At 37.9% G+C, this 144,179-nt stretch overlaps 5 protein-coding genes and 1 pseudogene across 8 annotated transcripts; 1 reads left to right on the top strand and 5 right to left on the bottom strand.

Moving 5' to 3' along the window:
* Window positions 1–11,339: 11,339 nt before the first annotated feature.
* LOC149822733 (putative pentatricopeptide repeat-containing protein At3g01580 pseudogene) lies at window positions 11,340–12,596 on the bottom strand (annotated as a pseudogene).
* Window positions 12,597–35,154: 22,558 nt separating this feature from the next.
* Window positions 35,155–45,312, top strand: LOC149822732 (uncharacterized). 2 transcript variants are annotated; one of them, XM_089980023.1, is made up of 2 exons: window positions 35,155–36,294; window positions 45,242–45,312. In XM_089980023.1, exon 1 carries the CDS (start codon window positions 35,263–35,265, stop codon window positions 36,235–36,237), a length of 975 nt encoding a protein of 324 aa, XP_089836149.1. In that variant the 5' UTR covers window positions 35,155–35,262; the 3' UTR covers window positions 36,238–36,294; window positions 45,242–45,312. The 2 variants fall into 2 exon arrangements, with proteins under 2 accessions (XP_089836149.1, XP_089836148.1); XM_089980022.1 differs by lacking the exon at window positions 45,242–45,312 and adding an exon at window positions 39,982–40,535.
* A 13,838-nt stretch (window positions 45,313–59,150) lies between these two features.
* LOC149822731 (triacylglycerol lipase 2-like) lies at window positions 59,151–67,261 on the bottom strand. 2 transcript variants are annotated; one of them, XM_089980020.1, is made up of 9 exons: window positions 67,080–67,261; window positions 66,554–66,670; window positions 66,292–66,435; window positions 64,651–64,761; window positions 63,357–63,500; window positions 63,197–63,237; window positions 63,019–63,098; window positions 62,106–62,201; window positions 59,151–60,458 (listed from the first exon to the last, which is right to left on the bottom strand). In XM_089980020.1, exons 1-9 carry the CDS (start codon window positions 67,206–67,208, stop codon window positions 60,133–60,135), a joined length of 1,188 nt encoding a protein of 395 aa, XP_089836146.1. In that variant the 5' UTR covers window positions 67,209–67,261; the 3' UTR covers window positions 59,151–60,132. The 2 variants fall into 2 exon arrangements, with proteins under 2 accessions (XP_089836146.1, XP_089836147.1); XM_089980021.1 differs by lacking the exon at window positions 64,651–64,761.
* Window positions 67,262–69,969: 2,708 nt separating this feature from the next.
* On the bottom strand, window positions 69,970–76,483 carry LOC149822730 (uncharacterized). The gene is made up of 7 exons (XM_089980019.1): window positions 75,218–76,483; window positions 75,046–75,111; window positions 73,240–73,384; window positions 72,904–73,122; window positions 70,821–71,031; window positions 70,527–70,725; window positions 69,970–70,396 (listed from the first exon to the last, which is right to left on the bottom strand). Exons 1-7 carry the CDS (start codon window positions 76,369–76,371, stop codon window positions 70,282–70,284), a joined length of 2,109 nt encoding a protein of 702 aa, XP_089836145.1. The 5' UTR covers window positions 76,372–76,483; the 3' UTR covers window positions 69,970–70,281.
* A 12,025-nt stretch (window positions 76,484–88,508) lies between these two features.
* Window positions 88,509–89,482, bottom strand: LOC149822729 (uncharacterized). Its single transcript, XM_089980357.1, has 2 exons — window positions 89,231–89,482; window positions 88,509–89,141 (listed from the first exon to the last, which is right to left on the bottom strand). Exons 1-2 carry the CDS (start codon window positions 89,480–89,482, stop codon window positions 88,509–88,511), a joined length of 885 nt encoding a protein of 294 aa, XP_089836483.1.
* On the bottom strand, window positions 88,850–121,944 carry LOC149822728 (peroxisomal 2,4-dienoyl-CoA reductase [(3E)-enoyl-CoA-producing]-like). 2 transcript variants are annotated; one of them, XR_016425729.1, is made up of 7 exons: window positions 121,691–121,940; window positions 96,258–96,417; window positions 94,346–94,515; window positions 94,039–94,261; window positions 92,189–92,452; window positions 89,231–89,657; window positions 88,850–89,141 (listed from the first exon to the last, which is right to left on the bottom strand). XR_016425729.1 is itself a non-coding variant. In XM_089980018.1 (5 exons), the coding sequence occupies exons 1-5, from the start codon at window positions 121,874–121,876 to the stop codon at window positions 92,298–92,300; spliced, it is 894 nt and encodes a 297-aa protein (XP_089836144.1). In that variant the 5' UTR covers window positions 121,877–121,944; the 3' UTR covers window positions 92,143–92,297. The 2 variants fall into 2 exon arrangements, 1 of the variants encoding a protein (XP_089836144.1); XM_089980018.1 differs by lacking the exons at window positions 88,850–89,141; window positions 89,231–89,657 and having other exon boundaries at window positions 92,143–92,452; window positions 121,691–121,944.
* Window positions 121,945–144,179: the final 22,235 nt, after the last annotated feature.

Here is a 144,179-nt window from a genome sequence, read left to right as displayed (position 1 = left end):
TTTCCTCATTTTAACTCTGATTCGAGTGAAATTTGAACTATGACCTCTTTAAACCTAATTACATCAATACATGGGTTCTAAACCTTTAAAAACATGTGAAAATGCATGAATATCCTATAAAAAATTATGTGCATTTCATGTATCATCATTCATGTTATATTATACATGGCATGTACCACGTTATAATGTAATGCCTTGAATATCAGCTTCTAGCCTGAGACAAGGAAGCCATTTTTTTTCCATAAGGTCAAGTTCTTTAAAATGAGTCTGGATTGGGTGCAATATGATTGTACAACACATGATTTCCCTCCATCAGGCCTTGAGCCCCACAACTGACAGACCTATCCCCAAGATGTAGGGTGATCAAGTGGTTAATGCTCAAATATTTGTGTAATCATATTGTACTTGATCTTTTCACCTATAAAACAACTTCTTGTTTATAAACAACAACAAAGTCCTCAGAGTGGCAAGTATCTCTAGCACACTCATATTAATGTCTTCATTTTCAGAATTGTCTTTTTGACAAGATCATGAAAAATTTAATTCATGGAGTCTTATTGTTCCCCTATGACCTACTTTGTACAGTTGTGTCTAAAGTCTATTTTACTTTGGTTGAGTCTTGATGTAAAATATCGAGTCACTTATAACTTTCTTTGGGCTACCCTTGCACTTTGGTTCAGGATGATCAATACCTTGAAGGGTTAACCTATAGATCTGAACTGTAATGAGCCTATGAGCAAAATTGTGAATGAATACAAATGCATTGAGCTTACTTTTGTTCACCCTCGTTGTGATTACTTTCAAGTGATTGAAATTTCTCTCTCTCTCTTCTTTTGCTCTCTTGCACTCTGAGTTATCTAAGCTTTCACAAGTGGCAAGTGAGTGATCGAAAGACTTGCAATGATAAGGAAGGACCATCACACTGCACTGGCCTATTGAAGAAATAAGCCTGTGACAAGTGGTACCAGAGTTCATTCTTGAGCTGGGGAAGGGACTTTGGAGTCAGTGTCGAGAGACGCACTGACAGGCCATAATTTGTGAGCAAGACATCGTGGTGCCCCAATACAACTTGTGTAGCACCAAAGGTAAGACAATTGCCAAAACTGAGAGGATGGGTTCACCTTGAGGCTATGAGCAGATGAACGAGACTATCAATAGACTGGTGGTTGATGTGACTTTGCATGAGAAAGCAATTTTATGCACAGTTGAGTCGTTAGGAGGACTAAACGACGAGGTGACAAGCTTGCGAGAGCAGATGAACTTGCTGATGAGACAAGTTACTTCACTGACTACAATAGTGACCATCCTACAAACTAAAGTAGGGGAGCTTCAGTTGAAGAACCCCACTCTACAGCGGACAGTGATCCTAAATGGCAAAATGATGATAGGCCATCAAAGATAGATGTGTCGAGGCTAGCGAAGTTCAATGGTTCAAGGAATAGCAAGGTCATAGAGAATTTTTTATTCCAGGTGGAAGACTACTTGGACATTCAGAATGTATTGGCCGAGAATCTCAGGGTGAAGGCAATAGTAACGCTACTTGATGTTGATGCTATGGCCTGGAGGAGGAGAAAACGTAACAACATAGAAAGAGGGCAATACGTAATTGATACATTTGAAGTTTTCAAAATTAAGCTACAAAACTACTTTATGTTGATGAATGTACAACGTTAAGCTTATCTGATGGTGTCAAAATTAAAGCACACTGGAGCCTTGATAGTCTACATCTGGATGTTCCAAAAGTTCATGCTAGACATACCCAATATGCCAGATGACGACAAACTCAACTGATTTATTGTGAGGCTACAGCTGTAGGCACAGTCCAAAGTGGAAATGAGTAATCCCGAGACTTTGAAAGATGCGTATGTGACAACCGAGTGACTAGTGGATACACAGTGCAAGTCCTTCACTCCATCGACTAAGGATGAGAAGAAGCCAGACCACGGAGGCAAGAAGGAGGATCAACGTGACAATAAGGGTGAGGCATCGACCAAACACCATTTCGACAAGAGGTAGAATTATAAAAAGCACAACACTAATGGCAACAAAGGGTCAGTTGTGACTTGTTGGTTATGTGAAGATAGATATATCGCAAGGCAATGTCCAAAGCGTCACGTGAAAGACGTTGGGCAGGCCAATGCAGTACAAGCAGAGAGTAGCGACAACAAGGTTATGCAACCAAGGAAGGGAGCCATGCAGTCGATTAATACAGCTAAAAACTGTGTAGCAGAGAGCATGTCGATGAGCAAAGAACTCATGTACTTAGAAGTCATTGCGAATGGGAAGTTTACTACGACAATGCTAGACTCTGGAGCCACACATAACTTCATCTCGCAGAAAGAGGTGGAGAAGTTGGGCTTGAAGCCCGAGCCAAAGTAGAGGACCATCAAGACAGTGAACTATGAGGCCAAGCCAATCCTTGGTGAAACAATGGATGTGGCTATCCAAATTGGGAGTTTGGTCAATAAAGTCAACTTCTCAATGGTGTCCCTAGATAATTTTTGAATGATTTTGAGTATGAAGTTTCTTCGCAGCTAGAATGTGATGATGATGCCAAAGTTTAACTCACTGACAATCATGGGGTTAAATTCTTCACACGGTGCAATGCTTTACTCTTAGAGTTAAATCTTTAATGTTATCTACTATACAATTGAAGAAGGGTGTGAAGTGGGAAATTAGACATCCCTAGTCACCGTGCGAACCGAAGAAGGGAAGGCGGCAGCAGCAGTGCCACCGACCCTTGCCCCACTATTGGCTGAGTTTTGAAGAGTGATGCCACCGGAACTGCCGAAGTGTTTGTCGTCGAGATGCGAGGTCGACCACGAGTTAGAGTTGACTCATGAAGCATAGTGACAAATATCGCAAGATTTATGAAAATCTTGCGATAATATCGTGAGAAATTGCTCAAAAGTTTAAAACGACAATTTCTCGCAAGATTTTTAAAATCTCACGAGATTTTCAAAATCTTGCAAGATTTATGAAAAAACATAAATACTGCGATTTAAACACAATATTTATGCTTTAAACAACTATTTATCGTAAAAAAAACATGTATTTTTATTTTTAAATAAGTTTTATTAATATTTTCTTATAAAAATAAATTTTATATTTTTAAATATATTTTTTTATTGTCGAGATTTTGCCAAAAAATGCAAGATTTATAAAAAAAAAATCAATTTCTCGCAAGTTTTTGAAAAATAAGAAATTGTCGTTTAAAACGTTTGTCACTATGCCCTGGAGTAAAGCCTCCTCCCATGGTCCCTTATTGCATGGGGCTGGCTGAATTGAAGAAGTTGTGCAGGTAGTTGGATGAGAAGGGAAGGCCATCATTTGCCTATCAATTTGTTCGAGACCGAGCTAACGAAGGTGTTTCTACACAAAGCGGCCAAGAGGATAAAAAAGTGGGTGGACAAGCACCGCCGACCTACTGGGTTCCGTGTTGGGGACTAGGTGTTGGTGAAGCTTTACCCGGATCGCACATGCATCTTCTGTGAACGGCACTACAGACTGATCAGAAAGTATGAGAGACCATTCACCATCACCAAGAAAGTGAGCAACCTAGCGTACAAGCTGGACTTGCCCCTAGACTTCAAGGTGCACCCGGTGTTTCACGTGTGCAACCTAAAACCGTTTTATGCGAACGAGGGAGATTCAGAACGTAGTGTGCCATAATGTGCTCCTATCCTGCAGAGGGCTTCAGCAACACAATGGGTCGAGAAGCATCTTAACAAGATCTTTTGCTACAAGGTCAACTACTTGGGCGAAGCAAAAAAGTATTTTGTGCAGTGAGAGGAGACAACGGAGCCGACGTGGAGCATGTTCCCCTGTGACCTACTTTGTAGAATTGTGTCTAGAGTCTGTTTTGCTTTGGTTGAATCTTGATTTAAAGTGTCGCGTCATTTGTAACTTTCTCCGTGTCACCCTTGCACTTTGGTTCAGGTTGATCAATACCCTGAAGGGTTAGCCCGTGGGTCTAAATTGTAATGAGCTTGCAGGAAAAATTGTGAATGAATGCAAATATGTTGAGGTTTCTTTTGTTCAATCTTGTTATAATTACTTTCAAGTGATTGCAATTTCTCTCCCTCTCTCTTCTTTGGCTCTCTTGCACTTTGAGTTATCTAAGCTTCCACAAGCGGTAAGTGAGTGGTTGGAAGGCTTGCGGCGGTAAGGAAGAACTGTCGCGTTGAATTGGCCTATTGAAGAAATAAGCTCGTGACACATTCTCGATATAATATTGACCTTTGATAAAATTGTCAATCTTTTAAAAATATCAGCACTGTTTGCGCTGTAATCATCGTACCTTCAGTAGAAATCTTAATTTGTTCTCGGCCAAACATAATGCATGCTACAAGCTTCCTAAACTTTTTCACGAGTTCTTTTGGGATATAGACAATTTATCATTCTGCTAAAGCTTGACATGTCCGGCTTTGATTTTAACCAAACTTTTCTGTTGCAGCTTTAGACCGTTCTCATCCTGCAAGTTTGTTTAACCCATTGGGTACTCAAATCTCTTTTGTCTTGTATCTACTGTTTGCTTACCTCCTAATAGATTGTATTGTAGGGCCCTCTGGATTTACCATGTCATTCTTGCAGAAACTGGGCCCTCCCCACCCATGAAACTTGGACCTTTGATACTAGCTAACCAATATATGTTCTTCCTATTGTATCTCTCACATTTTCCAAGTCTTATAGATGCCAAACCAATTTTGCTAAATACTTGAGCAGCTGAAGACCTAACCATCCCAAAACTTGTTTCCTGTCAGACAGGGACTTGATCTCCATTAGTCATGGCAATCCCTAAGATGACTCAAATTCTGCATAAATTTGTGGGGAGCAGGCCTAATAGTTATTTAGGTTTGAATCAACACAAACAAAAGAAACCTGCACTTAGAGCCTACTGTATCTCCTGGGAGTTGGCTCTTCACAAATTCGATCTGCTTCAGACCTGAAAGGAATAAACTAAGATGATTACTGCATGAGGATGCCTATGTGGATTATTAAGGTGTTGAGAAACTTTTTACTGGTTTTGTTAAGGACTATGTCACACGGACTCTTCTAACAGGGTACCGCACCCACGTCGCACCCGCACCAAGCAGGTGCGACACTTGGACACAGCTTCCTTTGTATTAGGTGAAGTCAACCACACCGAGGTCCATTTCTATCCAAAAGTATATTCAGTTAACCCTAATCAAGTTTATTTTTATCTATATTATATTTATAAATACATAAATGCACACAAATACACATAGTGTTAACTTAAAACTATTAAAAATTATATATATATCCTCCCCGTACCCCGCACTTTTTTAAAGTGCCGCATCGCCGCATCTGCACCTATGTGACATAGGTTAAGGATAAAGTGGGGATAGATGCAGAGAGCAGTTTTACATGTTACCTGTCCTGATCACGGGCTTCTATCCCTCTCTTTGAAGCCTTTCAAGCCCATTACAATTCTGGAGAACTCCGTGTCCAACATGTTACTAGTTTAACCTCTAGGTCTCATAACTGCTGGAATAACTAATAAAAAGTAGGAAAAATGACAGGCATCAACACTCCCTACATAGGGCTGGTAAACGAGCTGAATGAACTGACCAGAGGGTGTTCAAGCTTGACTCATTTAGTGTCAAGCCGAGCTGAGCATGAGCTCATGGAAAGCCCTAAACGAGATGAACACGAGCAAGCTCATTTACAAAAATATGTATCTCTCTCTCTCTCTCTCTCTCTATATATATATATATATATATATATATATATTAAATCTAAAAACAATAAAGATTAGATCCTAAACCTATTAAGCCAAGCTCAAACTAGCTCATTTACAAAATAAAATTTATAAGAGTTGAACTCTAAACTTGTTGCTTGCAGGCCAAACACTTCAACCATCTTCATTCTAGAATATAAAATATATGTAAATTATATTTGTTATTAATAAACAAGTCTATATGACCCAAGCGTTGGTTGTTCATGCTCGAGGTTGTCGAGCCTATTTCTTGAGCACGGACGAGCTCTTTATGAGCCAAGCCACCAGTAGCTCGTCTCGTTTCCCAGCCCTTTCCCTGCATATACAATGTAAACCTATGTTCCTTCCAAGCATACATAATTTCCAATGCAGGTTTTCGCTGCAGTCCTACATCCTGAGACCCCTTGCTGTAAGATACTCCAACTATGTCTATCCAGTTGCAGGTTTGATCCCCCCTTAACTATTTAAGTGTCTAAGGCATTGATGGGAAGTTTTCCTAGTAAAAATGTTAGATTCTTTGATCCAAGTGAATGTAAAGGATTAACAAAGAAAACACAAACATCAAAAAGTTGCAGAGAGAAGCCGACAGAAATGGGAATCAAAAGGTGAAAAATCAAGGAACATTAGCTTTCCCTAAGTGATTCATCTGTTCAATACAATTTGAATCCTGTGAAAATGTGTTACAAACTCCACAAGTGAGCTCTTGGATCAGATCTACTCGTATTGGATTTGGCATTGGTAGTTGGGGTTTGGACCTAACTCAAGGAAGGTCCATGGTTTGGCTAGCTGGCTAGGTTATTTGGGATGGGTCTATATAGTTCTTTGGGTTTGGGTCAATGTACTTAGGTTGTGAATTTAGACTTGTAATGAGGGATATAATTGTCATTTGTGTTCATCCTTGCTCAGTTCAGTAAACTTATTATTAAATTGGGCATCTCTAATTCTCTAGAGTGACTCTAGTTGGGAAAGATCCTAGCTGGAGAATTTGGCCCCAACACTTAAAATTCTTCCTAGGTGTTTGAGATTTTACTTCCCTCCAGATAACCACCATTTTTTCCCTTACAGCAACCTTTCCTCTCCCAATTCTCCCATTTTTCTCTAGCTGACCCCCAATTTCTGATGCAAGAGCAAGGGCAAAACTTATCTGGGTCGATAGGGTCCATTTAGATCATTTTACAGTTTTGGATTTTTTTTTCTTTCATTTAAATCTCTTGTAATGGATATTGATCTAAATACTTGATCCATAACTCAATTTATTAGTTCATTAGGATTAACAAGTTTCTTAATTAATATTTATCAAAATCGGTAGGTTGGATCTAATTGGATGAGGATTCTTCTCCTATAACTAACAAGAGATCTAGGATTAGAGGAACAGTTGTATTGAAATTCAGATTTGTTCATCTCCAGTTTATTTATGTTATTTCCTATTTTAGTTAATTTTCAGCCATTTCTAGTTAATTTCTAACAATTTCATTTGTATTTCCTGTTTTTCCAAGATAAATTCGTAGCAGGATAGAAATTTTTCTGTAAACCCCAAACTTTGCATTATTTTCCCTCTCATAATTCTCTACCATCTCTATCATCTAACCCCAAACCTCCACAAATTTGGTATCAACACCTATCATCTCAAGTCTTTCTCATGAAATAAATCAAGGTTGTAAGCTATGTCACATGGGTGCGGGTACGGGTGCGGGTGCGACACGGGTGCGGTTGAATTTCAAAATTTTTGGACATGGGGATACGGATATATATATATATATATATATATATATATATATATATATATATATATATATATATATATATATATATATATATATATATATATAGTCTTTATCAGACTGTGCTCAGCACAGTTAAAAAAATATACCTACACAGTCTGGTAAAGACCGTGCTCTGCACAGTCTTTCTCTCTAAAAACAGAAGTATATAAAAAATATTTTTTTTTTAGTCTTTATATATTTTTTATCCTAAAAAATGGACAAAAATAGACTCGATCAACGTTGACCGAGTCCAACACAAAGACAGACTCGGCCTCGACTCGTTGACCGAGTCCGACTCTGCGTTAACCAAGTCCAGGCCGTGTCCGAAGCCAGACCCGTGTCCGCACCCGTGTCGGGGCGTGTCGACTCGGGTGTGGCGCCTCCTTAGTCGAGTCCGTGTGACATAGGTTGTAAGTATTGCATCATTACTCGCAGACCCAAAATAAGATACATATCGTAAAAAAAACATAAATTTTAACAATTTTTTTAAAGTTATAAAAAATATCAAAAAATCTACAAAATCATAACACATGAAACATGAATTGCACAAAATACAACTATAAAATTACATATGAAACATTTATGTCTCTATAAGCTCCATAAGACATCATTAAACATCAACTATCTCATAAGAACAATGAAAAATATTAAATATCTTGCAATTAATAACATTCCACAATACTCTTAGTTTCATATTATATAACCAAAAACAAAATAACCAAGTTTATGAACACTTAGTGTTAAATAACCAAGTTTTTTTTTAAATATAACATCAATTATCATAATCATTATCATCATTATTTTCTTCTTCTCCTCTTCCTCCTTCGACATTTACCTTGTCTCCAATATATGTGGGCTCTTCATTGTATACTTCATGTGCTCCTTCCATGTTGATCAACTAAATAGCTTTTTCATTCAAACTGTCTTTAACCCATGTATTCAATTTATCAAAAAAATTCAAATTGATGGGATCAAATTGCTTTTTGTGCCTCCTTGATGATAACTTTTTTATTTACCTAAAAAAATGACATAAAAATTTTAAATTAGTTGAGTTTTGTATGATATAAAATACTTTAAATAAACACATAAAAATGATAAAAAACTGTATAATTTTATATTTCTCTGCCTCAATTGTAAGTTATAGCGAACGTAAGCGAGGTCATTAAGCCTTTTGTGCCCAAATCCATTTTTTTTTTATGAATTTGCTCAAAGACGTTCCAGTTTCTCTCACATTTACTTGCATTACATGTTCTAATAAGAATGAGAATGATAAAAGCTCTCAAATTTGGACCATCACTTTCAAACCTGATCTACTATATATCTAAAAAAACAAAAAAATGAGAAATCATTAAGACAATAATAAATACAATCATACAAAACATCATAACTAAATAATAATATGAAATTAAAATTAAAATAGACAAAATAAATTACCTGATCACAACGTGATACAATTTTGCACAATTGCAGGTCTCCCCATATCATATAATGCATTATCATAAATTTTTAATTCTTTATGAATTTGATTTTGAATGCCATAATCAGAGTTCATCCTTTCAATGCAATCCAAAAGTCTTTTGTTGACTTCCCTGCTCATTTTAAACGTAGGAGAATATCTAAATGCAGGATTTAAATAATATGTTTCAGCATGAAGGGGTTGATGAAGTTGTCCAGCCCACCTATGATCAATGATGCTTCGTATAAGCATGTACAATTTTTTCTTCTCATTCACATTATCCTTAATGACCTTTTTGCTTTATCCATGGCCTTATAGAAATAACTCATAGTTGGTTTGTCTTCACCGTCAACCAATCGAAGTACATTCACCAAAGGCATAATGATTCTCAACAACTTCACACATGAATATCAGAATTCACTTCTGAATAAAATATGTATAATTTTTCTTGGCTTTCTTTTTTTATACATGAAGATATGCATTTCACTCATCTGATGAAAATATTTTTATAGTGCAATTATATTCTTTAGTAAATTGTGTACTATCAAAAAATTTGTAACAAATCTAGTTACTGCATTATAAATCAACTCAGCACTACTAGTGTACGTTCTCATTATGCTTAAAATTTATGCATGATTGTAAACAAATTTAGTAATGTCTTAGCAGCATTCAACTGTGTATTTTATCTCATCCATATTGTCAATGTCCTCAAGTATGAGGTCTATACAATGGGCAGTGCACGAGGTTCAAAAGAATGACTCATAATTTTTTACCAATTCTTTACATGTCTTATAATTTATTGCATTATCAGTAATAAATTAAACAATATTTTGATGTTGAACATCTTCTACAACTTGATCAAAATACTTTGAACAATACATTTTTTGTCTTAGGCATATCAGACAGATCAATTGACTTTGAAAACATGGTTCATTTGAAAAAATAGACAAGAAAATTTATCAAGGTCCTTGACTTTTTGTCTGTCCACCCATCGAATGCACTCAGTTTTTCTCTATGATTGACTCATCTCATCACAATATACATCCACTTCATTTACATTAGTATCTAAATTCTTTTCTCTTAAAGCATTATATAAAGACATTTTATATTCATGCCCGATACTAGTTACGATATCTGTCATGACCTGAAAATGAAAAGAAATTTTCGTATTTAAAGGAATGCAGACATTATAAAACCATCTTTCAACCGTAGCATTCACTTGTTCGACTAAATATTGAGGAGTTATAACAGTACAAATGTCAAGATGTACTCCAAGGGTAGTTTTAGGAAGAAAAAACTCCCAATAGAACTTCTAGCTCTACCTCCTAACGAAGAACTTCATTATCCTCCTCTTTGTTTTTGTCTCTAACACTACTATTATTAGCATCAACCACACCTTTCCCCTTCAGGAGAGAACTTTTTACTTCTGATGTTATGCTAGATGTTGTAGGATTAGAAGGATCTCATCTTCGTCTTTAGAGAGTTGCATATACCTCATTTTTTGTTTTTCGTCTTTTTTCCTGTTTTTTTTTTCAAACCAGTGAATAATTGCTGGCATTGTCATTTCATGGCATCAAGCAAATTCCTTGATATGCAAGGGGCAACGTTAAGATGTGTCCTGGTTAAATGATGCTTCAATCGAGAAATACCATCCAAAAAAATTATTATGACAATAGTTGCACTCGATTTTTAATCGGTTTTTACTCATTACTTGAGTGTTGTTAAGATATACATATATGTGTGTATATATATGTATATACACATATACATATACGTTTATGTATATGTGTTTATTGTTAACCGAAATACCCATTAGGGGTATTTCAATCTTTTCTCTGTAATAGGCGTCAGCCCATTAGGGGCTGACATTTCTGTATTTTATTTCATGTATTTATTTTTTGTCTTTTTCCTTTTTCACCTTTGGTCTTTTTCAGATTTGATGGGATAGCCCCATATAGCTGTTGGAGCTGCCCCAATAGCTATATTTATGACCGTTGGGTGCAGGCCCAACAGCCATATGGAGCTACACCCTATTGGCTCCATTGTATTATATATTGGCCTCTTGTGGCCTTGTATTCCCAAATCATTCTTTAGTGCTTCTATGCAATAACAAGTTTGTAGACCCTTGTGTGGGTGGTTTCGTGATTCAATCAAGTATTTTTACTTGATTTAAAGTGTGTTCTTGCATGTGTATCGGATTCAATCCACTTCATTACAAGTGCCTCATTGTCATGCCAGATCATTTGATATAATCTTCTAAAAATAAACTCAAGAAACAAAGAATGTAGATTTTTTTTACCTTAAGCTACTTTCTTGGGTGAAAAAATGGTGAAAATGCACTCTTAAGCAAGCCGCACAAGCCCTCTTCCTTATGTACGGATCAGCCTCCAAATCGCTTGCTCGAGGACTTGTGAGCAAGACCATTTAGAGCATAACCACTGATCAGAGCAGCCCAAGCAACAACATCCTTGTTAGGCATCCGAGAGAAAAGCTCGAGAGCTTCATCAACATGTGAACACTTCATATACATATCAATCAGAGCGGTGGAAACAGAAGTCTCCACATCAAAACCTTTGCAGACATCGAATTCATGAATTCTCTTGCCTTCTTCCAATGCACAAGCAGCAGCACAGGCTTGCAGAGCACTCACAACTGTAACATAATTGGGCTCAATGTGTCTTTTAAACATCTCTCTATAAGCATCCATTGCCTCTTTAGCTTGCTCATTCTGAACATAGCCGCCGATCATAGTGCTCCATGAGATCACATCTCTTAACTGCATGCTATCAAAGACCCTGGTAGCGAGATCCATGACACCCAACTTTGCATATAGATTCAACAACGCGTTATTCAGAGATAAATTCGAATCAAGACCCCGTCTAACTACAGAGCAATGGCAACACTTCCCGCTCTTGAGGCTCCTCAGTTGAGTACAAGCAGATAGAACGCTAATCAGAGTGATTGTGTCTGGCGAAATTCCTGCTAAAAGCATTCGAGAGAATAATTCGAGTGCCTCCTTTCCACTACAATTCTGTTGGTACCCACTGACCATGGAAGTCCAAAGAACAGCATCTGGCTGTGGGTATCTCATAAACGCGCGGTAGGCATCCTCCATGGCACTACACTTCGAGTACATATCGATCAAAGCCGCACCCACAAACATATCAAGCTCGATATCGGTACCGACGATAGAACCATGAATCTGCTTTCCCATCTCAAGTACGGCTAGCCCACCGCAGGCTCTGAGAGCAATGGGGACAGTATAGTTGTCCATCTCGGTGCCTAGCCTCCTCATCTCGTAAAAGAGCTGCAGAGTTTCATCCCACAGTTTCTCCTTGCAATAGCTTCTGAGCATGGCGTTCCAGAGGTAGACGTTTCTCTGAGGCATTTCGTCGAACACTTCACGCGCGGACTCTAGCGAGCCAAAACTGGCGTAGAGGGCCACGAGTTTGGTGCGAGAGAAGTCGCTGCATGCTGCGAGACCGCTCTTGTGCAAATGAGAGTGAAGTTGGCGGAGTGAGTGTGCGTCTATGCCTGCTTCAAGGAGGCAGAAGAACTTGGCAGCACCAGTGGTGGCGTCAAGGTAGTGGTGGTGATTGATACAAGCTCGGGTGGCCAACGTCTTCCCTCGTTGCATCTCTTTATGGTTGGTTGGTACATTTTAGCTGCTGCAGCGGCGCATGAGAGAGAGAGAGAGAGAGAGAGAGAGAGAGAGAGAGAGAGAGAGAGAGACCGGTGTGTGTTGGGGGGATCAAAACCCGTGTGGGGATAGACTTATGCTTTTCCCTGCCCCCACCCCATCGCCGTCTTGGCCTTGTCCAGCCCCCCTCCCTTTCACTATCATTAAGTAACACCACTTCGGTTAAGAGAAAAAATATGATTAATTTATTATTATTATTTTTTAATAACTCACTTTCTTCAACAAAAAAAATAATAATAATTACATAAATATTTAATAACAAGAAAATAAAAACTACTAAGTGATCTACCAAAAAAGTAGATGATCAACTCATGCCTGTGATAGTGTACCTGAAACTTATAGTTGTAATTAAACAGAAAGGTAAAGGTGAATCTACGATCCAATAAAAATAATTATAAACAAATAAATGCTTAAACTTACAATTATAGTAAGCTCATTTTTTGACACACCACACAAGTTTATATGTTTTAATTACCCCCAATATATTCTTGAATACTCTATCACACCATATTACTCCTACATCGACTATACCGATCATGATCGTCTATGAGCATAGCAACTCGCGTAGAACACCCCAATTCTACATGTTGGCTAGACAATGAACCATGCATTCCTAGTGGTCTTTAAACCACCAGGCACTGTAGTGAAACAAAAAGAAAACCCCACCAGTAGCTAGTCAGGAGGTCAGGCTTAATCTCAATCTCGGTATGATTCATGCTACATCATAACCATAATGGTTCTCAACCATCCATGAAGAGTCCTCAAACACTGTGTGAGTGTAACCCCAAGTCATAGGCTAAGTTTAACATATAGAACTACATTCTCAAACTCGTATTTTACTTGTTCTCTCACGAGTGATATCGTAAAATGATCACGACAGATCTCATTTGTTAATCTCAAGATGATATTAAGACTCATACTTATCTCATAATAAGTACACAACGATGTAGAGTCTCCACATCATTAAATCACTGATGGCCTACTCTCCATGGTAACTGCACTTTGGCCATGAACCAAGTAGCCCTTACTACAGGTCATCACTTTCGAGATTTAAGGGGTTGTGCATGTTAATCTAAATATATTCATTCATACAACATGAATAGAATAAAATGAGACTCAAGTTTAAACACAATCTTATCACAATGCATATCATTAGCAGTTTATTACATAGATATGTTATCACAAAATAATCTTTCTAACATGCATGGTATATCATAACTAACATGTATTTCACAATTAACATATGTATGCAATCATCTCATAATATCATGCATGGTCAATTTATGCATATCATTTTCATATTTAAAAGCTATCATGCTAATCATGTTAATTCATAACAACATTCAACATAAAAATATTTATTCTCATTTAAAATTACTTATAATATCTCTTACCTCGAATACGAGTACCGTGCTCTAGTCGCAATTGAGTCTCAAGATGCTTTAACAGTAGAATCTGATTATTACACAAATATATTCATATTAGTGCACATGATCTCTTATACTTTAACAAAATTACCAAAATATCTCTCTTAAATTGACTCGTAAAATCTCAATTTTTGTATCCCTGATTTGATCAAAACTAGTGAACAAGCAGATTTCCTTCTGCGCTATGAGTCCAATGCACCAAACCTCACTTGATTCTGAGTTTGAAGTGCGAAGTTATATCCATTTTACCAAAATAGATTTTGGATACTCACAAGGGCATTTTGGTTATTTCAAAATTATTTTCATAATTTGAAAATAACTCATAACTCTATCCAAAGATCTATTTTTGATTTGGATCCAAAATTGTCTAACTAGATCCAGACTCCTTACTGATCTGGATCCAGAATTGTCTAATTAGATCTATACCAGTTCTGATCTAGATCCAGAATTATCTTACTGGACCCAGACCCAGTTCTGATCTAGATTCATAACTGATCTAGTTCTGATTCAGATCTAGCACTGATCCAAACTAGATGCATAACAGTCAGTCTAGATCCAGACCCATATCTCTCTAGATCTAGTTCTATTTGGATCTATCTATATTGACTCGATCAGACTAGATCCAGATTTGGTCTGGTCCAGATTAAACCAATATGGATTCAAGACCTAGTTACACTCGACTTAGTCTGGTTCAAACTCAGACCAGTTCAGTCTGACTCGGTTTGACCCAAACCGGTTCGGTTCAAACGGTTTGGTATGAATTGACTCAACCTAAATTGGTTTGATCTGAACCGGTTGACCAACCCTTTTTTTTAATAGCTATGGTTTGGTTCGGTCTGTGTCGCACTCAGACCGAATCGGCGCCCCCCTTTTTTTTCTAGTTCGGTCTGGGCACAACCTTTTTTGGCTCGGTCTATGCGTGACCCAGACTGACCCGGGTCGCACCCGGACTGACCCCTTTACCCAAAAAAAACCTTAAAAGGGTAGGCGGAAGGGGCATTGCCCCTTCCATCTTCCCCTTCTTTTCAAACAAAGAGGGGTCAGCCGTTGAAGCTGACCTTCTCTGTCCTTCTCTATGGCAGAGGGGTCGGCCACCGACGTCAGTCGCCCCCTTCCCCCCCCCCCCCCCTCTCTCGCAATTCCTCTTTCTCTTCATTTTTTTTCGTTTTCTACAGCTTCGTCGGCAGCCATGGTTGTCGGCTCCCTTTGCCCAGAACAAAAAGGAGAAAACGAAGAAGAAGAAGATGGAGGAGGGCCCTAAACTCGTCGTCAACGGTGGAATCCGGTAAGCTTTGATTTTTTTTATTTCTTTCTATCCCTTGCTATCTGCTACTCTATGTCCCTCATGCTCGGTTGTCGGGGGAAAGAGGCGCAACATGAGGGCTATTTATAGCCCTCACAGTGGGATGAGGATAACCCTCCCCCCGTCGATCGTGGGGGGTGAGGTTTATCCTCATCCTTCACCCTCTTTACTGATGGAAAAAGCAGTTCCTTGATTTTGGGAGAACCGTCTTCCCCCCACCCCCGCATTTTTTTAATTTTTCTTATGTTATCCCCTCAGACGAAATCATTGGAGGGGTTTACAATTCTACCCCTCTTAAAAGAATATTTGTCATGAATCTTATCTGAAAATAATTATGAAAATTGTTCGCGGATGTCTGATTCATGCTTTCATATAGCCTCTTTTTGCCGTGGTGACTCCATCTAATTAAAACCAAAGATATTTCTTTGTTTCTCAGTTTCTATACTTTTACATCCAAGATTTCTATATGTTTTTCACTCATGCTTAAGTCATCTTGTATTTCTAGCACTGACTCAACTGTATCCAGTATGTGGGATGGACCAGGCACATACTTTTGCAACATAGATACGTAAAACACGTTGTGAATTCGAGACAAGGAAGGTGACAAAGCTAATCGGTATGTCATCTAACCAACTCTCGTGAGTATCTCGAAGGGTCCAATATATCTTGGACTCAATTTTTCTCTTTGACCAAAACACATCACTCCCTTAAAATGAGATATCTTAAAAAACACATGATCAACTTGCTCAAATTCTAACTCGTGATGTCTTTGGTCTACATAACTTTTCTGTCGATTTTGCGCTGCCAGAAGATGCTCTCGAATAAATCGCACCTGATCTGTCATTCATTGAACCAAATATGGTCCTAACAATCTTCTTTCTTTGACCTCATCCCAACACAAGGGTATTCGGTATCGTCGACCGTACAGTGCCTCAAACAGAGCCATGCCTATACTTATTTGAAAACTATTATTGTAAGCAAACTCCATCATAGATAGGATGTCATTCCACGAGTCAATATACTCTAAAGTACATACTTGCAACATGTCTTCAAGGGTCTAAATTGTTCACTCTGACTGTACGTCTAACTGAGGGTGAAATATGATGTTCATTTTTAACTACATTCTCATAGCTTCTTGAAAACTTTATCGGAATCGTGACATGAACTTCGAGTCTCTATCCGAAACAATAGAATCCGATACTCCATGAAGTCTGACAATCGCCTTGATGAACAATTGAGCAAACTGATCGCAAAAGTGAGTTGTCTTACAAACTAAAAAGTCGGCTGACTTAGTTAACCTATCAACAATCGCCCATACCAAATATATCTCATTCTTGGTCTTTAGAAGTCCTGAGACAAAATCGATAATAACGTATTTCCATTTTCATTCAGGTGTGGGGAGTGCTTGCAGTAATCTACCGGGACGTTGATGCTCAATCTTCACTTGTTAACACACCAGACACTTGCTTACAAACTCATCAATGTCTCTTTTCATACCGCTCTACCAAAATATATCTTTCAAATCTCGATACATTTTGGTGTTGTTAGGGTGGATGACATATCTAGAGTGGTGTGCCTCCCCTAATAATTGTTGCCTGAACTGATTATCCTTAAAAATGCACACTCTATTATAAAATTTGAGAAGTCCTTGATCATCAACTTTGAAGTCTAACACTTCACTTTTCAAAATCTTCTGCCTCACTTGTGCCAACTCTGGATCTAAGGGTTGCTTTTCCTTAATTTGCTCCCACAATTCTGACCTCAATGTGGTTTGCACAAATAATAACTGACCTGGTAAGCATTGAGCTTCTGCTTTCTGATGCATGATCAATGAAATAAATCCCAATCTGCGAGTCTAGCCAATGCTCTTAACTTTCTGCTGAGAACATCGACGACTACATTTGCCTTTTTTGAATGATATTTCAGCTCAAAGTCATAGTCTTTTAAAAATTCTAGCTATCTCCTTTGCCTCAAGTTCAAGTCTCTTTGCAAAAATAAATATTTAAGGCTTTGGTGGTGGGTAAAAACTTTAAACTGCTCGCCATATAAGTAGTGTCACTATATCTTGAGGGTGAATACAACCACTGCTAGCTCTAAGTCATGCGTCAGATAGTTGACTTCATGCATTTTAAGTTGGCGAGATGCATAAGCTATCACTTTACCATACTGCATGAGAACAAAACCCAACCCCTTATGAGAGACATCGCTGTAAATAGTAAAACTTTCAGATCCAGAAGGTAAGACCAACACTGGAGCAGTGGTCAAATGCTTCTTTATCTCCTGAAAATTTCGCTCACACTTGTCATTCCACTCGAACTTTATATCTTTCTTAGTGAGCTTTGTCATTGAAGCTGCCAACAAAAAAAAACTCTTTCATAAATCGTCGGTAGTACCCAGCCAATCCCAAGAAACTACGAATCTCGGTAGGATTCTTGGGTTTAGCCCAATTAGTAATTGCTTCAATCTTCGCAAGGTCTACCATAATTTTATCTTTAGAAACAATATGTTCTAGGAAGGACACTTGTTCCAACCAAAAGGCATACTTAAAAAATTTGGCGTAGAGTTGATGTTCTCTGAGTGTGTGCAGAACTATCTTCAAGTGTTCTTCATGTTGCTCCCTTATGGTGGAATAAATGATGATGTCATTAATAAATACCACTATAAACTTATCTAAATATGGTTTGAAAACCATATTCATCATATTCATAAAAGTTGGTGCATTAGTCATACCAAAAAGCAAGACCAAGAATTTATAATGGTCACATCTTGATCTAAATGTTGTCTTAGCTACATCTTCTTTCTTAATCTTCAATTGATGATATTCTGATCTCAGATTCAACTTCAAGAAACATGTAATTCCTTGAAGTTGATCGAACAAATCATTAATCTGTGACAATGAATATTTATTCTCGATGGTCAATGCATTCAGTTGCCGATAATCTATACACATTCGCAGTGATTCATCTTTCTTCTTTAATAGAATTTAAGCACCTCAAGGAGATACTGACGGTTAAATAAAACCTTTCTTCAATAGTTCTTGCAGTTGCTCATTGAGTTTCTTAAGTTCAGTAGGTCCCATTCGATAAGGAGCCTTCGAAATGGTCGATGTTTTCGAAACAAGATCAATCTGAAACTCAATTTCTTGAACATGAGAGAGACCTGAAAGTTTCTCCGACAAAACATCAACATATTCACAAACTATGTCCACATTAGATAAGATGATGTCTTCTCTTTCTTTGGCCTTCATGTATGCCTGAAATCCAATGCATCATTCTTGAATATATTTGTTGGCCTTCACACAAGATATGATCGTTGGCTTGGGTAGTTTGTAAACACCTAAATATGTGGAAGTTGGAGTTTGGGAGGTTTGGAAACAAACACATTTCTTTCTATAATCAATGGTGGCGTGATGATCCGACAACCAATCTATGCCAAGAACAACGTCTATGAACTTAAAATCGACTTGCAATAAGTTTACATGCAACTCATGACATTCTATTTTCACTACACAATTGTTATATACAGTGGACTTGTGATCATGCATAATATTTGCATTTTATTAATCATTATTTATGCATGATCCGTGTTAAAATCGCTCTAAAAACCCATTTTTATTGTTAGTTCTGAGAAATTACATTGAATTGAATTTTATCAGAAAATCGTATTTTTTCAAAGCTTTCCCTGTATATATATATTTTTTAGTGTTTCTATTATAGTTAGAATGTTTTAATCATAGATTAGCTAGCTTAGGTTTGTATTAGCTAATTTATAACTTTTTAATTAGTTTAGGAAGTTTTCTTTTTAGACAATAAAACAGGTTTTACTAAAGTGGGTCTTTTTGAAAATTATTGAAAATATTGGACTTGTGTTGAAAAATTTGCTTTAACCTAATATTATATTATAAATAAGAAACATAAGCAAAGGAAAGGCGTCTTTTCCCTGGTGGATTGTACGCCTCCCTCTCTCTCTCTCTCTCTCTCTCTCTCCCTCTCTCTCTCTCTTCCCCTTCTCACTACCAGCCGGCTCTTCTTCTTCTTCTTCTTCTTTTCCTTCTCTCTTCCTTCTCGTCGGCTTCTTCTTCTTCGTCTTCTTTCAGCACAAGGGAGTAGTATGATGATCTGATACGGGAGAGACCCCTCTTTTCTCAACCAGTCCAACCGAACTATTTGGTAAGTCCTTCTCCTTCTCTCCACTTCTTTTTATGTGTTCAGAATAGTTTCTTATTTTTTATTTTGTGCTGAAAAGAAAAAAATAAAATCGTATCCTGAATTCTGTATTAGACTGTTCGTTTCATTGTGTTCTTTAGGGTTGTATGTTACACGGTTTCTTGGATTTTAGTTGTCTGCATTAAAAAAAAAATTTAGAAAAGAAAGAAAAAAATACACAGCGTTTCACGCTGTGAAGAAAAAATGACATTGTTGTGCATATCTGAAATGACTTCAATTTGCATAGGTAGTTAGAATCTTTATTTTATTGCATTACACAGGTACTATAGTATTAATGCTTGTAGTAGAATATCATATGTTAGATTAGAGTTAATACTAACGTAGCATCTTTTGTTTTTTTTTGCAGCATGTTTCAAGTACTTAGGTTCAGCCGTTGTGTTACTTAGGTCAATGTTTTTAGTTTTCATTCAGCATCTCTTCCTTTTATTTAAGTTAGTGTGCCTTGTTTCAGCAGCAATTATTTGTTAACGTTAAAAGTGCATATAGCTAAGCTGATTCATGTTTATGCAATTTTTATATAGGTCAAGCTAGTATAGGTTAAGCTATTGAGTTTGAATATTTTCGTTGTGTTTGATGTTTAGTATTGATTGTATTAGATGTTGGTTGCTTTAGGTTAGTAAGTGCATTAGTTATTATTTCCTTAGATATTAACTGTCTTACTAGCTGTGCTTGACTTCATCCACAATTATTTGTTTTAGTTATTCATTTTCAGTGGCTGCATTGAATTCATTAGGCTGATTACATTAATTAACATGATAGTTAGCTATTTCATTAGTTCATGTCATGTAATCATTTGTTTTAGTATTAGCCATTTGTTTTAGTATTAGCAATTTGTTTTAGTCGTTTTATTTTAGTAAGTGTCACATTTGATTTTTGAAAGTAGAGTAGTGTTTACTAGTTGTTCCATGATTAGTTAATCTTGTTCGTGTTCTAGATTAGCAATTGGTTATGCTATTTCATCTTGCAGTGGTTTGCTAGAGTAGTTCAGATCTGTTTGTAGTTTTTTTTTTTACTTAGAATTGTTTTACTTCTATTAGTGCTACTGCGTTTGCTTGATTTCTGTTTTGCAGGGAAGCGTTGGATGTGCAAAGAGATCACTTTTTTTTGTGCCCTCAAGTGAGCCCTCAGAGGACCCTGAATCAAACCATACCAAAGTGTTTAACCTGGAAGGGACAGAAAGGGACCACCAAAGCCTTAAGCACTGAAGACTCCTGTTTTTCTCTTTAGACTAGGCTTTTATTTTATTTTATTCAATTCATTGGGTTGTAATAAAACCATTTATTTATTTTGTTTAAGCCCTCTCCTTAGGGTCGTACTCTCGTAGTTAATTATTTAATTAATTCTTTTTTATTTTGGCAATAAAGAGTAGTTAGATTGTGTGTTTGAATACGAAGTATTTTCCGTTCCCTGAGATCGACCCGGACTCCACCACTTGTGCGAGCCGGTTTTTATATTTTTGGTGTCTGGCTTTCACTGGATTTTCATTAAAAATATTGTTTTAAAAAGGGTTTTCATAAAACTCACACCAAATTTTGGCGCCGTTGCCGGGGAACGGCGAAATACTAGTATTCACTTTATTGCCTTGTGTTTGTTCTCGTATTTATAGGTTGTTAGTTTAATTCAGTTCTTTAATTAGGATTGTTTAGTTTGCTTTTCGCATTTAAGCTTAGAACCACGTATGTGCATACCGTAGAGACAAGCTTACTTTTCTGCACAGCTCACCCATTAGGAGCCCCTTAGAAGTGACTGTGTACGATTGGTACCGTGCACATAGATTTCATTTTCATAAATTCTCTACTGAGTGCAACTGCGTGGTGCTTGTTATTTCTTGTTTTCAGTAATTGTTTTTGTTACTCGTTTTGTGATTTGTGTGGTTTGGCCGCTAGCGCGTTAGTTAGGTAGAAAACCCCAATTTAGGACGGTTGCTGCACCGGTCTACCCTTTGGTGCATGCACGGGCGACGTTCGCTTGAACCTGAGCTTGCCGAATTTGTTGAGGATCCCGAATCTTTCTTTAGGAGAGCCCATCAATCCAGCCCCATGGCTGAAGATCAGCAGTTGATCCGTCCTCTTAGGGAGTACTTCATGCCCAACACATACACTCCTGCCTCCTGCATCACAAGACCTGATGTGGGAGCGAACCATTTTGAAATCAAGGCCAGTGTCATCCAGATGTTACCCTCCTTTTATGGCCTTAGCAACGAAGACCCATACCGTCATCTCGACGAATTTCTGGAGATCTGCTCTACGGTGCGAATCAACAATTTTGGAGATGACGCGTTAAGGTTGACGTTATTCCCCTTCTCCCTTAAGGATAAAGCCAAGCATTGGCTGAAGGCCCTCGATACAGTTCAAATTACCACTTGGGAACATATGCAAAGGGAGTTTTTAAAGAAATACTTCCCAATTGGTAAGATGAACCAGTATCGAAAAGCCATCACTAGCTTTTCACAGATCGAGGGAGAAATGTTTCATGAAACGTGGGAGAGGATGAAAGATCTTCTTCGCAAGTGTCCCCACCACCAGGTGCCCCGTTGGCAACTGGTGCAATATTTTTATGATGGTCTCACTGAGAAGAACCATCAAATGGTTGACGCTGCCTGTGGGGGCACTTTTATGCTCAAAAGTGAAGATGAATCATGGGCCCTTTTTGAGACCTTAAGCGAGAACTCCATGCACCATGCTTCTGCTTCACGATCTGAGAGGGCCACACCTGTGCAAGATGGCGCGAAGAAGGCTGGTATATTCGAGATAGGGACGCACCTTGAGTTGCAAAACAAGGTCGACCAACTGTCTCAGAAATTAGATCAGTTGTTGTCGGGTCCTTCTCCAGTCCTACAGGTGTGTGCGTTGTGTGCTAGCCCTGCACACCATGTTGTTGATTGCCCCGTTGCGCCACAGTACCCTGAGTTTGTCCAGGAGCAAGCTCAGATGGCGCAAAGTTTCACTAGGCCCACACCCAATCCATATTCCAGTACATATAACCCGGGCTGGCGGAACCATCCTAATTTTTCATGGAGAAATCCACAAGCCCAACCTCTCAACCCTTCCCAAAGCCAACCCAGGCAAGGCGGTTATGCGCCTGAATTTCAGAGAACTAGCTACCCTTCAGCTCAGCCTACTTATAATCAACCCCAGTCTTAGGAGCCTTCATCCAGCCAGTCCTTTGAGGACAAGATGCTGCAAGCCTTCTCGGATATCAAGGCAAATCTGAGCTCCCATACACATTCTATTGCGAAGCTTGAGACGCAAATGGGACAACTCGCCGAGGCGCTTAGCAGGCGGAGTGAGGGGGCTTTACCTAGCCAACCGGTGGTGAACCCTAGGGGTAAGGAGCCGATGCATGGCTTGCACATGACAGATGTCCATCAAGAGCAGGCTCAAGCAGTAATAACCCTTAGGAATAGGAAGCAATACCAGGCGAGGGAGGCTGCAGAAGAAAGAGAGAGAACGAGTGAGAAGCAGCCTGTCCCTACCATCCCACCTCAGGAAAGCGAGAGGGCTCTACCAACTGAGCCTTCAAAGTCCTATATTCCCAAAGCCCCCTTTCCTGAGGCGCTAGAGAGACCGAAGTCATTAGGCAAACATGGAGTGAATATGCAAGAGATGCTTGAGATATTCAAGCATGTTCAGATAAACCTCCCGTTGCTTGATGCCATTCAGCAAGTCCCTGCATATGCAAAGTTCCTAAAGGAGCTTTGTACGTAGAAAAGAAAGTTGAGGTCACAAGTGCCGAAGAAGATATACTTGACTGAGCAGGTGAGTGCGGTGTTGCAGCACCAAACCCCACCAAAGCTTAAGGACCCAGGGACTCCAATTATTTTGTGTGTCATAGGAGACATCACTGTTGAGCGTGCATTGCTCGACCTTGGGGCAAGTGTCAATATCTTGCCGGGTTTCTTTTATGACAAATTTGGATTAAAGAAGATGAAACCAACACCTATGACCCTGCAGCTTGCAGATAGATCAATCAAGGTTCCGCGAGGGATTCTGAAAGATGTTCTAGTCAAGGTAGAGGACTTCTACTTCCCTGTTGACTTCATCATTTTAGATATGGAGGGAGTTAATGATATGCGACAGACCCCCATCATTCTTGGACGCCCCTTTCTGGCCACTGCCAATGCGTGCATTAATTGTCGCACAGGCGCGATGGATGTCTCATTTGGCAACAGGAAGATGAGGTTGAACATATTTCATGCGGCGATGGGACCTGCCGGCGATGAGGCTTCTTTCGAGGTCGACTTCATTGAGGACCTGGTAGAAGCAGAACATACCTGGTTATTGAGTGAACCACCTCAGGAGAAGGTTGATGAATCACTCGAAGAAGATTTCCATGGGTCAATAGAGAGTCAGACAGGTGAGCTGAGTTGGACCTGGCACTTCGAGCCGCTTCCTGAATTGGCAGAAAAGTCGGCCCGACCATCCATAGAGAGCCCGCCTGAGCTTGAGTTGAAGCCCTTACCGGCCACACTCAAGTATGTCTTCCTAGGCAAGAACCAGACTCTCCCCGTCATTATTTCTGCAGACCTGACTGACACACAGGAGTGTCAGCTTTTACAAGTCTTGCACGAGCATAAAGAGGCGATTGGATGGTCGGTGGCAGATCTGAAGGGGATAGACCCCTCCTTTTGCATGCATCGGATTATCATGGATGAGGGGGCTAAACCCTCAAGAGAGGCGCAAAGGAGACTAAATCCCCATATGAAGGAGGTGGTAAAGAAGGAGGTAGTCAAATGGTTGGATGCTGGGATCATTTATCCCATCTCCGACAGCCAGTGGGTGAGCCCTACCCAGGTTGTCCCCAAGAAGTCTGGGCTCACTGTAGAGATGAATGAAAAAGGAGAGAGTGTCCCCATGAGAACTACCACGGGATGGCGAGTATGCATAGATTATAGAAAGTTGAACAATGCAACTAGGAAGGATCACTTCCCTCTGCCGTTCATCGACCAGATCTTGGAGAAACTCGCGGGTCAGCAGTATTTTTGTTTCCTGGATGGTTATTCAGGATACAATCAGGTGGTCGTTCATCCCGAGGACCAGGAGAAAACGACGTTCACCTGTCCATATGGCACTTTTGCTTATAGGAGAATGCCGTTTGGGCTCTGCAATGCCCCGACAACATTTCAGCGGTGCATGATGGCGATCTTCTCACATATGATGGATGATGTCCTTGAGATCTTCATGGACGATTTCTCGGTCTATGACTCTTCATTTGACGATTGTCTCCAAAAGTTATCGCGTGTGCTTCAGCGTTGTAGGGAGACAAATCTGGTTCTTAGTTGGGAAAAGAGTCATTTCATGGTGAGACAAGGGATTGTTCTTGGACATATTGTGTCTGAGAAAGGGATCGAGGTTGATAAGGCCAAAGTGGAGACCATTGCAAAATTAGCTCCACCAACCTCTGTGCGGCAGGTGCGATCATTTCTAGGGCACGTAGGTTTTTATAGAAGGTTCATTAAGGACTTTAGCCAGATTTCTCGACCGTTGTGCAACCTGCTAACAAAAGATCAGCCGTTTGTGTTTGATGATGCCTGTCTGAAGGCATTCTTGGCTCTGAAGGAGGCTCTGACTACTGCTCCTATTCTTCGATCTCCTGAGTGGTCCGTGCCATTTGAGATTATGTGTGACGCGTCAGATTACGCGGTTGGAGCGATTCTCGGTCAGAAGATTGAGCGACGATCTCATGTGATTTATTATGCTAGTAGGACCCTCTCTGATGCACAAATGCACTATACCACCACAGAGAAGGAATTACTAGCCGTAGTTTTTGCTCTCGAGAAGTTTCGCTCATATTTGTTAGGCTTCAAGGTCATCATTTACTCAGATCATGCAGCATTGCGATATTTAATGAGTAAAAAGGATGTCAAACCGCGTCTTATTCGATGGATCCTTCTGTTACAAGAATTTGATCTCGAGGTTCGAGATAAGAGGGGATGTGAGAATCTTGTAGCAGATCATTTATCCATACTGACAATGGAGACATCTACTGATCAGGGGCAGATTGATGATTCATTTCCGGATGAGCAGCTCTTTCATGTCAAGCATCTGCCTTGGTTTGCACATATCATCAACTTTTTGGTAACTGGAGAGTACTCTGCGCACTGGAACCGCAATGAGAGAGATCGATTTTTCTCGCAGGTAAAGCACTATTTTTGGGATGAACCAGAGTTGTTTCGATTATGCCCAGATCAGATGATTCGGAGGTGTGTTTCTGAGGAGGAGTATGACTCCATTCTATCATTTTGTCATTCCTTGGCTTGTGGAGGCCATTTTTCTAGTCGAAAGACTGCCGCGAAGGTCCTCCAGTCAGGATTTTGGTGGCCGACACTGCATAGAGATGCCCATGATTTTTGCAGGAGGTGCTTGCGCTGTCAGCAGACAGGACGCATTGCCAAGCGTGACATGATGCCCCTTCTTCCTATTTTGATTGTTGAGATTTTTGATGTGTGGGGCATTGATTTTATGGGTCCTTTTTTGCCATCGTTTGGATTTGTTTACATTTTAGTGGCAGTTGATTATGTTTCAAAATGGGTCGAGGTCGTGGCCACCCGAACCAATGATCATAAGGAGGTGCTTCGATTTATCAAGCACAACATTTTTAGCCGGTTCGGAGTCCCTAGAGCGATCATTAGTGATGGTGGTACGCACTTTCGTAATGTGCAAGTAGCTTCCTTACTTAGGAAATATTTTGTGCATCATCGGATTGCTACACCTTACCACCCGCAGACCAGTGGCCAAGTTGAGGTCTCTAACAGAGAGATCAAGCGGATTCTTGAAAAGACAGTTCGACCAAACCGCAAGGACTGGTCTCAACGCCTTGATGATGCCCTTTGGGCCTATAGGACTGCTTTCAAGACTCCGATTGGCATGTCCCCATACCGATTGGTTTTTGGGAAACCATGCCACCTTCTTGTTGAATTGGAGTATAGGGCATATTGGGCTATCAAGAAGTTCAATTTTGATATGGCCCAAGCTGGCGCTGAGAGGAAGTTGCAGTTGAGTGAGCTTGAGGAGTTGCGCAATGAAGCCTACGAGAGTGCCAAAATATACAAGGCTCGAACCAAGCATTTCCATGATCAACATATTGTGAGGAAGCAGTTCGAGCCTGGTCAAAAGGTGTGGCTTTATCATTCACGTCTCCATCTTTTTCCAGGGAAGCTGAAGTCCAGATGGGATGGACCATTCATAGTCCATAGAGTTTTTCCACATGGAGCGATAGATCTTTTGGACCCTCGAACGGGTAGCATTTTCAAAGTTAATGGGCAGCGACTGAAGCCCTACATTTCTGATATGGTGGTGCAGCAAGACATTGAGGCTATTAACCTCGTGGATGCATGAGGGGGAGCACAGGTTTGTATGTTGTATTTTTAGTAGGATCTAGTAAATATCATAGATGGTTTTTCGTTATTTTGCTTTGCTTTCTTGTATCTCATGAGTGTTTTGTTAGATCAGGTATGCATTCTTGTGTAATCGTAGGACATGCATTCATATGTCATCTCAGGTGACTTCTGCTCTTTTCTCCCAATTATTTTGTTCTCAAGTGTAGCCTCTTAGTTTTATACAAGCATGGGGGAGTGCCACTGAGGACAGTGTCATTCAAGCATGGGGGAGGGTGTAGTTTGCACACCTAAACTTTTCATGTCTTTATACTTGCATTTTTTTATGTCAACTCATTAAAATTAGGCTTTTAGGGAACGAGTTTGAACTTATATGACTGCTTTGCAACATCTAATATTTTTAGAGAATTTTTAAGCCCCACGAAAAACTTTTTCTAACACGAATCTAGAAAACCATGGTTGTTTATGTGGATTTCAAAGAAATGATTATGGATGCATGTTAGAGTTTATTTTGAATCACAAGTATGAATATGCACAGTTTTATTTTTCAAAACTAAGCAAATGAACAACGTTGCAAAAGAGCTCAAAAAGTGAAACGAGCATACGTTTAGTTGTTTGATATCTTCGTACTCCCTAGTAGCTGGGCTTAGACACAAGTTGAAGTGTTTGAGTCCATGTTGAAAAGGATAACGAAGGAAGTCAATTCTTTGTCTACGTTAATATCTGTGGCCTATTTTGTTCGAGCAAGTAGAGTCTGAGGGGTGTTTACACCTGGTGCCCTAAAGCCATCTGGTTTCGGAGTCATCGGCCCGAAAGCTCGTTACATGGACTTTATAGAGAGCCTAATAGATATTGTCATTGCACATGACAGAGAAGTAGACTATACGTAAACTATAGAAAATTGAAGGTCTAGTGACTCGAGCAATTAAGTCTGAGGGATACTTTGTATCTGGTGCCCTAAGGTCGTCTGGCCTGGGAGTCACTGACCCAAAGCTCGCTACACGGGTCACAAAAACTGGAAATTGGGTATAGTGCTCAGAAAAATTGATTGAAAAATATGGAAAATTGAAAATCAAGAAAGAGAAAAGAGCGTAAAAGAGAAAAGTTCATTGCTTAAAAGCAAATATTGAGAAAACCTGTGCAGAACACATATGAGTGAGGATAAGTAAATAATGATATATATGTATTTAAATTTCTAAGGATGAAACATAAATGATTATGCTATTTAGAAAAGTGAAAGAAAATATTTTATTCTGTGGTGGCAAGTAGAAGACTCTAATCCTGTTTTGATGATGCAATGGCATGAAATATTTGTGGAAACGAACTCCTTAATTGCCTAATGCTTTGTGTTTTAAAATTCTTATGCATACTTGACACAGATGTTTGTGGGTAGCATCACTGCAAACCCTCACGAGACCTTACTCGTCCACTGGGGTAACTCAGGTGTTGAAAGGGCTTGTTGTATATGCTAAATGCAACCGTGATTCCTACGAAAGTGAGTTAGGTATTTATTGTGTGTCTAGTTTAGTATTTTTGTTTTTGCTTCAGTTTGCTCGAGGACTAGCAAACGATAAGCATGGGGGTATTTGATCATGCATAATATTTGCATTTTATTAATCATTATTTATGCATGATCCGTGTTAAAATCGCTCTAAAAACCCATTTTTATTGTTAGTTCTGAGAAATTGCATTGAATTGAATTTTATCAGAAAATCATATTTTTTCAAAGCTTTCCCTGTATATATATATTTTTTAGTGTTTCTATTATAGTTAGAATGTTTTAATCATAGATTAGCTAGCTTAGGTTTGTATTAGCTAATTTATAACTTTTTAATTAGTTTAGGAAGTTTTCTTTTTAGACAATAAAACAGGTTTTACTAAAGTGGGTCTTTTTGAAAATTATTGAAAATATTGGACTTGTGTTGAAAAATTTGCTTTAACCTAATATTATATTATAAATAAGAAACATAAGCAAAGGAAAGGCGTCTTTTCCCTGGTGGATTGTACGCCTCCCTCTCTCTCTCTCTCTCTCTCTCTCTCTCTCTCTCTCTCTCTCTCTCCCTCTCTCTCTCTCTCTCTTCCCCTTCTCACTACCAGCCGGCTCTTCTTCTTCTTCTTCTTTTCCTTCTCTCTTCCTTCTCGTCGGCTTCTTCTTCTTCGTCTTCTTTCAGCACAAGGGAGTAGTATGATGATCTGATACGGGAGAGACCCCTCTTTTCTCAACCAGTCCAACCGAACTATTTGGTAAGTCCTTCTCCTTCTCTCCACTTCTTTTTATGTGTTCAGAATAGTTTCTTATTTTTTATTTTGTGCTGAAAAGAAAAAAATAAAATCGTATCCTGAATTCTGTATTAGACTGTTCGTTTCATTGTGTTCTTTAGGGTTGTATGTTACACGGTTTCTTGGATTTTAGTTGTCTGCAATAAAAAAAAAATTTAGAAAAGAAAGAAAAAAATACACAGCGTTTCACGCTGTGAAGAAAAAATGACATTGTTGTGCATACCTGAAATGACTTCAATTTGCATAGGTAGTTAGAGTCTTTATTTTATTGCATTACACAGGTACTATTGTTTTTATTGTTCATTAGTATTAATGCTTGTAGTAGAATATCATATGTTAGATTAGAGTTAATACTAACGTAGCATCTTTTGTTTTTTTTTGCAGCATGTTTCAAGTACTTAGGTTCAGCCGTTGTGTTACTTAGGTCAATGTTTTTAGTTTTCATTCAGCATCTCTTCCTTTTATTTAAGTTAGTGTGCCTTGTTTCAGCAGCAATTATTTGTTAACGTTAAAAGTGCATATAGCTAAGCTGATTCATGTTTATGCAATTTTTATATAGGTCAAGCTAGTATAGGTTAAGCTATTGAGTTTGAATATTTTCGTTGTGTTTGATGTTTAGTATTGATTGTATTAGATGTTGGTTGCTTTAGGTTAGTAAGTGCATTAGTTATTATTTCCTTAGATATTAACTGTCTTACTAGCTGTGCTTGACTTCATCCACAATTATTTGTTTTAGTTATTCATTTCAGTGGCTGCATTGAATTCATTAGGCTGATTACATTAATTAACATGATAGTTAGCTATTTCATTAGTTCATGTCATGTAATCATTTGTTTTAGTATTAGCCATTTGTTTTAGTATTAGCAATTTGTTTTAGTCGTTTTATTTTAGTAAGTGTCACATTTGATTTTTGAAAGTAGAGTAGTGTTTACTAGTTGTTCCATGATTAGTTAATCTCGTTCGTGTTCTAGATTAGCAATTGGTTATGCTATTTCATCTTGCAGTGGTTTGCTAGAGTAGTTCAGATCTGTTTGTAGTGTTTTTTTTTACTTAGAATTGTTTTACTTCTATTAGTGCTGCTGCGTTTGCTTGATTTCTGTTTTGCAGGGAAGCGTTGGATGTGCAAAGAGATCAATTTTTTTTGTGCCCTCAAGTGAGCCCTCAGAGGACCTTGAATCAAACCATACCAAAGTGTTTAACCTGGAAGGGACAGAAAGGGACCACCAAAGCCTTAAGCACTGAAGACTCCTGTTTTTCTCTTTAGACTAGGCTTTTATTTTATTTTATTCAATTCATTGGGTTGTAATAAAACCATTTATTTATTTTGTTTAAGCCCTCTGCTTAGGGCCGTACTCTCGTAGTTAATTATTTAATTAATTCTTTTTATTTTGGCAATAAAGAGTAGTTAGATTGTGTGTTTGAATACGAAGTATTTTCCGTTCCCTGAGATCGACCCGGACTCCACCACTTGTGCGAGCCGGTTTTTATATTTTTGGTGTCTGGCTTTCACTGGATTTTCATTAAAAATATTGTTTTAAAAAGGGTTTTCATAAAACTCACACCAACTTGCCTATAGGTTTTTCTATCAAGTAAGAAACAGTCAATCGTAAAGGTGCAATAAACAACCGTTTCTCAAAAGTTGAGGTAGTAAAACTATGTGTAGCTCTAGAGTCAAACAATACATGTGCTAGAATACCAAAAATAAGGAGTGTACCTTCAACCACTCCAGGGCTAGTAAGAGCTTCTTGAAGAACAATCACAAAAGCGCGACTTGATACCACGGGCTTCTGTTTTGGGGGTGCACTGCTTCTCCGATCAGGTTGCGGGCAGTCATTGGCATAGTGACCCATCTACCGATAGTTGAAGCACTTGACATTCCTTTGGTCATATTTGCCATAGTGCCTCTGGAGACCACAAGTCCTGCATGCGTTGTCCGACTGAGCCAGCTTCTAGATCTTTTGTCTTTTTACTTGTTGGCCTCCCACATTCTTGACTTGTTTACCCTGGTTCTGACCAGAGGTTTGACCTCCGTATTGTCTCTTGTACTTCCGCTAAAATCTTCCCTTATTTTAGAGGGCTCTGCCACATCGCTACCATTATGCTTGACCTTATCTTCATTCTTAGGCTTCTTGTTCTCCTGTGGCTTCTCTTTCGTTCTCAATTCCCAAAATTCGTACCTTGAGACGTAGTTCACAAGCCGACTGTATTTCTTTATCTGTTTTGGCACTACCAACCTCAGAATTTTGGGTCTCAAGCCCTTCTCAAATTGCCTGCATTTTTCTTTCTTATTCGTCGCCCATTTTTTATCTGAATCCAGAATTGTCTGATCGGATCTATACCCAATTTTGATCTAAATCCAGAATTGTTTGACTCGACCCAGACCCAGTTCTGATTCAGATCCAGAACTGATCTGAACTAGATTCATATTTGTTTTGGATCTAAAATAGTCAGTTCGAATCCAAACCCATGTCTCTCTGGATCCAGTTCTATTTGGATTTGTCCAGATTGATTGGATCAGACTAGATCCAGATTTGGAATGATCCAGATCGAACCAATATAGATCCGAGACCCAATCAGACCTAACCCAATCTGGTTTAAACCCGGACTGGTTCAGTCTCACCTGGTTTGACCCAAACCGGTTTGAGTCTGAACCAGTTCGACCAACCCTTTTTTTTTAATAACTATGGTTTGGTTTGGTTTGGTTTGGGTACAACCCAGACCAACCCGGTTCGATCTAGGTCGCACACAGACCGAACTGGCCCTCTTTTTTTTGGCTCGGTCTAGGCCGCACCTAGACCAACCCCTTTACCAAAAAAAAAACCCTAAAAGGGTAGGCGGAAGGGGCATCACCCCTTCTGTCTTCCCCTTCTTTTCAAACAGAGAGGGGCCGACTGCCGGAGCCGGCCCTCTCTATCCTTCTCTGTGGTAGAGGGGTCGTGCACTGGTGTCGGTCGGCCGCCCTTCTCTCTTATATATATATATATATATATATATATATATATATATATATATATATATATATATATATATATATATATATATATATATATATATATATATATATATATATCGCAACCCCCCCCTTTCTTCTCATTTTTTTTTTGTTTTTTGCAGTTTCGCCAGCAGCCATGGCTGCTGGCACCCTTTGCCTGTACCAGAAAGGAGAAAATGAAGAAGAAGAAGATGAAGGAGAGCCCTTACCTCGTTGTCGGCACTGGAATCCGGTAAGCGCTATTTTTTTTTTTATTTCTTTCTCTCCCTTGCTACCTGCCGCTCTCTCTCCTTCTTGCTCGGCTATGAGGGAAAAGAGGCACACCATGAGGGCTATTTATAGCCCCATGGTGGGATGAGGATAACCCTCACCTCCCCCCCGGTCGATCGTGGGGGGTTTGGTTTATCCTCATCCCCCACACTCTTCGCAGATGGGGGAAAGCAGTTCTTTGATTTTGGGGGAACTGTCTATCCCTCCCCCTCCATTTAAAAAAAAAAAAAATTTACGGTTATCCCCTCCCACGAAATCGGCGGAGGGGTTTACACATTCCTATGTGATAGGGTGACTTGTAAACAGGGGTGAACAACGATCCGAGCTGGAACTTCGAACCCAGCTCGAACTGGTTTGGTTAAGTAAACTAGCCGAGCCTGAACAAGCATAGGCTCATAAATAAGCCATCTGAGCTTGATCAATCTTTAAAACTTGATTAAGCTAGGTTGATGCAGTTGTATAATGGCAATTTTTACCATACGCATAACTTTTGTTGCGCAAAAACTCAAAAGCTGGCTTCACTTGGTTATGGGTCTGCCTAACCTCAGCTTGCCTTTAAAAAAAAATATCAGCAATATTTCAAAGTACCTAAAAAATATTGAGCATTTTCATCACTGTTTTAAACAGACAAAATATCGTGATATTTTTTAATATGTCGTGATATTGTTTAAATAAAAATATTGTGATTTTATCATGACATCTTTGTACCAACGACATCTCAAGGAAAAACATCCCATTTTCTTTTATTCTTTTAATTTTGTTCTTGTTTAAATATTCTCTCCACTATTTAGTTTTTTGTCAATACTTTGTTGATAAAAATGTAAGAAAAAAAACTTTCAATTTCCAATCACAAATTGGCTGCCATTATTGTGCTGTTCTAAACTTTTTTTTTACAAACCACTGTCAAAATAGATGCAAACTGGAGGTTAGAAGTGTACGTACCATGACCAAACTTAACCTACCATATGCAAAACCATACGCAGGTGTAGACGTGAATAGTATAATCTAGACCAAAGAAAAAATAATGAAATTTTTTTATATGTTTTACAGTGAAAAAAATACAGATATCTGACTAGAACTTGGGTTGAAACTTTATAAATTATACTCGATTCCATACAATAAGACATAAGACCAACCTGAATGCCCCAACGTAAATATTAAAAACTGTTCAACATGAATACTTAGCCTGATCTCTTTCATTATTACTGACCTCAAGCCCTATTGTGACAGGGAAAAGGGAGAACATGCCAAGCATCTACCTGCGATCATGTCTTTTTAGGTCTATCCTGGATGTACAATGGAATTAATCTGTATTTGGATCGGGTCATGCCGGACAGTTGAAAGAAATGAAAATATCAACTCCAATCTTTGGCATGGATATCCTTTCATACCCAAGAGAATGCTAAAGTCATTTTATAATCACAAATATCCAGGATTATTTCAGCTTATCACAATTTTTATTGGTACAAACTCATTGGATGGGAACAAAGTGAAAAAAAATCCAATTTATCGCCTATTTTCTATTTGTTGTATGTTAAATAATTTTGTTCATTTTTATTTTTTAATAAATGTAAACAAATACTTAAAATTGATTTTTTAATATTATTTTAATAGTTTTAACACCTGTCATGTTTTCATTGACTTGAAATATTTTTAAATTATTTTTTAGCCCATTCAGAACCATTCACTTGAGAACCGAAATCATTGGCCAAACGATTCAGGGCCGATACCGATACTAGGGATGGCAATGGACCGGGGAGGGGGACAGGGTCTCCACCCTGCCCCGTCTCAAGATTAGAACCTCCATCCCCGGATGGGGATGGATTTTAACCTCCACCCGTGCCTTCATCCCCGTTTCATGTCCTCCATCCTTGGTTCAAACGGGGATGAGGTGAGGCGGGGCCCCATTTTCCCCGTAGTCTATTGCCATCCTTTAGAAGGACTAGGGATGGGGCTGGGCGAGGCTAGGCAGGGATCGTGGCAGGGACGGGGCGCAGTGGGGAAAAGTGTAAGTTCATCTCTGCCTTCATCCCCAAACAGGGATGGATTTTAACCTTTGTCCCCGCCTCCATCCCCGTTTCATACCCTTCATCCCCGGTCCAAACGGGGCGAGGCAGAGCGGGCCCGGCTTTCCCCGGTCCACTGCCATCCCTAACCGATACTGACAACATTGGGCAGGACAAGTCTTCTTTCCCCAAAACAATAGAATAAAGAACAAGATGTATTTTAGCCAGAGGCACGTTCCCATTATACATTTATAAGAGTGAAAAGAGAGGCAGTTATATGCACAACCATGTTTATCACAAAAAGGGGAACTAAAAGCAGAAAACACAGATTGGTGCATTAACAGTTGATTAAGCAATTACTGAATTAGTTTTGAAAAGTTGAAGACTCGTCTAGCAATCAAATAATGAAATATCATGCCCTCCTAAAATGCACACAGTGGGACCAAGATTTTAACACCCACAAATAAATGTCCAAGATTCAATCCCTTAGGATCCAAGATCCAACGGTTTCATATCAAAAGACCACCAAAATGTAATATGAGTCTATCCTGTGTTGCTGCTGGCTGCTGCTACTCATAAAATACCGTTTTCACTCATCTGCCAAAGATTTCCCCCCTCTCTCTTTCTCTAAACAAGTAAACACAAGTCTCTCTCTCTCTCTCTCTCTCTCTCTCTCTCTCTCTAAATCTATAACAATTGAAAAGGGGAAGATTACAAGGGAGTTGAGCTTCTTGGTTCTGCAAATCTCTCTCTCTCTCTCTCAATGGATCTACAAGCAGAGGAGCTGGGGTACATCGGCCCCCTAACGATCCTAACCCAGGCCGTGGCCATCGCGCGCTCCTCCCCCAAGCACTTCTCCGCCATCACCCTCGTCCTCGTCTTCCCCCTCTCCTTCGCCATCCTCGCCCACTCCCTCATCACCCATCCCCTCGTCCGCCAGCTCCACCGCTACAACAACCCCTCCTCCTCCCTCCTCGCCGCCCTCCTTGTCTTCCAATCCCTCTACCTTCTCTTCCTCTTCTCCTTCTCCCTCCTCTCCACTGGAGCCGTCGTCTACAGCGTCGCCTGCATCTACACCTCCAAGTCCATCTCCTTCTCCGCCCTCCTCTCCGCCATCCCTCGCCTCCTCAAACCTCTCTTCCACACCTTCCTCTGGGTCTTCTTCTTCATGTTCCTCTACTACGCCGCATTCGTCCTCTCCATCCTCCTCGCCCTCATGTTCACATCCTCCGGCTCCGACGCCGACGACGATGACGGCGCCTCCCTCACCCTCGTCCTCGTCGTCTTCCTCCTCGGCGTCGTCTTCGGGTTCCTCCACATCTACATCTCCGCGATTTGGCACCTCGCCAGCGTCGTTTCCGTCCTCGAGGACGCCTACGGGCTGGCGGCCATGAGGAAGAGCAGGGAATTGTTGAGGGGGAAGATGGGTCTGGCGGGAATGCTGGTGTTCGTCTACCTGGTGGCTTGTGCGGCGATCGGGGCGGCGTTCGGCAACTTCGTCGTGCGCGGGAGAGGCGATTTGAGCTTCGGGGCGAAGTTTCTGGTGGGGTTTTTGCTTGTGGGCCTTCTTGTTCTGGTGAATTTGGTGGGGTTTCTGGTGCAGAGTGTGTTTTACTATGTGTGCAAGGCTTACCATCATCAGGGAATTGATAAATCTGCGTTGTATGACCATCTTGGGGGTTATCTTGGCGAGTATGTGCCCCTGAAGAGCAGCATTCAGATGGAGAGTTTGGAGTAGCAACCAACAACGGATGTTGTAATGGCACACCATTCCTGTTCTTTGTTTTATCTTCTGGTGGGTGGTGTTTGTGTAATTGTTCTTTCTGCCTTTTTGTTCTTTCCTTCTGTGCGCGAATTTGGAATGGATGATTAATGGTGTATGTTCTATAGATAATGCCGAATTTGTAATCGGTGATCAATGGTGTATGTCATGTTATCTATGATCTATTGAAAAGAACTAATTGGGATGGTTCTGAATGGGTGGGAAGGATTGTAGATTTTTAAACCTTTTCATTACATTGTTGAATAGCTTGTTTCATTTATTAGTTTTTATGCCATTCTTCTTTAAGCACCAGAGTGACTTCTTTCATTGATTCATATTGGACCACCATGAATAGATGCAGAATAAGACATAACAATAATGAAAATGCTGAGACAGATTTAAGAAATGGTATTGAGAGAAGTGTGTGTTGCACGTGCATTTTAATGCTTCAAATCACTAATAGAACAGCTCATTTTATGTAAAAGAATTGGTCTAAGTGAATTTACCAGATGCTGGATATACAACAATTCTTTTTCATCAATCTGACAGCAATTAAACTGGCTCAACAAGGAAGGCACAAAACTGATGCACATAATGCTTTTCACTTTATTCTTCACATGAGGGTCTGTAGTTCAATGAAGTATCATTTATTTTCTTTCATAGATAGTTTACTCTTGATTTTATTTGGTGATACTATGTTCTTGTGATATATCATTTACAATTTTGTCGCGAGTGCCATTAACAACCTTATACAATTATATGATCAATCTTTAAATGAAAGAAATAGAAAGAGATGAAGTTAATAACAAAGTGAAGGTGGGAATTCGACCAGAAAAGGATTTGAAAATGTAGCCAAAGGGGATTCCTGGGTCATCATCTTTCGCCCTCATTCCCATATTCTATTGCGATTGAGTTTTCTTTGATGCTACCTCCTTTCACTTGACAATCTCCCTAAACAACACCCCACCATGATGTTGTTTCTGCTGTTCCATCACTGCTACTAAATAATAACAACATCAACAATACTAATTGTCAGCTATCATTTATGTTTTAGCTTCAATTCTCTTGTCATATACCTTTGCAAAGATCTCTGTCACAAAGTTGTAATTATTCAACTGAATATAGAAGCATACATGCTTTTACGTGCATGAGTCCTGATGATCCTAGATGAAATTCCATTCTAAGAATTTTAAGATTCTCAACAAATACATTTATTTGATTCTTTTGGGTTAACCGTGGCTGCCCTTGCACTTCCTTTTCCCTTTTTATTTTTTGTTTTTCTCTTCATGAAAGATATTACTTCCATCACACACACACACGAACAAGAATTAAGAAAGGCCCACCATGCTCGTATCAATGCTGCCATAAATAGACATATTTTATTATATGCTGTGTCAGAGTATACCCAACTTTGCTCCAGTATGCTGTCTCATATGCCATTCTTACTGGAAAACTACACAATAATGTGTTCCACCTCCTTTTAGCCGTATCCATGGGACAATGTTATGTGGTGTATTTTATATGCTTTCATTTCTAGATTGTATTCTCAGTGGTGTTCTCCAATCAATATGTTTAAACTTTAAAGTGTACACTGTGACAGCATTCTCATGCTCTTTGCTCGGGAAGAAACGGTATTGTTCCAGTGGTATACATCATATCACACACCAGCACCTGTAACTATGTGATGTAGTATATCTGGTACCTTGAGTTTCTAATGTGTAATGCTGTTAGCCTTTACTTAATTATCATTTGGCAACTGTTAACAATTTTCAATGCTCTCTTTACTATGGAAGCAAAGTGAAAAACAGTTCTGACACAAGTTGGATCTTGGTATCGCTGATGATTCAGGTGATGCATTGATGTGCACGAAAAGGTCTACTTAGTCATGTTTCTATATGTCACTATTGCAATATTTGCAATAAATATTTCATAGCCTTTGTCATGTAAACAGAATGAATCCAGGTCAGTGGCCTGATTGTGGTTTGGTCTGACAGTTAGGATTCAGTTATGACTTTGTTGGGTGGTATATAACCAGATTCATGCCGAGTTAATGCCCTGCTGACGTGATCTATCTCTGTTTTAGAATTGGGTGTTAAATATGGTGGATAGTACTGTATTAAAATTTTGTATGCATATCATGTTAAATGTTTTGTGGCCTTGTTATACATGCTTGAACATACCGATAAAGTGTTATACATTAGAATGGTAAACTTAATGATGTTTAGATTAATACATAAAATTAATTAGAAATATATATTTTTAGTATTTCTGGTTTTTGAAAAGAGAAGGTTGGTTCTATCTTATTTGAAAAGGGTTGATAGTGGGGAGAGAAAGAGTGAGGGATATTCAAGGAAGCCACGATGAGCCTAGTTTGAGAAGGTTTTGGGTCCCATGGAGATTCATTGCAACCTGTCACATGGGTGCGGGTGCGGGGGTGCAGCAGAATATATATATATATATATATATATATATATATTGAGAGAGAGAGAGAGAGCAGGGTGGGGGGCTCGGCCCCTCCCCTGAAATAAGAGGGAGCAGGGAGGGGGGATCGGCCCCTCCCCTGCCGACCCAACAAGAGAGCGAGAGGGTACCTGCAACAAGGGAGAGGAGGAGGTGGCATCGGGCTCCCCTGCGAGATGTCGGGAGGAGAGGAGGCGAGGGAGAGAGCGGAGCCGCGCGGGAGAGGAGAGGATTAGGGAATTTTTTTTTTGCCCTAATCCTCTTTCGCAGCCGCTTTTGATCTGGCAACAGTTTTTTTTTTTACGTTAAAAAATTGGACGAAAATGACCCTGGGTGCGTTGGCCTCACCCAAGGTCATATTGACTGCATTGGGTGCCGCACCCGTGTTGCGTCGCGTCGATGCGGGTGCAGCACCTACTTTGCCGAGTCCATGTGACTTAGATTGCAACCTTGTATAGATTTTTCCTAGATCTTTATGACTTTTTAGGTCATGCTCTTTCCTCAATCTCAAGAATCAACCAATCTTGTTCCTCCCATTTCCTTCTCTCTCTCTATCTCTTTCTCGGTATTGTTCAGTTGAAATATCATTTTAGGCTTCTCTTGTGTCTGCAGAAAAGTATTTAAATTTATTTTTTGTTTCTTGATTTCTATTCATTTCTGCATAATAAATCTGTTGGTCCAAGTAATGGATTTCTTTTGTTCTGGTCAACTTTAGGGTACCCCATTCTCGCAGGTTACTGCATCTATCCAAGCGATCCACAAAAGACAAAAATCTCACTTTTGCTTTCTTCTACACCTATGGCTGGAAACCAGAGCCCTTGTTTTCTACTTAGTAGCAGTTCAAGTCTTGGCTGACTCGGCCAAGTTTTGTTAAGTTCCAAGTTATTCAATAATTTGACCCGGTGAATGGCCGAGTCAGGCTGGGTCGAGCCAAGTCAACTGAGTGGACTTGGTGAGTTTTCAAACAATTCAAGCAGGCCTGGAATGAGCTCCTTGAAAGATTGATGCAATTAAATGAATTTTTCTTCGACATCTCTGCACAATATATCCACATCTCATGTGCTAATAATTTGTTTGAAGTAATCAAATATATTGTTTTGCTGTAGTCTATGTATTTGTTTCATATATTTAACTTCTTTTGCATGAAGAATGGTCACTGCTATTTAGTGAAAAACAGTTGAATTTCTTCGCTTTCCAATATGTTCCTTGTTTTACTTCTGTTTGTCTCACCTTTAATCCACGAGTTTTTTCCGATTGCAGAAGCTTTACTAGGAAAAGTCTTGGTGATCTTATTTGGAATGGAGTTCATTAATTTATCAACGTGTCTGGGTTGCTAACGCAATGTCTACCAATGATTCATGGAAAATCAGCTGTTACAACCTTGATTTTCTGTGGGGATTCTCAGATCTTGCCTCCTTTAGGGGGCATTTGCTTGTCATGGAAGAGAGTGCCGCAGTACCTCTTCCGCGAACTCTCCTTCCGCTGAAAAGGAATCAGAACCCCCTCAACGGGAACCGTTTCTTCTGAAAAGGGGGTCCAGCGATGATTTCGTGCTCCCTTTCCTTGCAGACAGAATACCTGATGTTTGTTTTGCCACTTGTGGGCCCCACGGAAACGCATCTGATGGCGTGCGTTTCCAGCTTTCCATGACAAGCAAATGCTTCCTTGGTGTTCGATAGACCCTGCAGTAGTTTCCTTATCTGTATAAGATTCTCCTGCTGATTTTCTATTTACTGTAAATTTGAGCCGTTTGAGATGCAAATGAAACATATTTCTGTTTGCAGCGTTTGTTGCAACTTGATGATTGCAAACACTACCAAATCTTCTGATTCTCCTTCTGGAAAGGATTCCTGAAGTTTTTATTTGGAACCTGAGTTGTTTGATCCCAAAATATGAGTGACGAAAGTCACTTTTCCTCTATTTTATCAATATGTTGCTAATCTTAAGGATGAGGTTTTTAGTTTTATGAGAATATACCATCCCTCTTAGACCAAAGACTGACAGGCAATAGGTGTTTGGCATGCATTAGATCAGGATCCATCTTAGCAAAATTAAGGTGGTTTTGTGTTGACACGAATGGTTGATAAATCTATTCTAAGCAAAATAAATTGAAAACAGATGTGACCGTTTGAGATTTAATGTTAGCCTGTTCCATATAGTGTGCTTTGTCCCTCAGTTTACTGCAGTGATCTATGAACTTTGCCAAAGCTTCATATTTGTCTTGGGGGTTTACATGCAAGATCTGCCTAGATTTCTTATCTTGCAGGATTTGTTGCACTTGATGACTAGGTTTCCTGTATCTAGGGTTGCAAATGTGTAGGATCCAGTAAGAGGAATTTGCAAAATTTGGCTGTCCCAGATCCGAACCGATTCGCCTCCCCAGTGTATTTTGGGATCTGAAACCCGTCTTGTCTGCATCCCTACCTGTATCATATCTTGTCCAGCCCCTGCTTATACGACATGAACCCATAAAGACAAGGTTCTCAATTGTATTAGATAATGCTGCAGTCCTTGAAGACTTCCAAGTCTGTAGAAGATTAGTTGAGTTTCTTGATGGTTTTACTCCCAAACACTTCACTTTGGATACTCAGCTAAAGAGAAAGAGGCAAGATTCTGAGTTCGCTGCACATTATATAATATGTAGTAACTGATGGACTCACACGTTAGACTTGGCCGAGCCAGCTGAGTCTACAGCGAGGTCCCAAGTGGTGGTGTCTCTTGGGCTCAATCTGTGTTGACTTCGCGGAGTTTATGGAGGAATCTTGAGCCAATAAAACTATTGATCCATGTAATCTTTTAAATTGACCGTTGGTGCCAAATTAGAGTTGTCTTTTAGTTTTCAGATAGGAAAATAACCATATTGTATGAGTAATTTGATGTGATTCTTTAAAAAATCTTACAATTTTCAATATTCTCCTGATTTTCAAAATTGTAAATATCTGACATTGTTAGAATACTTATCCTTCACAACTGTGAATTTAAGCATTTTTTATAAAATTGTACTACCTGTTGGCTATCTCCGACACCCACTTAAATTCAGAATCACAAGTTTTTTTGTGCGCATTTAGACCTTACCAACTTGCATAAATTTATTTGTTAAATTTTGGTGAAACTAAAATTACAAATATCATAATCTTTTGCTTATAATAAAAAATGTTGCATAAAAATATTTGTGAAAAAACTCTCACAAATAACATACAATTTCACATATATTGTAAAATCACATAAATTTATATGTGAAACTCCACTTAAAGGGAACCAACAAAATCGCAAATAAGCTACTTACATGTTTGCAAAATTTTTCTTATAAGCAATTTTGCTTAATAGTTATGATTTTGTTGAATCATATATATACTCATTTTTGTTTTAGGGTTTCTTTTTCTTGTTTGTGTTTATAAAAAACTTTTACTTTTGCGGCAATTCTTGCATTTCGAGGAGGTCGCAACATCATCCTTGTGATCGACTTCCCTATCTATAGGTTTGAAATGCAAGTTTCATACAATATATAATTGTGTATTCCTATGCATATTTTCAAGGACGTTGCAGTATCATTCTTGTGATTGACTACCATTTAGAGTATTTATGGTTTTTTTATAGAAATATATATTGTTATAGATGATTTATGATTGTTTGCTTGTCTTTTAGTTAATATTTGTTGTTTTTGTGTTGGTGTAATGGGGCTAGGCTTCACTGTGCACAAGCATTAAAAGGGCTAAAGTACACTATCGTGGTTGTTGTGTGCAGTCAATGATGGTGTCTGAAAGGGCTAAAGTACACTATTGTATGTCTGATTACACTAATTGAAAATCTATAGTGGTCTTCAAAAATATTATCTTTAAAAAATTTGGGGCTTTGATGTCTCATAAAACCAAATATGCGGCTTTGAGCATCCGGTTAGCTATTCTCCAAAAAACCAAGAAATATGGATAGATATTAAGGAGGAAGATGATGCATTATCAATGTTATTTAGTGGTAATGTTTACTTGAAAGTATTCAAAGTTAATGAAGAAGTTAAACAAGGAGTAGTTGATCAATGGAATGATGTGAATCTCGTGGAGAATGTGCAGCTATCGATTTGAGTTATTTGTCGATTATCCAATTGTCTCAAACAGTGGACGATATTGATGTTATACATGATCAATAGATCAATGCAAAGGACATGAAACCATGTGGGTAAAGAAGTGTTAGTGATCTTCATCGCAATAATTTGAATGACATACAACCTTTTCAGGCATACAATAATGCTAGGTACAAGTAATTTTGATGTAATTTATTATTGAGATGTAGGTGTGATGATGAATGTGATATTTTAATGGTTAATCTTGAATGTTAAAAATACAGGAATGATGCATACATAAAAGCAAATGAAACGATTAATATAATGAATTTTGATGTAGTTGGTGCAACCAAAAAGTCAATTAGTGATAACAATAATTATGTTGGCAGTGAAAAATCAAATGATATCGATGATGGTGAGTATACCATGGTATTGGAGAATACAAACTCTTGGTTCTCGTTCAATGGGTTTTCATACAATAAAGAGTAATTAAAAATTATTGAAGCGAAGACATCTGATTTGTATGAGCAATTATGTAATGAAAGACTTAATGATTGTGAACAATTTCAATAGCTATCAACACACTCAAACGATCAAGACCATGCTTTGGGCAAAAAGTTTAATGATCTCCAGCACTGTCACGAGTTTTTTAAGGATCATGTAATTAGGAATAATTATAAAACAAAATTCTTAAGGAGTTCCAATAATAAAGTAATTGTTGTATGCACGAGAAAGAATGCTCATATGGCGATTGATTACTCCTAGAAGATCCATTGCACAAAGGTATGTTGAACAAGTTTCTTTCAAGTGAAGATGTATGATAGCAAGCATACATGTGGTGGATTACTAGGCAACCTTGTAGTGGAGAAAGTGTCTTCTAAGTGATTTACAAACGCGTACACGATAACCCAAAGATAACTTCAAGAGAAATCATAAATGACATCAGTCGCGAGGAAGGTGTGGAGGTTACTTAAAAACAAGCATGGTGTGAACAATAACACACTAAGGCTACATTATATAGTTCATTTAAATAGTCCTTCAAGATGCTTTCCGCCTATTTGGATCATCTGATAAATGTTAATCGATGATTGTTAGGGCATATTAAGATCGATCATAAAGATTAATTTAAGTACATGTTTTTATCCTTCTGGACAAGAATTGATGGGTTTTTTAAAGGATATCATCCAGTTCTTATGGTAGATGACATGTTCCTAAAAGAAAAATACGTGAGTATATTATTGTCAGCCCATAGTATTGATCCTTGTGGTGAGATGTTTTCAGTAGCATTTGCAGTTGTTGATAAGTTGTTCAAAGATTCATAGGCGTGTTTTTTAGAGGTATTAAAACATGAATTCATACACTTCGATGAGTTTAAAGAGAGAGGAGTATTAAGAGTTGTCTCATATAGGCATCAAGGTTTAAAGCATGTTGTCCCCTATATATGGCCTATATGAAAACTTTAATTCATGGATTTCCGCCATATGTGACAAGCCCTTAAATCCATTTATTGAAAAGCTTCATCTTATGCTAATGAAACTTTTTAAGAAAAAAAAGATTATGGGGCAGCATATGACAGGCATTGTGGTGTCGAAGGTCAAGAAAAATTAGAGAAATTGAAGAAAATGGCACAACAAATACGTGTGCAAGTAGTGCATTGCCTTCAATAACGTTACGAAGCTTGCGATCGATCTCACGGTTACAATGTTGATCTTCAGAGGTGCTTGTGCTCTTGTGAAGAGTGACAGGTAAGTTGAATTCCTTGCGAACATGTGATCAATGGCATTTTGTAGAGGATTACTGCGACAAGTGGTTCAAAGTTGAATCGTATTGCACTATATATAATCAATCTTCATTATTCTCGATGGCGGATAATGTCGCACACATCGCTCCACCTACTCTTATAGTTGTCTATCTAACCAAAATGGTTTGTAAAGCAGGGCAACCTAAGGTTAATAGACGGAGAACAAAACTGTAATGCCCCAAAATACCAACGTAAAATCCATGGATTTTAGAGAAATTTTTTTGGTAAGATTGTGCAAAGCGAAAAAAATTGGATAGGGGGAAATAGTTGAAAAACTTGATGTAAGACCCATAAAATTTTTGAAGAAAATTCAATGACACGATATATATATAAGCATTTCTAGAGTCCCATCGTTTCATTAAATTTTCTTCAAAAATTTTACGGGTCTTACAAAAACACATGGATGTTGTGTCATACATGTGCAGTGTATGTGGTGAGGTTAGCCACAACAGGTGGCACCACAAATAACAATATGTATGTATATATATATATATATATATATATATATATATATATATATATATATATATATATATATATATATATATATATATATATATATATATATATATATATATATATTCAATATTGTTTAATGAATTGCTTCTTTGTGTGCATATCCAATGTTTTTTAATTAATTGCTTCTTTATGTGTATATCTAGGTAGTTCGAGATGTATGTTCGTAAATGTTCTTACAAAAGAAAGGGATTCAAAGAGCCCTGAGTTTCGAAGAGCAAAGAATAACCAATTCAAGATGGGGTATAAGCAATATCATGAATCATGTGTGTGTATTTGATATTAATCGTACAATTTATTTTGTTGTTAAGAACTGGTTAATGAAGTATAGAAGAGAATACCTCAGAGCTGAAAGAGTATAAGTTTGGCAAAGAAACTGTAAGTATTAGTTTTGCATTTTAATTTGTTTATTTTTTTGTTACGTTTGCACATAATTTTGTTTGTTCTTTTATTACCATACTGGATTTACTATATAACATCTTGCAAAATTCGTAGAAAGAATCCAAGTAGCTCACAACGAGAACAGAGAAAGAGACAACTTGCCGAAGACCCTTTATCTTATCTTGTATTTCTCTGAGTTATAAAAGTGATGTTTATATTGTTTTACTACAGATTAATAAAAATTAATTGGTAAACCTTGTTTGTTCACAACAAATAGTTGCAACTAAAGGGCGGCGATGTGGGGCAACTGACTGCTTGAAGAGCAACGACTTGTCGTATCATTTCTTTGATGCTGCAAGGTATGTTTTTACCCAACTTTGCATACTTACAAGTAAATGTTTACATAATCTAGATTTATGTTGTAATTGGAGCAACGAGCATTGCATTCTTTGGAAAATGGACATGAAGAAAAAGGATTTCAAGTTATACAATTCTACGTCAAAAACATATTTAGCAGATAAAAATCTTAAGCAAATAGTACGATAACATAACTTACTCAATAATATATTTTTTTGTGTATGTTTGTTATCTCCTTTTCGTGCATATGTGTTGCATGTTCATTTTTTTTTTGCGCAATTTAGGTTTAACTATTACAAAGATTGAACAACGAAGAGGATGAAGGGTATTCCTCCACAAGAGAATGATTTATTACTTTGCATTTATTTGTTAACTCATTTCATACATGTACATATTTTTCACATGGTATTTTCTCATTTTACAGGCATGACTGTGATATATTTGTCATACAATGTATGTAGTACTTGAGAAGAAACTTAAGATTGAACTTCACGCAAGTATGTATTAGTTGCTAACTGGTTTGAGATGTCCGTTGTAGCTAGTTATTTGCTAATAAATGTTTAATTCAACAAGATGTCATATTTATAAAAAAACGTATGATCAAGTTCTACAAGTACATGAAGAAAAGAGCTTCCAAGGGTGCGAAAGACAATAAAAAAGTGGAGACATTGGTTAAAGAGGTGTCGAAAGAGTATGTCTAGCTAGCTGAGGTGTGGATAATTATGAACCTTTGTAATAGATCAAGTTAAACATACATTTAATTGGATGGATCAAGTTAAACTTTGATTATAACTTTGTAATGATGCCCATAAATTAAATGTAACTTTGTAATTGTTAAACTTTAAGTTATCTGATTTGTGCAAATCAACTGTATTTAGTTCGATATTAATCATATTAACTTGTCTATACATGGAAAAACGATTTTGCAAAATTATTCGATTTTTTCTGATTAATAGGATTTTCGCAAATATAGTTCATGAGATTTCGAAACATATATGTGAACAAGTATGATATATACAAATGATTTGAAAATAGTTGTCAAAATTAGTAGTCATAAGGGAAGCATGTTGGGGATAGTTAGTTGAGGGAGAAACAACAAAAAAAAGCCTTAGGTTATGCAAAAAATAAGCAAGTCGGGGAGCATAACAGGTTTATATATGATTTGAGAAATTTACAAAAATTAAGAAATATTATATATTTGTCATAGTTTCACAAATATTTAACTAAGATATTTGCGATATTTGGAGATTCACAAATAATTAACTTCATGCGAGAGCGTGCAATATATGCAACATAAATTTATGCGATTTCAGGCATTTTGTGAAACAATATGTTATTTGCAAAAACCTCTCAAAAATAACTTAATGAGAGAGATTTTTCCCAAATATTTGTATGCAAAAATTTTTATTATATACAAAAGAGTATGATGTTTGCGATTTTGGTGGTTTCAGTTTAACCAAGATTTCACAAATAAATTTATGCTAGTTCATAGTCTAAATTCACATAAAAAACCTGTGATTCTGAATTTAAGTGGGTGATGGAGACAATTGATGGGTGATACAATTTTATTGCAAAAAGGCCTAAATTCACAGTTGCGAAGGGTAAAAGTGTTCTAACGATGTTGGATATTTATAATTTTGGATATCAGAAGAATATCAGAAATTGTAGGATTTTTAGAAAATTATATCAAATTAGTCATTCAATACAATCATTTTCTATTTTGGAACTATGTGATGCTTGAATAACTTTGATGAAGAAGATTGTGTGATCCATTTGCCTCAGAGTTCACTTGGGGGACGTTGCAGTTGATGATAACTACTTGAAGTGGGGAACATGGTGGTTGAAAAGATTAACTTCATTTGCTAATAATAATGCTAGTATTTTTTACCAAGGGGGTCCGCATGGTTGGTAGGTGTTGTCGGTGGGACGTTGCAGGTTCAAAACCCCAGTGGTACATTGAATAATAACCTGGTAGGGGTCTGCCTAACCCCAGCTTGCCTTTCAAATAAAAAATGCTAGTATTTTTCAATAGTTTTTTTTTTTAAAGAGATAATAATGCTAGAATATTGTTTGTGAAATGGTAATGGATTTGGCAACAACCTCCTCACGAAGAGGTTTTTGAAATCCACCCATTTATAACACCATCTCTCCTCCCAACATCACTCTCATGTCGGTCTCCACTCCCAAAACGGTGACTCTAATTAATGGAGACACACTTAGGCATGGTTTGTTTCATTCCCACTAATAAGAAAAGACTTCCATGAGAAAAGATATCTCATGGTGGGAAGGCCATCTCATGTGTGTAAGGTTCCTTATGTAAATTCATTAGTAGAGGTGGTGGTGAATGGATTTGTGTGTAAAATGTATGGTCAATTTGAAAAAAAACCCTTGTTGACTATGGGCTCTATAAAAAAGTAGGGTTGGCATGTTTGTTTTGCCTGCATAGAAAATGCTCATTTTCATGTGTAAAATCGATGAAACAAACAAAGCCTTTAAGGTTTGGTGAATCACTCATCATCCCTCCCAACTACAGCTCCCAAACAGAGATTAACTTGAATCAGAATTTAATTTTGGCAAATCGATTGAATAAGCATCTGTTTAATTTAGCCCCAAGGGGTTTGGCGTAATGGGATGGCACTTAGGCTACTAGGTGGGTAGTCTAGGTTTAAATTTCATGAGTGTCACCCCTTTCACAAGTCAATGTGTGGTGACCCCTTGGAGCAAGAGGTAAACTCACAGAGTTATACATTGTCCGGACAACGATCATAAGTATGACAGGCAAAGCCAGCACGACTAAGTCTCTTATCTTAAGAGCTTAAATATAAGAAAAACTGAATCATGATAATGATAATGACATTTTTGTTGATGTTGTGTTGACCTTGATCTCAGAAATCAACGATGATGCTTTGGAATTTTTGAGTTGCTCAATTTAAAAAATGCTTTAATATCAATTTTGATCCAAATCAAAATTAGATCCCAAAAGTGACCGAATTAATTGAATCTGAATCCAATCAGATTGCACATTCGATCTTACACGAAGGATTCAGATCTAAAAATAATGCCTGATTTGGGTTGGATATATGATCTAATCTGACCTGCTTGCACTCCCAAATGATGTTGAGATTTGTGACACCACCATGCTCGACCCTGCACAAACCCAGAGTCCAGACTCGAACCGGAGAAAATAATTACCCGAACTGAGCACCCTCAAAAACATGTGAAAGGATCAACACAAATAATTGTGCATTAAGCACCTGATTGCCCTCCATCTTGGGGACAGGGCCTGTCAGGTGTGGGGCCCAAGACTTGATAGAGGGTGATCGGGTGCATAATGCACATTTTTTGTGCAATCATATTGCACTCGATCCAAACTCCAGAAAGACCCCCTCCCCCTCTACATCAAACGACTCAGCTTTCATCATCACCACCATCGGACGTAGGTCCCTCCCTCGTCTCTCGTTCCCGCCCTCTGCTGCCACCACTGCCTCTTCAAAAATTTTCGATGGCCAGCGATGGAGGGAGAAACAAAGGAGGAGGAGGATGGGGAAGAAAGCTCTCTCTCAACATTGAGAGGATGGCGATTTTTCAGGCGGTATCTCTTCCACTAGCGGTTTCGCGGGCAATGGGGCCTGAGGAAAGGAGGTTACCGTTGGACGACAAAGAGCCCACCGGAGTGCCAAGGCCGGCCAAAGAAGTATGGTTCCATCGGCGAAGGCGAACAATCCGGGGAGATGGGGAAAGAAGGGAAGGATCACCAATGCATTGGGGAAGGCTCTGAGTGAAGTAAATAAGAACAGATAAAAGCAGAAACATGGATTAACGTGGTTCAGATCAAAGGATCCTACATCCACGAAGAACAAACCACACTCAGTGGTTCCTCACAATTTTCATTATATTCCTTCACTAATTTACAGGGCTTATATAGAGCACAAGAGGTAAACTCGTATGGCAAGGTTATCTTTAGAAACATAAAGGATAAAGAAGGATAAAAGGTTGTTACAATAGAAAAATATATCCTTCTAAACCAAGAGCGTGATAATAGGCAACTATATTTATCACTCCCCGTCAAGTGGGGTGCAAGCCTTGCGGCAACCCCACTTGCTCAATGCCTTATTGAGTTGCTGCTCTGATAGGCCTTTAGTCATTCCATCTGTGATTTGTTCGTCACTTTGGATATATGGTGTTCGTATCTCTCCATTTTGAACCTTCTCTCAAACATAATTGCAGTTGATTTCTATATGTTTCATTCTCTCGTGAAATACTGAATTGGCTGATATGTAAATTGCTACCTTGTTATCACAGAACATAAAAATTAGAGTTTTGAACACAAGCTTCATCTTCGTTAATAAGGTTCTTACCCAAGTAATTTCACTTGTCGTAGTGGCCATAGCTCTATATTCTCTGCACTTCATCTGGACACAACCTTTTGTCGCTTGCTTCACCAAGATACTAAATTACCTCCTACATATATATGTAATATTTCGTAGTTGATCTTTGATCTTGATTGCCAACCCAATATGCATTTGAGAATCCTTCAATTTCAACATGATTATTCTTCTTATACCAAAGTCCTTGTCCTGAAGTTTTTTTAGGTATCTTAGAATTCACTCTACGACCTTCCAATGATGCTGACATGGTTTATGCATGTGTTAACTAACATGACTCACCACATGAGTTATATCCGGTCGAGCCACAGTTAAATATATAAGTCTGCCAACTAGTCTTTGATACTGGGTAATATCTATTATAGGTGGACTCACTTCCCAAGAGTTTTTCCCTTCAGTAGGAGTGTTGATGGGTTTACATCCCAGCTTTCCTGATTCCTTTAATAAGTCCAGAACATACTTCCGTTGTGAAATAAAAATCCCCTTTTTGCATGAACAATTTCAATGCCCAACAAGTATTTCAAATGTCCCAAATCTTTTATTTCAAACATTTTTCTCAATAGTGTCTTTGTTCTATAAATCTTGATGGCATTGTTTCCTGTAACTATGATGTCATCAACATAAATCAGTATGAAAACCAAATCGCTACTTTTTCGGTAAATGAATAACGAGCTATTTGCAGTGCATCTAGAAAAATCAGTATGCTCTAGAACTTTACTTAACTTCTTATGCCAAGCTTTGGGAGATTGTTTTAGTTCATAAATAGATTTTCTTAATTTGCAAACCATGGATGAAGTCTCTTGGAGATGACCTGGATGTAACTTCATATAAACTTTTTCCTGCAAATCTCCTTGCAAAAAAGCATTCTTAACATACAGCTGAAAAAGAGGCCAACAAAAATTACAAGCAACCGATAAAAGTATACATACAATATTCATTTTGGCGACTGATGCAAAGGTTTCCTCATAATCTAAGCCTTGGGTCTGAGTGTACTCTTTTACGACTAACTGTGCCTTATGTCTTTCTATAGAACCATCACTGTTGAACTTTATTTTGTATACCCACCAACAGTCTACTGTTTGTTTTCCTTCAAGCAGGTTGGTAATCTCCCATGTGTGATTCTTATGTAAAGCTTCTAATTCTTCTCGCATAGCATTGACCCATATTGGATCATTTTTGGCCTCATCATAATTTTTTGGCTCATTGTGGCATTCCAAAGAGTTGAGATATATGACATGACAACTTAAAAAATGGTCATTAGTAGCATATTTTTTAATAGGATAAGTGACCGCATTGTATGTAACATAATCATTGAGGTACCTTGGTGGTTGAGCTTCTCTCTGAGATCTTGTTTTTGGTTTATGTTGAGACTAGTTAGGGATGGTGTTTTGAGTCCCTGATTCTCCATAGATTCTTTGCTCATTCTGAGTTGTCTCAGTGAGAATGACATGCATAATATGCTCTTTAGATAAGGTTAGCAAATCATCATACGCATATATGTTGGGCAACATTATCTCCCCATGCCGGCCTTGCTTATCCTGGAAGAACATGTTTGACTCATCAAACTTGACATCATGCGAGACATACATACAACCTTCCTCAACACTGTAACATTGATAGCCTTTTTTATTTGAACAATAATAGAGGAAAATACAATTTATTGCTCTTGGACTCAGCTTGTATCTTTCCGTCTTATCAATTCAGGCATATACAGTGCATCCAAAAACCCTCAAATGGCCTATATTAATCCTTCTTCCATATAGCAACTGAAGAGGTGATTTTCCTTTTAGCCGACTGCTAGGCAATCTATTAATAGTATAGCAGGAGTGAGCACTCCATTACTCCAAAAATGTTTTAGAACGTTTGCTTGGAACATAAGAGACCTAGTGATTTCTAACAGATGCCTATTCTTCCTTTCTGCTACCCCATTTTGTTGGGGAGTCTTGACGCAAGTGTATTGGTGGTCTAACCCTTTCGCTTTTTCAAAAACTTCAAAGAACATATTTTTGAATTCAGATCCATTGTCTGTTCTAATTGATGAGTTGTGGAGCCTGATTCACTATTTTTGCCCCTGCGGGGAGGGGGGTCCGGGGGCTCCCCCCGGCGCAGGTCCCGCTGCGCGGTCAGCGGGCGGGGGTCCAGGGGGGCCGCCCCTGGCGAGGGGTTATAGGGGGGCAGCGCCCCCCCCCCCCCCCAGAAGAAATTTTTTCTGGGGCTTATGTTTGGGACCCGGTTTTCAGTGGATCCGACCCGATTTGGTTAGGGTTAGGGTTGTCGCCCTTGCCTTGTTTATATTCTCGCTTTTCTTTCCCGAACTTGTAACTGTCTGTTAAGAGTAATAAAATCTCTCTCTGGGCGGCCGTGGTTTTTTACTCTCTCTCGGATTTGAGGAGAGGTTTTTCCACGTAAATCTGTGTTCTTCTTGTGTTTTGTTTGATCGTTCTTGTTCTTTGTTTCCTTTTGATTGTCTCTTGCTTGTGGTTTTTCCTAACAACTGGTATCAGAGCCAGGTTCGTTGGAGCAAGAATGGAAGAGGGAAAGATAAAGATCGATCGGTTCGACGGTAAGGATTTCGGTTTCTGGAAGATGCAGATCGAGGATCTGTTGTATCAAAAGAAACTGTATCAGCCTCTATCGAGAAAGAAACCAGAGACGATGGGGGAAGAAGAATGGCTATTGTTGGATCGACAAGCCCTAGGTGTGATTCGTCTCACCCTGTCTCGCAATGTTGCGTTTAACATTGCAAATGAGAAGACGATGACAGATTTGATGGCGGCTTTGTCAAACATGTACGAGAAGCCATCCGCCTCTAACAAAGTGTATTTGATGCGAAGACTGTTCAATCTGAAGATGGTTGAGGGTGCCTCTGTGACAGATCATATCAATGAGTTCAACACCATCACAAGCCAGTTGAGTTCGGTGAGCATCGATTTCGATGATGAGGTAAAAGCCCTTATTCTTCTATCCTCTTTACCCGAGAGTTGGGGTGCGATGGTAACTGCGGTGAGCAGTTCGTCTGGCCAGAAGAAGTTAAAACTCTTAGAAATTCGAGATATGATTCTCAGTGAGGATATTCGGAGAAAGGAGTCGGGAGAATCCTCAGGCGCTGCCTTGAGTTTCGAAGGCAGAGGAAGAAACTTTCAACGGGGACATAGTTCAAACCGTGGTAAGTTAAGGTCAAAGGGAAGGAGTAAGTCGAGACCTCGTGGTGACCTTGTCTGTTGGAACTGCGATAAGAAGGGTCATCTAAAGCGGGATTGCAAAGCCCCTAAGAAGAAGAAGAACCAGGACAACGCTCAGTCTGTGAATGCAACAGTTGAAGAAACTACATGTTTTGAGGACGTTTTGATCTTGAGCGTGGATAGTCCGATCGAGTCGTGGATTTTAGACTCAGGTGCCTCTTTTCACTCTACTCCGTGCAAAGAGCTTATGCACAATTTTGTGGCCGAAAAGCTTGGTAAGGTTTATTTAGCTGATGATGAGCAGTTAGATATTATGGGGAGGGGTGATATGCATATTAGGACTGCTTCTGGGTCCAAATGGACATTGCATAATGTTCGTTATATACCTGGTTTAAAGAGAAATCTGATTTCAATAGGTCAGTTGGATAGTGTCGGGTATAAAACGGTATTTGGACATGGTTTCTGGAAAATTGTGAAGGGAATCTTGGTTGTTGCACAGGGAAGAAAATTGGGGACCCTGTACATGACTGATAACGACCGAGATATTGTTGCTTCGGTGAGTTCGGAAGCAGATGCTAAGTTGTGGCATTGTAGACTCGGGCACATGAGCGAGAAAGGGATGAAGGTGTTAGCATCAAAGGGACTATTGCCAGACTTGAAGTCTGTACACACTGGTTTCTGTGAGGATTGCGTGTTAGGCAAACAGAAACGGGTCAGTTTCTTAAAGATCGGAAGAGAACCGAGGGCAGAGAAATTGGAATTAGTACACACTGATGTTTGGGGACCAGCCCCTGTTTGTTCCATTGGAGGCTCACGATACTATGTGACCTTCATTGATGATTTCACTAGAAAGGTATGGGTTTATTTTTTGAAGAATAAATCTGATGTTTTTGCCACTTTTAAGAAGTGGAAAATAGAGGTAGAAAATGAGACCGGGCTGAAAGTGAAGGGGCTACGGTCTGACAATGGAGGGGAGTATGACAGTACAGAGTTCAAAGCATTTTGTGCGGAGAACGGAATTAAAATGAGTCGGACTGTTCCTAACCGACCACAACAGAATGGAGTTGCTGAGAGGATGAATAGAACTCTCAATGAGCGTGCGAGGAGCATGAGACTGCACGCAGGTTTGCCCAAAGCATTTTGGGCTGATGCTATCAATACTGCAGCCTATCTGATCAACCGGGGTCCTTCAGTCCCATTGGATATGAAACTGCCAGAAGAAGAATGGACGGGAAAGAAGGTAAAACTATCTCATTTAAGAATTTTTTGTTGTGTTTCTTATGTACACATTGATTCTGAGAATAGGGATAAGCTAGATGCTAAGGCCCAAAAATGTTACTTCATTGGATATGGCTCTAATTACTTTGGTTATCGTTTCTGGAATGAAGAAAATCGGAAAGTAATAAGAACTAATGATGTAACGTTTAATGAGAATGTGTTTTACAAAGACAGGTCCAGTGTAGAATCAGAGGGGACAGAAAAACAAGAAGATATGATGAGAGAGATTGACTTGGAGGAAATCTCAACAAATCCCCCTGTTGAGAATTCTGATACAATCGAAGTAGACTCTAACGTAGAGCCAACCACTCCCGCATTTGAGTTGAGGAGATATGTTAGAGTACCTAAACCTTTGACTCGGTATTCTCCATCTTTACACTACTTACTGTTGACTGATTCTGGCGAGCCAGAACATTTTTCTGAGGCAATGCAGCTGAAAGATTCGGTTAAGTGGGAGTTAGCAATGCAAGATGAAATCAAGTCTTTGCAAAAGAATGAGACTTGGGTGCTAACCAAATTACCGAAGGGAAAGAAAGCATTGCTGAACAAATGGGTGTACAGAGTGAAAGATGAGTCTGATGGCAGCAAGAGGTACAAGGCAAGATTGGTAGTTAAAGGTTTTCTGCAAAAGGAGGGGATCGACTACACTGAGATATTCTCTCCAGTGGTGAAGTTGACTACCATAAGGACAATTCTTGGTATTGTGGCTGCAGAAAACTTATACTTAGAGCAGTTGGATGTGAAAACTGCTTTTCTCCATGGAGATTTGGAGGAGGAGATTTATATGGTGCAGCCTGAAGGCTTCAAAAGCCAGGGTAAATGAGACTTGGTGTGTAAACTGCAAAAAAGCCTATATGGCTTAAAGCAAGCTCCAAGGCAATGGTACAAAAGGTTTGACACTTTTATGTGTAACTGTGGATTTAGAAGATCCGAGTTGGACCATTGTTGTTACTATAAGAACTTTGGTGAGTCTTACATTATTTTGCTTTTGTATGTAGATGACATGCTTGTTGCAGGTTCTAGCATGCAAGAAATAAATATACTTAAGCGGAAATTGTCAAAAGAGTTTGAGATGAAGGACTTGGGCCCAGCAAACCAGATTCTTGGTATGCGGATCACTCGGGATAGAGAGAAGGGAACTCTTAACCTATCACAGGAAAAATATATTGGAAAAGTGTTGGAAAGGTTTAGAGTTCAAGATGCAAAGCCTAGGAGCACCCCGCTGGGAAGTCACTTCAAACTCTCGAAGGAGCAGTCACCAAAAACAGACGAGGAACGAGAGAAAATGGCTAAGGTCCCATATGCCTCAGCCGTTGGCAGTCTTATGTATGCCATGGTGTGTACCAGACCGGATATTGCTTATGCAGTGGGAGTTGTGAGCCGTTATATGGCGGATCCAGGACCAGAGCATTGGGAAGCTGTGAAGTGGATATTGAGATATCTAAAGGGGACATCAGGTATGGCACTTTGTTTCAGTGGGAGAAGTGCAAACTTGCAAGGTTTTGTAGATGCAAACCTTGGTGGAGACGTGGACGGTCGGAAGAGCACTTCTGGATATGTGTTTACATTTGGTAACACCGCGATCAGTTGGATGTCAAGACTTCAGAAATGTGTTGCCCTCTCAACCACAGAAGCTGAATATATTGCTATTTCTGAGGCCGGAAAGGAGATGGTGTGGTTGAAGAATTTTCTGAAAGAGATTGGCAAGGAACAGGACAAAAGTGTTCTCTTCAGTGACAGTCAGAGTGCCTTATGCCTTGCAAAGAATCCAGTATTTCATTCAAGGACAAAGCACATTCAATTAAAGTATCATTATATTCAAGAGAAGATAAATGATGGGACATTGTCATTAGAGAAGATTCTTGGTGCCGAGAATCCAGCAGATATGTTGACAAAGGGTGTGACCACTGAGAAACTGAGGTTGTGCATTGCCTCAGTTGGACTCCTTCAATGAGCATGAGGGAGGGATGTCGTTTCAGAGATTTAGAGAAGAGTTTGGGTAGAAAGACGGTTGGAGAAGTTTTTTTTTATCAGTCTCCAAGTGGGAGATTGATGAGTTGTGGAGCCTGATTCACTGTTTTTGCCCCTGCGGGGAGGGGGGTCCGGGGGCTCCCCCCGGCGCAGGTCCCGCTGCGCGGTCAGCGGGCGGGGGGCCGCCCCTGGCGGGGGGTTATAGGGGGGCAGCGCCCCCCCCAGAAGAAATTTTTTCTGGGGCTTATGTTTGGGACCCGGTTTTCAGTGGATCCGACCCGATTTGGTTAGGGTTAGGGTTGTCGCCCTTGCCTTGTTTATATTCTCGCTTTTCTTTCCTGAACTTGTAACTGTCTGTTAAGAGTAATAAAATTTCTCTCTGGGCGGCCGTGGTTTTTTACTCTCTCTCTCGGATTTGAGGAGAGGTTTTTCCACGTAAATCTGTGTTCTTTTTGTGTTTTGTTTGATCGTTCTTGTTCTTTGTTTCCTTTTGATTGTCTCTTGCTCGTGGTTTTTCCTAACACTAATAGCTTTGATTTTTGTGTTGAATTGAACTTCCACCATACTATAAAAGGACTTAAAATTTTCAAACACTTGGTCTTTCGACGTAAGCAAATACAACTACATGACTTTAGAAAAATCATCAATGACGGACAAATAAAAACAAAATCCATTATAAGAGATAACAAGAGCTGGCCCCCAAACATCAGCATGAATCAAATCAAATGGTTTACTAGCAACAGTCGTTGATGAATCAAACTACGGATGTGTCATCTTAGCATATTGACAAATGTAACATATAGAGCACAAGAGGTAAACTAGTATGACAAGGTTATCTTTAGAAACATAGAGAATAAGGAAGGATGAAAGACTATTACAATAGAAAAATATATCCTTCTAAACCAAGAGTGTGATAATAGGCAACTATATTTATCACTGAGCTTGAGCTTGAAGAAGGTTAAGGTGAAGAAGAGGGATTTGAGGGGAATTGATGGGCAGGGTGGAGAACGGGGAGTTGGAGAGGAGAAGGAAAGGTGGGTTCTTGGTGGGGTCTTAGTGGTTCCAATTTCGGAGGATTCCAGACTACTTTGGCGCTAGGTATTCCTAACTTCCCACTCCGGCTACCTCGGACACCTATAACAGCATCCATCCCAAACAACAAAGGCCCTGTTTGGAAACTAGGCGTCGGCAGTAGCAGGAGTGGGAATACCTAGCGCCAAAGTTGTTTGAGATGGATGCAGCTATAGGAAATGATGAAACTGGGGTGGTGTTTGACACCTCCCGTTCCACATCACACCTAGATGATGGTGTAGTTACCAAATACTACACCAGTGACTGCTCCGGCAACCTTTCCACTGCTCTTCCAGTTTTAATTTCAGCTTTTCAGCTGCATTCCAGACAGATGCACAAGTGAAAGCGATAAATCCCCAGTTGAACCTTTCTACTTGTTCCAAACAACTGTGTGGATTTGCTAAAACCACAAATTTTGGGAATTCCATAACTGTATCCTTAGCTGCCACTGACTGACAGTTTCCAACCATGTAGAAGGGTGGCGCCTCCGGCCATGTTCGAGCGCCGGCCCTAAAGGTTAAAGGAATGTTCAAGGTAATGATTTTGGTTCCTGTTGGTAGACTGCATTTTACTCGTTTTCTTTTTATTTTGGGTCTGCTTATTGATTTCTTAGTTGTGACTTGTGATGCAGCTGAGATTGTGTATATTTGTTTGATTTTAGGTAATGCAGGGGAGTTTTCCAAGGGGAGCCTATTCTACGTCAAAGAATTAAATATCAAAAGTTTGATTCTTAGTGGCTTATGTGAAGTGTTTTTCCTTCAAATTGGGCACCAAAGATAAAAAGTAAATGTTAAAGTTGTATATATGTGTATATACATGCATAAAACATATTTTAGTTATATATATATATATATATATACACACACACACACGAGTAATGCGTTATTTAGGATCCCTTTTTTGTTAGGCCTCGTTATAAAAAATCATGGTTTTAAGTATTTTTTCTCACATCTAACACCATACATGTGATATATAGGTTTTGTTTTATGAGAACCAGCTTTTGGATCGCCGGAGTCTGGACTGTATACAGGTGTTTTCGGTGATCCAAAATCAATGGCTACTATGGTACGATTTTTTTTTCAATTAGTTAGTTTAAGAGGGGGGTATTTTGTCATTGGCCATGAAAGGTTGTATCCAAATAGGTGATTAGTTAAAAGATCAATAGATCTCACTTAGCAAAGGAAATGCCTCTGTTGAAGCTTGGCCTTGGCTGCCCCGTCTTATTAAACATGATTTTATGTCACAAAGAATGATCAAGAAATTTGAAAGTTGTTGCTTTTATTTTTTTGATAGCCGAACTTATTGTTTTTTTCCTAAGGAAGGTTTCGAACTCAAGACCTGTTGGTTATGATAGTGTGACCTAACCATCCAACTAGCTCTCCTTCATTCACAAAAGAAATCAACCAACAGTCCCCAACTAGGAATGTCAATTGCACAAAATTGGTCAAAGTGAGTCAGTCACTCATCACGGATTGTCATAAAGGTTTAAGGCTGTGGGCCAGACTTAAACTGATGCAAAGCATCATCAACACATTCTCAATCAAAAAGTACAATGAACAAATTAAATTCTTATACAAGAACCAACAACCCTAAACTTAGAAGAAGGGAATGTTTCATTTATGGAATAACTTGAGACAAGGAAAACAATTTATTTCTGCCTCTAAATTTACTTCAACCCCATCCAAGATCCCCCCACATCCCTCCTCTCTTTTTTTTTTATGACGAGGAACCCTTGCCAAAGTGAGGGAAAATGCCGGGTAGGGCCCCACGACTACCCTGCCTTATGTGGCCCACCTCTGAAAGCTACGGACACACATGTGCATCAGCGGGGTTTGATCCAAGGTCTTCAACTCAACACCTTTACAAGCCTCCTGCTGGCCACGTGCCTGGGTGACCCCCCACCATGGTTAAAAAGCTAACACGAAGGCTTAGTAAAGGGTGTAACACGAGGACTTCCCAGGAGGTCACCCATCCCATTGTTGAGATAGGTAGTTACCAACTAACAAAACCTATGTAACTCAGTGGGTTTCATATCCAACCTCAGCCCTAAAGTTTATAAGCCTTTTTTTAAAGGCAAGCTAAGGTTAGGGAGACCCCCACCAGTTACTATTCAAAGTAATACTGGGTTTTGAACCTGCAATGTCCCACAACAATAAGATATGCAATGACAGCTCCTACCAACCACGCGGAGCCCCCGTTGGTCTAAACTTTATAATCCTAGTTGACCCAATTGGCACTATATCATAATTACATGACTTTTTGTGTTTTTTAAGCTAGAAAGGAAAAACCCTCATCAGTGGGTGCATCATGGTGGGTCTCCTCAAGTTAGCAAAACCCTTAGAGGTTTCCCTTACCCACAAAGGGTGTACACCCAGCTTCGACCTTGTGGCAAGGGATGGTATGTAACTCGAATCAATGACCATTATTACTGAAGAACTCGATAAGAGGCGTGTAAACCTTTTCATTAGCATTGTAGGCCATGATGAAGTCTAAATGTGCATATTCATCAATGAGCTGAACTGTGAGTTTGTCCTTGTGATGATCACTCAGTTCATCAAGCAAGAGACTCACATCTAGAACGTCTGAAAGTGCATCCCTCCCTCCATAGCTGAGGAAGAGAGGGAAATGGGTGGGGACGTTGGAGAGGTCATACAGTGGGGGCTGCAACCGTCCATACTGCTTCAAGTTTTTGAAGAGGTCGTCATAGTCATACATGGCCATGTTCCCGCTTCGGACCACTGCATCAACATCATCAATGTGATACAAATGAATCAATCAGCAGAGTTAACTGAGTCAAGGCTATGACTAAGACCAATGTCACAAATATCTCCACACACACACACACACACACACACACACATATATATATATATATATAGGATAAGGTGTTCTAGGAGTACTCCCACCTAATGAAAGCTTTAGATTTTCAAATTTTTGAACTTTTTTTGTTGATCAGACCATATAGATAGGATCTATATGCATTATTTAGTAGAAAACAAGTTTTGGATCATGTGATTATAGCATACATGGATGTTTTTTAAGATCTTTCAAAATCATTGACTCAATGTATCAAATTTCATGACTTAAAAAATCTTATTTTTATGTTCAAAAAACATGATCCAAAGCATGATGCCTATCAAATAAATTATGTTAAGTACATTCATAAGGTTTAATCGAGAAGATACAACCTACAACTATGATTTTTCTAGTATGTGGGAGTAGCCGTGGCACGTCTCTCTCTCTCTCTCTCTCTCTCTCTCTCTCTCTATATATATATATATATATATATATATATATATATATATATATATATTTATTTATTTATTTATGTGTGGTATATTAAAAAACCAATATAATGCGACGTTTTCCAAACATTGCTAGTTTCCAAAATATCACTTTTTTATCATGACATTTACACGATTTGAATCCATTTTTTGTATTATTTTAATATTTTATTTTGTATATTTTCTTACGTTTTTATATATACTGATATTTTCTTGAGATTTTCCCAAGAGAAACTAGATTTTTCAAAATACTGCGATGTTTTCCAGGTTGAAACCGAGAACAAGAACTGTGACGGGTTGGTAAAAGAACTGAGAAGCTTGCGACTCGGCTCAGTTTGTCTCTTCACGAATTCAATCATGATCGGTCCCTATAACTGGCAAGCAGAGCCACAAGCAGTTCATTAAGCTTAAATGAGTCGAGCCTGAACATACGTTGTTCAGCTCGGGTGAGCTCGTATAGATAAGATATGTATATATTTTTAGTGTAATATATAAAGAGAATAATGCATGCATAAAACATAAATATAAAGAGAAAGATGCATGGAAAAAATATATATATATATATATATATATATATATATATATATATATATATATATATATATATATATATATATATATATATATATATATATATATAATATGAACTTATATACTATGGCCATTATATAAAATGCATATAATTTTAAGTGTAATATATAAACATTATATATGTTCTATGTAATAATTAACATGGTTTAGTTTTCACGAGTAAGCAAGCTTGTGTTTAGCTCATCTCAATGAGGCACGAGCTGAGCTCCAACTCAGCTCAGCTAAACATGAGCACAAACCGAGTCATGAGTTCGGTCAACTGGTAGACAAACCAAGCCCAAACATGCCGGGTTTGGTCCGTTCGGCTCGTTAATTACCAGCCCTGTCTGTGACATTGACTAAGACCCGAGTGCTGTAGAGGGGCTCTAACTGCACCTTGATGCAAAAGTTGGTAACCACTCAGAGAGAAACCCATAGTTATGGTGCCCACATGGCTTAGGCACATGTTTTGAGTGTGCAATGCTTGAACTAAGCAAATGAGAAAATCACTTTGTGAACATTTGAACTTACTCTGAGCCAAGTGCACTATGTTCCTTGTGGATGTTGGCTGGGGAGCATATTTCATGTCCATGTCCTGTGCCTTCGAATTAATGCAGCAATTATTTCCTATCCAAATCAAGTTTTTGTTCAGTGTGAGATGAATTACAAAGCTTTTCCCAGGTTTAAAAAGGATACAAAACACAGTAATCCTTAATATTGCTGAACAGGCCTGAGGATAAGAGTAGTAGCAACCCCACGGCCGCGTCCCTTGCTCACCAAGGAGCCTGCTGCTTCGGCCCGGTATCGAATTCTTAACATCCTTCAACTTGAAGGCCTTAAGCCAACCTGCCTAACCAGGTGTATGAAGCCTTCATAGACTAACCTAAACCAGGAGTAGGGGTATCTCTTTCCCTATGTCATCAATGGCAGCCCGCAGCAACAGAATGTGGGTTCCACACAAGAATTGGCCATGACAACATAGAAGATGGGTTAAGAGATCATTGGATCCTGTCTCAGACACCAGAACCAACGCTGTGGATCCTCAAATTTTAAAAACTAAAAGATGAGTTTTATTTGAATAAGAATTTTGGATCGGAAAACCGGATCTGAATATTAGAAACAAGAGATGTGGGGTCGGCTCTTCATTGTTCGTCACTAACAAATGATCAATTTCTAGCTGTAACCAACATTGAAGTTATTCAACAAATTAACAAGCCTTTACACCTACAGTTGTGCATGCAACACTACTGCAAGCGCAAATAGGGCAGTCTTGAAGGGTCTGATCTGGGTAAGTCCAGATCCATATCAGGTTTACCATACCCTTCAACTGAGTCCTGATTGGTATGACAAATTGTTGGCGAGTTTAAAAAATACTGTTTTAGGAATCATGAAGACGGATAAGATTGGAAATTTGTATAGGAACACATGAAATTCGCATCCTTACCAGTTAGGAGTGACATCAAAACTCTGCAATCTAGTCCAGTATATGAACAGATCTTGTTGAGCAAAAGATCTACAGCTTGACTGTTACATGATTTCAACAATTAATCAGGAACAATAATCCTATGTCTCGAAAAGCTGACAATAATTTAGAGTAACACATTAACAAGAGAGAGCCTAACCTTTGTGGAAGGAACTCAGCAATACCCAACAAGCCGATTAGCTGATAACATAATAAATGGTATATGTTAGGTTGTATTAAAACATTGCCATATGGCCCACCAAGATAAGAGAGAGAGAGAGAGAGAGAGAGAGAGTTATGACTAGTGTCTAAAGCCATACTTCACCACCATAGACGTTCGCAGCTACTTGGAGGAGTGCTGTGCTCATGTGCTTAAGATGAGCAATTGGGGTCAAGAGAGCAGCAGATTTCAATTTGTCCACCAACTTGTGTTGAGACAAGGATGCCAACATAGTCAAAGTACCCTAAAAAGAAAAATTTGTCAAAAGAATCCACCTTTTAGACAACTGGGATCCAGGGGAGGGCCCATAAAATTTTACACCATCCGGGTGGTGATCATAAGTACAGCAAGCTATGACCAGTGTAGCTAGGTTTTGGGTCTTGGTGCAACTCAATGACACTTTAAATAGCTTCTCATGAGCCCTTTGGATGACTCCCAAAACCTGAATTAAAACCAAGGGCATAAACTGGGTTTTACTGGCATGTTTGGATGCCACCAAATTAGGCTTGGTAAAACCTAGTTTTTCAAAACCAGGTTGAATGCTCAAGACCTCAGTTTTGGAAAAACTACCCAGACTAGTTTTTCCAACCCAGTTTATTGGGGGTGGCCTCCCCCAGCCCCTCAATCAACCTCCTCTGCAAGGTTCCATTCTGTTCTCTATTCCACTGGCCATTTCTGGTAAGTCACCGACTAGAAAATGGCTGGATTAGTATTGCTTGGAGAGGGTGGTACCAATAGGGCCATTTTTTGACAAGTGACTTGCTGGAAATGACTGAAAAGTGGAAACCCTGTTTTTTTTTTCTCTCTTTTATAGCTGTTTGGCCATTTTGGGGCCAGCCACTATATGGGAAATTGACCGGGTTGATGTCACCCTTGACAAGCGACATTGGCCTACCATTTCCTGGCCAGTGGCTATCCTACCACTTTTTCATTCTTTTCTTTTTTGTTTTTGGGTTTGGTTTCTTGACCAGCTACCAACCACTATCACCCTTTCTAGGTGGAACCGACCCGGCCATTTTCCGGTGGTGGCTGGCCGAAAATGGCCGGACATACTCTGTCTAAATTTTATTATTTATTTTTTGAGATTTTGAGATGGTCAGCCTGGCCATTTTTTTGTGGTGGCTAGTTGAAAAATGGCCAACCACATTTTTCCTTTTTTTTTAGTTTTTTGTGTTCAAAAACCTAGATTTTGGGTTTCTTGTCATCCAAAAAGGCTAGAAACCTGGTTTTGATTTTTTGGCAAAACCTAGGTTTTAAAAAACCCAAGTTTTCCCTTTTGTCATTCAAACAGTATCTTTTTTTTTATATTTACACAAAACTCTGTGGGCTTACCCGCCCCTAGGAAAGCCATAAATGACAATGAATGAATAAATAGCTAAGTATATATTGCTTACCAATGAATGGCCAACATAGTGTAGTTTTTGCTGAGTAAGGTTGTATACAAAATCAACATTAGCAGGCAAATCAAAGTTTGCCAACTCAGTCCACGTCCATGACCAATACTCCTGCATCAAGAATTTCCTTAATTTAAGGGCTATTTGATTGCTTAGGCATGTTTTTCCTTTTAAAGATCTGGTCAATGAACAACTTTTCTTTAGTATTTTTGTCATAATCATCCTTCTCTTATAAGGAGCATTCAAAACCATCCCTCTATTCTCTCCTTTCCAAAAATCATCCCTTTCTTTTTGCCAGCCATGGCAAAACCATCATCGAGGTAATTAGACATAGGGATGCACAATGAACCGAGCTAGCGCGAGCACGGCTGGGGCTCAGCTTGTTTAAGCTTGGCTCGCGCTTGTCCGTGAACATAAATGAGTCGGGATTGAACACAAGTCTGGGCTTGGTGTGCATAAACAAGCCGAGCTTGATCAAGTCGTTGAACTCTATTAAGCTCACATAAAGATATATATATAAATATGTTTGCAAGATAAAGCCAAAAAAGTCATTTTTTTAATGAGTAGGGCATTAGACTCTTCCTCAAAAGGTGTTGAGTTCCACACCTTATGTACAATAATCTAGAGGATTTTTAGTATGTATAAGATTTTATGGGTCATTTGTGAATACTTTGGAGGGAGTGTGGATTTAATCCCACCTTTACCTGTAAAAACTTTTTGGAACAACGGCCAAGCTCAGCTTGGCTCAACCTCGAGCTCGGACCGAGCTAAGTTTGGATAATGTTGTTCAAGCTCAGCTTTGAGCTTGAAAACAGGTATTTTGAAGTGAGCCAAGTTCGAACAGCCCAGGTTTGGCTCTAACTCAGCTCATGTGCACACGCCTAACTAGACATCACGTGATGGAAGAGTGCATTTGCCTAACATTTTGAAATGTAAGGATGAAATTTGCAAAATCAAATAAGGTAGAGATATTTTGGGCATCCCCATAAGACAAGGTGATGATTAAGGGAAAAAACTCTAATTTTATCCGTAAAACATCTTTGATTTGTTTATGTTAAATGCAAAGAGATAACCCACAAGGGCTCCGGTCATCTGGTAGTAGGGGTGGGCAATGGGCCGGGCGGCCTGGTGGACCAAGCTGACTCAGCTCACCATGGGGCAGGTTTGGGTCAAGGTTTTAGGCTCTAATTTGTTAGCTGCCGGGCTGAAACTTAACCTGTTATATACATGGCCCGGGCTTAGGTTGGCCCACAGACTACCAGGCCAACCCGATAGGCATGAGCTACCTAATTAATTTTTTAGTAGCTAACTTGGTAATTATTACTATTTACATAATTAGTTACATTTATTATATGAAAAATAGAAAGATAGGTAGATTAATTTTTTATTTAATTCATTGCATTTGGTATTATAAAAATTAATTTATGATCTTCATTCGAAAATAACCTACAAATGGGTTTAGGTTGAGCTTGACTGACATGTTGAACATTGGCCCATTGGGCCAATGGACCCGGTCATGAGCTGATTTTCAAACCCGAGCTCATTATTCTTTTTTTTTCTTGTTTGCCCTTTCACCCATTGCTAACAAATACCATACTTGAAGAGAGAGAGAGAGAGAGAGAGAGAGAGAGAGAGAGAGACCGGGTCGGTATCAGCATTGAGATGGTTGTGTCCTCTACTGAATGTAGTGCCACGTGAGTTGGCGATCCACACATCGAAACCTGCATCCACCAACAGGAAGGCCAAGCCCTGGGCTGGAGGGTTTACCACCCACGCCATCCCATCCTAATTAAACAAGGACAGACATTAATCACAAAGAAATTAAAGCAAAACCAATCAAAATCCGTACCATTAATTACATGCATCACCCAGCAGCAGCAGAGAAAGAGAAAGCTGGACTTACCATAAGGACACCATGCTGCAGTAACACTGGTTGTTTGGCCGCCGCCTCATTGGGGCCGTGGGCTAGGCCTGTGGGGATTCTCTGCATGCTAAGAATGTAACCGTCCCCTGTAGTTACCTGTGACCATAGTATATGGACAATGAGAAAAACCAAAGTGGTGACATTAGAGAGAGAGAGAGAGATTTACGTGCCTTGGAGATAGAGTATCATAAACAAAAAAAGACAACTTTTAGAGAGGGAGAGAGATTGTTTACTAGATAGTGGAATAAACAAAAAAGATCATGTGCATAATTTTTAGAGCGAGAGAGATTACTAGAGCGACAAACAAATAAGATCCATAATTTTTAGAGAGAGAGAGAGAGATTGTTTCATTGCTTAGAAGCTAAAGGGTGACATAAACAAAAAAAGATCACGCAATTTTGAGAGAGAGAGAATTTATTTACATGCTTATAAAGCTATGTAAATAAGATCACACGAAATTTTTAGAGAGAGAGATTGTCAATAAGATAAGGAAAAGCTGGTTTACCTTGTATTCTTGGCAATCGTAGCCATATGATTGCACTGTCCTGCAGACGTCACTGGTGCAATATGATAGGTTGAATGTTATGGAGAGGCACAGGACGGCCAATGCTATTGAAAGCCTCACGGCCATCATGCTCCTGTTACCTGTTCTTTGAAAACGAGACACTCTTGGGAAATCACAGACTTCTGTTTAACATCTGTTGGTTGTCTATCAATTTATAATTAGTGCGCTCTCTCTCGTTGAGGAAGTCGGTTTCATTCACACCAGTGACCAACTGTAAGTGTCAATTTTGGAAGGTGATATTCCTGGTCAAAAAAGTTGAATATGAGCTGGATCGGTTCGGTGGCTTGGCGGTTGCTTTGTTGGTTGGTTGAGGTCGCACTAGCGGGGTATTGATTCGAATTCCGCGGGGGGATTGCCCCCAAATTTAGACTATGACCCATACAAGAGGACTACCAAATGAACCCCACATCTCTCTCTCTCTCTCTCTCTCTCTCTCTCTCTCTCTCTCTCTCTCTCTCTCTCTCTATCTATCTATCTATATATATATATATATATATATATATATATATATATATATATATATATATATATATATATATATATATACCAATTTGGAGGATATCGTTACCAAATTTTGACTATAACCCAAATGAGGAAACAATCCGATGAATATCTCAGCCGCAAAGGGGGTTGGCGTAGTGGTTGGGAGCCTTGGCCGCTGTCAACGCTGGGTTATAATAGAAAAAAGGTCAGGTGCAATGTGATTGCACACTTTTAATGTGTGGCCGCAGATAGTGCCTGTCAGTTGTAGGGCCCAAGAAATGATGGAGGGCTATCAAGTGCAGCGGCATGCATTCACATTGCACATGATGCTCTCTCATTCTTATAGGTGTCGTCCCTCTGCGCAAGCCGACGTCCAGTACAGGTCCTGAGGGTAGGGGTCCTAACCTAGGAGTTTTATGCCCTCAGCACAGTGACTATAGGTATGGCAGGCTGAGGCAGCATGACCAGATGTTCGTGTGTCAGGTGCAGTTTCTTCCAGTTTAAATTGGAAAAAAAAATCTGATGAATCTCTCTGTGTGGCTTTTTTATTTTTTTTAATGAATTAGCTAGCAAAACTCTGCTCTCATCCACATGGCCAGGACACGGATTCTGGTAAAGATTGATTGATACATAGGATTGATAGGGGTTGTAACCAGGCCGGGTATATACAGACCTGATTCTCATAGATTGGTTGGGCCAGCTCTGGTAAAAAAAATACGTTTTTTTTTTCCTTTGAAAGGAGCAGAACGGGTTTGGGCTTACAGTTTCTTTACCCAAGAACCAACCCATTTTAGAAACTGTCTAAGTTACAATTAGTTTAGTCATGAACTGATTTGGTTCTCTAAAGGGCTAGACATGAAACGAGTTTGTGATGATCGGGTTTTCAGTAGAACCAATTGGATCAGCTCTAAAATGGTTCAAGTCTGATATAGGTTCAGTTCTGGGTCTGGTTCGCATACATATAGCATGTTTTTTTACCTGATCCAATTGATATAATGCTATATGTATGCGAACCAGACCCAGAACTGAACCTATATGAGACTTGAACCATTTTAGAGCTGATCCAATTGGTTCTACAGAAAACCCGATCATAATTAACAGGCCTATATGAGTCGAACATTAGTTGTTTGTGTTCGGGCTTGCTGAGACTATTTCACAAGTTCAAACAAGCTCTTTATGAGCCAAGTAAAGAGTGTGGCTCATCTCGTTTCCAAGCCCTAGTTCATTACCCGTCTGCATGATGCCGGCATGATCACAATATTTTCTTCTCTTTCAAGCCAAGTTATACTAAATGGGTCAACGGCTTGAGATTCAAAGAGTTGGATCTAAGTCCTCAGTCAATTGTCACAGCAGAATGGAATCCAACACAAGCATAACGAGGAAGAGAGCCATTGCAGCGTTCACTTTTTTCATGGGTCCCCTTGTTTGGTTCACTAGTGAGAAAGTTGATCCCATGGAATCGACCACTTGTTTTGACCAACATCATTAAAAAATAAGCAGATAACAAATACCAGAGAATGCCACACTCACTCATTCTGTGGTCTCTTGGCATCGTCACCCCGCAGAAAACAAACAACTAATACAAAAGATCTCAAAATATATAATTACATATATAGAGAGAGAGAAAGTGGTAGCTGTGCACAAGCCTTAGGTGTGCAGCTACCAGCGGAACTCTGCTGGCAGTCCATCGCAGCCTTGATGGACAGCCATCGAAAAAATGCAAAAAAAACTTGTGTTTTCAGCTTTTTTGCTTTTAGCGGCAGTTTTTTACCTAATGGTCCCAGCGATCAGAAACCACCGCTAAAGCGAAAAAACTCGCTTTCTGCATTTTTTTTGCTGTCCATCACGCCTGTGATGGATGGCCAGCCGAGTCCCGATGGTAGTTGCACACCTAAGGGTTGCACAGCTCTCTCTCTCGATCTCGAGAGAGATCTCACAGGATTATATATATATAGAAAGAGAGAGATCTCACAGGATTTTAGCGTTGTCATTATGGCCACAGTGAAAATATAGCTACTGCATTGTTAGATCAGATAAAGAGAACGTGCACAATTTAAATTAACCACTATTTTTCATCAAGAATCCAATCTACACCCGGAGACCCAACGGGTTTGGCCTAGTGGGATGGGGCCTAAACTGTTTGACGGGCAGTCTAGGTTCAAATCACATGGGCATCACCTCCAGAGTATGCCGAAGCTTGACGACTCCCTGGGGTCGAGGGCTCAGAGTTTTACGCTGACATGGACAGAGACCGTAAGTACTGCAGGTGAGCCAGCGCAGCTAGGTCTCTGCGCCTGGAGCAGTTTCTCCGAGTAAAAAAAACATCCAATCTACACATTTATCCATTATCAAAACAATTTTACTGATCCAGAAGTTATACCTATACATGGAGCCAAATTCGAGACCTGCCGCAAGTTCTGCATCGTACACAAGCATACTTAGAACACCTCACGTTCTGTTACCCTGAAATCAGGCTCAACAGCACCGTTCCTGAGCCAGTTGAAGATCTTGGGCTAACCATCAGTAAGGGGAGGAATTGCTCTTCGCATTAAAGCTGCAAACAAGATTCTTCAGCCAAATATGAACGCAATGCAGCACCCCCAGCTGCACCGTCAGCTGGACCACAAATCGATGAGAAGCAAATAAGAGGAAGCACATGTTAATCTTCTTCATCAGCCTTCAGTTTTTTCCATTTGTAAGCGGCTTCCAAAATTTTAAGGTTCGGCACCATTGCCACCTCGTCAGGAAATATATAATCATAATACTCCTCATACCTGCACAAGTTAGATTGCTGATTCCTAAGTTTTAGCATTCAAATCCTAGTAAAAATGCAATACCAGGATGAAAAAACAAAAGGAAATAAAAATAAGCACCATCACACACAGTTGTAATGAATAATCATACCCAGCAGGAGCACTGTCTTCTGTTACAATGGCCCTCTTCCGTTTGACCTTCCTTGGTAACTTCTTCTGGACCAAACTGACATCACCAAGGCTGCCAAATTTGCTCTCCAAGTTAAGCCATTCTTCTAGCAACATAGCTCTCTCTTCCTTCTGTTCAGACACAGCTGTTCTGAAGTAGTCGAAGGCCCGCTCAAATACGCCTGTTGCACATGGAATTTCAAAAATAAAAAGATTTATAGCTATCAGTTTGACACAACAACAATCGTTTAAATATGGTTCTAAGGTCCTAACTCACCACGAGAACACAAGAGCCGCTGCATCTTCTGCTCAGCAGATGATTCATCTTGTGCCTCCATTTCATTGTTTTCCTCTTCCAGACCAGCAGAAGCCTCAAACATGGCATAACTTAGCCACACCTTCAAATGCTTTGTGCGATCCAGTAACCTTTCATAAAGTTGCCTAGTTCTATCATGTTCACCCTCAGCCATCTCAAAGTCTATGTATGCCTGCATCAATCCATCAACATGGCATTGCCAATCATCAAACTTATCATTTAACATGGGTACTTATACCAGGGTTGCATAACATTGCTGACAGAGTACAACACTACTACTGGTACAGGATACTTCTAGGTACTGTTCAACTGGGTTTTAGACCTGTCCCAGACCCATCTTACTCACTTTACTATCCGTCAATGTAAGCTCAAATATGCACTTCAGAATCAATGGTTTCCAGTGTAAACTATATATATTCATTGACTATTTATTGTCAGTTAATATATTTTTGACATATTTTAGAGTTTTAGTTCATGATTGTCGGTTCATAACATAGCATTTTGTAAAATGTAGTGCATACACCACACACACACACCTACACATGGAAAAGTACACAATTTTATGCTACGTTTTACAGAATACATATAGAGCTATGGACTCACAATCATGACCTAAGAGCCTAAAACATGTCAAAGTTATATAATCATGGCTGCACCCCATACCCAGCTTTTAGAACTTTTGTGTCATGCTCATTGTACCAGTTGTCACACCCTTACCCATGTGGTAGACATTGGGGGGCGTTTGATTCGCGGAGAGGCTTGGACAAGGACAGCCTGTCCTGTCCTGTCTGCAGACAGCCTGGACAAGGATGGCTGACATCACTTTTTCCAAAGGTGTTCAGGGTGTCCTGACCTACCCAGTTCTAAGGGGGAAGGCAGAGCTCCCTCAGACAAGAAAAAGCATCCCCGAGGGACGCTTTTCAAAAGTGTCTTGCCCGTCAGTGCGACTCACAAGTCCTGAACAAACACCACCTGGTGGTTCGACTCACAGGTCCTGGGCAAACGCCACTTGGTGGTGCGACTCGCACGTCATGGACAAACGCCACCTGGTGTGTCCAGGTGATGTTTTTCCAACTATTCAAACGCACCCTTAAGGTTCTGTTTGAGCCTACCATGGGAGTGGAAGTGTGGAATCCATAGCACCAGATTTTGTTGGGAGTATGGAGATATGGTATTTGAGGGTGTTGGCATAGGAAATGCCACCTCCAAATCCTTAAATCAACTACCACCATGGAGATATGGTAATTTGCAAGCGTATCACCGACATCCAATCCAATGGTGCTTTCAACTACCACCTAATTCAGTTTGAAAGGTGCATTTATTGACCGTCCCCCTTCCCAAACACCTTTCATTGGAAATGGGAAAGGAATGAGTCAAATGACTAAACTATCCCAAACAAACGCCATGAGAAGTGCCAAATCCATATTTTTTACTTCAAATGTGAAATACAAAGGTGCAACCCCTGCGTTTGACTCCCAAACGGAGCCTAAAACACCACACACACACACACACACACAAACATGCAAAAGTGCACAATTATGCTACATTTCACAGAATGCTCTACATAAGGAGCTATGGACTGAACATGTCAAAGTTATATAATTATGGCTGAACCCTATACCCATCTTTTTAAAACTTTTGTGTCATACCTATTGTACCCGTGTCACACCCTACCCCAATACCTATGTGATAGTTATTAAAACACAAAAAAGTGCAACATGACAGCACAGATCTTTAGAATTGTGTTTTAACTAAGAGATTAGACTTTGTACCATAAAGAAAACTTATAATCAGTGACACAATATTCTCTTAACTTTTGAAAAGAGGCAGCAATAACCGTGATCACAAGATAGAGAAGTATTCCGATAGTGGAACATGAGTAGTTGAATGAAGGTCAAGGAACTACCCGACTGTCGGAGCATTGGAACATGAGTAGTTGAATGAATAGAGTAGAATCGAGAACAAGATAGTTAAGGAACTACTGACTGTTTCAATCAGTTAATAATATGCTGAACAAATGCAACATAGAAGGCAAGAAACAAACCTTCCACAACAATTCTGGCATGTCCAATGCAGGTTGAGCTATTGCAAGCTCAAAAATTCCCCTGGCCCTTTCTGTCTCACCTAATGATCTCTCCAGTTCAGCAAACTTGCTCCAAGCATAGCAATTTGCAGGAGCCCATTCAAGATACTTTTCATATAGTGTTCGGCAGCGGTTGAAGTTTCCAAGCTGTAATTCAATTTCTATGTATTTCTTGAAAATCTGTGAGGCATGGGCATTGTAAGTGTTGTCACAAAATATAAAACTTTGAAATATTAAAAAGAAAATTGAGGTTCTGTTTTTCAGACAAACAGAACTGGAACAAGAATTTTACAGTACTTTATCTTTTGGTGCCATCCCAATTGCATTTCCCAACACCTGGCGTGCAGCCTTCAGATTCTTCTGTCGTATTTCAAACTGTGCAGCCATCAGCCAAATCTTTGCAAATGAAAATTTTTTGTGAGGAATTAATTTGAGACATTCCCTGTGTTGTGCAGAAGGTATATTGGAACTTTGTCAGCTAAGCTACAATATTTCAAACTACGGAAAACTAACAAGAAACCAATATAGAATACAAATTATAAAGGGCAAAGAGGAAAAAAAGAAGAAGAAAGAAACAGGTATAAGCTGATGGTTTCAAGTTTTCAACTCATCATATGTCAAGCAACTCAAACATAAAGTACCTTGTAACCGAACAGCATCAGTCAATGCTATGAAGCTTTAAAATGTTTGGCACAACAACACAGAGATACATAGCTCATGGTTATGTTATCCTATGACTAATCAATGGTAATGAAGCAAACTAGTGGTGGTCAACAAACACTGGCAATGTTTTCCCAATATGAACAATGCATTCAATGGTACTGGCCCCAAGTTAGCTGTCCTTGGTGATTCAGAGTTATCCCATGAGATAAACTAATGCAGGCGCAAAACAGATGAACCAAGAAGAGAAATCAGCTTGGAAAACACATGTGCAAGCGGAGAACAACCCATCCAAGTCACAATCGACCATGTTCCATCCCAGGTCATATGGGCAAGAACAAGCCTAACCACAGATTCAGTTGCTCTTGCTGTTTCTAAATAACACTGGAAACTGCCCGTTGCCCCCTCCTTGTGCATATTTACCAAAGGTGCCTTTGGTATTAGATAAAGTATAGAAAGTAACCACATTCACACTTTACATGGTCGACAGCTGGCATTCTTACCGCAGTTTAGAATTGCAAGGACAAATACAAGAATGTCCCCATTATTCTGATTATTCCCTTACATGACATCGGTATCCACTTATAACAGTAAGATTTGTCCTTCCCTCTTCAATCAAACATGCAGCAGAGCCAACTGCACATCAAATAGAAGGAAAGATAAGATTACCTTCCATTTTCCCCTCTTAGTGAAACAGGTACCATTTGTAGTTTTGAGTCAATCATAGTACAAGGACAGTCACTTCCTACATATAACCCTGTTCATTTTGAAGATGAGCATAGAAGATATAGTATCACCAGAGTTCATATGTAAGAGGATGCTGGAAAGTGCAGTTATGCACAGGAACTGATGAAATTAGTAAATTTTGTTTTTTAGTTGACTTTTTATTATGATTTCATTGTTGGGTTGTACTGCAGCAAGTGCAACTTATCCATTGAATTTTACTCTGCTTGCAACTTGTAAGCTTGGACAAATCACTTTCACATATTTTTGCAATTGCATCTGATAAGAAGAGTCAAGTTGCTCAAAGTAACCAACTCCACATTAGTTTATTGTCACTTGTATCTCTTTTTGGTCGATCAAGATATTTTTCTGAAACAATATTAGCAGGCAAGAACCTTAGGTAATCAGGCATCACAAAAGAAATTTACTGTTTTAGAATTGATCTCTCGTTTTTTCCTATTCTCACGTGCACATGTACGTGACTTACTCCATATGACACTCCTGCAATGCATAGTTGTTCTCAACCTTGAAAATAGCGCTAAATTCCAACTCCAGCTCACAAGCCGTTTTCTAGTATATTAAATTAGAGATAAATGCTGCTGTTTTAAGAATCAGAGATAACAAACACAAATCTGAATAGCTTGCTAACAGCATAAGATGTACACAGCATTCAACTGGAATACAACTATGGAAATTTAAGTGAATTTGAGAAAACTATACCTGTAAACCTCTCGTGTCTGGTCCACATCTTGAGCGTCAAGCTCTTCATAAATAGCATAGTAAATCCTGTTTTTAGACCGAAAAAATAAACAAAGATATATGAGTGACTATAACCAACAAACCCCGACAAAATCGTACTGAATATCATTAAACTAGCATCCTAAAGGCTTACCACAAATAAATGTATCTTTGCCAGTATCTTTTCTCCTCAGCTGGAGGCACATTTGCGATCGCGCGTTCATATACTTCCCTGGTCCTTTCCTTATTGCCAGCATTCTCTTCCAAGCGTATGTAATCAAACCACGAATCATAATTGAGTGGATTCTTTGCAATCTCCTCCTCATACTGAAACCTCCGTTTCCCCACGATCACATCCTCTATCCCTTCGCGATCCCCATACTGCTTCTCAAACGTAACAAACTTCCGATACAATTCCTCAGCCTGACCCTTTGGGATGTGATCGAGCGCGTACTTGTAGATAACCCTCGCTCTCTCGATCTCCTTGCACCGCTCCTCAAACTCCGCAAAAGCCACGAACAGTTCCTCCGTCTGCCCGTCCTCTCCCAACCGTCCAATCGCGCGCTCGTAGCAATTCCTCGCCCTACCAACCTCCCCATTCTTCATCTCAAACTTCGCGAATCTCACCCACGCCTTGACGGTCGGATGACACCGAACATATCTCTCGTAGATTTCCCTCGCGCGACCAACCTCATTGTACCGCAATTCAAACTTGATATACGCTGCCCACCCATGATGATCCGGCTCCCAAGCCATCCATCGCTCGAAAATCTGTCTCGCTCCGGCCACATTCCCAAGCATTTCCTCCATGTGGATATACTTATACCACAGCTGATCGATTCGAGGAAGCAACGACACCGCGCGATCCCAGACATTCCGAGCGTGGTTGATGAACCGATTCTTCATCTCAATCTCGGCGTACTTGAGCCACAGCGTCGGGTTCCGGTAATCGACCTCGAGCGCCCGCTCCCAGACGGAACGGGCGCGGGCAAAGTCCTTCTGGCTCTCCTCCCACTGGGCATACTTGATCCAGACGCTGGTGTTCCACCGCACCCGGCGGATGAGGTCCTCGAACTCCTTGCGCTTCCGGAGGCGGTAGTCCCCGAGCTCGGAGGCATCGGTGATCTTCTGCTTGGGCGGGCGGATCTCAGCCTCCTGCCGCTCCCGCGCCTCCCGGAGGATCTGCTCGGCTGTGATCTGGACGGGCGCGGGGGTCTTGTTCTTGACCCTTGTCGGCCTCGGGAGCTTCACCTCCGTCTCCTTCTTCGTCAGGTAACCCAACGAAGGGTCGCCCTCCTTCATCGCCATCGCGAGACGATAAACCCTACCACGATCACAGACACGGACCCAGCAAAAGACACCGGCACCACAAAAAAGGGCTCAATCCTCCGAACGAAAACCCTAGTTCACTGAGAAGCACAGAGACGACAGCGAAGAAAAACCTTAAAATCACCAGAAAGCCCTAATTCTCCGGCGGAAAATTTCGACGTAAATTCTGATGCAGAGGTGCGGCCGAGAGATGTAACCCGTAGTTTTGCTCGACTATCGCAGGCGTGGAGAGAGAGAGAGAGAGAGAGAGAGAGAGAGAGAGAGAGAGAGAGAGAGAGAACCGCAAGGGTTGGGGAAGACAAACCACAGTCACAAATATCGGCTACAATTTTGAGAATCTTCCGTTTTATAGCGAGATGCTTAGAGACCGATGATCTAAAAAAACGCGATATTTCCAAAGTAATGTTTTTTTTAAGTATCGCGTTTTTATCGCCTTTGTCACGTTATCAATGTAATATTTATATATTTATATTTTTTATAATGTTAATGATTTTTCTTATATTTTATATATTTTTAAATTTAAATATATGGTATTTTGTAAGACCTTCTTTTCGAGAAAAACAAATTTTTAAACATTAAAATTTTCCTTTGTTGATAAAAACCCAATAACCAGATTTAAAGTGAAATGATAAGGTGCAATAAGATTACACAAATATTTGTGCATTAATCACCTTATCACCCTCCATCTTGGGGACAGGCCACCTGATGGATGGCAATCGGGTGCTTAATGCGCAATTTTTATACCATCATATTGCTCTCGATCCTCCCTCAGAATTAAAACATATAAATATTATTTTGTTTTGATAGTTTTACATATTAAAATATCAAAATATATTTGAATTAAAATTAAAAAAAAAATTGTTGTGGCATCCTTGTTCTCCAAACAAATTGTGAAATCGCATGGTGTGTTGGTTGTAAAGTTGCAAAGAAGAGAAATAGAAATGAAAAACATGTTAGAAAACCGAAACGAGATATGAGACTTTTTAAAGCTCACTTGTTCAAGTTAATCACTTAGTTAGCTCAGTAAATGAGATTTTCCTATATTGAGAAAAACCCAATAACAATATTTAAAACATCATACTTTCTTTTAACGCACGCCTGTCACTGACCTTGCATCAAACAAATATATATATATATATATATATATATATATATATATATATATATATATATATATATGTGTGTGTGTGTGTACTCATTAAAATACAAGAACTAGGAATATTAGAATTATTGTGTCAACCACAATTTTCATGAATTTTTTTTATCTTAATTTAATCGTAAGAATGTAATCTACATGTTAGGTTTTATAAGGACCAGCTCTTGAATCAGTTTATCATGATTCATAAATAAAATTTTGTTTTAAGGCTTTAAAATCAATAGCCCATAATCTTCATAAATATTCAAGCATTCAAAAATCACATTTTTATTGAAAATACACTATCCAACAGTTTATTCTTAGCAAATTCACCGTTCCAAACATATCTACATGGTTGGATTTGCAAAAGCAGCATTGAAAATGCATGTATTTCTAGTTCTCACCTTCTAGTGACTATATATATATATATATATATATATATATATATATATATATATATATATATATATATATATATATATATATATATATATATATATAGAGAGAGAGAGAGAGAGAGAGAGAGAGAGAATAAGGATTGTGCTGCCTCCTTTTTTTGTTATATTTGAATTATTGGATGTGTTTATCATTGTTTATTCAATAGAGTTTTTTATTAAGCATCTTTATGCTCAGATGTGTATTTTAAAGAGGTAAAAAAAATCAATGGTTAACATTGTACTAAAATTAGAGGATAAAATATTCACATTTTTGCATAATATCAATTCGAAGTAAAGCTTGCTTCTAAATAAACAAGCAGTGATAAACACATATAATGGTTTAAATCTAACATAAAATAGCTAAAACTATAGTTTTGGACGAAAAATGATTATACTGTATGGATAATTTAACCCAATTTTCTAAAAAATCCTATAATTTATAATATTCTCTTGATGTCCAAAATCACATGTGATATCATTAAAACCCTTTTACCCTTCACAACTATGAATTTAGGTCTTATTAGTGTCTATAAATCCAAAATCACAGGTTCTTTTATGTAGACCTCACGAACTCGCATAAATTTATTTACAAAATTTTGGTGAAACTGAAACCACCAAAATCGCAAATATCCTAATTTTTCACATATACGTCAATATTTTGCGTAAATATATTTGTGAAACACCTCTTATAAATATCCTACCTTTTTGCATATTCTTTCTAAAATCACATAAATTTATGTGTGAAGCTCCACTTAAAGGGAAACAACAAAATCGAAAACTCTTACCTAAATATTTGCGAAATTTTTATTATATGTGATTTTTCTTAATATTTATGAATATATCAAATCATATATATACTCATTTTTTATTCAAGGGGTTTTTCTTCTTGTTTGTGTCATAAAGAACTTCTCTGTAGAACCCTTACGATGATTCCTGCATTTCGAGAAAGTTGCAATATCATCCTTGTGATCGACTTTCTCATCTACATGTTTGAACGGTAAATTCTATACAATATATGTGTATCCCTGTGTGTATTTTTATTTAATATGGTAACCTATTATCAAAGGTATGAATGTATCCAGCTCGCGATCATTGAATATTTTCATGCGTATTTGTGTTTGGTTGTTGCTATAGATAATTTTTGTATCTTTTTTTGTGTTGTCATTGACTTTTCTAGCTATCAGATTTACCATTTAGGGTTTACTATGTTTATAGTTTTTTTCATATAAATATAAATATATATATATATATATATATGTATATTATTGTATATGATTTATGATTATTTGTTTATCCTTTAGTTAATATTTGTTGTTCTTATGTTGGTGTAATAGGGCTAGGATCTACTATGTACAAGTATTAAAAGGGCTAAAGTACACTATCGTGGTTGTTGTATTCGGACAATGATGGCATCTGAAAGAGCTTAAGTACGCTACTATAGGTCTAATTACACTAATTGAAAATCTATAGTGGTCTCCAAAAATATCATCTTTAAAAAATTTGTAGCTTTGATGTCTAGTAAAACTGGATATATGGCAGACTTATTGAGCCTTCGATATAGTTATTCTCTAAACTTAAATAACTAAGAAATATGAATAGATATTGAGGATGATGATGATGTAAAATCAATATATTTTTTAGTGGTGATTACTTGAAAATGCAAAGTTAATAAAAGAGCAGTTAAACAAGGAGTAGTTGATCAATGGAATAATGTGAATCCCGTGGAGAATATGCATGTATCTCAAGCATCATCTATCAAGTTGAGTCATTTGTCGATTATCCAATTGTCACAAATAGTGAACGATATTGATGTTGTACATGATTAATGGTTCACTACAAATGATATAAAACCACATGGACAAAGAAGTGTCAATGATCTAAATCACAATAATTTGAATATCGACAATGTTAGGTACAAGTTATAATTTTGATATAATTTATATTTGAGATGTAGGTGTGATGATGAATATGATATTTTGATGGTTAATATTGAATGTTGGAAATATAGGAATAAAGCATGCATGAAAGAAAATGAAGCGATAGATACAATGAATTTTGATTTAGTTGGTACAACTGAACATTCAATTAGTGGTAGCAGTGATCATGTTGATAGTGAACAATCGATGATATCAATGATGATGAGTATACCATGTCAATAAGAGATGATGAAGACAGTAATAACATAGGATAAATAAAGATAGGTGAAAGCAATACGCCAATGGCATTTAAGAATGTGAACCCTTGGTTTTCGTTTAATGGGTTCTCATATAATGAAGAGCAATTGAAAATCATTAAAGTTGAGACATCTGATTTATATGAACAATCACGTAATGAGAGACTTAATGATTGTGAATAATTTCAATGGCTATCAACACACTCAAACGATAAAGAAATTGATTTGGGCAATGGCTTGATGATTTCTAACACTGCCATGAGCTTTTGAAAGATCATGTGATCAGAAATAACTATAAAGTAAAATTCATAAATTGCCGCAATAACAAAGCCATCGTCGTAAGAAGAATGCTATATGATGGTTCATTGTCTCTAGAAGATCTATTACACAAAGATACGTGGAGCAGGTTTCTTTCAAGTGAAGAGGTATGATAGAGAGCATACATGTGATAGATCACTGGGCAACCTTATAGTTGAGAAAGTGTCTTTTAAGTGAATTTCAGGTGTTATTCACAAACACATGCATGATAACTCAAAGATAATTTTAAGAGAAATCATGAATGACATCAGTCGCAATGAAGGTGTGAAGGTTACTTACAAACAAGCATGGTGTAGACAGAAACACACTAATGCTGCATTATATGGTTCATTCAAAAATTTCTTAAAGATGCTTCCAGCCTATTTAGATTATCTAATAAATGCTAACCGAGGATTGTTATTTTATATTAAGATCAATTTCAGTATTTGTTTTCATCCTTTCGGCCAAGCATCAATGAGTGTTTGAACGGATGCCCTCAAGTTCTTGTGGTAGCTGATACATTCCTAAAAGGAAGATACATGAGTATATTGTTGTCGGCCCATAATATTGATCCTTATGATGAGATATTTTTTTTAGCATTTATAGTTGTTGATAATGAGTTCAATGATTTATGCGCATAGTTTTTAGAGTGTCTAAAGCATGAAATTAGACTTTGATGAGTTTAAAGAGGAGAGTATTGACAATTATCTCATATAAGCATCCAAGTTTAAAGTATGTTATCATCCGCATATGGTATATATGTCATGTTGGATTTTAGATGAAGCATTTAAAGGATAACTTTTTGAAAAAATTTGGTTCACCACTCAGTGCACTTTGGTGAAGTGCAGCTCGAGCAACCATGAAAGAATAATGCAATTATTTTTTTGACAAAATTAATGAACAAAGTATAAACACATACAATTATATTGCCACTGAGGTGCATCCAAAACATGGGGTTAACTGTAACTTTTCAGCAAAAATATATAGTTGCTTAACAACTAATATAATGGAGAACTTTAATTCATAGATTCTCGCCATATATAACAATCTCCTAATTTTACTTATTAAAAAGTTTTGTCTAATGCTGATGAAACTTTTTAAGAAATAAACAATTGTGGAGCAACATATTACAAGCGTTGTGGTATTGAAGGTAAAAGAAAAACTAGAGGAACTGAAGAAAAAGACAACAAATACATATGCAAGTAGTGTATTGCCTTTGATAATGGTACGAAACCCACAACCGATCTCACGGTTACAATGTTGATCTTCAGAGACACTTGTGTTCTTGTAAAGAGTGGCAGTTATCAGGATTTCTTATGAACAATCGATCACATGCATTTTGTATAAGAACAATTTAGAAGATTACAACGATAAGTTCTTCACAGTTGAATTATATCGAGTTGCATATAATCAATATTCATTATTCTCAATGGACGATAGTGTCTTACATATTGCTCTACATTCTCTTATCGCTCTCTATCCATCAAAAGTGATTCACAAAGTAAGGTGACCTAAGGTTAATCGATGGAGAACAAAACATAAAGATATTGTATCATACAAGTGTAGTGTATGTGATGAGGTCGGCCACAAGCGAAAACACAAACAATAGTATGTATATGTATGTAGTGTTATTTAATTAATTGCTTCTTCATGTGTATATCCAATATTGTTTAATTAATTACTTCTTTGTATGTATATCCAGTGTTTTTTAATTAATTGTTTATTTGTGAGTATATCTATATAGTTCGAGATGTATAGTCGTGCATGATCTTGCACTACAAAAGAATTCAAATAGCTTCGAGATTCGAACAACAATGAACAGTCGATCATACATCAAGTATGAGCAATATCTTGAATCATGTGTGTATATTTGACATTAATCATATACAATTAATTTTGTTATTAAGAACATGTCAATGAAAAAGAAAAAACTATAAAAAAATACCCTATAACTGAAAGAGTATGAGTTTGACAAATAAACTCTCTTGACAAGTGACGTAAGTGTTAGTTTTGCACATTCTTTTATTTGTTTTTTGTTACGTCTACACGTTATTTTGTTACCACACTGAATTTACTATGTAGCATCTAGCAAGATTCATAGAAAAACTCCAAGTGGCTCACAGCAAGGATAGGGAAAAAGACAAATTAATTGAAGATCATTTACCTCATCTTGTATTTCTCTATGAGTCCGAGAAGTAATGTTTATATTATTTTACTACTGATTAATACAAACTAACTAGTAAACCTTATTTGTTCATAGCAAATGGTCGCAAGTAAAGAATATCAAGATGAGGCAGCTGACTGCTTGGAGAAGAATGACTTCTTGTATCATTTTCTTGATGTTGACAAGATATGTTTTTATACAACTTTGCATACTTACAAATAAATTTTCACGTGCACAACGACATTACACTAGATTTATATTGCAGCTCTTAATTCCTTTCAACTGGGGCGATAACCATTGGGTTCTTTGAGAAATGGACATAAAGAAAAAAACTTCAAAATATATAATTCTATGCCAAACACATATTTAGTAGATAAAAATCTCAAACAATTAATAGGATAACATAACTTACTCAATAATGTACTCACTTTTTTGTGTATGTTTGTTATCTCTTTTTCGTGCATGTATATTGTAGGTTAATTTTTTATCGCAATTTGCATCCGATTGTTATAAAGATTAAACGATGTAAACCATGGAGGGCATTCCTCAACACGAGAATGAGTAATTACTTTGCATTTGTTTGTTAACTCATTTCGTATATGTATATTTTTTTTATCTGGTATTTTCTCATTTTACAAATAAGATTGTTGTATATTTGTCATACATTATATGGAGTACTTGGGCAAATTTTAAAGATTTAACTTCACGCAGGTATATATTTATATGTCAGTTCACTAGGTTAAGATGTTTGTTGTAGTTAGTTATTGTTAATAAAGAGTTGTTTTCAGCAAGATGTTACAGATATAAGGAATCATAGCATATGAAGGAAAAGGCTTTCAAGGATGAGCAAGACAATGAAAAAGTGGAAACATTAGTTAGAGAGGTGACAAAAGAGTATGTCCAGCTAGCTGAGTTGTGGACAATTATGCACATTTATGATAGATCAAGTTAAACTTACATTTTTAATTGGATGGATCGAGTTAAACTTTGTAATTGAATGGATCAAGTTACACTTTGTCTGTAACTTTGTAATAAATTTCATGTATTGAATATAACTTTGTAATTGTTAAACTTCAAGTTATCTGATTTCTTGCAAATCAACTATATTTAGTTTTATGTTAATCATATTGACTTGTCTATACATGGAGAAATAGTTTTGCAAAACTATCAGATTTTGTCGATCAATAGGATTTTTGCAAATATACTTTACGAGATTTCACAATGTATATACGAAAAAATATGATATATGCAAATGAGTTGAAAATAGTTATCGAAATTAGTTGTCAGAAGTAATGCATGTTGGGGACCACTGGTTGGGAAAAAAAGATTAAAAAAACCCTATATTATGCAAAAATAAGCAAGTTGGGGACCACAACGGGTTTACATATTATTTGAGAAATCCGCAAAAAATAAGAAATATGGCATACAAATATGTAAGTACAATATTTCTGATAAAGGGAGATTAACTTTATGCGAGATCATCCAATATATGTGAATAAGTAATATATTTTTAAATTTAGTGGTAAAAGTGGTTTCACACATAAGTTTATGTGATTTTGAGAAGTATATGCGAAAAAATAGGATATTTGTGAGAGGTGTTTCATAAATATATTTATATAAAATATTGACATATGTGCAAAAGAATAGGATATTGAAGATTTGGATTGTTCCAATTTTACCAAAAAAATCATAAATAAATTTATGCGAGTTCGTGAGGTTCGTAGAAAAAAACCTATGAATCTGGATTTAAGTGAGAGTTAGACTTAGTCGATGGGCTGTATTAATAAGGCCTAAATTTGCAGTTGCGAAGGGTAAAAAGGTCCCAATGTTGTTGGATATTTGTGATTTTGGACATCGAAAGAATGTAAAAAATTATAAGGTTTTTTGGGAATCATGTCAAATTATTCATAATCATTTTTTTTAGGGTCCTAACATAGCCTAACAAAAAAAAGGAGCAGTACAATCATCATAATATAAAGATTAAAAAAACCCTATATTATGCAAAAATAAACAAGTTGGGGACCACAATGGGTTTACATATGATTCAAGAAATCTGCAAAAAATAAGAAATATCACATACAAATATTTAAGTACAATATTTATGATAAAGGGAGATTAACTTTATGCGAGTCCACTATATGTGAATAAGTAATATATTTTCGAATTTAGTGGTAAAAGTGGTTTCACACATAAATTTATGTGATTTTAAGAAGTATATGGGAAAAAGTAGGATATTTGTGAGAGGTGTTTCACAAATATATTTATGTAAAATATTGGCATATGTGCAAAAGAATAGGATATTAGAGATTTTGATTGTTTCAATTTTACCAAAAAATTCTCAAATAAATTTATGTGAGTTCGTGAGGTCCGAAAAAAAAATCTGTGATTCTATATTTAAGTGAGAGTTAGACCTAGTCGATGGGCGGTATTAATAAGGCCTAAATTCGCAGTTGTGAAAGGTAAAAGGGTCTCAACGTTGTTGGATATTTGTGATTTTGGACATCAAAAGAATATAAAAAATTATAAGATTTTTTGAGAATAAGGTCAAATTATTCGTAATCATTTTCCATTTTTTTAAGGGTCCTAACATGGCCTAACCAAAAAAAGGGGCAGTACAATCCCCATTATATATATATATATATATATGTGTGTGTGTGTGTGTGTGTGTGTGTGTGTGTGTGTGTGTGTGTGTGTGTGTTGTGCAAGCATGTGTTTGTGTGGAACAAAAGTGCAAATGACCAATAATATGCATGAACAATATTATAAGTTTTTATAATTTTTTATAAATATTATGATAAATTGCAAGAATTCATATTTTTTATAAAATATATGATTACTTTAACAACGTGTATCTCAACTTTTCATTGAAAAAATATTTTTTTTATTTAAGAGAAACTTGCAAGAAACATAAGAAAACATGCCTCCCAAATAAGGGAAAAGAGTTTCCCATGTAATGTGAAACGAGTTTCTCACCAGATGGGTCCCATGCATTTTTAGAACTTTTCCACAAGTTTCAGAAACACAAGATTTCCAGTTTGAAAAACAATTTCTAAGGAAACGAGTTTTCCACGTGTGTATAAAGTTTTCGGTAACCTTGGTCAGGTGGTACCTTGCAGAAGAGTCAGATATGAGTCCGGTCAAGCTTGACTCAGTACTGGACTTGTTTTTAAAAGAGTGGGTCTGGTTCTGAATCTAAATTCAATTGGATCTGAGAATGATGTTCTTGATCCAGTTGAGATATGAACCTGGTGGTACCAGATCTGCTGAAAACGGGTCTGTTCACCTCGAAGTTAAAAGGATAAAACAAGATGGATATACCCTGTTCTAATCCAGATCCACCATATTTGCCTATCCATTTCTGATGCAGATCTGAATAGACCTGACTATTTTTTTTTCAATTCGATTGATTCCTGTTTGTCCGGTACTGTTGTCTCGATGCACCTGGATCTTGGGTTGATGATGGGTGGTCCATGGGCACACAATGGGTTGTTCCCAGACTCCAAGCACAATATCAAGTCCAATCTAGGCAGAGGCTCATCCGGGATTCCGGTGGGTGCAAAATGCAAAATCTCAGTATTTCTAAAAAAAACAATAGGTAATAATATAAATAGTAATCCCACGGTAATCTGGGAGCACCTACTTCCACTTCCTAGAAATCATAGTTGTAGGTTAAATCTTCTCAATCAGACCTTACAGATGTACTTAACACAACTCATTTGATAGAAATTATGTTTTAAACCGTGTTTTTTGGATATCAAAATAGGTTTTTTAAGTCATAAAATTTTGGTACATTGTGAGCCATTGATTTTGAAGATATTAAAAAACCTACATGTATGTCATAATCACATGATCCAAAACTTCTTTTCTACTAAATAATGATTATAGATCATATATATATATATATATATATATATATATATATATATATATATATATATATATATAGAGAGAGAGAGAGAGAGAGAGAGAGAGAGTCTGATCAACTAAAAACACACTCAAATTTTGAAAATTTAAAGCTTCTATTAGGTGGGAGTAGGTACTCCCGGATCACCTATCATTACTATAATATAAAATCATTAATCAAATAGCCAGATTGAAAAATACATAAGCAATACCTCAAAAATATTGTGCTTTTCATTAAATTTATTGCCCTTTGAAAATGGGCATATTTACCGATTATCGGCGATATTCGCAACATCGATCCAACCCAGTTTACAGCCTCAAGCAGCAATTGCAAAGAGAGAGAGAGAGAGAGAGTTTTATATTTTAAAAACCATAAGACTTCTCATATTCAATAAATTGAAAACTTGATACCATAGCCACCTGTATAATTTCTCAGTGAGGGTATTTCTCGGAAAGATTTTCAAAAGTTGATAAATCTTGGGAATATCTCGGGAGTTTAAAAAATTAAAAAAAATACAAATAACAACAAAAAAACTAAGAAAATAATAAGTTTGGCATTATTTTTCTTTCAAAAATATAAAAAAACATGTTTTAAAGGTTTTAAAATATAAAAGAAACATAAAAATAGGAAATGCAAACTTAAAAAAAAGAGCTTTTTTTGCAAAAAATATCGCGATATTATTGTATCGCAATATTTTGTCTCTAGTGATATTTTGAAAATATCATGATATATTCCTGATATTATCGGCTACCTTGAAATAGCCAATAATATCACGATATTTTCAATATATCAGTGATATCTATGATATGATGGTGCTTGATACATCCCATTATCCATAATGACAATAAACAGGTTGCATGAGTAATGCTTTTTTAATGCCTTGATGAATTTTGCATCTATTGTTTCAGTCCACTAAGACAAGTATATGTAATTACACCTATTCATATCTTAAAAGAAATAACAAATAACCAGATAATTAAATACAGAAACATAGTAAGACAAGTTAAATAGGAAAATGGTTGTACAAAAATAGCATATGTTAAAGAAATCATATCAACCCGTAGAAGCATTTTCAAATCAAACAACTTTACATATATATACTGGATAATGGTCACGAGGATATACATTAATCAACTATGACAAACAACTTTAAATCATGTAATTCATCTAAATCTCCTCATACATCTACAGTTGCATCAATTTTAACTTTATTATTATCTTTCCATAGGAATGCAAGTGCATCTTAATGATAAGCTTCTAGATTACTTGAGCCACCCAAATTTGAAATTTCCTGCGCTAGAAAGAAGTGTGTCCGTGGGGTAATATTTTGTCAGGTTGCCATCACATCCAAATGATTTTTTTTTTCATAAAATTAACATTGAATATGTGAAACTGCATAGTTTGGGTTGTGGGAATCGGCTCTTGGATAGTCCCATTACGACATACAGGCAGGATTTTATGAAGTTTCAAAAATCAACAGACTAAAATGTGTGATATTTTCTTGTAATAACCCATTATTTCCTAAACTAATGCATAAATTTCTTGTTCCACATGAAGTAAATCAATAACTATTTCTTAGATTTCCATGTAAACAATTATGAACAAAATTTTCCTCGGGAATAGATTGAACAGTGAACAATTGTTCTAATGTTCTTTGATGCCTCTTGAAATAATAATACAAACAGGTGAACACAAGTGCTTGAACATATGCTGAACAAACCAGAGTTGTACAATTACCAATCATTGGTCGCATCCAAAAAGTGTAGACAAAATAAGCAGAGTTAACATCTGATGAAAAGAAATTATGATCATAAGTTAATTCAAAAAGACAATTTCCATGAATTAAACTTGACTGCAGAAGAATGTAGTCATACATGTATCGACTAATCTAACACAAAACTATGCTAACACAAACAAAACATCTACTTTACTACAAAACAAGAAACAACCATTCAAGACAACCAAAAGGAAAAGAAAAAAAAATTAAGCTCAAAACATCCCATACATCATCCTTTATTTTCGGAACAAACATTGTTACACTCATATCGGCTTTGGAGTTTCTTCTCTAGCCACACATGCCTAATGTGTTCAGGGCATGCAATAAATGTGTCAGCTTCCTTATCATTTTGAAATAACTCCATGGCCTCCAACATCATCATGTCATCAACACCCATTGCTCTCATCAATTCAACACATGTGTTAATCTTTACATTCTCCTTAGCTACCTCTCTGTCTCTCTCCTGCGTATCCACAAACCTATTGAAGCCATCAGCTAATTGTTTTAGCACTCCTTGGACATTCTCTGTCATTCTTCTACTTTTGTTTGACTTGCTCATTTCGTGTTGGCTTTTGTTTTTTAACATTGCTCTATATATTGTGGGTGGAGACACTGGAATATCTGCATTTTCAGGAGCTGAATGGGATCCTAAATCCTCTATATATCCAATACCATCATCATCTAAATTTACTCCAGAACCGGTAGGATCTTGCTCTGGCTCGAGAAGATCAACTGTGTGGGCATCATCTTCAATTGCAACTATAGACAATTCTCCAGCAGCAGTAGTCTCTCCAAATATGAAGTCTAAATCATAGAAGTCATGAAAGCCGACTTTTCTATAGTCTTTGGAATTTGGGTGTGCCTATTAAAGAAAAAGTGTAATAAAACATTAAAATAATGTTAAAAACAAACATAAAAATAAAAGAAAATTTTATAACAATCAACTTATACCTCTATATATCTTTCCCAAACTTCATCATCAACCTCAATTTTCATCGTAGTGGGGTTCAACTGAAACCCACTTTCAGATAATATATTCTTCATTTGTTTATAATTCTTGATTACTGTCTTTAGCCGATTCCGTATATGTTCCTTATTCAGTTGTAAACTGAATTTCCTATTCATTCGAGCAACTATTTCCTTCATTGCCTCTTTGGTCCAAGCGCCATTCACACGCTTTCCTCTCATTACACAATCCTTCATTACTTTAAGTAAGAGCGCATCCATAGGATCCGACCATTTAATATTCGTTTGAGTTTTGATCTTGGAAGCTTTCCGCCGTCGCACATGAATCTGAGAAGGCTGTGAAGGTGGGGAATGAGACTTAGATGATGATGAACCCTTTGAAGTTTGGCACTGAGCATGCTGATCCATTTTCCTAAAATAGTATTTTTCAATCATGAAATTGTGTTTAACATCAAGTATATAAAATTGAATTTCATACCAACAGCATAATAATAGAACCTAGTAATATATCAAAAATGCTGGTAAGACAATACCAAAACAAATTCTGAATTACAAATCATAATTAATAGAATAGAAGTATTGTTTCACGGTCACCAAACAACAATTCACTTGATAAAGACAAGCTCGAGATTCACACACACACACACACACAGAGAGAGAGAGAGAATATATGAAATCAAACCCTATGAGAACAAATAAAGACTAGGAAGTAAACATTTAGGATACATGCATGGATCAAGTATTGGACAAAAAACAAATAAAAGCACTGTACAAACTAGGTCATTCTTTGTTATTCATTCTAGAAACTAAATACTTTCATTTTTTATCCAACTTCAATCTTTATAAATACATGAGAAATTTATAAGAGCCACCCAACTTATCTGCTATTTAAGAAAATCTATAATATTTTGTTTATTATCTCTAGATGCCTACTTTTACAAGCTACACCTCAAAGACATGCTTGGTCTTAAAATCACTTAGGTCTAAAAAGGTGATTAAACTGCCCCCCTTGTTGATTTCTTAAACAAAAGACCATAAGATAAGAAAAGAAGGGTTATATAAGGACAAAAATACCATTTTATAAGTCAGTTGGGCATTTGAAATGCATTCAGATCAAGCAGGGAAACAAATGTAAATAACATAAATGTGGGGCATCTTTTCATAAATACCTGATAAGGTTGTTTTTTGCAAATTGCTCTAAATATATTCTTCATTTCAACAAAAATAGTAAAATGCACCAGACTCTAGCTCTGTAACAAGTGTTAGAAATGTTTTCACTGGCCGAGTTTTGTAAAAAATGAGTTAAACAGGTTTCTTGACCCAATGACTGGGCGATCCGGGCCGAGTCACTGGTCAACCCAGCGAATTTTTAAACCATGTTTAAAACCTTTAAAACACGTTTTTTTATATTTTTGGAAGAAAAACAATGCAAAACTTATTATTCTCTTAGCTTTTTTTTGTTATTTATCTTTTTCCAATTTTTTAAACTCCCGAGATATTCCCATAACTTTTGAAAATCTCTCCGAGAAATACCCTCACTGAGAAATTACCTTTAATGATACAGGTGACTGTTCTGAACAACTCAACTTGAAAAACCAAGCACTATGAAGTTAGAAAAACTCAAGGAAAATGAGAAAAAAATAGACCATGAAAATCAACAAATCATTAAGCAACCAAAAGAAAAAAAAATCGATCTTCATTAGTAAACGGCAAAGATCTGATATCCCTATCTACCATCATGAGGTTATCTAATGTTTACTCCTGTCACAATATGGCATCATGGTGGAACATGGTTACCAAGAAAACACAACGGTACACGATGAACCAAAAGTATCTATGGCTCCTTGTCAGCAACAATATAACCATTCAACAATTGAAATGAGAGACCAATACCATGACCTTATTTTTTACTCATTTCATTAGGTTTTTACTCATTTCATTAGGTTTTTACACATTTCATTAGGTTTTGAGAAAACCAGCATGGTTAGTGTCACTATTGAAACATGAATGGGTATTGGAACAAAAGAGGAGAGAGAAAGAATGGAGTGACTTCTTGTAATTGAGAGAGAGAGAGAGGTCTGCAGAGCAATTGTTGAGGCGCAAGGGAGAGAACAGATGGACAGAGTTTTTCAGAAGGGGATAGTAAATGTTATCTCATAGGGCAACCCTTTTGCATGACAATTTTGTTTTTAAGGGGGGGGGGGGGGGGGGGGGGGCACGGGAAGGAAACAACATGGGTTTCCTAAGAAACCTATGGTCAAGGAAAAACTCACTTCCCACTGACTGCAGGACCCACCTAAGCATGTTCACTTCATGACCATGAGAAAATGGCTCATTTTTTTATGAAAAAGGAGCCATTTACATACAAAACATGCCCTTGGAACATACCATTTGAGGGCAGGTTGAGATAATACTGTGAATATGATGGAGTGCAGAATTATAGGTAGAAATCTCAAAAGTTTAAGCTTTTTGACATTATCCCCTTTGACATTGTTGAATTTTAATGGAATATCTTGCCACTTGTCAGCTTGCAATAGATTTTTCAAGTGCTTTATGGCATTGGTTAGAGCACATTGTCATAGATAAAATCAGGGTTGCACTAATAAAGAAGATAAATGTTAGCTTCAATGTAGTGTGAAATAGTAAAAGAATGCAACTATCAGGCATGAGAAAGAAGTATTTAGAAAATGCCAATTCCACCTAAAGATGCAACTGATTACCTCACTGCAATAGAAAAATTAATAGCTAGAGCTAAGGATCTTATTGACCAAGTGCGGGAAACATAGATTTCAGATTAAGGCATGCTGTATACTTAGGTACAATATATTCATTGCAGTACAACTCAGCAGACCATCAATCAATTGAACATTTAAAGTGAATGGAAAAGCAATAACCAGTTTCTTTTTTAGCAACTTGCTATATTTGAATTTTGTATCAGAACACCTTATTATCAAGCAACAGTAGGATCAACAGCTTTTATTGAAATATTTCATGATGTTCCAGCAAAGAGATCTCGCTCCACCAATATGGTAGGAAGACAGCTAATATGATTTTACAGTTTGCTAGCAGGTAATCCTGTTGATGATGTTCTGGACCTTAATTCGACAGCACGGGACAGTTCTTTGACAGCCTCTTTTGCAATGTGGCGTGGCCGACTTAGCCAAAGTCCTCCATCAACAACCAGTGTCGTCCCATTAACATATTTGCCTACATAAAGAAACATCATGTGTATTAGATGATAAAGCACGGTCCATTTAAAATCTTAAACAACCACGTCTGAAATAATGAGAAGTGATAGCATGCAACAAAGAATGTGCTTTCCAAGCATGGTGACTAGAGAAGCAACATGCTATCAAGAACCATGAAAAAACAGTTTAAGTTATTTTAAGTTACAACTGAAAATTGGCTCAACTTATGGTCCACAGGAATGAACTTATCTGAAATTTGGTGAAATGATGAATGCTTTTCTTAAGATTGGCTCGGTATGGATCTGTCTCCCAGTTCTCTCACTTGAATTGTGGACAGAATTTTTTTCATGGAAATGGTAGCCTACTTGGATAGTTACTCTTTTGGAGATAAAACAACCTAAGAAAATCTGGAGAGGGTCCATTTGAGAGAATTTGCATTGAGGCTCCAGCCAAGTTTTACTCGAAAAAGGATGAAATATTTCATTCAGATGTGCAATCTTCCTACTCAAACTCTTGACAAAATATTAATTTGCCAACATGGTCAGGCTTTTTAATAGAACAGATCTGATAAAGAAGAAAACCAGTACCCTTCATCTTTTTTATGAGACAATGATGACTACGGCAGCTGATGCTTCAATCATTAAGAAACCAGCATAGCAGCAATTACATGACAATCAAACTTGACAAAATTGACTGAATTGATTCCGCAGGAAGAAAAGGATAAACGGAAAACATCTTCAAAGATGAAACACTGGCTTTACATATTGAAGCAATGTGAAAGATTGGAATTAGTATCAAGCTCAGCAATTACACAGATAAATAAATATTTGAACAAGCTTTTGGAAGAGAATATTTTGGTGCAATTGGAAACATACAAGGTTCTTCATGTTTGTTATATACAATTTTCTTCCATCCTCGATTTATGAATCATGTTCTCTCACTTGAATTGTGGACAGATAATATTTTTCATGGAAGTGGCAGCCTACTTAGATAGTTAATCTTTTGGAGATAAAACAACCTAAGAAAATCTGGAGAGGGTCCATTTGTGAGAATTTGCATTGAGGCTCCAGCCAAGTTTTACTCGAAAAAGGATGAAATATTTCATTCAGATGTGCAATCGTCCTACTCAAACTCTTGACAAAATATTAATTTGCCAAAATGGGCAGGCTTTTTAATAGAACAGATCTGATAAAGAAGAAAACCAGTACCCTTCATCTTTTTTATGAGACAATGATGACTACGGCAGCTGATGCTTCAATCATTAAGAAACCAGCATAGCAGCAATTACATGACAATCAAACTTGACAAAATTGACTGAATTGATTCCGCAGGAAGAAAAGGATAAACGGAAAACATCTTCAAAGATGAAACACTGGCTTTACATATTGAAGCAATGTGAAAGATTGGAATTAGTATCAAGCTCAGCAATTACACAGATAAATAAATATTTGAACAAGCTTTTGGAAGAGAGTATTTTGGTGCAATTGGAAACAATATAAGGTTCTTCATGTTTGTTATATATAATTTTCTTCCATCCTCGATTTATGAAACATGTTTACATGGAAGAGATAAGAAACAAAAGAGTAACAGAAGAGAACAAATTACCAGCATCTGATGCAAGATAGAGGGCAGCCATAGCAATGTCCCATCTCTCCCCAAGCTTATATAAAGGCATGAAGTCTTTAATTTGGATCTTCATCTCCTCAGGTGTAAGTTTACTCATACCAGGAGTATCTTCAATAGGACCAGGTGCAATTCCATTAACTCTAATATCATAATCTGTCCCCCACTCAAGTGCCAAGGACCTGGTAATACTATCAACAGCTGCCTGCAATGGAACTACATATTTATGAAAAAATAAAGCACAGAAAACAGTTATTCAAACAATAAATTCATGTTTCATATTATATACCTTCGCAGCAGAAACATGAATTTGATACCATGATGCAGTATAATGAAGAGTAGCACTTATGTTCAAAATAGTGCCACCTCTTGATGGACCCTTCCCTTGTTCACCTTTCTTCAAGTACTTTAGCGCTTCATGGCACATGGTGAATGTGCCAACGGAGTCTATGTCCATAACTGCAAAAGACTTACATAATATTCATATTTAGCTCTGCAATCACATTTAGCCTTACATCCATAATAAACCTGGTAGGAGGTTGAGTTCAGCAAGCGAAATACTTTACCAGGAAGAATGCAAGCATATAGTTTATGGCCTTATCTATGAATATCAGAAGAATTTAAAGACAAATCAAATATGGACAAACATGCACAAGAGAGCTGTTAATGCAGATGGCCATCCATGAATGTCCATCTATGTCACATGGGTGCGGGTGCGGGGGTGCGGCAAAAATATAAAAAAAAATTTTATATATATATATATATATATATATATATATATATATATATAAGTCCAAAAGTTGGACATAAATGACTCTGGGTGCATTGACTGCACCCAGGGTCAGCTTGACCGCATCAGGTGCGGGTGCGGCACCTAGTTGGAGAGTCCCTGTGACATAGATGTCCATGTATATTCTTAAATTCATCAAGGATATAATTTCGTGGTGAACATTTTAACATCCATGTATAGCTGTGCATATTAACAGCTCCCCACCATCATATATATATATATATAGTAATGCAAACATGCTAAATGAGTTTTTCAGCTTTTTCGGTGCTTTTTCACGATTCCAACCCCATGGATGATTTACAAGGTATCAGCACCCGGATCATGTGTTTCGATGAAAAAATTGATATTTGGAGCCTCATAAATTTACAAAGATTTTGTACCATTGATTTTTCAAACCTTATAAAAACCCATCCATGTGACAGAATCGAAGCTCCAAGAGCAGATCCCTATAAAATCAAGTTCATAGAACACATCTATTCGGTTAGAATTTTAAAATAAAACGAAAAAATCCTGAAAACCCTATTTTAGCATGTTTGCATCACTACATATACATATAGAGAGAGAGTCACTAAAATATGTTTACTGGAAATATGTTTACCGGAGTGTCGACCAAGATTTTCATGGGTTTTTTTTTCTTAAATCTCATTGTACGGATGCAATCTACATGCTAGGTTTTCTAGGAACCGGCTCTTGGATCGGCTGATTATGATGCATAAGCAGGATATTTTAAGGCTTGAAAATCAATGGCTCAGAATTCTCATAAATACCTAGTTCACACTCCGGTAAACATATTTTCAGTGAACGTGTGTGTGTGTGTGTGTATATATATATATTCCAGGGATCAAATACCACCAATAGCAAATCCACCAGAAGCCAGATACGCAATCCCTGAAATGAACTCAATTGACCGAGTCTACGTGCTATCTTGGAGGGAGCACCTTTCCCTTCCAAATATCCAGCCTAGCACTGTAAGGACAATGCAATTTTGGACAGATGCCCAAAATATAGATGGTACAAACACTTTTAAACTCGGTTTTAACCAAGAAACAGACTCCATTGACCAGCATCATTATTGGTTTGGCTATAAAATAGAACAGTAGTGAAAAAAGCTGAAGAAAAAGTAGCAATGCACTATGGGAAGTACTTTAGCAGCAGTTGGAACATATTCAAGTATTCAACCATTGGTTTGTAGTCATAAAAACACACTAACTATTCCATTCATATCCAAACATTATTCAAACACAATCATTCATATCCAAACATTATTTAAACACAATCAAAATTACTCACAAGTATATAAGTAATTAAAACAGCAGTTTTAATATTTTTATTACAGTCTAACCATTAAAAAAGGTGCTCATTGTTTCTATCTTCTCTATTAATAGTGTCATGAGAAAAGATGTTTTATAACCTGTCCGAAACCCATTAGGAGATAAATCCTCAGATGCTACTAGGAAATTCCCAGCAGCAGCATTAACAAGTATATCCAGCTTCCCATAATGCTTGACAGTTGACTCTACAACTCTTGCCGCATCTTCCTTCTTGCGTACATCACCCACAAATCCAATGGCCTGCAAAGGGCATGAAAACAAAACCTTAGACTTTAGAGTTCTCATATTCAGTGACTTAGAATAGAGAGTTGACAAAATGTGTATCAGTATTCTAAATGTGTATCAGTATTCTAATGGTAGTCATGCATATCAAGGTGTCATCAACATGGCACCTGCAATAATTGTGAAACTAGCATTCTATGTACTGAAGGTGAATCATAACTTTCACAAGAAGAATCTTAAAAGAAAAATATGGAGAATTGCTGCAGCCAAAGGTTCTTTTTTTTCTTTTTCCTTTTTTCCCCTTTTCTCTTATTATGTCAGCCTCTATTTTCTTCAGCCAAAGGAGATCGTCCCTAGTGGGTTAGGATGTCTCATGTCAATTTACAGTTATCCTCTATTAATTTAGATGAACTACAACATAATACACAAGATACATACTGCAAAACTCATGTCACATATTGTCAGTGTATGTATGTATAGGGGTATTTTAGTTTTTTTCTCATGTAGGGGGTATTATAATCATTGTACATATTATTTTTATTTTTATTTTTATTTTTTATTATTATTGTACATTTAAATATAGGGTTGGGCTTTTTAGTCTTTTGGCCATAGAACCGTCGGGGAGGTCCCAATGGCTACATGGCTCCTTCCTTTTGTATATAAAAGGGTTGAAAGCCCCATTCAATCTATGCTTCTCTCAAGGCTATCCTCAATATAAATTGATATTTTTTATGTGTTGTATGCCCATAAGTGGCTGTTTTGTGTTCTTTGATTGACCCATAAGTGGTCATTGTATTTGTACTTGTTCATATGTGACATTTGTGTAACCATTGGTGTTTCGTTGCATGGTTTCAGAGCAAGGTGCTCTATTGGTGTTATTGAGATATTCAAAAGAATCATGGTTGATTGTGAAGATCGTAAAAAGCCTCGAGGAGTGTGCCTAAAGCCTCACTTGAAGATTGATGCTCGTGTGGCTGATTCTTTGAAGATTGCGAGAATTTATAATAGCAAATTGTGGAGCTTTGCCAAACAAGTACATTTTATTCTTCTTGTTTTTACATCCTTTTAGCCTTCTCTCTTCTCTCTTCAATGGCCAAGGAGGAGGTGATGACGATGGTCCCAATTAAATTTGATGAAAATAACTATAACTTGTGGGCCACCTGTAATGAAATATGCGGAAAAGAAATGTATGTCCTACAATGGACATTCACACATAGAAATCAAAGAACAAGTCCAAAAGAGGACATACACAAAAGTCAATAATGGCTAGAAAGCATAAAATCTTATAAAGGGACTAAAAGGCTTGAAGAAGCCACACTTACAAAGGGGGAGACCCCACTTATTTATAGGCAAGAGAGGAGTGAGGGAGAGTTAGAGAAAAGAAAGAGAGAGGGACCATTGGGAGTCCTAACAAGGAGTCGTTGGGCACAATTGTGACCGTTGGGGGCCCAACGACTCTTTGTTGGGCCCCCCAATGGCTGTGCATTTAATGCACAAAAGGTACAAAAAAACAAAAAAGAAAAAAGAAAAAAAGAAGAAAAAGAAAAAAAGAAGAAAAAGAAAAAGTCTGCAATGCCCCTATTGGGCGAGTTTACAGAACTACCCCTTATCGGGTAGTGTATGATAAATATATTTATATATATATATATATATTACATATATTTTAACACCCTCCCTCAAGCTTTACGGGGATACAATGGAAAGCTTGTTGAGAAGAAACATGAAACGAGGAGCAGCAAGAGCTTTGGTGAAGAAGTCCGCCAACTGGTACTCGGATGTGACATAGGGCAGTGCTATGGTTCCTTTTAGGTATTCATCTCGAACATAGTGGCAATCCATCTCAATGTGTTTAGTACGCTCATGGAAGGTGTGGTTGCTTGCAATATAGATAGCACTCTTGTTATCGCAACACATCTTCGAAAGAATTGAGATGACGATGCTCATATCACAGAGGAGACTTTTAAACCATACAAGCTCAATGGCTGTAGTGGCCATTATTGCACGATATTCCGCTTCAGTTGAGGATAATGACACTTTATGTTGCTTCTTGCATCTCCAAGAAATCATAGAGTCACCTAAGAAAACACAAAAACCAGTGGTTGAGACTCTATCATTGGGATTTCCTCCCCAATCAGCATCTGTATAAGCAATTAAATCAAGGGATGATGAAGATGAAAGAAAAAGTCCCTTAGTTATGGTGTTTTTAATATATCTGACAATCCTTAAGACTGCACTCATGTGCACAGTTGTAGGTGCATGTTGAAACTGACTGACGGAGTGAACTGCATGAGCTATGTCTGGCCGAGTGATAGATAAGTATGTCAGAGACCCAACGAGTTAACGGTAAGGAGTAGGATTCTCGAGAAGTGTCCCATCTTCCAGCCTTAGCTTTGCATTGATAACCTCAGGGGTTTCTGTCTTCTTATCATCCGAAATTCCAGACTTGGAACAAATGTCAGCAGCAAGTTTCATCTGAGAGAGAATATACCCTCGAGGAGAATATGCAACTTCAATACCTAGAAAATATCTTAAGAAACCAAGGTCAGACATGTCAAAATTTTCTTTTAAAATTTTCTTAATATCACGGATCCCTTGCTCATCACTTCCAGTGATGATCATATCATCAACATATAGTAGTAGCATAACTACAGAGGACCCTGCAATTTTCACAAATAACGCAGTGTCAGTATAACATGAACGAAAATTTAAGCTAGTCATTACATTGCTAAATCTGTCATGCCAAGCCTTTGGAGCTTGTTTTAACCCATATAGTGCCTTTTTTAGTTTAAGGATTTTATTTTCACCAATAGATACTCCTGGTGGAGGATCCATATAGACCTCTTCACTTAGTTCGCCATTAAGAAATGCGTTCTTAACATCCAATTGATAGATAGGCCATTTTTTAACGGATGCAACCGCAATAAGAGTCCTAACGCTAGTCATTCTAGCTACGGGAGCGAATGTTTCTTCATAGTCTATTCTGTACTCTTGAGCATATCCTTTGGCTACCAACCTAGCTTTATAACGTTCTAATGACCCATCACTTTTAGTTTTAATTTTGAAGACCCATCTACATCCAATAGACTTCTTTCCAGTGGGTAATGAAGTTATTTCCCAAGTTAGCCTTTTCAAGGGCACTAAGTTCTAGTTTCATGGCCTCAACCCATTGAGGAATGTTTTTTGCTTCATTATAGTGTGATGGTTCATGATAAGAGTGTAATGCAATTAGGCATGCCCTATATTTAGGTGTTAGGGACTCATAGGAAACAAACCTATTAGGAGGATTGGAGATTTGGCTAGATCTCCTTAAAGAGGTTTCTTCTATGTTGGAATTTTGAGAATATTTTTCTAGAGCGCTTATAGGAGTTTCTTGACCACGCCTAGCATAGGTTTGAATTGACCTATTTTCAAAATCATTACTTCCATTTTCAACATTACTAAGAGGAGTATCCTCTAAATCATTAGGAACATCCTCTTCGTGAGGAGTCACATCTTCTTGAGAGAGAAGATCAAATAAGAAAGCATATTCGCTTTCATCAATATCTTTATTTTTCTCAAAGTCGTTCTCATTTTCTAAAAAGGTAACATCTTTGGATACATATAGTTTGTTGCTTTTGGGGTCGAAGCACCTAAAACCTTTTTTATTTTCTCCGTATCCTAAAAACACACATTCGATAGCTTTGGGAGATAACTTATCTCTTTTATGTGTAAAGACAAAACATTTACACCCAAAAATTCTTAATCTATTAAAATCGGGTGTTCTTTCAAAGAGTTTTCATGGGGAGATATATTTTGCAGGGATGAGGATATCATTCTATTTATCAAATAAGTGGAAGTTAAGGCGGCTTCGGCCCAATAGCATTTTGGAATTTCTTTGGAAATGAGAAGAGTCCTAGTGGTTTCCAAGATGCGTATATGCTTTCTTTCGGCTAGACCGTTTTGTTGGGGAGTCCTAGGACATGATCTTTGATGACAAATGCCATTGGTTTCCAAGTATTCTTGAAATTCATTTGATAGATATTCTCCACCGAAATCGGATCGAAGAATGGAGATATTAGTTGAAAATTGATTTTTGACAATCATATGAAATTTTTTAAAGAAATTAAAAACTTCGGATTTTAGATTGAGAAAATAGATCCACACATATCGAGTGAAATCATCAATGAAAGTAACATAATATGAGTATCCTCCTTTTGATATGACCGGAGAAGGACCCCAAACATCCGAATGGACTAATTCAAAGGGTCTTTTGGACACAAATGTTCTCTTTGGAAAAGGGGTGGATTTCATTTTTCCAAAAATACAACTCTTGCAAACAAATTGTTTCTCATTACAAAAATTCTTTCCGAAAGGAAAGGAGTACATTTTTTAGAAGCTTGGATGTCCAAGTCTTTGATGCCAAGTTTCAATATTTTTATCTTGGACATGATTACAAAATGATTTAGTGGGAAGTTTCAAATTGTTCATGTAGTAGAGATCTCCCCTCCTATGGCCTTGCCCAATCCGCTTCCCGGACTGGAGATCCTGTATAGAGCAATCCTTGGTTGAGAAGAAGATTTCACATCCATGATCACATATTTGAGAGACAGATAAAAGATTTAAATTAAGTTGAGGTACTACTCTTACATTTGGCACAAAAAAATCTTTTGAAAAGTCTAAGGTTCCAAAACTTTTAACTTGTAAAGATGTACCATCGACGGTGGAAACAAAAGAATTTTTGGAGTTGCTACATACATTGGATAGTCCATTTTCAATAGGGGTCATATGAAAAGATGCTCCAGAATCAAGAATCCAAGAAGGCGTACCTGGAGGAGAGGAATAGGCAATGGCGGCTCCCGAAGTTGACGGCGATTTGAGTAGAATTTGAAGTGCTTCAGATAGTTGAGCAAGGGAAAAGGACTCTTTCCCTTTCATTGGCTCCTCCTTCTTTTGTGGGATTTCTTCAATAATAGCAACTTTACCTTTTGGAGGTTCATTTATCTTTGGACAATTAGGTCTTATATGACCCGGTTCTTGACAATGATGGCAAATGGCTTTCCTATAATTGCCATTATAGTTATTTTGCCTCCCAAAGTGTGGAGGCTTATAAGCTTTCATATGATTGTCGGGTTTAGACACGGCAAGAACTTCATCTCCTCCTTTAATCACGACAAGACGCGTTTCTTCTTGACATATTTCGGTTATGGCATCTTCCAATGGAAGCGGTTTTGATCTATGAAGAAGAGAGGACCTAACGTGTTCATATTCGGGCCTAAGCCCATGTAAAAATTGAAAAAAGTGTTCTTTTTCCATTTGTTTTCTTCGCATTTCCACATCTTCACTAGATACCCATTTGGGTTCAAGAAGGGATAGCTCATCCCATAAAGGTCCAAGAGTGCTATAGTAATCTCTTACACTCATTTCACCTTGCTTAATGGTACAGATTTTTTCTTGGATAAAGAATTGACGAGCAAGGTCTTTTTGGGTATACATACCTTTCATAAAGAACCATGCTTCATTTGCTAGGCAGAATTTAGCAATGTTGGCGCAAATCTTTAGCTCCACGTTGTTCATGAACCATGCAAGAATTTTTGCAAGATCATTTTCCCAATCTTCTACCTTGGATTGGTGATCTTCAATAGCCTTCATGCGAGCATTTCCTTCTAGAACTTTTTCTTGATCACCATCCATTTTCGTAAGTTGAAGTTAGAGGTTCCCTAATGGTGCCCATAACATATCCCCAAAGCTTTTTACCTTTGAGGTTGTTCTCCATGGCGGCGGCCCACATCATGTAGTTAGTACCATTAAGCTTGAAGGAGAGATCAATCTTTTGTTCTCCTTCCATCATATAATCAAGAATGGAGGACAAACCAAGAGAGAGGTAAAACTAGACAACTAGCTATATGAATCAAGAGCACAACCAAGGCTCTGATACCATGTAATGAAATATGCGGAAAAGAAATGTATGTCCTATAATGGACATTCACACATAGAAATCAAAGAACAAGTCCAAAAGAGGACATACACAAAAGCCAATAATGGCTAGAAAGCATAAAATCTTATAAAGGGACTAAAAGGCTTGAAGAAGCCACACTTACAAAGAGGGAGACCCCACTTATTTATAGGCAAGAGAGGAGTGAGGGAGAGTTAGAGAAGAGAAAAAGAGAGGGACCATTGGGAGTCCCAACAAGGAGTCGTTGGGCTCCCAATGGTCACAATTGTGACCGTTGGGGGCCCAACGACTCTTTGTTGGGGCCCCCAATGGCTGTGCATTTAATGCACAAAAGGTACAAAAAAAACAAATAAGAAATAAGAAAAAATAGGAAAAAAAAAAAGGAAAAAAAAAAGAAAAAGAAAAAGTCTACAATGCCCCTATTGGGCGAGTTTACAGAACTAACCCTTATCGGGTAGTGTATGATAAATATATTTATATATATATATATATAGATATAGATATATATATATATAGATTACATATATTTTAACACCACCGCCATCAAAAGAATTTTAATTGAAAAAGGTTTGTGGAAATATGTTGATGGTTCCTCAATGAAACCACAACCTCTTCTCACTAAGACCCTTAGTGAAAATGATAGAACTACTAAAGAAGTTCTTAAAGGAGAAAACAAAGAGAAGGCTCTCTTGAGCTATAAGAAAGCTATGAAAGAATAGGAAATTGGACATGCAAAGGTCATTTACTTATTTATAGGAAGTATGAGCGAAGATACATGTGGGAACATATTGGGATTCGAAAGAACCGATGAAGTTTGAGTGTTTGACTCTTTATCAAACAAACTTATACTCAAAATGATGTCGTGTATAAATGGGAATTGCAAGACGAAATTCATACTTGCAAGAAAGGAAAAAAGAGTGTGAGAGGACTATGGGACTCTAAAAAGATTATGGGATCAAATGGCCAAAATGGAACCCATTTGGGAAGCTCCAAATGATGCCCAACAAAAAAAGAAACAAATTGTGAATGAACACTTTTTTCAATTTATGAGGGGTCTAATAAGACCCGAATTCGAACAAATAGGGAGTAACATCCTTCATAGAAAGCAAGAAAAACTTTCACCTATTCATGAAGTTTTGGCTCAAGTTTGTATGGAAGAAACAAGATTGAAATCCCTAACCGAATCAAAGGAGTTCAAGGATAATGTTCTAGTTGTTTCAAGATCGGGTGCTAATTATCAGTCATATAAGCCTTCACATTTCTACAAAAACAATAATTTTGGAAAACTTCAGTCTTATGATGGAAAAGGAGATGAAATAAGAAAATTGTTTGTTATAACTGTGGAGAACCTGGACATATCAAGCCATATTGTCCGGAATTTAAAGCTAAAGAGGAAAGGAAAGTTGCTTCGGTGGGTACTTCTCAAGTCAACAAAGAAAATTCAAGCAAATCCATAGGGAAAATGTCGCTATCGCAATTGATGGAAGCCTTGCAACCTCTCCTCAAAGGTTCCATCACAACTGGTGTCGTCGTTTCCGCTTCGTCACCCCCTGGTATGACGCATTGGTTCCTAGATTCTGGTGCATCATTTCATGACCTATAATGGTTAAATGCTTACTAATCATAGTATTGATTCAAGTAAAAAAAATGTTTTCACTGTGGATGAAACCTCTTTTGATATTAAAGGAATTGAAATTTTTAAAAAATCTCTAAATTTTTTTATTTCAAAACTCAATTTAAACCTACTTTCTGCCTCTCAAATCACCGATCAACATGATCTCCAGTCCGGAAAGTAGATTGAGAAAGGACATAGAGAAGGAGACCTCTACTATATGGATCTGTTAATTATTCAAAAGAATCATCTTTGTCTCAATGTACAAAAATTGGATTTAATTTTGTGGCACCAAAGATTAGGTCATCCTAGTATTACTAAACTGTCAAATGTATCTCATTTGAGAAATTTTTGCAATGAAAAAAATCCAATATACTAATTGTATACTTGCCAAGATGAAATTCATTCCTTATCAAGAGAGCCTTTTTTGCTTCGAAACCACTTAAATTAACATATTCTGATGTTTGAGGCCTAATCCCAGTGAAATCTAAAGGTGGATATGTATATTATGTTATTTTTGTGAATGACTATTATCAATATACATGGATCTACTTTCTTAAGTACAAAAATGAAGTATTTAAAAACTTCAAAAAATTTTACAAATTAGTTACAAATCTTTTCAAGACAAACATATTTATCTTTCGTTTTAATTCAAGGAGAGAATACATGTCAAATAATTTCAAAAGTTATTTGGATTCCAATGGAATCTTGCACCAAAGGTCATGTGCAAACACACCTCAACATAATGGATTAGCTGAACGAAAACATAGGCATATAATAAAAACTGCAAGGACTTTACTAATCTCCAAAGGTGTTCCAAAATGTTTTTGGGCTGAAGCAACTCTTCCTGCAGTTTACCTTATAAATCGGCTTCCATCATCAAAACTTCAAAATATAACTCCATAAGAAAAACTTTTCAAAGTTTCTCCTGATTATTTTAGACTAAGAACTTTGGGGTGTAAGTGTTTCGTGTTAACCAATAAAAATGACAAAGCTATCTCCAAGGGTCATCCCTTGTGTATTTCTTGGGTATGGTGAGCAATTTCAATGTTATGATCTTGAAAATAATAAATTATATGTTTGAAGAAATGTTACATTTTTAGAACAAGAGAGTTTTTTGATAAAAATGTGCCTAAGAGAGAAGATGAATATATATTCTTAGAATTAGATTCTAAGAATGATAGTGATTTTATATCAGAAGCGAATCAAATTGATAATGATGAACCTCAAATACATACTGAGTGTGGTGGACATCAGGATCACTCTCAAATCATTCAATATAAAAGAAGACAAAGAGAACTATCATCCTAATGCATTTAAAAAATATTTCAATCTAGAAGACCATGAAACTAGAAACATTAGGGACTCTGAAAGACGACATAAGGAACCTGATAGATTTGTAACATATGAGTCCTTTGCCCCTCAATATAGAGCTTGTCTAGCAAAAATTTTCTCCTATTTCGAACCAGCCTCATTTAATCAAGCCAAAAACTATCCAGAATGGCAAAATGCCATGTGTGAAGAAATAAAAGCATTAGAAAAATCTAAAAACTGAGAATTGATCAACTTGACACCTGAGAATAAATCAATAGGATGTAGGAGGGTCTTCAAGGTTAAAACTAAGAGTGATAACATTAGAAAGACGTAAAGCCAGATTGATAGCCAAATGATATAAGAATATGGGATAAATTATAATGAGACTTTTGCCCCCGTCGCTAGAATGACTATTGTTAGAACACTTATAGTTGTAGTCGTTATTAGGAAATGGTCTATCTACCAAATGGATGTCAAAAATGTCTTCCTTAATGGAGAATTAAAAGAAAAAGTTTATATGGATCCACTTCTTGGGTATGATATTCCGATTGGAATGGTTTTTCATCTTAAAAAGGCCTTAAATGGTCTCAAACAAGCACTAAAGGTATGGTCTGATTGCTTAATTCTGTTATGACTAGTCTTGAATATTTTTCATGTTATACTGACACTGCTTTATTTGTTAAGAAATTTGTTGTAGGTATTATGATTTTGCTTCTCTATGTTGATGACATGATCATAATAGGAGAAGACAAAATTGACCGATTTAGGTTTTCTCAGATTCTTCCTGGGGATTGAAGTAGCTTATTCTTCCCAAAAATATTATCAAATTTGTTAACTCAATCTAAATTTGTTAACTCAATCTAAATTTGTTATTGAGATTATTGATAAGTCTAGGCTAACTGACGAGAAAATAGTGGACACACCCAAGATTATTAATTCAAAGATAAAGATCGATGATGGAACTCCATTGGACGATCCCACTCCATATCAACAGATGATCGGTGCCTTGACATACTTGACTATCACCAGACCAGACATAACCCATGCAATTCATAGCTAGTCAATTTTAGCATTCTCCTACCTCAGTTTATATGAGTGTTGTTATGTGTATTGTTAGATATTTAAGATTTTTTGTTAACAAAAGATTATTATTATCTTTCTACTCCCCTCTTGAATTAGTTGTATATTCTGACTCTGACGGGGGGAGGAGATCCTAATGATCTATGTCACATGGGTGCGGGTGCGGGTGCGGGTGCGACACGGGTGCGGCACAATTTTAAAATTTTTGGACACGGGGACTCGGCAAAAAAAAAAAATATATATATATATATATATATATATATATATATATATATATATATAATTTTATTTTATTTTATTTTTAAAATGCCACAGGTGTCTGTGCACAGTCACAGACTGTGACTGTGACTGTGCACAGTCACAGACTGTGACTGTGCACAGTCACAGCACTGTGCACTGTGACTGTGCACAGGCACAGCACTGTGCACTGTGACTGTGCACAGCACTGTGCACAGTCACAGACTGTGCACAGTGCACACTGCAAAGACTGTGCACACTGCAAAGACTGCACAGTCACAGTGCCTTTTTTATATATATTTTTTTAAATAAAAAATATAAAAAATTAGTTTTTTAGGGACATTTTTGGACTCGGTCAAAGTTGACCGAGTCCAAAATGTGGACGGACTCGGCCTGGACTCGTTGACCGAGTTCGACTCGGCGTTGACCGAGTCCGGGCCGAGTCCGAAGCCGCACCCGAGTCCGCACCCGTGTCGGGGCGTGTCGACTCGGGTGCGGCACCTCCTTAGCCGAGTCCGTGTGACATAGCTAATGATAGACATTCAACCACGGGTTTCTGTGTTTTTTTAGGAGACTCATTGGTGTCTTAAAAATATAAAAAGCAACAAAAGGTGTCTCTATCATCCATAGAAGTCGAGTATCATGTTATGGCCACCACAACATCAGAAATTGTTTGGTTGAGGAGCTTACTAGAAGACATGGGAGTATCATCAATAACACCATCCAGATTATACTCTGATAACAAAAGTGTCATATGCTTTGCTAGGAATCATACATTTCGTGAGCGCACGAAGCACGTCGAGATGGACTGTCATTATGTCAGAGAAGAATTTATAAAGAAGACTATTTTGGTGCCACGTCATATTTGAATATTAGCTTGCGGACTTCTTCACTAAAGCCCTTTATTCTCCTAGGTTTCATTTCTTTTTAAGCAAACGTTTGGTGATCACACTGTAAGTTAGAGGGGGAGTGTCAATGTATGTATGTATAAGGATATTTTAGTCTTTTACTCATGTATGGGGTATTATGATCATTGTATATATTCTTCTTATTCTTATTTTTATTTTTTATTATTATTATACATTTAAATATAGGGTTGGGCTTTTAGTCTTTTGGCCATAGAGTCATTGGGATCTCCCGAATGACTACATTTCTAGCCATTGGAAAGGTTGCAATCAAACACTAATGCAAAGAACAATGTCACAAAGTGACTCCAAGAGATGCACAAGTATACAAATAAGAAGCCACTAATAGGCAAAATACAATAAGCCACAAAGTGGCAAATGACAAGCACAAATAATATGAGAGAGAGCTTAAAAATATAAAGAATCTCTTATTGAAAATGCTTTTACAAGCATTACCTAATGGTGGGGAAAGACCTTTTATTTATACAACAAATGGAAGCAAAGGGGCTCCCATAGAGTCGTTGGGAGCCCCTCCAACGGTCACATTTGTGACCATTGGAGAGGATTCCAACTGCTCTTATGAGGGCCCATTTCAAAAGCTAACTAAAATAAAAGAAAAACAAGAAAATAAAAAATAATAAAAAGCAAAAAAAAATCCTTAATGGACATGCGTATTTACAAGTGAAAAGACTAATTTGCCCCTAGTGGGCATTGCAATATATATATATATATATATATATATATATATATATATATATATATATATATATATATATTAACACCCCCCCTCAAACTGACGGTGAGATCACCGAGAGTTTGTGTAGGAGAAAGTAGAAACGAGATGATGGCAAAGGCCTTGGTGAAGAAATTCGCTAACTGATATGGTAGTTGAATGGTGACCCGTAAAAATTTATCTCGAACATAATGACAGTCCATCTCGATGTGCTTTGTTCGTTTATGGAAGGTGTGACTGCTAGCAACGTAGATGACACTCTTATTGTCGCAACACAACTTCGAAGGAGTAGAGATAATTACTCACATATCTTTGAGAAGACTTCTCAACCAGACAAGTTCAGTGATAGTTATGGTCATCGCCCTATACTCAACTTCCATGAAAGATAGAGACATCTTCTGTTGTTTCTTACATCTCCAAGAGATTAATGATTCTCCAAGAAAAACGTAATAACCTGTTGTAGAAATTTGATCATTGGGGTTACCACCCCAATCAAAGTCAATATAAGCAATTAAATTAGGATATAAAGAGGAAGATAAGAATAGTCCTTTGGTTATGGTTTCTTTCAAATATCTGATAATTCTCATTACGACAACCATGTGAATGGTAGTAGGAGAATTTTGAAATTGACTTGCACTGTGAACAACATGAGCAATATCTGGGTTGGTAATAGACAAATATGTTAGTGATCCAATCAGTTGACGATAAGGAGTGGAATCTTCTAAAGAAGTTTCATCATTGTCTTTCATCTTAGCATTGATTATTTCTAGAGTCACCACTTTTTTTCTGTTAGTTAAGCCAGATTTAGCAATAATATCTAATGCAAGCTTCATCTGAGACAGAACATATATCCGAGGAGAATATGCAACTTTGATCCCTAAAAAATACTTTAGAAATCCAAGGTTAGACATAACAAAATTGTTTTTAAGAATATTTTTAATAAGTTCAATGTCCTTTTTTATCATTTTCAGTGATGATCATGTCATCAACATATAATAATAAAATACTTATATGATCATCTACATACTTAACAAAAAGAGTAGTAGCGGTATAACAAGAGGTAAAACCATTATCAAGAACAACTTTACTAAAGCGATCATACCAAGCTTTTGGAGCTTGTTTAAGACCATAAAGAGCTTTATTAAGTTTGAGAAATTTTCCTTTCTCAATCTCACGACCCGATGGAGGATCCATATAGATTTTTTCACAAAAGTTCTCATTTAAAAATACATTTTTAACATCTAATTGATAGATAGATCATTGTTTAATAGACATTAAGGCTATTGAGGTTCTTACACTAGTCATCCTAGCAACTGGGGCAAAGGTTTTCTCATAATCAATTTCATATTTTTGTGCATACCCTTTAGTAACTAACTTAGCTTTGTATTTTTCTAATGTCCCATCACTCTTTGTTTTGACTTTATAAACCCATCTCCATCCAAGTGCCTTTTTTCCTAAAGGAATGCCTACAATAAGTGTTAGCTTTGTTGAGTGCTTCTAACTCAAGTCAATCCAATGTGGATTGTTAAAATATGTAATCTCATAGACAGCTCATATCTCATATGTAATCTCATAGACAGCTCATGTAATCCATTGTAATGTTTTTCTTTCTTTTAGTTAGTTTAGTTCTAGTTTAGTTCTAGTTTAAACTCAACTAGAACTCACTTAAAACCCAATTTTAGGACACCTTTAGGCTTCACCTTTTTTACTAGTCAAAAAGGCCTTTGCAGCTCCAAGGGAGCCGTTGGGCTCCCAACAACTCTAATAGAGTCGTTGGGGGTCCAATGACTCCCTTGAGGCTCCTCTCCCCTTCTATAAATATGGGGTTGTTTCCCCTTGTAAAGTATTCTTTGTTCTTTGTTCTTTGTTCTTGTGGGAGTTCTCTCCCAAGTTTATGAAATCTTGTTCTTCATTTTATGTATACCCTTTTTTGGGTATTATGTATGAGTGTGAGCTCTTTTGTGTGAATGCCTTTGTTTCGTAAATCCTCTTTGTGAGTGTTGAAGAAACAATCCTTGTTAGGGATTGCTACATTCCTTCATGGATGTTGCTTAGCTTCTTTAAAATTAGAAGGCTCGTGGTAGGAATGAATCATCATTAGACAAGTTCTATAATTTGGAGAAAAGGAATCATATGACACAAATTTTTTAGTTCTACTATTCCTAGAAGATCGCCTAGATAGAGAATATTCAACTTGATCTTCTAACGAAATGTCTTGAGAGTATATATCAAAAGCATTTTGATGTTCATTACCTTCTCGCCGAGTATACACATGTATATCATTGGAATTGTCATTGTGAGAATCATCATTTTGATGCAACAAAACATCAATTTGATAAGAATAGTTATCACAAATAGTATCACTAAAACCTTTAGACTTATTTCTAGGCAACAATTCAAAGAGGAAAGAATAGTCAATTTCTTCCTTAGATTTTTGAAACTTAAATTCATTTTGTTCTTCAAGAAAGGTCACATTTCTTAAAACATAAAGTTTGTTATTTTTAATATCATAACATCTATATCCCTTTTGGTTTTCACCATAGCCAATAAAAGCGCATTCAAGAGCTTTTTGTGACAGTTTATCTTATCCTTACAAAAGAACAAAGCATTTACAACCAAAAATTCTTAATCTTTTAAAATCTGAAAACATTTTGAACAGTTTTTCAAAAGGAGAAACATTTTTTAAGGATGAGAAAGGTATCCGATTTATAAGATAAGTTGCGAAAAGAGAGGCTTCATCCCAAAAGTTCTTTGAAACATTTTTAGAGACAAGAAGAGTTATTGTTGTTTCAATGAGATGCCTATGTTTTCTTTCGGCAAGACCATTTCGTTGAAGAGTTTTAGGACAAGATCTTTGATGAATAATGTCATTTTGTTTAAGATAGTTTTGAAATTCATTTGACATGTATTCACCTCCGGAATCGGATCTAAAAATGTTAATGTTGTTTTGAAATTGATTTTGAATAAGGATACGAAATTCTTTAAAGATAGAGAAAACATTGGATTTGTTTTTAATAAAATAAACCCATGTGTATCTAGTAAAATCATCAATAAAGACAACATAATATGAATATCTTTCTTTAGACATAATGGGTGTCAGTCCCCATAGATCTGAATACACTAATTCAAATGGTCTCTTGAAAATAAAATTGCTATATGGATAATGAAAAGAATGCATATTTCCAAGGATACAATCATTGCATGTAAATTTTTTTCATTACAAAATTTTTCCAAAAAAAAAAAAGATACAACTTAGAAATACTAGGGGACCAAGCCTCTTGTGCCAAGTAACAATATCTTTAGATTGGACATAATTACAAAATGATTTGGATGACAAAGACAAAAAATCGATCTAATATAGGTCTCCTCTTCTATGGCCTTGCCCAATCCGCTTCTTAGACCGGAGATCCTACACATAGCAATTGGTTGTGAAAAAGAGACACTACATCCAAAATCGGTTATTTGATAAATGAAAAAGAAATTTAAGTTAAGTTTTGGAATAATCCTAATTTTTGAAACATGAAATTCTTTGCCTTGACTAAAAACTTTTTCAAGGTTTTTTATCCCTTTAACATCTAATGATGTTCTATCGGTCGTGAAAACAAATGATTTAAAAGAATTAAGACTTGGATTGGATAAAAGAGATGCATTTGGAGTCATATGAAAGGAGGCACCGGAATCAAAGATCCAAGAAGACATATCGGGAGTTGAGATCACAGCACCGTAGGTGGAAGGTGTGGAAGAGTTGATTTTTATAAATTGTTGAAGAGTTTCTGTAAGTTGAGCAATGGAGTCTTTTATATCACCATCTCTCTTTGATTTTTCACTTGAATTGCTTGGACTATCTCCAACGGAAGCCACCTTCTTTTTAAGCTTAGCATAATCCAGTCTAAGATGACCTGGTTCATTACAAAGGTGACAAATAATTTTTCTTCCTCCGCCATTGTTATTTTTTAAAAAATGAGAAGGTTTATATATCCTCGTGTTATTTCTGAGTCTAGATACGGCATGGACCTAATCAAAGTCCTTTTTAAGAGCCCAGTGAGTCTCTTCTTGGCATAAGTCAACAAGGATTTCACTAAGAGGAGTAGAAGCCCTGTGAAAAAGGAATCCTCTTAATTGTTCAAATTTAGGATGAAGCCCATGAATAAATTAAAAAAAAAAATCTCTCCATTTGCTCTTGCCTCATGGCAATAGCGCTTCCTTTCCATTGTGATTCGAGGAAAGCAAGTTTATCCCATAGATGGGATAGAGTACTATAATAGTCTCTAATACTCATATCCCCTTGCTTGGTTCCTCTTATTTTTTCTTGTAAAAAAAAGTGTCCAGCAAAGTCCTTTTGAGTGTAGATACCTTTTATGAAGAACCATGTTTCATTTGCTTTTTTGAATTTGGCTAGATTAGCACAAATCTTGAGTTCCACGTTATTCATAAACCATAACAATATTTTGGCATGCTCACTTTCCCAATCTTCAACTTTAGATTGATATTCTTGAATAGCTTTGGCATTTTCTTCATTACTCAAAGCTTTTTCTTCATTCCCCTCCTTCTTGGTGAGCTTCAATTGTGGTTCCAGAATAGTTCCAGATACATATCCCCAAAAGTTTTTTACCTTTGAAGTTGTTATCCATACCGACCGACCACATTCTATAGTTGGTCCCATTTAATTTGAATGAAAGGCCAATCTTTGCATCTTTATCAGCCATTGTGGAAGGAGTTGAAGAAGAACAAAGGTATGAATCTCAATACCACTCAAACACAAAAGAGAGTAGTCACAAGAGTGCTTTCAATACCTAGTGACTCTGATACCATGTAATGAAACACTAGTGCAAATAATAATGTCACAAAGTGACTACAAGAGATGCACAGGTATACAAACAAGAAGCCACTAATGGGCAAAATACAATAAGCCACAAAGTGGCAAGTGACACACACACAATATGAGATAGAGAGCTTAAAAATATAAAGAATCTCTTATTGAAAATGCTTTTACAAGCATTACCTAATGGTGAGGCAAGACCCCATATTTATACAACAAATAGAAGCAAAGGGGCTCCCATAAAGTCGTTGGGAGCCCCTCCAACCGTCACATTTGTGACCGTTGGAGAGGATCCCAACGACTCTTATGAGGGCCCATTTCAAAAGCTAAATAAAAGAAAAACAAAAAAAGGTCCCTAATAGACATGCATATTTACAAGTGAAAAAACTAATTTTCCCTTAGTGGGCATTACAAAAGATATATATATATATATATATATATATATATATATAACATCCATATATTTTAACAGAGGTCCCAATGGCTACATGGCTCCTTCCTTTTGTATATAAAGGGGTTGAAACCCCCCTCAATGTATGCTTCTCTTAAGGCTATCCACAATACAAATTGATATTTTTTATGTGTTCTATGCCTATAAGTGGCTGTTTTGTATTCTTTGATTGACCCATAAATGGTCATTGTATTTGTACTTGTCCATAAGTGACATTTGTGTAACCATTGGTGTAATTGTCATATCTCATAGCTCACCGCTGCCAAAATTTACATACAAAAATAATGAGCAGACAATTTTGTCCTTGTATGTATAACAGCCCCTCCAAAAATTGCACATAAGAAAGAAATGTTGACATTGTTCTGTAACAACTAATGCTTGCTTAATGTTGGGGACTTCGTGCATAACGACACGGAGGCCGCCACTAGCAGGGGTTGCCCCCGTCAGCCTGTCACGTTCGGCGGGTTTCTGCAGGACGGCGGATGGTTGACGGTGGAGACTCCCACAGTGGGCTCCCTCACCCAACCCTCGGTGGGTGGGCCGGTGAACCTAGGCCCATCGCCAGCAGTGGGGAGAGACGACGAGGGGTCAGGCCTCCATCGGTCGGCCACATCCAGCAGACGATCGCCGGACATGTTGTTGTTGACGCCTGGGTCCTATCCTGCTGAAAACAGAGGACAAGAGGAAGGCAGAGGGACGGCGATGAGCCCGGGTGAAGTCCCACCTGCTTGGGTAGGGCATGATACACCCCCACCGATGAGGCCACCGACTGGTAGCTATGGGTGCAGCCGGTCCGACAAGAGCCCTCCTACTGACAATGAGGAGGAAGTGAAAGGGGAAGATAGCACCTCCCCACCCTCCCCAAATCCAATCGGTGGTAGGTGAGAGGGATTCTCTGGTGGTGCGGGGTTTGACTCTCGTCGGTGGTTCTCGTCCAATGCGAGGTCGTTGGACGTGATCCCGTCGGTGGTACAACGTTGTTGCGCCAATGACTAAAGAGAAGGAGAATGGGGGAGGGGCGGAAAATGCCTTTTCGCCCTCTCCATATGTTGTCGTCAAAGAACCTTTTGTCATCGGCCGAGTTTCAAGCGACCGCCTCCCTTCATTTGTTGATTTGAGAGTTGATTGTCTTTGGTAAGCATTTGTTTCAGCGCAGCGCAATTTTGTTGTATTTGTACGAGCTACTTGTCTTCGATGAGTCACTCTCCACAGGTGGGATTCTTTGTGAGAAGTAATCGGTTCCATTGATTGGTTCTTCCCAAGAACCGGTTACCAACCCGGTTCCCGAGTACAAAACCCGGTTTTGAAGGTTTTGAGGCCAAATTCGGACCGGTTTTCACTTGTTCCGACCCATATCACCCCGGTTTCAGGTACTCTTGGTCCAGCCCAGGGAGCTCACCTTCGGGTTGAGACCAATCCCTTGATTTTGGTATGAATCATCAGATCCAATCCCAAACTGGACCTAATTGTACCCGAACGAAGTTCCAGTTCTAAACTAGACTGGGTTAAGACTAGACTCATACATATTTTGGATTTGATCAGAGTTAAACCAGGCCTACCCCCATCAAGCTCTGAACCAGTATCTAACCTATTTTATTCTGGGCCCGACAAATCATTATATCTCCAATCTTGTCGGGATCCAATCGAATCTTCACCAAGCCCATCATCCTGAGCAGACCCATTTAATTCTAAAAGAACCACTTCATGCCCTACCTTCTATCCAGATCTAAACTTTACCCACACTTACCTCAGCTAAACCAAACCTGCCTCAGAACCCGAGCTTGTTTAGGGTGCAACATCAGCAGCATGTAGAACATGGGATGATAGAACTAGAGATCCAAATTGTTTGTTCATGAACTACTTCATATTGAATCAAACTAGCCTTAGATCCATTTGATCCTGATCTTCAAAACGATGTAGTCGAGTATGGTTGATTCAGGAAGAAAATGCTTGATCCATATCTTAATTAAGATAAGTTTTATCTTTTTAGGAGTTTATCAAATTATGTAGTTTATTTGGAGACCTCATTTATAAAAAGATGAGAGCCCTATGTAGAGTACACAGTTGAAAGTTAATTTCAGTATTCTATTATTTTAATTTTCAATTATTTGTTTATTCCATGCAATCTTCTTGAGTTTCTCCTATTTCCAGATCTATTTCTTACAACAACAACTACGCCTTCATCCCAAAACAATTGGGGTCGGCGATATGAACCAAAAAAGAAAATCATTCTGGGTCTTCCACATGAATCATTCTCCTCCAATCATTTTTATCCAATGTCATGTCCTCGGTGAGGTTCAAAGCATTCATATCCTTAACTATCATCTTCATCCAAGTCTTCTTAGGCCTACCCCGACCTCTTTTAACTAATATATTTTCCCATTTCTCCATCCTTCTAACTGGAGCATCATTAGGCCTTCGCCGAATATGTCCAAACCACCATAAACGATTTTCTCTTATCTTATTTTCAATAGATGCAACGCCTACCTTCTTACGTATCTCCTCGTTTCGAATCTTATCTTTTATTGTATTCCCACACATCCATCTAAGCATACGCATCTCAGCTACACTCATTTTTTGAATATGATGTCTCTCGGAAGCCCAACATTCCGTACCATATAGTAAAGCGGGCCTAATTGTCGTCCTATAAAACTTTCCCTTCAACCGCAATGGCATTCTACGATCGCACAACACTCCAGTTGCACTTTTCTATTTCATCTACCCAACCGTTATCCTATGATTTACATCTCCATCAATTTCTTCATACTTTTGAATGATAGATCCCAAATATTTGAAACAGTCATCCACCGGTATTTTTTGCTCACCAAGCTTCACTACTTTGTTGCTTACTAAACCGACATTCCATATATTTTGTCTTACTCTTACTCAAGTTATTTTTAAAAATTCATAATCGGGCAAAAGTTTCTCGTAAATCAAGCCTCATTCGATTTACATTAGAAACCCACATTTTTTTTTCAAAAAATAAAATTATACACTTCAAACCAGTTAAATTAGTGTTTTGATGACCACACACATGGCTGAGTCCATCCCTTTGATCTTCCTTAGATGTTCCTCCGTGGGACACGGAAACGAGTCGCTTGTCGTTTGTGATGATTAATTCTCTAGCTCAATTTGAAGAGCAGCGGTTTATAATAGTCGGATGCCCAACCATCTAATGGTTTTGATTTATGGGTTTGGTTCATCTCAATCAAAAGCTCATGTAGTTCCAAAGATAGGATTTTCGTAATTTTCTCCATTCTTGCTCTGCCATGGCATTGGTTGGGATCATGGAAATGTTCAACTTGTTCAGTATATTGTCTGTTTTATCATGTATGTAGTTATCCATGTTATATGATGAACTTTTTTGTCAATTCCCTGAAAGGGAATTTCTTTTTGCTTTCTGTTTGAGGTTCGTTGTCTTGGAGTTGGAGGATGAACAATTACTTAATGTGCTTTAGTTGCTTTTACAAAGAGTATTATGATGGTTATGTGGTGGGATGTAGCCGTAATGTCTGAGTTTCACTCAGCAATACTGATATCACTGATGTTAATTGGCTGGTAACCAGGAAATATTGCTAGAAGTTCAAGTATCTTGATTGTACTATTTAAGTTTTGGTCACTTTGTAGGTTGAGCTGATCAACCATGCAAAGCATTAGCTTGGGGCATCTCTTTACCGAGGATGTGCAGTTTGGAATTTGTATAGCATTCACCAAAGTCAAATCAAACACCATGGTTCATTCTGACATGGATTTGAGCAATAATTCAAAAGGTTATTTTGTGAATTCTTTGGATTGCTTTAGTAGCTAATGCTTGTTTTCCCTGGCCTGAGTGTGGTTGTAACTAAGGGCAGTTTTATGGTTGGAACCTTACCATTTTAATGAATCATATACTGACACTTGTTGTAGTGGAGGTGGTTAATGAGGTAATGGAAGCATTGTATAGATGTGAAACATGGGAACTAGTTGATAGATCAATTTATAAAAATGATTTTATTGTTTTATATTGATGATTGTCATTATAGGATTCACTGAAGAACACATGCATCAGCTTAAGCTTTTTCAGTGTGGTAAATTTTAGATGGACGGTCCTTTTTGGTATCCATCGCTTCAACTCGATGAATCATTGCATCTTGACCCTCTCACAATTTATGCACCCTTTGAGGAATTAACAAGACATTGTCTCTCTCTAGGAAAAACATCACTCTCAATGACATCGCTTATTTAGGTGGATATTGGCTTTCGTTTAACGACATCATAAACACGATTAGGACTTCGGCTTTGATATCGCTTTGATATAAATCAAATGGGACTCGATTTACAATAAACTTCTGCCAGACTACATATTTAAAAAAACAGAAAATAGATCTGAAAAGAAACTCAAGAAAATTGCAGGGAATAAACAAAAAATTGAAATAATTAGAAATTAAAATAATAGAATGCTAGACCATAAAATTAAGTTAGCCACTTGGAACATAGGGTCTTTAACTGGTAAGTTGGTAGAGTTAGTAGATGTTATGTGTAGGAGAAAGATTGATATTTTATGTCTACAAGAGACCAAATGGGTAGGTGAGAAGGCAAAAGTGATAGAACCTTGGGCATATAAGATTTGGTATACAGAAATAAATAGAAATAGGAATGGAGTAGGGATTGTTATGAATCGTGAGTTTATAGATAATGTAGTTGAGGTCCGTAGGAAGGGTGATAGGATTTTACTTATTAAATTAGTATTAGGTACGGATATTATTAATATTATTAGTATTTATGCACCTCAAGTAGGTTTAGATGATTCCATTAAGCGTCAATTTGGGAAAGATTTAGATGGAGTAGTACAAGGGATATCTTATGGAGAAAAGCTTTTCATCGGCGGTGACCTTAATGGACATGTAGACATTAGTAGGGATGGATTTGAGAGTATCCATGGAGGCTATGATATAGGAGAAAGAAACGAAAGTGGAGAAAGGATTTTAGATTTTGGTTTGTCCTATGATATGATCTTAGCAAACACTTGGTTTAGGAAGAGAGAGTCTCACCTAATAACATTTAAAAGTGGGGTTAATACGAGTCAGATAGATTTTTTCCTACTTAGAAAGAGAGATTGGGGTTGTTGCATCGATTGTAAGGTTATACCGGGAGAAAGTGTAACTACACAACATAGAGTCTTAATTTTAGATCTTAGAATTAGACAAAGCCACAAAAGGGATAGACATAGGATAGATCCTAGAATTAAATGGTGGGCACTGAAAGGAGCTAAACAAGGAATGTTTGTAGAGCAGGTAGTTAAGGAAGTTGATTGGTGTCTCGAGGAGGATTCAGAATTAATGTGGAATAACATAGCGGGTGGCATGAGAAAGGTGGCTAAGGAGGTATTGGGTGAGTCTAAAGGCGGTGCACCGCTAGGTAAGGATACATCATGGTAGAACGAGGATGTCAAATTAGCTATTAAGGTTAAAAGAGAGTGCTATAAAAATCTAAGTAAGAGTCGTGATAATGAGAATTTGGAGAAGTATATGATAACAAAGATGGAAGCTAAAAAAGTAGTTTGAAACGCGAGGGATAAGGTATATAAGGAGGTTTATGACAAGTTGGATACCAAAAAGGGCGAGAAAAATATTTATAGGCTTGCAAAGATGAGAGATAGGAAATCGAGGGATCTGGGTATGGTTAGATGTATCAAAAATGAAACACAAAGAGTTTTAGTCAAAGATGAGGAGATTAAGGAGAGATGGAAAGATTATTTTGATAAGTTATTTAATAGAAGTCATGCTCAGGATCTTGGAGACTTGTTCATTCCTTTTCATGAGATGAATCGTGACTTCATGCACAAGATTCAAAAGAAAGAAATTGCAGAGGTTTTGAAGAAAATGAAATCAAGAAGGGTAGTTGGCTCAGATGATATACCTATCGAGGCTTGGAAATGCTTGGGAGAGAAAGGTTTACAATGGTTGACAAATCTTTTTAACAAGATTTGGCGAACAAATAAGATGTCTAATGAGTGGAGGAATAGTACTTTGGTGTCTTTATATAAGAATAAGGGTGATATACAAGATTGCACAAATTATCGTGGTATAAAACTCATGAGTCATACTATGAAACTTTGGGAGAGCGTGATTGAATCTAGGTTGAGGAAGGTTGTCATGATATCGGAGAATCAATTTGGTTTTATGCTTGGAAGATCAACTATGAAAGCTATACATCTTCTTAGACAACTTATTGAGAGAAATAGAGAGAGGAACAAAGATTTGCATATGGTTTTTATTGATTTGGAGAAGGCATACGATAGAGTACCTAGGGACGTTCTGTGGTGGACAATGATGAAGAAAGGTGTTTCTCTCAAGTACATTAGTATAATTAAGGATATGTATGAAGGAGTAGTAACCAATGTCCGCACTTGTGGAAGGGTGACAACCAATTTTCCTATAATGGTTGGGTTACATCAAGGATCCGCTTTAAGCCCTTTCCTATTTGCTATAGTGATGGATGAGCTTACGAGATCAATTCAAGAAATTATGTCATGGTGTATGCTGTTTGTTGCTGATGATATTGTTTTGATTGATGAGTCTAGAGTTGGGGTTAATGCTAAGTTAGAATTATGGAGACAGACATTGGAAGCAAGAGATTTTAAATTGAGTAAGAGTAGGACAGAATATATGGAATGTCGGTTTAGTAAGCAACGAAGTAGTGATGGGAGGGTAGTGAAGCTTGGTGAGCAAGAAATACCGGTGGATGATTGTTTCAAATATTTGAGATCTATCATTCAAAAGTATGGAGAAATTGATGGAGATGTAAATCATAGGATAAAGGTTGGGTGGATGAAATGAAAAAGTTCAACTGGAGTGTTGTGCGATCGTAGAATGCCATTGCGGTTGAAGGAAAAGTTTTATAGGACGACTATTAGGCCCGCTTTACTATATGGTACGGAATGTTGGGATGCCAAGAGACATCATATTCAAAAAATGAGTGTAGCTGAGATGAGTATGGTTAGATGGATGTGTGGAAATACAATAAAAGATAAGATTCGGAACGAGGAGATACGTAAGAAGATAGGCGTTGCACCCATTGAAAATAAGATGAGAGAGAATCGTTTACGGTGATTTGGACATATTCAGCGAAGGCCTAATGATGCTCCAGTTAGAAGGATGAAGAAATGGGAAAATATATTAGTTAAAAGAGGTCGGGGTAGGCCTAGGAAGACTTGGATGGAGATGATAGGAAAGGATATGAATGCTTTAAACCTCACCGAGGACATGGCATTGGATAGAAATGATTGGAGGAGAAGGATTCATGTGGAAGAGCCAGAATGATTTGCTTTGTTGGTTCATATCGCCGACCCCAATTGTTTTGGGATGAAGGCGTAGTTGTTGTTGTTGTTGTAATGCTAAGTGTACTCTACATAAAGCTCTAATCCTTTTATAAATGAGGTCTCCAAATAAACTACCTAATTTGATAAACTCTTAAAAAGACAAAACTTATCTTAATTAAGATATGGATCAAGCATAAAGATCCAATACCCATTACAAAATGACCTAAATACTAAAAATGATCCAAATGATAAAAATATCCAAAAACATCAAAATGGATCTAAATGGATCCTTACAGACCCAGGTCTTCTGCCCTGCTCCTGCATCATTTTCCCTCCCTTGCTTAGGAGAAAAATCAGAAACCTACTCCACCATTTGCCATCAAGCAATTTGGGGAAGTTCCCCACATTATTTGACAAGATATTTCTATAAACTCCAGAGGAAGGAAAAATTTGTTATTTTGACGTCAAACCATGTGGCTGTTGTTCCAGTTTCTTCACACTAACATTCACACAATCAACACATAAAATGAGAAAAGAATAATTAAGAAAAAACATAAATGAACGGCATATCACACGAAGTCTTCCGACTAACTAAAAAATTCATTAACCAACATCAGAATTCCTGCTCTTAGAGAGAGAGAGAGAGAGAGAGAGAGAGAGGGAACAACACATCAAAAAATAAACCACATATCACATGAACTATTCTGAGTAACTAAAAAGCTCACAAAACCCAACATTAGAATTCCTGCTCCCTCTAGAGAGAGAGAGAGGGGCCCACAAAACGAATAACACATCAAAAAAATAAATCACACATTACATGAACTCTTCTGAATAACTAAAAAACTAACAAAACCAACATCAGAATTCCTTCTCCCTCTAGAGAGAGAGAGAGAGAGAGAAAAAAGTACCGGGATGCCTTGGAGGCGGAGGGAATCGACGGCGGCGTCGAGGACGTGCTGGCGGCGACCCATGATGGCTATGGAGGCGCCGTGCTTCCCAAATTGGGTGCTTATCTCGAGTCCGATGCCGGAGCCACCACCGGTGAGCAGCGCCACCTTACCCCTCAGTATTGTCTCCTTGAACGGCGACTCCATTGCCCACCACCACCAACCACCTCTCTCTCTCTCTCTCTCTCTCTCTCTGTACAGAGCAGCAGCTACAGAGGAACATAAAAATTGGGAAAGGAACGCATTTAAGGAGAGCAGATCAGGCCTGTTGAATGATCAACCCCCACTTTGCTGATCTTCCATATCGACCGTTGATCGTGCTGCCCCCACCTTTATGGCGAGCACCCGCGGGTTGGGACGTCACTTTCACGCGAAACGCAACTCTCGCGGAAAAAGTACTTTCCCAGCGGGGGTGGTTGCGCCTTTCGTACCAAACACCTCGTTTCATCACGCGAAAGACCGTGGGGCCCACCACGTGGTTCCAAAGTGAGGTCGCTCGTTTCACACCTCCAAGGAGAAGAGTTTATTATTTCTTTCGAAACCTTGCCTCTTTCCCTCGTTTGGGGTTGGTACGAAATGCCTAAGGAACCATGCCAAAGGTGTTGGACATTAAGGGTTTGGGTTCAACCCATAAGGTAACCCGGTTTGACACTGATAGTTGGTTGTTCAGAGGAAAGTTAGTAGACCTTTAGTGAGGTGGGAGTTATGTGAATGTGAAAAGACTACATTCATGTAACCACCCCCTATCTCCCATTATACAAAGGGGTTTGGGCTTTACATAGGATGAGCGTCATCATCCAAACGCTCTCATTGCCCACATTCAAGATTTTTTTTATTAGGTTTAGGGTCCTAAAGGCCTAGGCTCATCATGGGCGTTGATAGGTTGAAGAGAATGCTGAGTACTTGCACGTCATTTCATGGCATCTACAGGTATGCATTTATAATTTGGCTATGTTTTTGCGAATACGCCAACATTGGGTTATGGGCTCACGATTGCACAAATTCGTTGCACATATGGGTGCATCGGGAGCATTTAGTTTATGTTAGTCGATGATGACATATCTTATTATCGCTATTGACACAAACTCGAGCCTGCTAATGCAGACTCGAGTCTGTTGTTGTTTTATCTCAGCACCGACAAGTGGCAGATCGGGATGACATGATGTGATGCTCGTCTACTACGGTTGTCTCTACACTTCGATCGTCGACGATTTTGGTGTCCCTCCATTGCTACTGTTCATTTTCCAAACATCAGGGGAAGAATCGGTCTTCCCTCTTTGCATAAACGATTTTTATCGGGAAGGAAGGGGGAGACGATTGACACTATCATTGTCTGCCTTGGCATCCGGATAGACTTTTCGGTGATGTGCGGTTTATAGGGCTCCCTACTGTTTCATCGGCACCAGTGAGGTTGACACACTGACGACAAGCAGTCGTCATGGTGTGACCTTCACCGGCGGATTAACCGGATACATGAGGTTGTCAGCCTTGCTGTTTGGTCGCCAGTGGTGACAACCATCCCCGACATCAGATTAAAAAAAATAGAGTAGAGTGCCCTTTACCTTTTGTGGCATTCGCAGTGGAGGTGAGGGGCATCGTCGGTTGCAGGCGGCCTCATCGGTGTCGCTGGCAGATGGATGGTCATCGAAACTGTAATGACTCCAATTCATACCTCTTGAAAATGCGAAAAAAAAATTCAAGTGCAGAAACAATCTCAGAAACACGAGGCCTTTACAGTTTCACTCCTAATTGGATAAAACAACTAACCACAACAGAGCTTACACTTATCATCTACACCAAACCAAACCGAACTTTTATTGAATGATTAATGATAATCATGAGACAACTGCATAAGGAAAATTCATAGTGCAATAACCACTAAATATAAAAGAAAAACAAAAAAAAAAACTGAACCACAATGTCCCTCCGTGAACTATCTAGCAAAAATATAGCACTCGTGGCTCTATCAGAAGCTAGTCGCTTCACTGGTCTCCTGCGACTGTGAAAAACCACAAAAAAAGGGTGTCAGAAATTCGAAGAATTCTACGTACAAATTTCTCCAATGAAACAAGTAAGCTAAATAATATAGATAAGATTTCGTGCAATAATTTAAAGAAAATGCATTTATGACAAATTCATAATTTAAGTAAGCATTCATGCATCAGGGAACAGTTTCTAAGCATGAAAGAACATTGAAGCAATAGCAGGGGTCACAACTTAAGTAAACAAGACATTTATCATGCATTATGAATTAAGCATCACACATCCAACAACATGTAATAATTAAAGTAACAGGTAAAATATGCATGTTCTAATGCATAGTAGGAATATACATGATTTATGTGCAATGCAAGAACACTTTATTATCTTTCATTAATATTTTTCATATGCATATCCTATTAAATGCATACAATTTAAGTTTCTCTTTTTAATTTTCGTTGCCCGTAGATACATCAAACAGAAAAAAACTCTGAGGTCAAGTTAGGTTCTCAGGATAGCTTAACACACAATTTATATTTTATGACTGGGTTCCAAACTTAGCCATCGATCGAATCACCTTCAGAACATTAGACCTTCACATCTAATATCGGGGACACTAGGGACTCTTCACGCCCATAAGTACTACTTTTTTGGTATACCAAAATAACAGTTGTGTCGAATACACCACTCTCAGGTAAAGTGACGGACTCTCCCTAAAACCGTGGCCATGAGAAAGAACATCAATATCATGTTCAGGGGTCAAAGTAAAACACACAGAGTTCTTATATCCTTGTGGTCTCTCAAAACCGAATCTCTAAAATTCTCATTCTTCTGATGGGAGATCCCAGAATGTATATTACATTGTTCTTATTCATTATCTTTTTATTAAAAGCCAAATATTGAGTTTTGCAATTCAGCATGCAAAAGTAAAGGCAAAAGCTCGCATCTACCCCCTGCGAGAACTATCACGAGACTTCGGCCCGTGGAAACACATAGAACAGTGCAATATAGTGCAATAAAAATAAATATGATTTTTGCGAATGCATTTAAAGTAAATAAAAAATGAGCAACACAAAGCTCGCGGCCCACCAGGCCCGCGATGATTCATTTCGAACATCGATGCATCGTATGCAAAAATCATAACAATATGTAATTTATGCAATGATACCAACATGATTCCAAATGCACATTCATTCGTACCAATTTAACAATATGCATGAGCTACCACAGTCATATACATGTGTTCACCATCTATGTGCAGTTACTTTCTTGTAATCACTTAGCACACATGCATTCATTCATGATTCACAAGTACATGAGAACATTTATGCATGATTGTACATGCTAAGCACACATCGATTTAATGTATGCACATGCACTTGAAACCAATCCATAAATGTATGATAATTGAACATGTCTCATAAATATAGGCATATGAAACTTTTTATTCATAACATGTGTTAACAACCGCACACATGAACATAACCCGAATCTAGAAATTGAATTTCAGGGATGCACACATTCATATCATGTATGCACCTGTACCAAAACAAACTTTGCATTAACATGTTAACAGGCATGCATTCATATCCAACATGCTAAATTCAAACTAAAGCATAAGAAGAACTCCATTCATCAGAGTAAGTCCACCATATTTAGCAAAAATTCTAAAAAATAATCACATGACTAGGCACGTTCCTTTTTTAAGTGTACACGAGCACTTGGAATCACTTGAGATAGTATGTGATAATTAAACTTTAAATTCAATACGTTTGACACATCATGTCCAATGCAATACAGATGATTCCACTAGGATTTCGCAAGATTGAAATAGTGGTCAACAAACCCACTAGTGTTATTGCTTAGCGGGATGACAAACATAACTAGCCACTAGATGGGGTTCAATAATAAATCAATAATTAGAACATTAACGCAAGAGTCTGATAGTAGATTTAAAGGATTCAATGGTATCTACAAAATAGTGTTTACGAACAACGCATACGCAACATTGATTCAAGACATGTAACCAATGACTAATTTTGCAACATTGATGACAGGAAACAAAACAAATTTTTTTGTTCAGTTCAAACAGAGGAAACACTGATAACAATTGATTGCTAAATAGATTTTTTTATTTATCGATAATCTAAACTTATTTATATACTGTAAATCAAATTCAGTCACTTAAAGAAAACACCAAAAATAAGAGGTGAATAATAGAAATTCATCACCAAGAAATTACACCAATCTACAATGCAATATCAGCAAGCATGAGCTTGCTTACAAGGTAGTTATTCAGGCTACTTAAAATGAAATATCTACCTTCCTGATGTTGCTTACTCTTCTTTCACTCAATTTCATATAATTCAATATTTTCAAGGACCCAAACACCTACGAAACATCTCTTCTCGATAGCATCCATAAATAGGCACACTACCTCTCACGACTAAAACCAAATAATACCAATTTTTTCATTCCCAAAGATTATATATAACCTGATAACACAATTTTCAGTTTTTTCATAGCTTTATAAAGGCAAGCTAAAATCAAAAGTAAAAAAATTTCATGCGAATAATCAATGTGGATTAGATAGGTCTATTATCAACTTAATGTTTGTTGTCAAGCACATACATACATGCAAATAACTTGCTAAATCATATAAAGGAACAAATAAGTTTCACATATTAAATCCGAGATAGAGGTAAAGCAGAAATAATTGGTCTCAGAATACCTGAGTAAGGAACCGCCACAACTACCAGAATTCAAATAAGTAGATGTTTTTTTTTATATATAGTTACCTCTGATTGTTGTAGTTTTTTACTCTTCAGTTGCTTCTATTCTCAAACAAAAATTTAAGCCCTAGTATTACTGATTTAAGGAATAACTTTCTTTTTGTAGTGACAATGATAAACTAGAACCCAAACGCTGGAAGGAATGGCTTTCTGATATTCTTTCAAGTGCTGTAAAAACAGAGATTTTTAAACCCATGTCTTTTTTTTTCAATTAGCCCCCTGGCAGTCGGAATCCCCAAATCTGCGATTTGAGGTTTCCAACAGCCCTCGCAGTATATCTCTTATTGCTCAGCAAACTGAAACTCCCCACACCGGCGATCCGAAATCCCCAAATCTGTCGATTTGGGGTTTCTGACACCTCAACCCCCCAAATCTCCCTCTCACTAAGGAGTTCCGACAACCACACGGCTGAAATTGAAAACCCCCAAAACAAGCATTTGTTTTGCCATTCACGGAAACCCACACACACATTGCTCGACATATGGGGACCCTAAAGAACAAAAACAAGAAATCCTACTATCTCAATCCTTTCATATACCCTAGAGTAAATCTAGAGATCTACTCCTTTTCTAATGGATTTTCATCTAAAACATACATGGAAACCCACCTATACTCAATTTCTCAATTGAAGTCAAGAGAGGAGACTCGTACCTCAAACCGGCGCTTGGGGGCTGTTGCCGTTACGAGAAGGGGATTTTGCCAACCATCGATCCTCTACCGTGAAGGGGCGATCAGGAGTGTTCGAAAGTCGTCGACTACTAATAGGAGGGTTTGAGGGAGGTGTCACCAGTGCTCAGAGGTTGTTGGTGATCGGTGGTCACCAGAAAGCGAGGCAGTGGATGGAGAGCCATAGGAGGAGGTGGGGTGTCAGGTGAGGTCGTCGGCAGCTGGAAGGTCATCGGCAACCAGCAGAGAGAACACGGGGGGAGAGGGAGAAAGACATGGAGACAGAGAGTGGGAGGAAGAGAGGAAAGCGAGAAGAAGAGGAGAGGGATAGAGAGTGCGGGAGGAAGGGGTTCGAGGGACCCCCTTTGTAGGAGGGTGCCCGAAAAGGGAGGAGTCTCCTCCCAGCGGCTATGCACGCCTTCCTCATCCCCAACTCCATCGCCTCCTAACGGGTTTTATCGGGGTAGCACAGCGTTACACTGTGTGTTTTTTTTAAAGAAACCCCCTATTTTTCTTTTTTTCTTTTTTTCTACGGAGCACGATCCGTGTCTGGACCCGAGACCCGGGATCCATATGCGATCTAGATCCGTGACACCCCTTTGTGGTGTGGATCTGCAGGTTGGATCCAACTGTGGGTCCGCGTATTAACAAGATATTTATATATGTATATATTATGTTTAATATTATTCTTCTTTTATATATATATATGTGATATTAATTATATAGACACCTCTCTATGGGTCCTGGATAAAAAACTTAGACTCTAGGCCCAATTCAAATAAATTACGCATTATATAAAATAAAAAAATCAAATAATTACCAAAAAAAGACGGTTATTATAGGAACACTGCCCTCGCTTCCGCTGCATCGGCCGACTTTTGTATCAAACGATCGGGCGATGGAACCCCTTCGTTGGAAGGGGGTTTTTGTCTGGGTCATCACCGGATAGAGGAGACCATCTGATCCGCCACTGTGGTTCTTTCTGCCACCCCTTTTGCTTTTGCCATTGCTATTGTTGAGGTCATTCACAGAGAATGTGAAGTTTGACTTCTTCTTGGTATCTGAATTGCTCTTTGAGAGTGTGAGGCTCTTATATACTTCATTCTATATTCCCATCTCGGGTCATTCAGCTCGTTCTATCAATTCCATAAATGATCATGCTGGGGAAGTAGAGATCAGTCCTCTCAAAGGTTGAGAGAAATTATGCAGAATGACTGACAATGCATGCCCTTCTGATATCGGATCCTTCATTTGATTGCAGGTGGATCGCCATCTATGGATAAAATTTCTCGCATTTTCATCCTCTTTCTGCTTCAGATTATAGAGATGATTGAGGGTGGGTAGCACCTCGGTATTGAACAAGAATCGCTCAATGAAAAGATTAACCACCTTGTCAAGTTCCTTCAACTCAATGGGATTGATGTGCTCTGAATACCATTTGGCGGCAGTGTCCTCTAGATTACGAGGAAAGCATCTAAACAAAGCGCGATTGTCTCTCTTGAATCTATTGCATTCTGCAAAGAACATAATCAGGTGAGCCTTAGGATTGCCAGTCCCATCAAATTTGACAAATTTGCGAGGGAGATCTTCTAGGTTGTCATCTCCTTCCAGACTATCATAGAAATCTTTGATTGTGAAAATCCTTTTGCCTTTATCGCGGGTCTGCAGATCTCGAACTATCCTGACCATATATCTGAATTGTGGTTGGTTAGAATCACTGATAGACTGATCTTTGAATCTATGGTCTGACCCCTGCCCCTGAGTAGACTTGCAGAGTATCTGCCGAGTCTCAACTTCTTCATCTGTGTCTCCCACTGATTCCTCTTCATCAGATGTATCTTCATGCTGGACACGCTTTTTAGATATCTTCACTTGCTCCTTGACTGTGTGACCCTCAGCCTTCTGCTTGACCTGGTTCTGCTCTGTACTGGCTTCAGCTTGCTCTGCCAGCATTTTGGTCATCATCCTTTTGAACATGGCACACATTTGGAGATCAATGTCATCCTCAACCTGCTGCCCTTGATTTCTGCCAGAATGCGGGGAATTCATTTCTTCTTCTCAAGTTGTTGAATGTGTGATGCCTTCAACTGGTGCAGTTTTCTTCCCTGACCTTGTCTAAACCATTGAATATCACGAATGCTCTCTGTTGGGCAAAACTGATGATTAGGATTTTGAAAGAGATTTTGATTGGAAGAGAATATTTGCTAAGAATTTTGGTAGACAATTGAAAGATTATCCCATTACTAGGAATTGAGTCGTCGTTGAGATTACGACAATTGTGTTGTCATTCCTTTGCAAAAAAAATAAACAACTGAAAATTATGCCTTGTTACCTAGGCGAGGTCGTCAAACCAAGAATTGAAGAATTTGCAAGATTTTTATTTATTGAAAGGAAAACATGATTGTATCAATAATAAACTTGGGAAAGAGGGTGTGGACAGACAATTTGCCACCACTCTTTATAACTAGCAGAGACACGAGGGGCAGGAAAAAGTGGAAGAGTAACAAAAGAGTCCCAGCCATATCTGGCAGAATGGTATGTTCCGGACCACTGCGCTGATGTAAGGTCGAATTCTGGCACGACTCTTGATAGCAGTCACATCTCTATGTGCTTCTGTCTCTGAGAAAACTGTTGAACACACCGCTTCGAATGATAGTAAGCACAGAAGAATGGACCAAGCAACTTGAATCTCTTGCCATATGCATAGGTGTATCTGGGAGGCGATAATTCTTGATCAAAATAGTCTCATACCACTTGTTCTTTTTGCAGATAATCGATCATGAATCGGTACTGCGCAACTGGAAGAAGTTCCTTGCCGTTGTATCTGAACGAACTAGCTCTGGTCGGCACATGCTGAAGGAACCAAGACTGAAGAGCATAGGTACATCCCTCGACTGGGATGGACTCTCCAAGTGTGAAGCGGGTCAATCCTCTGTATAGAAAAGCAAGTGCGACCATGGCTATTGAAAGACGGCTGGTCTGTCGACTTCCCCATCTCCTCAGAAGCTGAACTATTCTAACATTCACATAGTTCTGTCCGTCTGGAAAGAAAGCAAGTCCCACAGTGCACAAAACCATCGCATGCTGAATTCTTTCTCGAGCTGTTCTGGACAGCGAGCTGACTTCTGCGAATTCTCCATACTGTCGGTAGATCTCGATCAGGCTCACATACTCATTCTCGTTTTCTTCAATTAGTGGCCAAAACTTACGCTCTGTCATGCGAGCCACAGCATCTTTAGGGTTCTGACCTTTGACCTTAATTAGAAACTGCTGCTCTAACGGATCTCCAGGCTGACTGGCTGGCTCAGGCAGTCCCATAATCTCTGAAAACTCATCAATCAGTAGTGTCATCTCGCCCCACGGAAACCAGAACGTGCAGGTACGCGGATTCCACCGCTCTGCCAGCGCATGGATCAGATTGCCATTAACTGTCAACTTCCCCACTGCAGATGTCAGTTCCAACCCACAATCGCTCAAGTGGTTCGGAAACATACGAGAGAAGTTTTTGAACCAAATGTAGTACCATCGGGGGAAGAAGGGTCCGGTGCTGAGAGCTCGATGCTCGGGAAGACTTTATCGCACCTCGTAGGAGATGTGACCCTCAGGAAAAACAGAATCAAGCTGACTGGATGCCATTGGACTGAAAGATAGGAAGATCAGAAATTAGACGTTTGGAAAAATACAAGAATTTTGAAAATTGCAGGCAGGATAAAATGAAAGCTGAAAATTCGAAGTCCAGAGGAAAGAAAGAATGGAAAATCTCCTGGAGTTTTGAACAAAATGTGGATAATTTGGAAAAATCATCCAGGGTTTTTCGAGAAAAGAGAGATATTTCACAAAAGATGGAATATGAGGTATTTTGAAAAATTGTCTGATATTTTGAAAAAATTGGGAAAATATAAGAAAATAAGATAAAAATGAATATCATATATTCAATCACAAACAATTATGCACATACAACATTCCCTAAGAATCTGACTCTAAATGCATCAATTTTGAAAGAGCTTTAGGACCCTAATCCTGACTCTAGGCTCAGATCAACTGTGTCCAATCCAGTTATGCCGATATACTCGAGCCGAGGCTCGGTGTACGTGGCATAAAAAAATCATCTCCGGTTCTAGGCTTGTGTTTTCCCAACATCCTTGAGCGCATGCCGATATACGTTGGACTATGACCCTTGGTACGTGGCAGGGGGGCGTTAGCCCAAATAAGTGGCCCAATTGTGAGGCTTTGTCCCAAACTATAGTTCTGGAAGAGAGCCCAGCAACGTGAAGACCGAGTAGACATAGGTGGGTGGTTTTTGAAAATATGAGCACATGCAGGCAAACAGAAGGCTCTAAGTCCTAAAGAGATAGAGATTTTGAAAATTTTGAAGAAGCAAACATTGTTTCCACACAAATCCTAGATTGAGGAGTGTTGTATTTTAGACCTAAGTCTAAGTGAGCATGCATAATTCTCCTCAATATGGTCCTACCAAACCATGCCTAGTCTACATGCAATCCATGTCAGTTGGGTTCAAGTCTAGGCTCCTAGGTTCACATGATATTAGAAATTAAAGCTGACATTCCATAGAACATAATTTTGATAATTGAGCTAAGTTAAAACACATAATTGATCAGGCGAAGACATGTCTCATCACGGTCGCCAAACCTGTTGTCATCACAAAAAAATTTTCCCTCCCTTGCGAGAGAGAAATAAATTTTGCGAGTCAAACTCGACCAAAGTTTTGAAAATGGTTTTGAAAAATTACTCGCCTCCGTTTTGAAAATTTGCGGGAAAATTCCGTGGAATGGGATCCGCCTGTCGGTACGAGGTTCAACCGTTCCTGACGCCTTTACCAGGGGTAATTGAACCAAGGATCAATTATGTGCTTTAATTTGACTCAAATATCTAAATTATGCTCTATTTTCCTAGAATGCACAAAGAATCAGGCTTGTGCTATGGAATTTTGAAAAGATGCAAGTTTGAGAAAATATGATGTTTGTTTTGGCAAATATGCTTGGAAAATTATTGGAAAAGTACTTGAAATTGGAATTCCTGGGAAAATCATTAAATTTCATTGGAAATCAGAAAATGGATTGGAAAATGAATTCTCAGGAAAACTTGAACTTTGAAAAATCGATTTTGAAATTTGGAATTGCTTTTCTGAGAAAATGGATTTGAGAATTCTGAGAAAATATAAGAAATTCATTGAAAAAGGACTTTTGAAATGAAAAATGGATTCTCAGGAAAATAGGAAATCTGAGAAAAAGCGGAGTTGTGAGGGCGTCAGAGATAGTTATGTGATGTGGCAAGGTCCAAAAAGATTTGGACTGTGTTTGAGAGAAGAGAATGGAGGGAGGTGTGAATCGATATGGAAAATCAGCCAACTCCAAATTCTAAAAACATCAAATTTTAACTCCTCTCACCAAGAGGAGGTATTTACAATTCCTTGAATCACAAGGATTCAAATGGGTTCTTAAATTTCTAATGGTTCAAAATTTTTACCGCATTTACTTCAGTAAATCCCTTACTTACCAAATCTCTCTCCCTCCTTAAACCCATTCTACTTAGCTGTGGCATTGTAGATAGGGGTGGCAATCGAGTCGGGTCAACAGGTTGGCAGGTCAGAATACCTCAACACGAACACGACCCATTTATTAAACGGGTCGGATGTGGCAAACACGAACATGACCCATTTATTAAACGGGTAACCTGACACGACACGGTTAACCCGTTTAATAAACAGGTCGGGTCGACACGACCCGATTACACGACACGGCGACCCGTTTATTAAACGGGTTGGCGGGTCGGAGTTAGGGTTTGATAAGTTTATATATATATATACGGGTCAGCGGGTTGACAGGTTCGTGTAAACGGGTTGATCCGCCCGCCTAACCCGTTTATTAAACGGGTTGGTGGGTCGGAGTTAGGGTTAGATAAATATATATATATATATATATATATATATATATATATATATATATATATATATATATATCGACGGGTTGACAGGTTCGTGTAAACGGGTTGACCCGCCCGCCTAACCCGTTTATTAAATGGGTCAAACGGGTTGGCAGGTTGGCATACCCCTAACACAAACATGACCCGTTTAATAAACGGGTTAGGCGGGTCGACCTGTTTAAGCCAAACCCTAACCTGGCTAAAAAGCGGGTTGGCGGGTCGGGTCAGATTTTGCCACCCCTAATTGTAGAGGCTTTAACTAGGGTTAAGAGTTGAAAGCCTCAATCCTTGAAGGAGTTACATATGCTTCCAAACAATACAAATAATCCACAATTCTTTTGGAATCCATTTATCTTGAAGTTAAGTTTTTATATTTCTCCCAACTCCTTGCAAATCCCTCCTACATCAATTATTAAAGAGTTTTACAATGCCAAGACCGCGACCATAAGTATGGCCGGCAGAGCCAACCTGGCTAGGTCTTTGGTCCTAGCTAGAGGTAGTTTCTCCATGTAAATACAAAAAAACAAAGCTTATAAGATTAAGATATCTATTAAATTTAGATATTGCTGGTATTTGGTAGCAAAATATCAAAATCATATCCACATCCGATTATATAAGATATTGTTTTTGCTTGTCAAATATAACTAAATGGAATTGATGAATATCGGATAAAACCCAATTCATTGACATCCTTAGTTAACACATTTCTTCCCTTAGCGTAGCCTCAAGTAGGATGACAAAAAAAGCCGCCATGAACATTTTCCTTTTCATTTTTTTCATTAATGGTCCTATCTTTTGCCCAATTCATTGACATCCCGAGTTATGTTTTCTACCAAGAGAAAATTTATTTTTACACTTCCCACCACCACCATCCACCATCTATCTCATCACCACCCACCACCTTCCTCTCTCTCATTTTTTCACATTTTGCCACTTTGATTTTCTCATGCTCTACAAACAAGAAAAAAAAAAACTTTCTTTTGAAAAACTTCTAGTATCAACAACTCTCATAGGCAAAACTTTCTTTTCCTATAAGAATTTCTCTCTTCCAAACGTGCCCTTAGGGTGTGTTTGATTAGTTCAAATATTTTCTAACTAGAGATCCTCCGATCTCAAAACCGAGGTTTTCTAGTCCAACCCCCTCTTTATCAAACACACCCGTATGGTTTCCTTCGTAGGAAAATGAGTTTTTTGATGAAAACCTACAGGTTAAGGAAATAAGTCTAATCCCCATGTCTCATTACGGCTTGTTTATTTTGCTACTCCCAAAACATAACACGATGATAAAAAATAGTCTTTATTCTAAAAACCAACTATTTGGACGGATTGAAAGTCAAATATTCAATTTAAGAGGACTATTCAGGGCACACATTGATGTTCAACCCTAGAACCTACATGTTTTAAAATCATGAATCAATACATTATTTTGAAGACACAATCTATGAAATTTGCACTTGAATGTGTCGTTGGAGTCAGTGTATACACATATTTTTTTAGACAGCGAGACTAGAAGCTCATTTGTTGAGCACCATCCAGAGAGAATGGAGCTCATTTGTTGGCCAATTACCCGAACACGGCCCGGCCTTGCTCGGTACGGCGGGTGGGCGCACGCGTGTGTGTGGTAGTCATCCCAACCTCTTATTCTTAGGAACAAGTGTGAGAGTTTACATGTAGGTTTTAAAGCCTACAACAAACTCAAACACCGTCAATATGAGACTATTCCACATCATCAAGTCCAACCTTTTCTAACAGCTCATGTTTTCCTTCATTTGAATTCTCTCTCACCACAACTTTTAACACCCAACATGTCTCACGTACACAAATGCATTAGCAAGGGCGCCATCAATATAGACAAAAAAAGGGACATTGAACACAGTTGAAATCAAGCATGTCGCTAGGATTGAGTTATATAATGATGACCATGAGAAACTCTATTTGTGCAAGAAGTATTTGCAAGTAGAACTAAGGGGTTTGGCGTAGTGGGATGGGGCCTAGGACGTTTGATGGGCAGTCTAGGTTCAAATCTGTATAAGGCGAAGCTTGGCGACTCCCTAAGGTCGAGGGGTAAGCTCTTAGAGTTTTACATTGACAGAACAACGATCGTAGGCACGGCAGGCTGAGCCTGCACGGTTTCAAGTTTAACATGTTTTGTTGGGCTAAGCTGAAGCCAACAGATGAAAGACTTACATCTTAGACTCGAGCCAAATCAGTTCACATAACAGACTTGGTATATGGAAAAGATCCTAAGCCAAACCAGTTCACAACCATTGAAGGGGGGAGCTGTGGCATGGAGCAACCTAAGGAGTGGGGGCGGGGGTTGCAGAGGAGAGGGCGAGGGAGAGAGAGGGGAGAGAACTAAAATGGAGGAAAGGGTAAAGGTGGGGTCAAAAAAGGAGTTTAAATGATCCTTGGCCGTTGGATCTCATTTAGATCCAATGGCCACCAAAAGTGTGTTTTGGGTTAGCGGGTGAGGTGTCAGGCAGTTCTCTCTCTCTCTCTCTCTCTCTCTATATATATATATATATATATATATATATATATATATATTAGGTTTCATTTCTCCTTTTGCCCCATAGTTTTGAAGTGTTTTATGATAGATTTAGATGTGTTTAACATGCTCTATTTAGTGGGAATGAACACTTGGATCATGTTTTTAGATGAAAAAACATGTTTTTATGAGCCGGGAAAAATTGGTACCTTCATAGCCATTGATTTTGGATCACCAGAAAAACCTGTATATAGGTTAGATTCCCTTGATTCAAAAGTTGGTTCCCACTAAACAAACCTATAGATCACATTTATGGGGTTGGATGTGAGAAAAAATGATAAAAATAATGATTTTTCAGGGGCAAAACCAGAAGACAGGAGTGCATATATATATATATATATATATATATATATATATATATATATATATATAGAGAGAGAGAGAGAGAGAGAGGTGGTAGTTGCTAACCACTTTTCTAGAACTACCATACTAACCAGACTTTTAAAAGGGGTTTTTTCATGTATTACTTAACTGACCGTACAGATGTGTTCGACCGCGGTGATTTACTAGGAAATGATACTTGGATAATCTTTTTTCATTGAAAAAAATGATTTTTTAAGCCTTGAATATTTAGAAAAAATCTAGACCATCAATTTTTCAAGACCTTATAAAAACTATCTCAGTATAAGATGATCCAAGAGTCTTTCTATAAAATCAAGCATGTAAAACTCATCTATACAATCAGATTTAAGGAAAACGTGAAAATACCCCTTTAAAAGTGGTTAGCAGCTAACACCTTTCCTATATATAGGAAAAATATTTGCTATTAATGAAGGAAAGGAACCAATGTGCTAAAATCATAGGTGCAAGCTGTATCTAGGTAGTTTGTTTGCTAAGGATCAAGCCTTGGATTGTGCTTTTCTGCTGTAAAAATATAATATTTGTAGTTATGTAATTTTAGCACATTGTGGGCAATTGGTTTTTGGACCCCTTTAAAAACCTAATTACTTGTCATAATGACATGATTCAAAACAGGTTTTCTACTAAACAAACCATGTAGATCACTCTGTAACATTTGATTTACAAAAAAATTAAAAAAATTGTTTTGAATCAGTCTTTTCTTCAAAAATTAAAAACTTAAAAAAATGAATATATATAGGAATAATTAGTAGAAATCACTTCAAAATTTTAAATTTTCTATAAATCAAATGTTACAGAAGTGATCTACATGGTTTCTTTAGTAGAAAACTTGTTTTAAATCATGAGATTATGACAAGTAATTAGGTTTTTAAAGGGATTAAAAAATCAATGGGCCACAATATGCTAAAATTTTATAACTCAAAATTTTACTTTTTTACATCATAAAACCACAATCCAAGGCTTGATCCTTGGCAAACAAACCATGTTTAACACATCTATATGGTTAATTAGATTGACTCGATACAACTTGAACCTATGATTTCTAGCTCATTAGTTTCTTATCTAAATTAGTAGCAAACATTTTTCCTATATATATATATATATTTAATAGACTGATTCAAACTGATTTGATTTGACTCAATTCAATTCAAACCAATTAAGCTTTTTTTTTTTGAAAAACCCATTTGGGTCCAAAACTGATTCTAACAACATTGGTCTAGGCTATAGTCAACAGTTACTTGGATAAGTACCTTTCACTAACAAGCTTAAACTGATGTAATAGGCTCTGTTTGGTCACCATGGAGTTTATGGATTTGGAAATGGTGAAGCCATCAATTCTTAGAATCAGGAGCTAGAGGTGGTACTTATCGATTTCATTTTTGAGGCAAATACAAAGGGGAGACTGTCATCTTTTTTTCTCATTTTCATAAACTACCTTCTCAATGCCATTCTCCCAAACAACCACTACCATGGTAGTCCAGCCAAATTTAAACCCAAATATATAAATTCAATCCCACCTACCAGCTCCCCAAGAGGGCTAGAGATGTTAGTTCAAAAGCAACCAACACACTTCCTTTTCAGTCCATAATCATAGAACAGTCTTTGGAGCTGGTTACAGGAACTTGGTTAGGGACTGATTACATGATTGATCTTGTTCCAATTCATAGGATTTAACACAAATGGATCAGATCCAGGGAACACATTATCCCCTCTTAGGTGTGACATTTCATAGGAAAATAGTAGGTGAGATGACAACCAACCATTATACTCACAAATCTCAGGGCACATTGCAGGGCCCCAAATGGGAATCATACTCTCACAATTGTTAGATAAGACTCATTTACCTCAATTCTGACAATTGAAGCACATGAAAGTAAAGATGAGAAAATGAGAGTGAGATTTGCAACCAAATTAGTGGCTATTTTATTCACTTGTGTGATTCAAAATCACATTGTCCTTTTTTCCAAAGCAGTGAGATTCGAGATCAAATTAGGGTCTATTTTGTTCACTTCTCGTGTGATTCAAATCACATTGTCCTTTTCCCCAAGCAGTGAGATTTGAAATCTCAAATTGTCGACCCTGTGAGTTTGAATTACATGAGATTAAATCATGTGAGTTGAATTATGAGAAAGTTTTGTTTGCTGGGCCACATGTGATTCTGATTCTCACATAAATGAAAAAACAATTTTCATTTGTAAAGGTGAATAAAGTGCTTTTTTTTTAAAGTACTCCACCAGTTATTATTCAATGTACCACTCGGATTTGAACTTGCAACGTCCCACCACAAAGAACCGTGCACTGACAGCTCCTACCATCATAAAAAAATATTTTTAAAAAAACTTAAAAGAAACTTAGTGTAATATATTTAAAACTAAAAAAGTAACATCGAACAGTGGTTAGATGTGCATGACACGTGTGCCCGCCTATTATAGGAGAAAATGACCATTACCAACAGAGGCTCCACTTGTCTGGTAGGAGCAGCTAGTGCACGTCATCTTGTTTTGGGACATTGCAAGTTCAAATCCCAATGGTATCTTTGTATAACTGGTAGGGGTCTGCCCAACCTCAGCTTGCCTTAAAAAAAAAACAAGGACCTTTGGTGGCATGCAAAAACGCCGCTACGGTTCTGGGCACTTAAGCAAGCTACTAAAGATATTTTTTTTAACTTGCGTGCGATTTTGTCGAACAGGAAATGTGTTCGATGTTAGACTTCTCTAAAAAAGTGATGTTAAATAAGCTTATGTAGAACTTTTGGAAAATCCAGCTACACATATCCTAATTTATCTCCAGTGTATTTTTCTTAAACTTTTGAATTTGTCTCATATTTAATTTTCAGATTCAGATAGGTAAACCTTATTAAGAAATCGGATTTAGATTTAATTTGGAGTTTTAATCTGAAACTCAATCCCGGTGTGAACTGAATCCAAAATTGATTATTTGATTAGCTATTTTAAGCTAGTCGGATCTCAATTTGATGCTATCCATTGGAATTTGACTCTCATTAAAAAATATAGTCTGGGTTTAGTAAACTTACGTCCTGAAACAAGAACACACCAATTTGGTGGTGTCCCAAGTGACACAAGCGAACACATTAACACATACAGACAACATTTTAATATTCATTTTAATGTTTTAAGGTATTATAAGTAAAAACATGTATTTTTAACATTAAAATATCAACATTTAGTATTTTATAATTTAAATTTTTTAAAATCCATATCTTCATTTCTTATTCTTCAAGAAAATTTAGAATTTATGATATGCCTACGTGAATGTGAATGAGCAGATGAAATATGTTTATGCCAAAATGCAATATGACAAGATTGCATATAAAATGTTTGTTTATACCAAAATATAATATGCAACATTGCATATAAAATGTCTATATTTATACTAAAATGTAATATGATAAGATTGCATATGAAATGTCTATGTTTGTGTCAATGTCAAAATGCAATATGACAAGATTGTATATGAAATGTTTATGTTCATGCTAAAATGCAATATGACAAAATTGCATATGAAATGTCTATGTTTATGCTAAAATGCAATATAACAAGATTGCATATGAAATGTTTATGTTTATGTCAATGTCAAAATGCAATATGACAAGATTGCATATAGCATATTTTTGCCAAAGTGCAATATGATAAGATGCTTATGAAATCTCTATGTGAGCATATTTTTGCCAAAATGCATTGAAATAAGATGCATGTGAAAATGAAAGGTTATGTTCCCTTCAAAAATTGCATAACTTACATAAATCACATACGGTGCATAAGAAAAGCATGTGATAATGATGTTCCTTGATAATGATATGAATTATCTAATGTATTTTTTAATGCCTCACAAATTGGTCATGAAGCCGATACATAAATGAAGAATGTAGCATGTTGTAGAAATGCATTGATATGCATATGAAATTTTATGTTTTATGCTATGACATGAAATATTGAAGTATAAGTAAACATTATGGACCAATGTGGATATTATCTAACATATGAAATGAATGTTGAAAATGCATAGTTGGATAATGCGCTTCTATGAGCTTGGGTGGGCTGTGAACCCACAAATTGTGAGAGGAAGCCTCACTTCGCATGCATGCATTCACGGAGCTAAAGGCACGAGAGCACATGACTTAAGTTGGACACAAACCAAGTCATGACACGTATACTGCCTTGAGGAAAGTATTGAAGACATTGAGTCCATTTGCCTCATGAAGCAAGAGCATAATGTACTAACTATCTTAATAAAGAATGAGACCATCCATGTAACCCATTTATAATGTGGTTCATCTTAGAGAGGGTGAAGTGGTATAGCCCCGAGTGATAATGTCGCATGTAAATCTTAGCTACACGTCATACCGACTTGAATTAAGGAGCAAAAGCATCATTGGACCTTCAGTCACTCGAATATATGGAAGTCAGGGTTGCCCAAATGTGGTACACCTCAGCTACTACAGTAGTAGGGATTGCAATCTCACTTATCCTTACGCAAACAGTCTCTCAGTCATGGATCGCTCGCCTGGGTATGTTTATTCGGTTTGTAGGTACTATGACAAAAATACATAAATAACATAATGAATATTGTAGTATACTCTAGCATACATGATGACAACTACCTCTGCATACCCGAAGGTATAATCAAGATAAACAAAAAGTTTATTGACACTGCTAACTATCTAACTTGATTATTGTGTATCCATGTTGTGTAATTCATGATAATTATCTACTTAATATTTCATGTTATGATGTTCAATACTATGGCTCATGTGTTGTATTATTTCCATTTATATGATTGTTAAAAAGCATATTATGATATATGTGATAGATGTTTTGATATTTATTATTATGCATATAAATGTGGATTTGCTTATCAGTTCCGAAGAATTTTGACCATGTTTCATGAAACGCAGTTGATGAATAAGAAAGCGGTGCGAGAGAGCGATGTGGCCGAAAACTATCATTTTCTAATCATCTTGACAATCTTATGACAACTCTTGGGTGTCTCAATTTAATTGAGATATTTTATTTTTTATTGCAAAGACTTGTATTTTTATTTTTGAATTATATTATGAAATTGAAATGAAATTGTTTTCCTTCATTACGTGAGTAAGTGATGGATTTTGTTTTAATGGGAATTGGGTCCAGCCCCATTCAATTGTTTCATTTCTGTAACCGGGCAGAATTGTTTGACTTTTTAAAACCCAAATATATTTAATGTGCTATCTCTATTTCAAAAAAAAATTGTGATTAAAATTTTATATTTTCTAAGTTAAAATTTTGGGGCGTTATATACCAACTCCCCAAGAGGGCTAGAGATGGTTCGTTTGCAACAAACCCACTTTCTTTTCATTCGATAAGCACAAAACAATCTTTGGAGCTGGTTACGGGGACGTGGTTAGTGTCTTATTACATGATTGGTCTGGTTCCAAATCATAGGATTTAACACAAATGGATCAGATCCAGGGAACACATTATCCCTTCCTGGGTATGACATTTCCAGATGCCATGGCAAATAGCATGTGAGATGACAACCAACCATTATACTCACAAATCTTAGGACACATTGCATGGCCCCAAATGGGAGTCATACTCACAATTGTTGGAGAATGACTCATTTACCTCAATTCTTATAATTGAAGCACGAAAGTAAACATGAGAAAATGAGAGTGAGATTCGCCACCAAATTACTGGCTATTTTCTTCATTTGTGTGATTCAAAATCACATTGTCCTTTTTCTAAAAAGCAGTGGGACTCTAAATCAAATTAGGGGCCATGTTGTTCACTTACTCAAGATTCAAAATCACATTGTTCTTTTTTCCAAAACAGTGAGATTCAAAATAAAATTAATGGCTATTTTGTTCAGTTCTCATGTGATTAAAATCACATTGTCCTTTTCCCCAAGTAGTGAGATTTGAAATCTCACATTGTCGACTCTGTGAGTTTGAATCAATAAAAATGAGATTAAATCATATGTGAGTTGAATTATGTGAAAGCTTGGTTTGCTGGGCCACATGAGACTCTCATAAATCGGCCTCACATGAGGCTCCATGTCATTCTGATTCTCACGTGAATTTAAAAACAACTTTCATTTGTAAAGGTATATAGAGTTTTTTTTTTTTTTGAAAGGCAAGCTGGGGTTAGGCAGACCCCACCAGTTATTATTCAACATACCAATGGGGTTTGAACCTGCAATGTCCCACCACAAGGAGACGTGCACTGACAGCTCCTACCAACCATGCCGAGAGTTTATTTTGCACCACTCATTTTCTAATGTTAGCCAATGCCAATGAGATTCATTCTCTCATTTGCATGTGGGTCCAAAATCTCACGAGACTCAACCAAACATGCTCCGTGTTAGGGGTGGCAATCGGGTCGGGTTGGCGGGTCGACCCAGCGGGTTGGCGGGTCAGCATACCTCAACCTGAACCCGACCCGTTAAATAAACAGGTCGGCTGTGGCAAACATGAACCCAACCCGTTTATTAAATGGGTAACCCGACACGACCCGCCAACCCGTTTAATAAATGGGTTGGCGGGCGGGTCGGGGTCGAGTAAACGGGTTGGCGGGCGGGTTGGCAGGTCGGGTTTGGGTAAACGGGTTGACCCGCCCACCTAACCCGTTTATTAAACGGGTCAGCCGGATTGGCGGGTTGGCATACCCCTAACATGAACCCAACCCGTTTAATAAATAGGTCAGGCGGGTCAACCCATTTATTAAATGGGTTAGTTTAAGCCAAACTCGAACCCGCCTAAGAGGTGGGTTGGTGGGTCGTGTCAGGTTTTGCCACCCCTTGTCATGCCCTTATTAACCATCACAAAAATTTATTTTTAAAAAAACTTAAAAGAAACTTAGTATAATATATTTAAGACTAAAAAAGAAGGTGTAACATCCAACAGTGGTTAGATGTGCATGTGACACGTGTGCCTGCCTGTTGTAAGAAAAAAAAGACCATCACCAACAGAGGCTCCACTTGTCTGGTAGGAGCAGCTAGTGCACGTCCTCTTGTTTTGGGACGTTGCAAGTTCAAATCCCAATGGTATCCTTGTATAACTGGTAGGGGTCTGCCTAACCTCAGCTTGCCTTTCAAAAAAAAAAAGACCTTTGGTGGCATGCAAAAGAGCAGCTATGGGTCTGGGCATTTTTGCAAGCTACTAAAGTTTTTTTTTTAACTCGCATGCGATTTTGTCGAACCGGAAAGGTGTTCAATGTTAGACTTCTCTAAAAAAGTGATATTAAATAGAACTTTTGGAAAATCCAGCTACACATATCCTAATTTATCTCCAGTGTATTTTTCTTACACTTTTGAATTTGTCTCATTCAATTTTCAGATTCAGATAGGTAAACCTTATTAAGAAATCGGATTTAGATTTAATTTGAAGTTTTAATCTGAAACCCAATCTCGGTCTGAACTGAATCCAAGATTGATTATTTGATTAGATATTTTAAGCTAGCCGGATCTTAATTTGATACTATCCATTGGAATTTGACTCTGATTAGAAAAATATTGTCCGGATTTAGTAAACTTACATCCTATCACAGGAACACGCCATCTTGGTGGTGTCCCAAGTGACACAAGCGAACACATGGACACTAACACATACAGACAATATTTTAATATTCATTTTAATGTTTTAAGGTATTATCAGTAAAAAATGTATTTTAACATTAAAATATCAAAAAAATAGTATTTTATAATTTTAAAATTTTAAAATCCATATCTTCATTTTCTATTTTCCAAGAAAATTTAGAATTTGCGACACTCGTCTTAGTATCCTTGTGTCTTTGTGACATAAACTACCTTTGAATCAAATTCGACCTATTCTATCACGCTCCAAAAGTGGCCTATCTTTGCTCTGGTCTTAGTGTGTGACTTTAAGGCTGTTTATATTTGATTATCTTCGGGTCTTAAATAACCTCACAAAGCTTTACTAAAACAAGAAAATGAACATTTACAAAGCATCAATATAACTAGGGGTGGCAAAACCTGACCCGACCTGCCAACCCGCCTCTTAGGCGGGTTCGGGTTGGGCTTAAGCCAACCCGTTTAATAAACGGGTCAACCCGCCTAACCTGTTTATTAAACGGGTCGGGTTCGGGTTGGGGCTATGCCAACCCGGCTGACCCGTTTAATAAACGGGTTAGGCGGGCGGGTCAAC

The sequence above is a fragment of the Nuphar pumila genome, chromosome 11 (genome assembly GCF_984573655.1).
Source record: "Nuphar pumila chromosome 11, dmNupPumi1.hap1.1, whole genome shotgun sequence".
NCBI lineage: Eukaryota > Viridiplantae > Streptophyta > Magnoliopsida > Nymphaeales > Nymphaeaceae > Nuphar > Nuphar pumila.
Note: the sequence above shows the minus strand (reverse complement) of the source record. Positions and strands in the feature narration are given on the sequence as shown.

What these genes read in the sequence shown, in the direction of transcription:
- LOC149822732 (XM_089980023.1), top strand. Translation starts at nt 35,263, where the DNA reads ATGGATCTACAAGCAGAGGAGCTGGGGTACATCGGCCCCCTAACGATC.
- LOC149822729 (XM_089980357.1), bottom strand. Translation starts at nt 89,482, where the DNA reads ATGAAGGATTGTGTAATGAGAGGAAAGCGTGTGAATGGCGCTTGGACC. An exon ending in TTTGGGAAAGATATATAGAG is followed by an intron (nt 89,142 to 89,230) that starts GTATAAGTTGAT and finishes TTTCTTTAATAG; the next exon opens with GCACACCCAAATTCCAAAGA.
- LOC149822728 (XM_089980018.1), bottom strand. Translation starts at nt 121,876, where the DNA reads ATGGAGTCGCCGTTCAAGGAGACAATACTGAGGGGTAAGGTGGCGCTG. An exon ending in TTCATGTTTCTGCTGCGAAG is followed by an intron (nt 94,262 to 94,345) that starts GTATATAATATG and finishes GTTCCATTGCAG; the next exon opens with GCAGCTGTTGATAGTATTAC. An exon ending in CTATCTTGCATCAGATGCTG is followed by an intron (nt 92,453 to 94,038) that starts GTAATTTGTTCT and finishes TTCTTTATGTAG; the next exon opens with GCAAATATGTTAATGGGACG.
- LOC149822730 (XM_089980019.1), bottom strand. Translation starts at nt 76,371, where the DNA reads ATGGCGATGAAGGAGGGCGACCCTTCGTTGGGTTACCTGACGAAGAAG. An exon ending in CAGACACGAGAGGTTTACAG is followed by an intron (nt 73,385 to 75,045) that starts GTATAGTTTTCT and finishes TGCACAACACAG; the next exon opens with GGAATGTCTCAAATTAATTC. An exon ending in GAAGACAGTGCTCCTGCTGG is followed by an intron (nt 70,397 to 70,526) that starts GTATGATTATTC and finishes TAACTTGTGCAG; the next exon opens with GTATGAGGAGTATTATGATT.
- LOC149822731 (XM_089980020.1), bottom strand. Translation starts at nt 67,208, where the DNA reads ATGATGGCCGTGAGGCTTTCAATAGCATTGGCCGTCCTGTGCCTCTCC. An exon ending in GCTGAGTTCCTTCCACAAAG is followed by an intron (nt 63,099 to 63,196) that starts GTTAGGCTCTCT and finishes ATCATGTAACAG; the next exon opens with TCAAGCTGTAGATCTTTTGC. An exon ending in TTTGATGTCACTCCTAACTG is followed by an intron (nt 62,202 to 63,018) that starts GTAAGGATGCGA and finishes TGATTTGGATAG; the next exon opens with GAAATAATTGCTGCATTAAT.